This window comes from Diadema antillarum, unplaced genomic scaffold (genome assembly GCF_040938485.1).
Source record: "Diadema antillarum isolate AM-2024a unplaced genomic scaffold, OU_Dant_1.0 seq00000329_RagTag, whole genome shotgun sequence".
NCBI classification, from domain to species: Eukaryota; Metazoa; Echinodermata; class Echinoidea; order Diadematoida; family Diadematidae; genus Diadema; species Diadema antillarum.
In genome coordinates this window covers 1,346,746-1,479,847 of record NW_027271346.1, presented here as the reverse complement: position 1 = coordinate 1,479,847, position 133,102 = coordinate 1,346,746, and the positions used below count along the sequence as shown (strand labels likewise).

Sequence of the window (133,102 nt, the reverse complement as noted above, 5' to 3'; positions counted from 1 at the left end):
GTTTGTTTGTTTTTGTGGGGGGGGGGGGGGGAAGGGGAAGGAGTTTGGTCCCCAACACATGTTCACACTGCACATTACAACATTAGACATTTTGCCTCATTTTTCATGGAGCTTCTCAGGAGAAATTACAATTTGACTTCTGCAATGTCTGCTGAAACATGTACACAAATATTTCTCCATCCCATTAATTCCTTTCCGCAGGCATTACCTCATAATCCCACCCAGAGATGCTTCTAGAAAATTTGTGGTAGTTTCCCTGAAAGTGCTCCACTAGAAAGAGAAGGCATGAATGGGGATAAAAGTAAACTTGGTATTCTCGATGTAGATTGCAAACTGTAAATAGTAGACGCGATAAATTACAGGTGGGACTATTGATGCACATTGGTCATGAGATGTAAATGTAGCTGTAGAGATTATTTTTCAGAAAAAAAAAAATGTTACTTGAGCCAGCTATATAGCAACTCTGTGAGTCTGTTTATTTGTATGTATTGCTAAGAAATTTCACCTGCTTGTGTTGTGTGCACCCGTTTGTGTGTATGGTATCAAAGTTTCATTGTGGCAGAGGCATTTGGTTGCGTTGGTGCTATATATTTTTTTTTCCTTTCTGTGGTTGTCATCTCATTCATTACATTTTTTAATCTTTCCATATTCTGTAACCTGCCTTTTGAAAAAAAAAAATGTAATTATGAAGGAACAATATGCTCATTCTATGCTTAGGATTTGAGAATTGTTTTTATTTTAAATTGTGAAATACAATGTATTCTCAAATTCTGAAACATTGGAAACTATACCTTGCAATATCAATACAAGATAGAATATCTGGCTTGCCTTGCATATCAGGAAGGTTCAATTTTGTTTTTTTTATCATCAAATATTACTGTACTGGCTTTAACGTATTTTGTACTCATTGCATGTTTTGATATTCCTCTTCCCCTTTATCTTATAAATATTGACAGGAAATTGTCCCATATTTTGAACTGGATTGTTTATTTGATATCTTTCATCCAAATCTTTCTTTTTCATCATTGCTGTCTACTTGGGAGACATTAGTTTCACCCAAATGATTTTTGTTTTTCCTATAACTGGTAATTTGACAAATGGCAATTTTTGTTGTTTAGATATAGAGGACCCATGTATAAGAGTTTATGTCATTGACTTGTGTACTGTGCACTTTGGATACTCTTTTACAGTTTTCAAGCATTGCATTTGATTAGGGTAGTGTCTACAGAAAGTAGAGATGAAAGCCTGTGTATGATTTTGGGAAACTTCGATTGTGGAGAGTCTCATATTTTGTAATTGCCAGAGGAGGCATTATGTTACATGTACATGTGTACAATTCCCCCCCCCCCCCCATTTTTAACAGCTGGGAATTAGCATTTTTTGCAATGGAAAGACTGAAATAGTTTGGGGGCTTTTTCCAATGTTTTGGTGGTCAACACACAAAAGAATGATCAGTGAGACGAATGTTATGCTGTCCCTTAATTATGGTTGTCCTTTGCAGGTTACATAGTAAGTAGATTTTGTTTTGCATACTTCCCAGCTGATCCATCAAAATGGACGCAGGGATATATCATCGATGGGGCGACAAGACTTTGTATCTACAAAATTTCAAATGTTCAGGAGAGCCCAAAAACATGGCGGCTAAAGCACTATACCGAATGGGATAACCTTTCCTTTGACATGCTGTGGTGGCTTCATTTTTGAAGTAAGACAGTTGGGATTTGGACAGGACATCACTTACCCAATTATTTGACCATTAATCCAAAAAAGTCATTTTCACCAAAATTGCAGATACAAGGTCTTGTCACCCCAACGACGATATGTATGATCTGTCATTCAGAACGGGAGGATGACAGCTGCCACTGTTGTGTACAGTGTACATGTGCTGTTTGTTTGCTTGTCTGCACTTAGTAGGACACGAGAGTTCATGATAATCTGCAAAATTGCGGGGAGCAACAAATGATTTACTGTCAGTTTCTGACTACCCGAATCTGGTGCAAAGTTTGCCCGGCTGGATCCCGAGCATTGTATGTACATCTCGATCATGTATAATTGCGTGTGGCTCATAATCCCTGTAATCAGTTGTGTGTGCAGATGAAGACTCTAGCCAGACTTGAGTTGACCGCTTTGTTGCACATATTCGCTGAGCAATTCTATTCTAACTGGTCTGCGCTAGTTGTGGTTGTCGAGTGCACTACAGTGGGAAGCAAATGAAGGTCAATTCAATGGAAGAACCATTATATCTGATGACCGACTCCCTTTTAGATGATTTTCAAATTGCATAGTACCAAAATTTAATATCCAGGGGCTTTATGAGTTTCTATTTTCTTAAGAATTTAGCATAAACTGATATTTTCTGTCCTGTAGTGACATGATACTAGTCATATCGTGTGGTTTGCTTTGAGTGAAAAACCTTTGCTGTTAATGATGTCGTACTCAAATAAATCCAAAGATTGTTTGCATGTACAAAGTACTACGAGCCGTAATGAATAGATTTGTGTCTTTTTATAAATCAAGTACTGTGAGCCTATTTATTTGTAATTTGTACCTATTTAGATAAAAAAAGGAGGAACTTCTCCCTCTGTTGAGGTAGTATTTATCGCTATGTATGTATAGTTTGCTGAATGTCCATTTCTGACTGTTTAGTCCCAACGACTTTAATCTGTGGAAGTTGTTTTGTATGGTAATGAGTAAAACAGTACTTAAGATATGTACTTGATATCAAATTCTGTTGACTGCAACTAATGATGCATTTGCTTTTGAATTTAAAAATTCAGTTGAATCCTTTCTATGCATAGTTTGTGTTCATTTGGTGTCCAAGCATACACAAGTACTTTTGATGAAGAAGGACCGTAGCAATTTTTAGTACAGTTTCATGTTTAAATCAACACACACCTTTGAACATGGTAGATCCAGAGCATTTTAGATGAAGCTGTCATACACTGTAAAGACATCTTGCTGAAACAAATTTGTCCGTCTACAGAAGCAGATGTAGTATGCAACATTCAACATTCAAGTGAAGTGTTTTTGGTTTTTTTTTTGTTTTTTTATGGAGGAAGGCTGGAATGTGACAGACAGGCATTGGTGCTATCAAAGTATGGTGGCCTCAAGTATGCAAGCTTCACTTTACTCCAGAGTTGTAGGGAGTGCTTCCTACCCACTTTACGTCCATATGTAGTAATTTCATATCCAAGAGTATTAGATATGAATCTGCCATGCATCTCTCCCAAAAGACTGCTCACAGCAGCTGGAAAATTTTCTATTAGTCAGGTGAAAGGGAAATTTGTGCATAAACTTTATCGCATTCCCTCAACTCTATTTCAAGCATGCGTACACAAAATGTGTGCAGGCCTGTGTAAAGATATCAGAACTCTTCTTGAGGCAGTTGGGTGTTACAGATTTTACGTTGAGCTCTCTAGCAGTGATGGAAAGGATAGGCAAACATCCGTGTCGATACATGATAGCTGAGTGCATGCTTCCACATCGCCAGAGACAATACAGCAGTCCGAAGATGGACAACCCCCTCAAACGCAGATCTTTGTACAAGCAGGATAGTGCCAACATTTATTTGTTTGCTTTTATAGGGAAGTCCTGGTAGATCAGATGTGCTTCCTCCAGTGATGGTCAAAAATTAAAGTAACTGCAATAAGCTTTCCCAAAGATTTGATCAGACATACTTAGTCTTCATAGTTGTTATTTCCTTGTTGGTGTTTTTAGGATGAATTGTGTGAAAACAGTGAACAACAGGTAATATATCACCTTTCTACAAGTATCTGTGGATATTTTCTTCCAGTTCGATTATACTCATAATACTGGTATGGAATATGTTGCACTCCTTATGTATTGCTATATGTAGACGTCTTCGGCCAATAGACACAAAGTACATCCATTTCATTTATCTCTCTGCATTATACAGTGTACTAAAACCAAATGAATGCTTAATGTTTTGGTAGCAAGCCATGTATTTCATGGCTACAAGTATTTTTTACAATGTTCAAGTGTGCTTGGCTTAAACAAGGTGTTCTTCAGATGTCCTTTCAGAAGAGAGAAAAAAGAAGAAGAAATAATTGTGATCTTCCAAAAATTATGTACATGATGTAACTTTTCTCAATGCATGCTTGATCACTTTTGAATTGTAAATGTTTCATGGTATGTGTTACATAGGTATACCAGTAACACAGGTTTGAGGGGACATTACAATCTTATCTCCTGCCTCAAGAGCTTGTTCCTCTTTCTGCTTTAATTTTTATGTGTGAATGTACATGTAATCATAATTTGTACTTTGCAATATATAGTACTGTACTTGTTGGTAAATATTAAAAGGAAAAACTGTTGTGAAATCCGAGTGCCCCAGTGTTTGTTGTTTGTGCTTGGTGTAATTTGCCAGGATGTTGATAAGAATAGTATTAATAGCAGTTGTTGCAGTAAGGAATATTCTGATACTGAAAGTTAGGATGATGATGAAAATAGAAATGATTACAATAGTTATCACCATCATTATCAGTACTACTGATCCACAGATCACATACTAAGAACCTCCAGTATTTTATATAATTCAAAGAAAATAACTCTTTTCTCTTGTTTGTAAGCAGCAATGACTGATGGACAGACAGGCAGAATCCCAGAGAACCTTTTGACTTCTTCTTGTTTGTGATGTCATAGGGTGAAGGGGGGGGGGGGGCATGGGATGGTGTAGATGTACCAGTGACTCCTAGGTTTCAATGCTCATCTCTTTCGCAGTTGCAGGGCTGTCAACTCTCATGCTGATAGTGGGAGACTTGTGCAGTTCACCCAAAATGAGCTGTCTCACTCTGATTAAAAAATTCTCACACTGAACCCCAAAAATAGAAAGTGTTGAAATTATGCACCAGATTGCATTGTTTCAAGCACAAAATTGTCAAGAGCTCCCAATTGTCCAAAGTGGGACACCCCCCCCCCCCATCTCTTCACTCCCTCGCTTTTTCTGACTCTAAACTCTCACTCAAGGTTGCCAGATTTGTAATAATGATGTCAATGTACAAGAAAAAGAAATACAATAAACGACAGTGCTCTTCTAGGACTTGACTTGTAAGTCATTTATTACTGATATAATAATCTTTCTAAATTTCGTGTGTAAAAACATATACATGTATCAAAAATTATTCAAAGAGTAAGGAGACAAATGAAATACTTCAACACAGAATTCTAGTTTTGCTGTCAAATCATATGATTTAGGCATAAATGCACCTTTTTTTTCCCTTGAAAGTCAACATGTGATAATGATTTTCATCCTGCAATTCTTCCTTGTCAATGATGTAAAAATTAAGTAAAATCAAATATAAACCTAGGAACTACAGTACCTGCAAAAGTTCATTTCATTTTTTCCGTTGCTCTCTAAAATAGAGCTGTATAACATGGCTTGACATTAGCAGAGGCCTGGTGCCCCAGGGTCATCAGAAATAGATGTATGGCCATCACTTTTTAAGAAATAATGTTTTGGTGGCCCAATTGGCCAACAAGCATTTGTGAGTGTGTTTATTGTTTTTATATGCACTTCACATAAAAAAATTGAAGAAAAAAAAGAAAAAAGCCTTAAGCTCAGTGCTTGATAACTACATGCATTTCAGGAAGCTGCCGTGATTGCCACTAGTCCTTGCGTCTAAACTCAAGTCTACTTTTCAGAAAATTTTGGCAAAATAAATTTTCATATTTTTGATGTTTTAAGATATGATTTATGGATTTTTCCTAATTTTTCGGGCCACCAAAAAAGAAAGTTAATGTCAAGCCTTGTATACAATATAACAAAAAAATTGTATTTGTAAACAAACGCAAACAGCACACAACACACACAAACACACATGCAAAAGCTTAGAGCTCCGTGTATGAATTATAAAAGCAGACAGATTGAGAAGTAACCAATACCTTACACTCTGCTTGTAGTTCATGGAGTATACCAGTACGTTGTATACCATCAATCAAAAGATCTTGTTTTGATCACCAACAGCACCCACTGTTTTGTGGACACAGTTTTGTTTTGTTTTTCCCCTGAATTTATCATTCAGAATGGAAGTTAGCCTGTGAGAATGAGAGCAAAGTATGGGTGAACATTTCAAAAGTTTCAAATATTACCAACATTACCACATACTGTCTTTCGTAACCATTTGCTTACTTAGCCATACCATGAGCCCGAACTGAGCAAATTTTCAAATCCAAAAACTAGCATGTGATACGGTAATTTTTTTTTACATCTCTTTCTTTTCTTATTTGTCATTCTTTCTATGTCTGCAACCTTTGTACTATCTCAGTCTTAATATATTTTGCCTTTGTAATAAGCCTGTGCAAGTTATTCTATTTTTGAGAACCTTGGTGATGTTGATATAATGTAATGCAAAAACTCATTTCTAAACAGCTTTTTAACTACAGATCAGGGGCGGATCCAGGAATTCTGTAAAGGGGGGGCGTGACTAATATTTCTTGTGCCACTTCCGGGTTTCATTTCATTGTTTTTCTTTTTATTTCTTTTGTTTTTTACGAAAATTAAAGGGGGGGCGTGCGCCGGTTGCGCCCCCCTCTGGATCCGCCACTGCAGATGGAAGACATGAACAAAAGCTAACAAGTGTCATTTTAACAAAAAAAAAAGAAACTGAACCAGAAAAACAAAAAGTTAGATGTGACCCACCACCAAATAAAGTCTAATTAAAGGGCAATTTGTCCCAAAGACATATTATGAGAATTCTGTTGTTAATTCAGACATACTAGAGGATTTCATCAGTTAAAATGAGAAAAATTGGACAATCCATTCAGAAGATACAAATGTTAAAGTTTAGTCATCACTGGATAGACATTGGTTCACTGTAGCTTTGTTAATATCAAGTTTAAACTATTAGTTAATAAGGTATGTGAGAAGGAGCATTATACTTGACAAGCCATGTGGGCACAGCACTCTCCTGACTCTTGGCATGTACAATGTCTTACATTATTAAAGTGATGGGAGATATGTTACCTAATACAAAATGATTGGAATAATTTTTGGAGACAACTGAAGAACCTCTTTCACTTGCTGAAGTATGTTGATCACTGATTTGTTTCTTCAATGATACCAAACTAGTCTACAGATGATTTCATGAATCTTAAAGGTAGATTACTATTCATATCATTCCAGATGTGTGGTTTCACTTTAAGCAGTACAGATATAGGGACAAGTTTTTTCATTATATTGTTTGTTTTGTTTTGTTTTTTAAAACTAGAAAGAAATTCATTAGTCATCTCATCATCATGATTATAAACATTATCTCTGAAATTTACAAATAAAATATGGTAACAAAATCTAGCACCAGACTGAAAATTGTTGAAAAATAATTTCCATCAAGACACATGTTGCCTAGCAGTCTATTCTAATCTAATCTTTGCAAACTTGTGCTTACATCTTATCGATTGTTAAGTCTTTTCTAAACTGTGGAATGATAGAATGTGCATAGACCTTTTGTCAACCATCAAGCACTGTCTTATGGTAATACATCTGGGCCCCATTTCATAAAAGATGTTAGGATAGCAACTCTTGTTGGAATGGCAACTTCCCATAGTAACAGCCAATCAGAAAGCTGGACTCTTATGTTGTCATGTCAATCGCCATTCCAGCAAGAGTTGCTATCATATCAACTTTTTTATGAAACAGGGCCCTGGAGTACAGGATGATCCATTAAATGTACCATATAGGTAATGTCCACAAATACTTCGCAGAATAAATAAGCATTCAAATTTGTCTGTCAAAATACCTTATGATTAATATAGACTGAAAATCACGACTAGCTCACCTGTATTTACATATACATGTAATTGCCAACCATAGTACACTCAAATGGCCAAAATTGATAACATGATTAAACATAATATACATATCTTGGTATATCCATGAAGCTATGTAGCTCCATGGAATATCCCTGTACTGACAATCAACTTGTTTAATATTTGTACAATTTGCAAAAATTGAGTCAGGATAAGAAATGAACATACAAAATAGATATTTTCACTTCCAGTCATTGGTTCTTTTGTCACAGCAAACTGCTAGATGTTAGAATTACTGAGGCCAATAGGCAATTTGTGATACCATCTTACCCAACATTCTCTTGCCCATTTCCACTGAAATGAGAAAGGAGAATTAGTGTCAGTTGGGCAAGTCAGATTGGATGAGTCAGATTGGTCTGGCACAAAGCTAGCAAAACCTTTACAATGAGCATTTCTGTCATACAGAGGCCTTTGCACATCCAAATCCTCATTGTTTGTGGAGAATTAGCGAGTGGATGCTCAGTCTGCAATAAACATTACCTCATGAATTTCAAATCTAACATGGGGAATACTATGTCATATTCACGAAATGTCCTTTCTCATTTGTATTAAGACGGAACATTGCGGATTTGATACTGTATATACCATATATTTAGCGAGTCTTAATTTTTTAAGAATCAGCTTGGGCTTCCCCAAAATTTTGTGAGTGGTCAAATTTGTGATTGTGGAGTACAGTAATGACAAATATTCAGTGTAGACTTTCATTCCATGGTCAAACCTGCTGTTCTACAGCACAAAGTACTCTATATACTGTAGTAAAATTTCACAACAAGCATTGTTACTCTACATGGACATTAATCATGATTATACAGTGTATATACATAGGTAAATTTGGTAGCATAGGTATAATTCATCGATCTTGGTACATGAGCCATGTCACCACGTGTATACATACATATCAATTTCCAAAGCTACATATGTGTTAGATGTTAACACTTGAAGACATGTACACATATTTGTGAAGCAAATATGACTCTACAGCCAAACACGACAAGCTACAATAGAAACCTGATACATTTGCAGCTATCAGAGCCACTGCAAAGTATACAAAGCTTTCCACCTGTCAAATATTCACCACATCAGCTATAGTACAGTCATTGCAACAGGGCCCATACAATTTTCAATACATGGACCACAAAAGTCAACTAAAAGATAAGATTTTGGCACCATTTTCATAGTTTTATTCATATCATACTATACTACCACATTGCAATATCATGTTCAAACTTTTACATTATAAAAGGTATAACCAATTCCCTGTGCAGTTTTGTGCTACACCTTCCCACTAAAAAATCAGAATTGAAGAAAGATATTAACAACTATAACCTATGAAAAACTTGTCAAAAGATAATTTGTAAAGTCAGCCCTCAGTGAGGTCACAGCGGGTGAAGACACACACAGGAAGACGTCCTCTGTTTGTCTGTCATTTTCATGACATCAAAATCATCCACCAGCAGTTTTCTAACTTTCAAGATCACTATGATAACAGTATCTATAATAATTGCACAAATCAAACTTTGATCATCCAGACACCGAATCCATTTGCACCGTATATATATATGTAGTAAGAAGAATTTCCCCATAAGTCCAAGTTAAATGGAAGCAAGATACAAGTAAGATTAGAATCAACCAAGTCAAGACAAAGAAATAATGACATAAAAAAAGCTAAAATATGTTATACCTCTTTCCCATTTGTCACATCTTTAAATAGATTTCTGAGTCCAAATATAATCTTGCAATGTCACAATGTCTTTTATCTAATCACTACAATTTTTTTCTCCCAATGCTTGGTTAATACCATCTTTCTTCTTGTCTTCAAGATGTTGCTTCAAACATTGATTTTTCCAAAAAAAAATCCTCTTGTTTAAATCTTTTGGTGCTACAGAACATGTTCACTAAATGTTAGTCAACGGGAAGCTTTCCTTTTCGCAAGGCAAGATTGTCCATCACATCTTAAACCTCATTACGATTCCTTTGCATACACAGTGTATACTTGCCAAATTAAATCCAGACTACAACTGGCAAGCACAAATAACTTACATTTCCAATGATGTACAGAACATGGGAGAAAGTGCTCACAAACAAGTGAATAATGTCTAATACATACATACATACATACATACATACATACATACATACATACATCATGACAAAGCTAGGTTGTTGCCTTTTCTCACCAAAATATCAAAGGTATTGACAGCAAAACCCCTACAAAATACAGCTGTCTTCTACCGGCAAGGTTAAGTTTGAAATATTATACAACCCTCCTAAAGCAATGTCTAGCAGGAATAAAACAACAATGTCTTTGTAAAAGATTGTAAAGCTTTTTTATGTCTATTTTTTCTATGTAGATTATTTATGAAAACTCCAGATGTACACATTGTTTTGAAAAACATCATGAATGTAGTAAACAACTCGTACAAACACACAATGATGTGTTTCACATCTACACTGTATAAATATCTTCCACGCAATTACATTTCTCATCCGTAAGCATTTGTCACAACTTTTCACATACGTAATGGCCTATTTTTAGTTTGGTTCAATTTGAAATATTATAAGTTTGAAATATTATACAACCCTCCTAAAGCAATGTCTAGCAGGAATAAAACAACAATGTCTTTGTAAAAGATTGTAAAGCTTTTTTATGTCTATTTTTCTATGTAGATTATTTATGAAAACTCCAGATGTACACATTGTTTTGAAAAACATCATGAATGTAGTAAACAACTCGTACAAACACACAATGATGTGTTTCACATCTACACTGTATAAATATCTTCCACGCAATTACATTTCTCATCCGTAAGCATTTGTCACATCTTTTCACATACGTAATGGCCTATTTCTAGTTTGGTTCAATTTTTTTTCACTAGTTTCTTTCACCTCAGCCGATAGCATTTCATTTTCAGAGTTAGTAGGGGTTTAAGGACACCATCTATCACATTGGGACACAAAATGCACACAGGCACACATAATTCATATTCTCAATAGCATTTTTTTAATTTCCCACTTTCTTTTTTTTTTTTCAACTCTTTATATCTTTTCCAGGAATGGAAGAAATGCTTGCTCACTACCATTTGATAGCACGTTCCATATTTCAAAACAGTAATACACACAACAATGTAAAAAAAAAAAAATGCACTAGATGGAAAGCTAAAAGGCAAACAAATATAAAGTCGTGCCAGGTATGATACAAGTTAAAAAAAGAGGTTAAACATTGAATTTTATACATTAAGTCATCCAGGACAGCCTATAATTTCTCCCTAAACAACAACAGCAATCACAAACTCAGGAGCTGATCTATCAACCTCACTGATACTGCGTGCATACATCCATTCAGAGGGATCGAAAATACAAAAATTGTAGCTGTCATAAATTTGCCGATGGTGTTACTATGTCACTTTGGCATACCTCGGTTGTATCAGTACAGGCGTGTTAAAAGCTTTCCTGTTCGCATCAGCTGGAATCATGTGTCCTATTCAGAATGGATCTAAAACAGTACCGTAAATGATTAAAAAATGATTTAAATCACGGTTTATGCAAAAGTGTTGTGATTTTCTTCATGGGGTCTGCTGCGAAGCAGTGATTTTCTTGTCGCAGGGAAATATCAAAGAGGAGAAATCTAACAAAGTATCCACAGATGTGTGGTGTTATGAGGGTGAAATCTGACACATCCTTTCTGAGCAGTGGCATGGAATAAACTGCCATGTTATAAAGACATGTGTGAACTGACAGAACATTCCAGGCTTTGTTCAAGACATTTTGACAATGAACAAACTTGCTCTGATGGATATCACATGCCTCTTTCCTACCACATTATTATTATTATTATTATTATTATTATTATTATTATTATTATTATTATTATTATTATTATTATTATTATTATTATTATTATTATCATTATTATTATTTCAATGACTGCAGTACACAAGGAGCTAGATCCTTCTGCCATACGGAAACCTGTAAATTCATGGGAGTGACTGGCTGAAGGAACACAGATGTTCAGGGGCTCCTGCTACAAGCCATTGCTACATTGTGCAGTTTCTCTGTTGAAGTTATCAGTTGTTAGAGAAGGTACTTGGCCATCTAGACAAGACTTGTGGCATTGAATCTAAGTTTACATCTGCATTCGATCATTATAAGAAAAAGAAAACTGGGAAAACTTGATGAATTCTTCATTTAGCTGTAAAATATTGGTAATTGTGCATAGATATACACTGCAGGTGGTGTAAAAGATGGGAAGTACGCAACTCAACCAGAAGCATATGTGTCAACCAATCAAAAGTAAGCATCCAATTAATAGCTATATCTATCACTGATCTCCCAAAATATTTAAACTTTGTTTTGGTCAAAGGCACTGAGACTTACAACATAAATCAGATGTACCGGTAATAACAAACAAGTTGAACTGAAGCACTTTACAGATACTATGCATTTGGTAGTAGCTTCTCTTTTGCAGACATTTTTTTTCTTTTGCTTATAAGCACTAACTTGGAATGCCAGACATGAGCAAAACACAGTGTCGTCATATTTCTAAGTGCTGGAAAAACATCTACCATGGTATTTACAGCCGTGGAATCTGGAATCTTTGGTCCTTCAGTACAATAAACATTCCCTCACTACCCTAGGTAGATCCTATTCACGCCTGTTGCATTGTCAGTTGTTCATCATGAAGAAGACTCTGCAGGCCACTCCAGACGAATGTTTTTTTTCTCATCACACGAGACCCACCTTCTCCCACCTACACAAGATCTCATACAGCTTGATTTCTGGAGAACCCATCACTTTAAATGTGGTTCTAAAACAGATGTCAGAACACTTCTCTACCTATACAGGCAATAATGAGATATCATATCAGCGTTTGGTGTTTTTTTTTTTAATCAACTCCGAAATATAGGCCCTTGTTATCACTGTGATTGTACATGTTTTATGTCAATGTGGCCAAAGTGCAGGTGATTTGATTTAAAAACAGCTACAATTTAATACAGCAAGTATCAATAGACTCTTAAAATTCCTTATGAGTCTATTAACCACCTAAGGTCCCTAATTAGAATGTTATACATTATATCAGTGTATTGTAGCATATATATTAGTATGCATAGTATTAATTATGCACAAATAATGCACACTGTCATATCCAGCAGCAAACTAGCAAGTCTTTGACACCTGGCTATGACACTAGAGCCTTTCTGCTTCTCATTAGACAGTATCACATGTCACAGAGAAATTTCTCTTTGACATCTCAATTCAACTCTTAAGAGCAAAATCATCATTGACATCAGAGAGTCCTGTACATACTCTATCTACAGCTGTAATCTTGTAATTGTGGAATATTGTCATTTCAAACTTCCTTCAAATTAACAGGACAAGTGACACCAAGGCTCTACATGATTCCGAGGATGTCATATTCATTAAAGACATAGTTTACCATGAATCACGATAACAGGTATCTCTTACTACTCTAATTGCATAAGCCTTACCATCACATAGATAGTAAATGATTGGAATGGTGATATTTCTAGCTGTGACATGCAACTCATTTGACAATCTTACATCAAAAGTCTTACATTTCATATCCTCAACATAAACTCATGTAGCAAGTACTTGCTTGCATTTTCAGCACAGTGATGTTGCATTTCTTGCGAAGCAAAACAGCCACCAGATAGGTGCAAAGACACTAGATCCCCAAGGGACACCACACAGCACGGTATTCACCTATTCAAATCGAGAGAGACTCAGGATGTGACTCGTTCAAGTCCAACAGATTGTTCAAGAAACAACAGAGTTTCACTTGTGGAGTACAGAATGTCATCAAAGAACTCTGCTGACCTTTGACCTGCAAGGTGCTGTGAGTCCCTTGGTTCGGCTACATAGGGTGTGTGGGTAGAGTGAAGAGAAAAACATGTACAGTCTCTTTGATCTCCGTCAGACAGAGACGAGACTTAATGTATTATGTGAAGATGAGTTGATTCATCGACTAAGATGGAGTGAAAGTGTCTTGCAGAGAGGAGCGCAGGAAGAGATGGAAGCGGAGGATATCGACGAGTGTTGCTATGGTGATGCTGCCAGTCCCTTCATCATGGGGAGGTCGGTACCGTCCAGGTTGTCTGAGGGCATGGCGGAGGGCTTGATTGGCATGGGTCCGGCTTGCGTTGCACCCTGCTCGGCCTCCTTCTCCCAGTCCTCGCGATTCTTTCTCTTGAAGAAGCCGCACTGAAATGCAATGACCACAGGAAAGTTCCACTTTAACAATGATGCTATACCATGAGAAAATCACCTTCCTAACCACCATATACACCAAACAATTATAAGATTATAATCCTCATGTACGCCTAATTAACTCTATTAATTAACAACCAGAACATGAAAATTGGAAGTGGTATTAGGTGGTGGCCATAACAGTTGATAATGATGGTGATACAGTATTTGTAGATCACCAAACTGACATTATACTGCCTCGGGCTTCTCATGTCATAACTAAGTAGTTATGATATGTATAGATTTACAGGGAAAAAAATCATGATCTAATCATGAAAATTTCTTGCAATACTAAAGACAGCTTAGGCTGCAGCTTCTGATTAAAATGTCCTACAGCACATGGTTAAGTAAATTCAGATGTAGATCTAATGGATTACCCGTTAATAAGGGCAGGTTTGATGCAAGCTTGACAGATAAATTGCATTGTACTATCTGTTCATCCGACGATATAGGTGATGAATTTCATTATATTTTTGTTTGTCCCTCTTTCAACAAAGAGAGATTATTGTATTTACCAAGTAGCTTGATGGCCAGTAGACCAAGTGCATTACATATGGCCAGATTATTCAGTTCAACTAATGCTTGCCATTTGAAAAAACTAGCCAAATTTGTCAGAATTATTATGTTTCAGTTCTCTTCAATACCAAAGAAGAAAGACAGTATTTTTGTAGAAAGTAAAGTAGATGTGAATGTTTGTACACGTAGTGGTAGAGTAGTTAAACGTCCTTTACGCCTTGTTTTGTAAACATATTTATTCATATCTGTTATTTTCACATGTACATGTACATTATCACTTATATTTTTGTATTCATATATTGTAAATATGTTTGTACTCTCATACCCCAAGAGGGGGTCGATAGAGTCAATAAAATCTTACAAAATCTTACATGGTATATATGTTGTTGTGTTATATGTAGGAATGAAAGTTTTATCATTTAGTCTCCTGGTTCTTAGAGATTGAGGCAGAAATACGAACTATAGTGGTAGTTATCACTGACCTTCCAGAGCATCAAGATGATTAAGATGAGGAGGAGAATTCCTCCAATGATGCTGATGATGATGACCCAGATAGGAACTGTCCCCTTCCCTGCAACATCTGTGAATATAGTTACAGGAACCTGTCCAAGAACAGAAGCACAGTCAATTGTAAGGATGGGAAGGAGCAATGAAAATGTGATAAGAAAATCAGTTGAGGAACTACTTGTACTCAATAGAAACTCAAAAGGACAATGAAGTTTGGTACCGGTACTAAGCAGCAAAGACCAGTATACCCTGGTCAAAATGTTGATTGCAGTACATCCTTTCCAAGGCCACACCCAACAAAGAAAGAAATTACACTGTGCAACAGAAACCAATGGAGCTGGAGCCCTCACCACAAAAAAAAAAACAACAACCCAAAACAAAACAAAACAAACAAATTTAAAAAAAAACAACAACTTATGAACTACTGCAGTTAGAACTTTGAATGAAGTCAGGAACTCTGATTCCAGTGCAGTTAAGTGGACAACTTTTAAAACACACCTTCAGTAGCACATGCAGCTGCATACCACTATTTTGTTATGTCCAATTATACAATATATTTCCAGCACCTTCTGATTTTATGTGTCAAATTGATGTATGTAATGTATTGTGATTATCATTACTGAGTATGAGACTGTGTGGAATGATGTTTACTACATTATTGTCATCTAAAGCATAATACAATAATCATCTCAGAAAAAAGTACAGATCATTATTAGATATAGCTACAGGATATAACTCATTAATAGGTTTTGTAATTTACAAGTGGTAACATTTGCCACTAGTAATGAGATGACATCAAATGCAACATATTCATGATACAGTATTTTGTAATAGAATATATTGCCACAAAACCCAATTAACTCATGAAACATCAATGTTTTCTTATTTTAAGACACTATAAAGCTTTTTGATGAGTAATGTACAGTTTGTCCTCCATCATTTTATAATACTCATAATGGCCACTGACAGGGGAAACTTGCCTTCATGGTTTTGAGAAAAGCTGTCCAAGGTTTACATGCCATTATTGTGTGCAGGAAATTATGACTTTTGACTGAATAGATCAATTTAAATAATACCATCATATATGCTTCATGAAAAACAAAAAGTCATGTAATATGAAACATTCATAGATTTTGTACATTTGGTAGTTATGATATCAAACTGTTGCTTTTTGAAAATGAATCACACTTATTATTCATAGAGCAACACCATACATTTTCTACCTTGCCATTTTTTTCTGTAAATGTCTCTGACTCTTATAATTTCATTGTGTTGATGTGTCATATATTTAGCAAGCCTAAACTTTTGTGAATCAGAATTTCTCAATGATTCCAAGAGTGGCTAGATTCGCGATTGGGATGGACAGTGATGAACAGAATTCAATGTATGTACAATATGTGTGCATTCAAGTCATGATCAGAGTTAATATTTTCGTGTGTTGCTAATTTCGCAAATGGCACGCGACTCACAAAATTTGCAAAAACAAAAACCACGCAAAATATACTGTATATAATAATTTGTGTATATCTCTGTTTTACGTGACTTACTTGTACGCGATCTGGATTCTCATTCTCTCCCTGCCCATGTTCATTTCCAAGTGATACCACCTGTGCTTCTGTCAAGAGCTCCACATAGCCAAGCTTTCTCTGTTGGGGTGTGAGGATTACAGGTAGCTAGGTACTTAGTGCCTGGTATCACAGACCTAAATCTCTACAATACCTCAATTGAAGTTCATTCATGACATTAGAAGAGTACATGGCAAAGTTCATACCGGTACTGTGATAAATCTGGTAAATGAGGGCTTCAAGAACAGAAAATGTATGTCAATCTATTTGTACTTTACAGTGCTGCATGGTAAATACTCATACATTGTGGCATATTACCAGGTGGAATTCTGTACAACCCCCACTCCACCCCCCCCCCCCCTGAGTTGGCATTTGATTACATATACATGTGCTGAAATATATCAGTCCATTGAGGATAAGTCCCGAGTATACTCGGACAAGTGTCTATGGGAAATGAGTGCTGTTGGAAATCAGCCTGTCTTCAATGCAAACTTGTCAGGTTATGATGCAGCTATTATCAATATCACATAGAATAACTGGAATCATAGGTATACAATCAAACTAAAAAATCAAAATCATATTAAATCAAAGTTAGGTTTACATTACAAATAACACATAAAATTAAACTCAAAATCAAAATCATATTAAATCAATATCAACATGAAACTCAAAATCAACATCAAAATCAGTTGAAAAATAAAAATTGCAAATGACAAAATTAATGATGGTATTCAGAATAAAAATTGCTTCTAATAAAAGTCATTTCAAAATTATTTCAAAATAAAATCAGACGTAAGTAATTGAAACAATTAATTGACTGCAAATTTCCACACTTACCGTGATGAATGTGTGCTCCCATTGAAGTGCATTGATGTGAATTTCCAAGCTGTAGCCGATCTGTAGAGGGTCAATATGGCAGGTTAGTGCCACACATTTGGCTCTATGGCAACCCTGGAGAAAAAACAAAAAACAAAAACACATATGACACGATAGACACACGAAGTACAATGTAGACATTCAGTTTGTCAGCAGAGTGTGTAATATATGCTGCTTCCCATATTTTGACTGGTGTGCTATGGACATCAAAATTATTCACATGTCATGTTAGGATATCGAGTTGGGTTATTTGCATGTCACAGGGGATCTCTACAAACATTGCTATAATTTCAAGACATTTGTCATAAATCTTTCAGTATCAGGGTCAAAACTAGCATACATACATTGACACTGAAGCAATCTGAGAAGTATCTGTGCATGTAAAAGCGAATGTCCATATACAATTTAAAAAGATGTAATGTGCAACCTTTAATATCACAAACATCTTTCTCTCCCACGATGTCAGGCACAAGTTTGCATAAAAAGTTCTTCACAAGCCAATTGCTAGTGTGAGTGTAACATTTCAATGCTAACAGGTGACATGTGAGTAGACCATCCCATTTAAGGAACAGCTTCAGTTTGAGGTCAACTTATTAGAAGAGATTCAGGGCGGTGAGTTGGCTCAGTCAGTAGCGCGTCTGCCTCACGATCACGCAGCCCGGGTTCGAACCCGAGTCTGGACTGAGCAATGTTGTGTGTAAACATACCGTCCCCTCTAGCAAGAGGCAAAACACTCTGTCCCTCGGATAGGACATAAAATGGAGGTCCCGTGTATGAGAGAGTCACAGCTCATGCACGTAAAAGATCCCGCTTCATTCATTCATCGAAAAGAGCAGGGTGTCTAACCCGGTGAAGTGGTCCCACCGCACATCCAACTGGACCCCATGGAAGACCAGCTTAGTGTAGCTGAATATGGGCTATCCAGCCATCTTCACAGATGGAAAATGAACAACAACAACAACATAGCAACATGTAAACATTGAAATTATCATGGCAGAAATTGTACCAAATGTCGCCAAAAAATATCAGTTTTGGCATAAGCTCTAACCATATGGCTTCATGTAACTTGTGAAAGGGTATAAGTATTATGTCATTGAAACTTGAGGGTGTGCTTAAGCAGCTCTGTACATCCACACAATGTTGCCTTCGATTCAATGGGACTTCGTAGCTTCATAAATTGCAATATACTGCTATAATCCACCCATCTTCTCCAACAGAACTCTTGCAAGTACCTTGTCAAATGGAGACATGGAGTTCTGGCTGGCATAAAATGTGAAGCATGTTTATGCAATGTCTTGATAGTGGTGCCAAATGACATATTCCGGAAAGTGATGAAAAAACAAACAAACAAACAAACAAACAAACAAGCAGACAAATGATGTCTGTTCAGACACCTTTTCTCTTGATATGTTTCATATGATGGTCTAAGTCACGATACATTGTATTTCATTGTTTGTTTTTCAAAGCATTTATTTGAAATATTATGATGTATTATAATGTATTCAGATGTATATACTTATGTTTGATGTAGAATAACAAATATCCCAGTGGGGAAAAAACAATAACTTTATTTTGGTATGGGGAGACTTAAGAACTGGTTTTGTGAAATATCTTGGCACAATATTTTATTTTGTTTTGTTCTGTTTGTTGTTGTTGTTGTTTTTTTTAATGCTGTTTTCTTCCATGCTCACCATTGATTGTTCTGAAAGCTGCTTTTTAAACAGCGGGGTGACATCTTCTTCAGGGGCATAGGAAAAGGAGTTTGAGTCCTGCAAGATTTCCAAGAGCATGTTGCTCTGCAGTCGAAGGATATCATCGGTGTTACATGAACCAGACCCCATCCTCTGCTCCATAAAGATAGGATTTCAGGTTTTCAGTTATAGGTTATCCAACTTTCTATGCACATATGATATGAACAATTTGATTATGATTAGCAATGATTTCCATAACATCACATTACAATACAGATACGAGTGGAAAATAATATTTGCAAAGGCCTATATTTCAAATTTCAGCTTGTGAACTTCATTTCACAAGGTATCAAGTTTTACATACATTCACAATCATATATCACACAGAAAAATAAACACATTAAAGAGGTAAAACAAATAATAGCTTGTAAGATCAAGTAAATCATGGGGCCTTTCAGAAGATATCTTTGTAGTTTCTGCACTTAGAGGAATTTGGGTATTCAGACATAATATAATAGGCCTAGTGCATGAATTATCATTGCATGATACACAACGCATAAACAGATCTTCATGGAGCTCCACTGCTTTTTTGATTGGATGAAATAGGATGCAAGCATGTAGGCCTACAAACAGTATAATTACATTCCTGAAATACAAACACTCAAACTACTGATGGGTGTTATATTGACAGATGAAGGTCACTGACCTCTGTCACAGAGATGCTCTTGATGTAAATCAGCCAGCCGCCATCCACCATCCGCCATGGAATGTTGATGGTCAGCAACGAACTATGTGGGAGGATTCCAGGCCCTTCATTGGACAACTATAGGGACACACATACCACCATATATCAATCATTGATTGTTATCACTGCTGTGTTATGCGTAGGCCTACACTATATCATTCACAATTGACCCCCCAGCTAAAAATCCATAAAAAGTTGCAGATTAGGATTCTCTATACTGTACCAAGGTATGTCAATTGGGTTGACCAACTCAAATTTTATAAGTTTGTCTTTACCTGGGAAAGTATTTTTTTGTCTATACCTACTGTAAAAAAAAAATGGCAGCTTAAAACAAAACCCAAACTGAGATATCAACAGTTTTTTTTTTCATTATTCCAAACTGCCTCATATTCATAGTCTTGAACAGCTTCTGGTATCAAGATTTAGAAAGGTCAGACATGGTGCTTCCAGGTCATGTGACATGTGATAACATGGTGTCTCAAAACAGGGATTTGTGTTTTTATGACTGAGTGCCAAATAAGCATGCATCTTACTATGAAAAAAAAATCGCATGCATTATTCTAATATGTATTACTTCCCCTGCATTCTGACTCTCAGGCAACACAAACCTTTGCATTACAGTTTATGTGGAGCGAGAGACCTTGGCCAATACATGCACAGCATGGCAGCAAAGATGAAGGAACTCCTACATATATCTATTTTAGGTACACCCAAGAACTTACTGTGTATGAAATTGTGAATGGAGCCCCTATATATGTGTCGTTGAATTCCCGTGCAGTGGGGTCAGGCAGTAGAGCCATGCTCAGTGCCTCAGTCAGAGCTGTTGCTGCTGAGTCCGTATCGGCATATCGGGAGCTGTTGCTACTGTAAAACACACTCTCTGGTGTAGTCATACTGAGAGTTGGTGAAGTGTCACACAAAAGAGACAGAGATCAAGAAGTGTTGGAGAGAGAATGAAAGAAAGAAAGAAAGACAGGCAGACAGAGAGAGAGAGAGAGAGAGAGAGAGAGAGAGAGAGAGAGAGAGGGGGGGGGAGAGGTATAGGGAACAGAAGATCTTAAATTAAGTTATTTACAAGTTATATGTTATGACTTACTCCACATTAAACTGTCAGGAATTAATCTTTCCCTTCCTCATGGGCTACCATTTTTGGAGGTTATTCACAATAATTATAATTACGACCTTGATTCATCAAGATGAAAGTTGAATTAGAGCTTTGTTATCAAATCATCTCTAATCTCATATTGTAATCATCATGCATAAAGGAAGGGACTGTTTCAAGTTACTAAGTTACCAAAAAAAAAACAATGTAAAAATGTATGATATTCATACAACATAATTTCTTTTTTGCATGTAAGGAATCCTTTGCTGGACTCACTGCCTGTCTTTGACTTACCCATAGAGTCCAATGTCGGCTTCTATCACAAGGCTGTATGCAAAACTGATACTGTTGTCCAACATCATTTCATCTGTTTGTTTACTGCTGGTGCTGGCAGTCATCTGGATGGAGATCGTCCGACCGCTCAGCCAGATGAGACCGCCAATGTCAAAACGAAGACGCAGTGTATTCTGAACACGAACAAACACATATCAGTAAGAGAGTGACAAGGTTACATGTCACAACACAAGAAGAAGACTAGTTCCAAGTACTCTCAGGCTGGGGTGAATGGGAAATGTTATAGGAAAATCAGTCCATCCTCAACAGGTTAAGACAGACTCTTAACCCGTTGAGGATGAACTGATTTTGCTATAATATGTGACCCGCTACAACAAAATGATCCTAAAGTCGGGGGAGGTCGATTATTTGAAAATTGCATGATATAATCCCCTAATCTTTCTGCTTTAAATTGATATATAACACATTTCATAAAAATAATCGGCTGCGGAGATATCGATGCTTAAAAGAGAGCATGTTGAGACGTCTGGAAAATCACTGTTTCGAGAAAAGCGCCCTAAAAGTCTTCCTTTCGACGCAATCGAGGGACACGCGAGTCAGTTTTCACCTCTGGACAATAGAAGGTAAGTCCTAGCAACCCCCGAAGAGTTCATTCAAGCACATCAGCGTCAGCGGTCTCCTCACCAACCAATCAGTGACCAGGATGTGAGAAGCGGCTGAGCATAGCGCACCCCGCCCGCACGCACCAGTCGACTGGGCAGTGTGCGAGCTTCACGCTTCGGTTAGCAGCAAGCAGCAAACTGACCAATGAGATTACTCTGGTCGTTGTTAGGGGCGGAACCTATCTGTGGCGCTCAATCCAAATTTTCGAACCAGTTTCTGCTTCATTGAAACACCAAAAAACATGGCTCAGAAAAACGCTATTTTTTGGCCTTTCCTTTGATCATTTTGCTTCAAAATTGTTTTCACCAATTTTAATGCTCTGACTTCAAACTCGATTTTCACGGCTTCGACCGTGCGCGACTTTAGGACCTTTTTGTTGTAGCGGGTCACATATCGTTGGTGGGGTGACAAAACCTCGTATCTCAATATTTGGTGAAAATGAGTTTTCTTCATTATATTGAAGCTAGGAACCATAACTATGTAATTCCCAATCCTTATACGCCCATCTGCAAAAATAAGGTCACAAATGATAAATAAAAGTTGGCTGTTTCCATTGACTTACATGTTATGGCAGCCATGTTTTTAGCTCTCCAGAACATTTGACATTTTTGAGATACGAGGTTTTGTCACCCCACCAACGACATGCATTTCCCATAGACACTTGCCCAAGTATACTCGGGACTCGTCCTCAACGGGTCAAGATAAAACTAACAAAAGCGTAAGAAAAAAAAAGGGAAACAGGTAGAAGTAGAAAAAAATTATTGTAAGATAGCTACAGGGTTAGGGACACAGACTGTAAACATGAGGCCTGCACGCTTCAAGTCCTGAGGAGCACACTGCTTTATTATCAGGCTGACCTGCCCTCAGCAAAACTCAACATCATGAACATGATCTGCATAAACTGTATTTACATATTTACATATTTAAATGAACTAAGAGGACCAATAGGAGTAGCAGAAATGGAAGAGACCAACTAAAATGAAGGAACCCTATTCATGAAGACAACCAATGAAAACACACTGGATGACTGTGGCTAGAAGCTGGGGTGAGAACTGCAGACATGGAATGATAAACAAAAGGATCAGATGTGACAACAAGCTGAGGTGATCTTCTCCTTCTTCCGATAAAGTGCTGCCCTCAAATGGTCGAGGATGAACGCACTGCGAGAACATGCGCATACGCCGCACCGGGGCAACAGAAATTTGAAATTAGGTGAAAAATATTTACAGGTGCGAGTAAAAATCTCTGGATGAAGAGTTACATCCTACAGAGTTCCCTCAGCGCAGTTTTGAAGGCGATGAGGGATGGGTATGTGGCAGGATCAACAGGCAGGCTGTTCCAGTCCCGGATGGTGCGTGGGAAGAATGAGTTGGCATACGCTGTAGTATTGGTGTGGGGGATAGTGAATCGGGAACAGTGTCCTCTGGTAGATGTTGAGAGCTGGGTCAGGTAAGTCTGCCAATGGATGTCAACCAAGTGATGTCTGATCTTATACATCATCAGCAGACGATTTTGGGAGCGTCGTTCCTGCAGTGGAGGCCACTTGAGATGATCGAGCATGGCTGTGACGCTGCTAGATCTTTCGAAGTCGCCCGTGACAAATCGAGCTGCACTTCTCTGAACCTGCTCAAGCTTGTGTATGTTCCGTTGTGTGTGCGGATCCCATGAAGTCGCTGCGTATTCGACAGTTGGTCGGATGAATGTTGTGTAGACAGCTTCTTTGACTTTTTGGCTGCTATGACGTAGGTTGCGTGAGAAGAAGGCTCGAGTACCATTAGCTTTCTTGGTGACGGTATCCACATGATTGTTGAAATTCAATCTTGAATCGATATGGACACCCAGGTATTTGGTTGAGCGGACAACTTGTAGTACATGGTCATGAATGGTGTAGGAGGCAGAAACGGGATTCCTCTTGTTGGTGACCTGCAAGACCTGACACTTGGTAGCATTAAATCGCATCAGCCATTTCGCTTCCCATTCTTGAACTGCATCTAAGTCCCTCTGCAAGCGGGTTGAGTCAGCAGGTGAAGAAATGTGCCTGTAAACCACACTATCATCAGCGTATAGTCTGACAGATGAACTTGAGATGCAGTCCGGCAGGTCGTTGATGAAGATGAGGAAGAGCAGGGGGCCCAAGACACTTCCTTGTGGGACTCCCGATGTAACAGGGGATTCCCTGCTCTCCTGGCCATCAACAAGAACAGATTGTGTGCGTGAGTGGAGGAAATCAGATATCCAATCTGCTGTTTTACCACAGATTCCATAGTGCTGGACCTTCTCCATGAGATGTCGATGGGAGACTTTATCGAAGGCCTTCTCATAATCGAGAAGGACCACATCAATTTGTGACTTCATGTCTAAACCCTTGGCAAGGTCATCCAGCATGCAGATGAGTTGTGTTTCGCACGATCTCAGTTTGCGGAAACCATGCTGGGCATCCGAGATGATGTTGTTGTCAGTCAGACAATGATAACTGTAAACATGAATGGGGAAGGAATAACATGGATGGGGAAGGAATGAGAATGGTGGGACAGAAATAGAATACAAGTTAATGAGATGTGGGACTGTCTAAGAACCTAACCCAACTGAGGTACATGTACATAACAAACTTATACTGGAAAGAAGGAGATAGACTTTGCTGTCTCACATAAACATTCTCCTTTCAAAAAATTGTCCTCAATTTTAAAGGCAAATATCAATCAAATGTAACTGTGATCAGGCAAAAAAATGCTCAACTATGGGCAAACTACATTTTATACCATTTCTTGTGAACTGGAAACTAAAAAAAAAATGCCTTCTGCTGTACTCTCTTAAAACTAAAACAAAAAATACAAATGTTTGTACAAACTACTATGGAATAGACTAAGAAATTGTAATACTGACATGTACACTGGACCCTCTGTACCTCTGTATTTGCCTATCTGTAACAAATTTCTCTCTTTTTTTTTCACTTTTGAACAACATATCATATTGATGATAAATTTTCTTCGAAACAAATGAACACATATCCGAGCATACAACTACTTAAAATATTTAACTTAAATGAATTACCTTATCCCCAATTATACACTCTGATTCCAGTGTATCTAAATATCACATGTGCACACTGTATCCACATACACTATATACTCGATATGACCAATCTATCATTTTAACAACATTTGCCCTTTGCTATTCTCTCAAACCCATAAACAATCTTCAAACTTGTTCAAACAGGATTCACCTTTTTCGAAATTATATACCTCCTATCTATCTTATTCTTCTTCTTTTTTTTTTAACAATTACTCATCAATACAGTTTACAACTTCATTACACTGAAAATGTCTTTACTCGATGGAAGTTGCCAAAACCTTATAACATAACTATACACAAAATAATCATTATCAAAAGTTATGACACACTCAGCTCAAAACACAAAAACTTATAACTTAGAAATAATGAATACAAAAACTGTTGACATAATAACAATGATAATAATAAACCCTCTTTGTAGAGCGCAAATTACATTCAAATCTCTAAGCGCTTTTTTTGAAATGAGAAAAGGCAAATACGTGTGTAAGAACACCCAAAAACAAAACACAAAATTACATGATATCAACCTAAAACACATCATTAACCAATTTACAAAACAATAACAATTACTTAACAAACAAATAAAGCTTCCATAAAAACATAAACTGATCTGATGATGAACATTCTCTGATATCATTAGGGAGCTAATTCCAAAATTGAGGGAAAAAAATTTGTTGACAATATAACATAGTGGTTACACTAAACTGTTTTAACAATTGTTTGATGCTTGAACAAAATTGTCTAAGAAATTGATATTCCTGAAAAAGTGAACATTGCAAATAATAAGAAGCTAACTAATGTTAACATTTATATGCAATTAAAAATAACTTATGAACTGACCTGTCTGCTGAAATTTACTCTTTCAAATTTTTTTTTTTGAACACTTATGAACTTATAAAATTCCCTTTTTTTTCCCCAAAAAACCTAATAATGCTGTGTTTCAAATACTGCATCCCACATTCAACTACATTGTAAGTGTCGTCTACAAAATAATATATATAATTTGTTCACATTTCTCTCAAAAAATGTTCTTCATACTACTACAAAATACTACCCAGATGCATTTATACCAGGTGTGATGAATTTAACCTTTTTGCCAAAGCAACATATATAACACTTTGCTATACTTTTATGCTTATGATCACAATCACAAACTCAAAACATTTTCTCTCTTCTCTTTTTTTTTTTCTTTTTATGTACATGGGTGTCTTTCCCAAAGGCCTAAAATACTTGTTGGTATCTTCTCAGTCTCTATAATTTGTAGTCCTTCAATTTCGATGGTAATTTGATTTGTCGGCCATATCTAGAGTGAATTTCTTGCCTGCTTTGATTGTTCTCTGGCAATTGTTCACTGTCATTTACTTGTTCACTCTGTTGCTGTTGTTGTCGATGACTGCCAGGTTGCGAGCTACTAATTTGGGAGTCCGATGGGGTAATTTGTCGTGATGACCCAGGTTGGTATTGCTCAGCAGATGACGACGAACGGAGTTGATAATGTGGTCTGAGTTGGAGTTGGTCAATCGATGATGGCCTGTGACTGGGTTGATGTCGGGGATGGGGTTGGTCAGCTGATGATATTGGCTGCTGGTCAGTCGGCGATGACCCATGGGAACAGCTGGTCTGGTTCAGCTGCCGCTGGCATGGGGCTGCTGCATCTGACCGTGGCTGGTGGTCAGAATTCGATGACTGCTGCCGGGGTGGGGCTGCTGCATTTGACCGTGGCTGGTGGTCAGACTTCGTGGAGTGCTGCCGGGGTGGGGCTGCTGCATCTGACCATGGCTGGTGGTCAGAATTCGTCGACTGCCGCCGGGGTGGGGCTGCTGCATCTGACCGTGGCTGTTGGTCAGATTTCGTTGACGACTGCTGCTGGGCACCATAGGGTTGGTTGGAGGTCTGGTACCAAACAGACAAACCTGACCGTGGCTGTTGGTCTTGGTTTGACTGTCGTTGATGGACGTGGTTTGGTGGTCGGGGTGACCACATGACGTACGAGGGGCCATAAGAGGCTGGCTGGGGCGGAGACATCTGCCTCTTAGTCCCATCTGCTACTGGTGGGTGTGGCGTTGAACCTTTTCCAGTCCCATCTGATGGTAATGACGATGATGGTGCTGTATGGCGGGGGGCAGACAGGGATGGTGAAGTCTCATGTGAGGCTCGAACTCGATACATTTTCAGGCGATTATGATGTACAGTTCGCTTGGTCTTTTCATCCTGGTTGTTGACGATGGTGTAATTCAATCCATCTTCAGATGAGGAAATTACCGTGAAAGGACCTTTCCAGTTTGGTTCCAACTTTTTTCTGCTGTTGGTCGGGTCGTCTAACCAGACAAGGTCACCGATGTTGTACCTAGATGTGCGAATTCTTTTGTCATAATGCTGTTTTTGTTGTTGTTGCTGCTGTTTGGTTTTTTCTCTTGTGAACTCCCATGCTTTCCTCAATCGATCGGTCAGGTTGGCAGTGTATTCCAGCATGGAGCTTCCCATTGATGGAGGGGGAGCTGAGCAGGTGATGCTAGCTGGAATGCGGGCTTCCCTTCCGTGCATTATGAAGTAGGGGGTGAGACCTGTTGTAGAATGGGTGCTTGTATTGTATGCTAACTGGAGCTGGTTGATGTGGGTGTCCCATTCTCCTCCCTGGTCAGAAATGTACTTCGCCAATTGATCTTTAATGGTGCGATTACATCGTTCAACTATACCTGCACCTTGTGGATGGTATGACGTTGATCGAGATTTCTTGATGCCCAATTTGTTGCATAATTCTTGAACCAATCTCGACTCGAATTGTCTCCCTTGATCGGTATGGAGAATCTCTGGTACACCATGTTCTTTCACATAGTCATCAAACAGGTGCTTGCCAATGGTTGAGGCTGTCTGATCTTTCATCGGGTAGACATTGACGTATTTGCTGAAATGATCTGTTACAACCAATATGTAGCGAAAGCCTCGTCTTGTGATAGGTAGCTCGGCGATATCCGCGAAGACCATCTCTAGAGGGCGTGTAGTAGAAATTGGCTGTAGTGGTGCTTGGTATTTCGGGTTTGGTAACCGGAACGACTCACAAGCAGTGCATGTGTTGCAGAAATCAGTTATTTCCTTGTTCATAAATGGCCAGTAGCACATAGATTCTGCTCTCTGAAGTGTTCTGTGTGCACCAAAATGTCCGGATGATGGATCACCGTGCAATTCTTGGAGTCCTCTGGGGACAAGTGAGCTTGGCACCACGAGTTGGAGCCTGTAGTTGCCTAACTTGTCTTTCTTCTTTCGGTAGAGGATGTCATTGTGAAGAACTAGCTTGGGGTACTGCCACAGCAAACGTCTGATTCGAGGGTTGTGACGACGAATCTGTCGCTCACTTGGTCGCTTGCCTTGGTTGACAAACTTGATGACTGTTCTGATGTCATTGTCTAGTTGCTGCTCATGTTGTACATCGACATCACTGTTGAGGATTACACCACTGTAAGGCTGGGGTGATTGCACTTTTGAGAGATCTGATGGATGGTTGTGCAACGGGTGACTTGGCGTTGGTGCTGATTTTTGTGAACGGGTTTCAACTGCACTGCACTTGGGCTGGGCGAGGATAGACTTAATTGGCTGTTGACTCGTTGGAGTGGAGGTGGCTTGGATGTCTCCTGGTCGTCGAGATAGTGCATCAGTGTTCCCATGTGATTGACCCTTCTTGTGTATTAAGCTGAATGTATACACATGGAGTTCCACTATCCACCTAGTTCTCCTCCCTGATGTATCGTCTTGGATGGGAAATTTCGTCAGAGCCAGGAGAGGCTTGTGATCAGTCTGGATTGTGAAGTGCTGATATCGGAGGAAATGACGAAAATGGCGAACTGATGAAACGATGGCCCACAGTTCGCGATCATATGTTGACCATTTCTTCTGGGAGGTGGAGAGCGTCTGGCTGAAATAGGAGATAACTCGTTCCTTGCCATGCTGAATTTGTGAGAGGACTGCCCCAACTGCATCAATGGAAGCATCAGTTGATAAAATGAACTCCTTGTCAAAATCTGGATAAGCGAGTAGTGGTGGATTGGTTAGTGCCTCTTTCAGGTGAAGAAAGGCTGTTTCACACTCTGCTGTCCAGACAAACCGTTGACCTTTGTGTGTGAGGGTCGTCAGGGGGGACGCAACCTTGGAGAAACCTGGAATGAATCGTCGGTAGAATGACGCTAGACCAAGGAAAGAGCGTACTTGTGTTGGAGTTCTTGGCTGGGGCCAGGACTTGACTTTGTCAATGTTGTTTGGGTCTGGTCTAACTCCATTGGAGGTGATTACATAGCCAAGGTATGTTACCTCTTTCCTGAACAGGCTGCACTTTGATGGTTTGAGTTTAAGTCCAGCATCTCTGAAGCGTTGAAATACTTCTTGGAGGTTTTTGAGGTGATCGTCAAAGTTCTTGCCCATGACTATACAGTCGTCAAGATATACCAGACATCTGGACCAGTGCAGGCCGTGGAGGACAACTTCCATAAGACGCTGGAACGTCATCGGTGCATTGACCAATCCGAATGGCATTACCGTGAATTGGTAGAGTCCTGTGCCTGTGGTGAAAGCAGTCTTTTCCTTGTCTTCTGGGTGGAGCTTAACCTGCCAATATCCACTTGACAGGTCCATGACACTGAAGTATGTTGATGATGAAAGAGAGTCAATCGTGTCATCTTGCCGTGGGATAGGATGTGAATCCCTGACCGTCACTGCATTAAGCTTCCGATAATCAATGCAAAATCGGTAGGTATTGTCTTTCTTTCTCACCATTACTATCGGGCTAGCCCACGGGCTGTAGCTTTCTTCAATGATGCCTCTTTGAAGGAGATCGTCGACTTGCTTCTGAATTTCTACTCTCATGGCTGGGGAAGTTCTGTAGGCTCTCTGTCGTATTGGAGTTTCGGTGGATGTGTTGATTTGGTGATGAAGGAGATCAGTCTGGCCTATGTCATGGGGAGTTGCACTAAAAATGTCACCATAGGCTTGGAGTAGGTGCTCGGCTTTCTTGTACTCTGACTTAGAGAGTTCAGAAGAAGGGAGAACACTGGGTGCTAGTGATTTGTCACTCAGTTGTGTTTCTCCATCAGCAGCTACATTCATGATCTCATACTCCTCTTCCTTGTTTCCCGTCACGGAGAAAAACTGTCCAAGGCATGTATCCGCAGACAAATCCACTGCTTCATTAGAGGGGTTAATAAGACGTACCAGAATAAGACCATCCTGAGGCTTAAACAAAGATCTGGCACCAATGACAGGAATGTGATCTTGTGTAGCCGGTTCAAAGTAGCCCTCATAGTCTCTAGGTACGATGTCAAACTGCGGAGAAGCCAATTTTCCCTGGACATGGATTTCACACATAGGTGGAATATGTGAGTGTCCCACAAGAGAAACTTTACACTTCAGTGGGGCTTGGTACTGCTGCCGATCGATGAAAGGGATGGTGGAACCAGGCATGTTGAATGATGCAGAGGATATTGATGCATTCTGGTTGGTGATGAAATCCCATCCGAGGATGACTGGATGCGTGATGTTCCTCGCAACAAAGAATTGGTGTTGAGTTGCCTTGTTCCCTAAATGTACTGATGCTACCACTGTTCCAATGTTGTCTACTGGCTCACCAGTGACGGAGGATGCTATGATCGTGGACTTTTCGAGTGGGCTCCTTTGTGATGCAGGAATAGATGATAGAAAATCGGCACTCAAGAGAGAGATGTGAGCTCCGGTATCTATGAAGGCAAGTGCATAGACGTTGTCGATGATGACTGGGATGTAGGGTGAGTTCAATGAAGAAACTGAGTCTACAGGAATTTGGTTTTGGGCCTTGGCAGGTGGAGTTGATGAGTGGCCCTCCTCGTCAACTACCAGAAGTTTTCCGACGGTGTATCGTCAAAGCGAACTTGACGATAGGGAGCATGTCTAGGAGAGTCGGCTTCACGGGAGGGATGGAGATGTTGATATTGTCGAGCATACCGAGGACTTGGAGATCTGTTATTACGTCTCCATTCTTGGCTGTGTGGATGTGGAGACTGGTACCAGTTTTGTTCCCTCGAGCGGTACACATGCCGGGTTGGTGAAGGAGAGTCGTGGCGACGGTGATATCTGTCATCGAATCTCGCTTCTGGGCTGTTGAGATGCTGTGAGGCACGCTGAGGACTTGGCGATCTATGACGACGTTGCCATTCTCGTCTGTGTGGGCTTGAAGACTGGTAGCGATTTGGTTCCCTTGAACGGTACATAGAACGGGTTGGTGATCGGGAATCATGGCGTCTCTGATATCTGTCATCGAACCTCTCTTCCCGGCTGTTATGACGTTGTGGAGATCCGGGCTTCGATCTAGGATGGATATTTGACTTGGAAGCAGTTTCTAATTTCAAGTTCATCCTTTCAAATTTCTGCTCCATTTCATTCAGCCTTTGTAGGATGAGCTGCATTTCTGGTGACTGTGCCAGCATTGTGTCATTGGTTGGTTGGCTTGTCACTGCTACTTGTACGCTGACGTCTTGTTGTGACTGACTTGCTCTTTCTACTCGAAGAGCAATTTTCAGGGCCTCCTCAAAGTTGCTGCCTCCTAGTTCACACACCTTGACCTGGAGAGTCTTTTCGATCCCTGCAATGAAGCGCCTAAATTTTTCTCCAGCTTTGGCTGCATCGTCGTAGGCAGGAAAGGCTTCCTCGACCATCGACGCTATAGCTGCTGCAAAAACTTCAAGCGGTTCACCTGGTCGGCGAGTGCGGGCAGTGATACAGGACTTGAAAGTACCGTATCTAAGAATTGTGTTCGACCAAAAACTTGCGAGAGTTTATCCTTCACCTTCTTGAAATCCTTCTTCTCGGAGTCAGGTATGCTCTCCCAAACAGTAAATGCTGATCCAGCAAGTCTTGCTGGAAGAAGGGAGTGTAGCTTAGTTGAGCTATCCGGAAATGCTTGTGCTGCTACTTCAAATCGACGTACCCACTGGTGGAAGTCTTTTCCATCTTCTCCGGTAAACACTTCGGGTAGCTCAAGGCGAAAGGATGTCATGTTGTGAAGATGATAATCCAGTTAATAATCCAGAGTTTTAAATGAATCCACATATATCAATCAGATATCACCACATGAATCCACTCATTGACCAGATATTAACACAGCTAACTTCAAACAACAGATGTGAAGGAGGGTGAACAATTCTCATGCAGGTCACACAAACTTGTTAAAGCTTGATCCAATTAGTACTGCTTGATCCCACCTGTATTACTTAGCTATCCCACCGCTGCCACCAGTTGTAAGATAGCTACAGGGTTAGGGACACAGACTGTAAACATGAGGCCTGCACGCTTCAAGTCCTGAGGAGCACACTGCTTTATTATCAGGCTGACCTGCCCTCAGCAAAACTCAACATCATGAACATGATCTGCATAAACTGTATTTACATATTTACATATTTAAATGAACTAAGAGGACCAATAGGAGTAGCAGAAATGGAAGAGACCAACTAAAATGAAGGAACCCTATTCATGAAGACAACCAATGAAAACACACTGGATGACTGTGGCTAGAAGCTGGGGTGAGAACTGCAGACATGGAATGATAAACAAAAGGATCAGATGTGACAACAAGCTGAGGTGATAACTGTAAACATGAATGGGGAAGGAATAACATGGATGGGGAAGGAATGAGAATGGTGGGACAGAAATAGAATACAAGTTAATGAGATGTGGGACTGTCTAAGAACCTAACCCAACTGAGGTACATGTACATAACAAACTTATACTGGAAAGAAGGAGATAGACTTTGCTGTCTCACATTATAAACACCTGAAAAGAGTGTAAGGGGGAGTTTGAGTGTTATGTAAACATTATCCTGTCACATATTCAATGTTAACACATATACTGCTTTTTTACACAGACTTGTTTCATATATATGCATATACACCATTGTTTCTTGTATTCATATGTTTGAATGGGCCATTCTCCGAAAAAGTGTGCAATTACCATTGTACAAATGACAAAATTCAACATCAGAGATTTCATTCATTTTTTATCAATTCAGAAACTTCAATCCCTTAGAAATACAAAACAAGGCAAGTGCCATGTGTCTCGCCCATTGGCATACAAGAAATCATAACATTATCATAACATATAAAAAAAAGAGATATAACAGATAAAAAGAGATGTAAAAGGGTAAAAATTTATGGCAAAAAAGAAATGTGCCATAAAAACTTAAAATTGGGCCCTTAAAGTTTGTTGATCCCTGCCTGTGACCTTTGACCTTGGGGTGACCATCCACTCCCCAAGGGACATCTACCATCCAAGTTTGGTCACAAACGGACATGGATCAAAAGTTATGACCCATGATAGAAACGCGCAATAAAAACTTAACATTGGGCTCTAAAAGTTTGTTGACCCCTGCTCGCGACCTTTGACCTAGTGGTGATCATTCACTCCCCAAGGGACATCTACCATTCAAGTTTAGTCACAAGTGGACCGATGGATCAAAAGTTATGACCCATAATAGAAACGCGCCATAAAAACTTAACATTGGGCTCTAAAAGTTCATTGACCCATGCTTGTGACCTTTGACCTTGTGGTGACCATCCACTCCCCAAGGACGGACGGACGGACGACGGATGGACAGACGCCGCAGGCGATCCCTTAGTCTCCCACCACCTCCAGTGGGCTCGACAAAAATCAATGGGTGATTTTTGAGAGCCCATATTTTTTCTAGAAACATTTCTAAACGTAGAGTCCTTTTTTGCATGTTAAAACCAAATATCAGATACGTTACCAGAGGTAGCATCTTAAAAAACTGTTGATTGTCTGCTTATTTCTTGCTTTAAAATGGCAATGCTAATGTAAAACTACAAGCTTAAACATCTACAAACATCATGAAAACATTTTGGAGTCAGCCTTGATCTAATCTGTAATAAAAATGATCGTACGTTATAAATAATATAGTATTTCTGCTTCAAATATGTTACCCTAATCTAATATTTTTACCAGCATTTGAATTATATCAATAATCTCATTGATTATGTATGAAACTTTATGAACAAGTATTATACTTCTCATAAATAACGAATGCCAGGTAACATCTCTGCAAGATCAAGTACATTTCGGATGGAAAGAAGAACGGTGTGTGGTAACGTATCTGACGCATCAGACATTCCGTTAGTATACAATTTTAAACCCAACACCAATCATGCCATTACATTCATTTTAACTTGTAAGAACATCACAATACGATTATTTTCATTGAAACACCGCACTTCTAAACATAAAGAATGTTCTTGTCATAGATAGAAGATTAGATAACTCTTCAATAAAACTATGAGATGTACGTGAAATACGAAAGAAAAGCAAGCACAAATCCACAATACTTCTTTTCTGATATAGTTCCGAAATTTTGTTATTATGATACATGGAAGACGGTAAGAATGAAATTGGAAAAGATTTATGCAAATGATACACATGAATTCAATTTTCCTTTCTTCCTCTCTTCAATAAATTAGGTCTCAAGAACCAATAAACGATGGTAACGTATCTGACAAAGTATTTGTGTTCATTGACACAATAAACTACCGATTTACATGAAACCCCGATCACTCAAACATGTGATCCAAAAACCTGATGCAAAATGTTAGACATCAAATCCTATTGTCATTTTTAGAACATAAACCTGCAAAGAAGGAAGTGCTCTTGACTTTAAACATAATACTAAGCCCATTTTATGTAGATAAGATGTAAAATTATAATGAACGAAGGTAGACCATTCATGTTGTTGCATTTGCTGTGAAGTTGAAAAAAAAAGGTGGGTACCACACTTCAGCCCATAAAGTCCTTCTATTGTGAAACGAAACAAAACACACACACACACACACACACACACACAACAAAGCAGAAATAAAATGAATTTATAACGTATATCTGACATCCCTTTTTGTAAATGCCACAATTTTAAGGGATAGTACAGTTCTGGTTTAGATGAGTATTTAGGTTTTAACTTTTTGAAAGATAATCGAAATCCACTTATACGAAATACTAGAGCATACAACTCTAAGAAGAATTAAGTATTTATTTCATGAAATCGGTTGTGAAATGACTGAGATGTCCAAAATAAAGTACAAGAAAGAAGTCCAAATAAAAGTAGATGAGCCATCACATTTTGTTAGGACCTCTTTCTTTTACTTTATTTTTGATATATCGGCCATTTCAAAACCGATTTTCACCAAATCAACTTTTAATTCATCTTAAAGCTATACGTCCTCTTAGCAAGTGATATAGAACACATTGCCAACCGGTTAAATCCGCGCACAAAAGCGCGTCGCGGTTAGCCTTGCTGCACAATACATTTTATTGGTAACGTATCTGACATGTTTGATAGTATTATTATTAATTATTATTTTTATAAAATGTGTTATATATCAATCTAAAGCAGAAAGATTCGGGGATTATATCATGCAATTTTGAAATAATCGACCTCGCCCGACTTTAGGATCATTTTGTTGTAGCGGGTCACATATTATTATGTAATATTATTTTGCATTCAGGCATTCGAGGGTCAATGGAATAAGGTACAAAAGATTTGATTTGAATGATATGTTAATGAGTAACAACTTGTTTTATGAGCACTTCCTTGTCTGGCGACATGGGGTATTTAGGGTTACATCAAACTTCGGATCGTATTTCTAATATTATCCCGGATGTCCCAATAGCTTTATTGATATGTATTTTACAGGTCTAACCTCTCGGATGAATTTAACGGAAAAAAAATTGATTTCTGCGGAACATTATATAAATTTAAACTGTATGAACATGCTGGTGACACGAAAATCACAGTTTTGCACACTTTTTGGGAGAATGGCCCGTATGTGTTGTGCGAATGAATGTTTGTCAGTGTTTGTGGGTGTTTGTGTGACTTTATGTTTATAGGACGGTGTATTTGTATGTGTGTTTGTAGAAGTGGATGTTTGTGGGTATTTGTGTGTGTGTTTGTAAATGTGTATGTTTGTTGGTATTTGAGTGTTTGTTCATACTGCTGTGAAGAGGAGAAATCTGTTGTAACTGGATCAGTGTTCAATATTCTGAGAAACAATTTCTGATGTAGAAAACTTTATATATCAAGTAGGAAGAGATATCACCACTACTACCACCATTCAATCTATCTAATTATCATTATCACTGTCATCTGAACTGATAACATCATCACCATCTTTGTCACTTTTGTCATTATCAGTAATAAAATGTTAGATATCATTACTGTAGTATTGGATGTTACTATTATCATTATCCTTGTGAACAGCTTTATCGGTTTATACAGATACATGTGTTTTTGTCTATTCTCATGAAATATATTTCGTTGTTTGATTTCCCATAACTGCAGACATTTTGGTCAAAAGTGACACTTTCACAGGAGTATAATTGCGAAAACTAGTTTACGCACTATCGACTGAGCAGCATGAGCTCCCTTCCATGCAACTGTCTCCACACGCACTTGCACAAAAAAAAAAAGAAACTCTACTTACTGCTGTATATGCCTTCATAGGGTTACCAAGGTTACAGGTGACTTTTGAGGATCCTAGGTCGATCTGAGTAGGTTGACAGGTCACTAACTCTTGACCTGCATTACATCCTGTTGTGACGTCTTCACCACTGTCATCAATGCAGGACACCTGAAGATAAACATCATGATAGCATACAGTAGTTCAGTCAGATGAAAAAAAAGACCAAAGTGATGATTGGTCATTGGAGAGGCCTCTATTTCTGTATGAAATGTTCTTGCATGTTCTGAATTATTCCTGACTCAAAATATAACATCATATGATGAACATGAATACCTGTACCTGTCTTCTGCTTAGAATTTGAAAAAAAAAAACAACACTCCACACACACAGAATTCTACAAAGTCAACCATGTATCAAGTTTGGTTTCAATCACGGCTTGACATCAGCGGTGGCCAGGGGCAACTAAGAATTGCTGTTGGGCCACTAAATTTATCTTTCAGTGGTCCAATCAAGCAGCTAAGATTGATTGAAAATGGATAATTACTTTTGCTCTTATTTCAGACCACCAACAATTCAACTTTAAAGATTTCAGTGGCTCAAACAGGCCACTAAACACAAAAGTGAATGTCGAGCCCTGTTTGAATCCATAGAAAATGGCATGGACAGCCATGGTTAGGAATATAAAGTGATCCGTGATACATGATCCAATATTCACTTCAGAAATATCCAATATCAGCTGGAACTACAAGCTTATCTTAGCGCTCCATTATCTATGAAAATCATATGACTCAAGCATGATCTACCTCCTTGACTTCAAGTCCCTCATATCGCATGTCGGTCACATGATCCACAGTGAAGAGAGCTTGATGGGCTTCTTCGCCAACGTTAGCGATGCGTGCATTGACGTAGAGCTTGCCTGGACCACCAACAACTATTTGGTTTGCTGTACCCCTGTGATGGGTTTATAGGTCAACCAAAAAGTGATGACAATTAACCTGCTTGTATAAATATCACTCTAATTGTAATCTTTGCAGGGGTGAATCTTACAACGTATTTTTCTGTGCTTGGGAGTCAAAAAAGATCTCCCTCACACAACCTAATGCACAGCAAATACTTAAATCATATCAAACATTGGCAATAATGGTTATGATACTAATAACTGCAATGATTCACAAGTCACAAGATTTATGGCATTTCTGATTATTTCTGATTGACAACTTTATGAGAAAATAATGACCACATCATTAGAAGACCACATACTTTCTTGTATGATGCACAGGAATACATAGGGTCTAACCTGGGAGTGACACCAGAAATATAAACTGGGCCCCTCCCCACTTTTAAAAATGCAGCACTGGCCCTGCTAACAGCCTTCTTTTTTTACTATTTTTTCTATATTTCACTATAGCTGAAAACAGTTAATTTGGTGTGCCAATGTCCAAATAGGTCTTTGAATCTTGACAGATGCATACCAGTAAATTAACCCATTGAAAATTAGTTTTGAGTATACTCCGGCAGGTGTCTGGCAAATGCTTGTTAAAGTAAAATCAGCTCATCCTGAACAAGTTAAAATGAAGAGATTCCTGAGGCTTTCTCACCCTTCAGTCTCTACATTCCCTGTGAGGCGGATGTCTGTTTCACACACGGCATCACTGCCACAATCACTGACAAACATAACCTGAATTTGAAAAGAAACAAAAGAAACAGATAAATCAATACTGTGTCTGAGGAAGGTTCAGTAATCTTGGTATGAAGGAAATATCACTTATATAACTAAGGATTTCAGCAGACTGTATCTATATATTTTGGGATTTCTCTATCATGACAAAAACATATGTGTGCAATGCAATGCCTGGTCTCTTTTATGAAGATCTGATCATTCAGAAAGGTGACAGAAATAATGGAACAGGCCAAAACAAGAAATAGAATGTATTCTAGCAAGAAGAAAGAGGGTTTAAGAATATTTGGTCGTTATTATATATATATATATATATATATATATATATACATATCATCAATCAATTTGATGTTACTAGACCAATGGAGTACCAAGGTATTGCAGTGAGATAATATAATATATATATATGAATCATTCCACAATCTTGAAACTTTGGGATTGAAGACATTTAATAAATGGTAGAGCAAAAAAAAATAAAAAATTTGATGTGTGGTGACCCATCCCCCCCCCCCCCCCCCCACTTAGGAGGGTGGTGGGCACTAAAATTCCACCTTTCCTTCCAAATCTGTAACCCCTACTCCTCACCTGTCTTTCTTCTGTCTCACGCCCACACTGGTAACTCTTCATTACAGGGGCCAGGCCGGCTGGGAAGCGGTATGGAACGTCTCCACGCGCCGGTGGCTCCACATCATAATCCATGAGAATGTAGGTGACGTCCACTGGAAGGGCAGTCAAGAAGTCAGTAGCTGTGTCCTTTACATAGAGAAAGACATGGAGGGTGACATTTCCTCTCAGCAAAGTTGCTCAGCAAAGTTGCTGTATGGCATGAAGCTAAACAGGGAGGTGATGTTTTGGTCTGATCAAGTTTTTTCTCAATGAATTTTTTTTAAAGGCTCATCAACAGTGGTTCAAATCTAATCATTTTCAGCAATTGTTTAGTTTCGTAGAACCACTGGGAAAAAACGCAACTTTGTTCATCTCTCCTTATCATACTAAGGAAACGAGAGATAATGAACATTTCATTTTCAGTACAAGTTTGAGCTGTTGGGTTTGTGTCATAAACAGCCATGGATTGCAACAAATCACAACATCAGCTTATTTTATTACATTTCATTTGCTCTTTACAGGACTTTATTACACCGATCCTTTTTCACAGTACTCACCTGCAAATAGGCTGTGTAGTTGAAGCAGGTTTCTTGGTCTTTGAAGATTGTTTTCGTTTTATTGACCATGGATACCATCTCATCACCTTGTTCAATCAGAAAACGGGGCCTCAAACCTTCAACCAACTTGATCTTGTCAATTGCAACATCATAGATCACCTCTGATGAATAAAAGTGTGATATAGTCATATTATGGAGGTGCATATATTACAGACTAATGATAAGAAAGTCACATTCATGCATATAGCACCTGATAACATGTACAAGGTAACTACATCCGAATGGGGACATTGTTTCCGACAGACTCGGGGAAAGCTGAAACAACTGATGAACCAGCAAAAAAAAAAAAAAAGAATAAGGCTGCATTTTATTCATTCATTTATTCTCCATTTCAAACAGAAACATGTTAATAGTTTACAGAAGTTTAAACAGTCTCCCTTGACAATTTCAATGATCTCCCACTTTTTTAATGTATCACATCCAGTTGATCTTTAGTTTGGAGATGACTGTCATATGTGTCAAATGTTCCACTCTTGTTTTAAAGCCAGTGTGATGTGTGTCAAAGTGTCATTCAAGTAGGAGAAATGTAAGAGCAGTACGATAGAGTGGGTAAGACAGAGAGTTCAAACACTGATCATCCTTAGACAACATATTTTGCCCATGATGTTCCTCTTAACCCAGGTGTAGAAATGGGTACCTGGCAACCCTAGGGAAATAATAATGGTATAGGGCCCTCTGGACGAGAAGCAGCAATACAGAAGAGGCTAACCTAGATAAAGAACAGGGGCGGATCCAAGAATTCTGTAAAGGAGAGGCGCATTAACAAAATACAAGGCAAGTGCCAAATTGTGTCTCACCCATTCGCGTATAAGAAATTAATATTTTTCTAACTCCCAGAAGTTCACTGACTCGCCTATGACCTATGACCTTGTGGTGGCATTCAACCCCCCAAGGGACATTTACCATGATCCAAGTTTGGTCACAAACGGACAAAGAGATCAAAAGTTCTGAGCCATAATCGAAACACATCATAAAAGCTTAACAATGGGCCCTAGAAATTTGTTGACCCCTTTCTGTGACCTTTGACCTTGTCATGACCTTTTATTCCCGAAGGAACATCTACCGTCCAAGTTTGGTCACAAACAGACATAGGGATCAAAAGTTATGAGCCATAATCAAAACGCGCCCTAAAAACTTAACATTGGGCCCATAAAGTTTGTTGACCCCTGTATGTGACCTTTGACCTTGTGATGACCTTCACCTCCCCAAGCGACATCTCCCATCCAAGTTTGGTCACAAACAGACAAAGGGATCAAAAGTTATGAGCCATAATCAAAATGCGCCAGAAAAACTTAACATTGGGCCCTAAAAGTTTGTCAACCCCTGTCTGACCTTTGACCTTGTGGTAACCTTCAACTTCCCAAGGGACATCTACCATGTAAGTTTGGTCACAAACAGACAGACACATCAAAAGTTACGAGCCATGAATGAAACGCGCCCTAAAAACTTAACATTGGGCCCAAAAGTTCAGTGACCTCTGCCTGTGACCTTTGACCTTGAGGTGCCCTTCATGTTTGGTAAAATGTGTAACTTTGTATAACCACTCTTCCCTCCAAGTTTGATTGAAATTGAAATCCTCAGTAGAGAGTTACTCAAGTTTTTGTAGCATTATGGACAGACGACGGACGGACGGACAGACGCCGCAGGTGATCCCTTAGTCTCCCCACACCTCTGGTGGGCTCGACAAAAAGGAGGGCACACGCTTGCCCCCATATTTTTTCTTTTCATTTCTTCTGTTTTAACAAAAAAAGAGGGGCACATGCCTGGTGCAAATCCTCTGGATCCACCACTGAAAAAGACTACATAAGTATCACTACCACCAACCATCTAGCAAAGAAGATGTGAGGAGTAGTCTCCCTGGGGAAAGACCTATTATAGAGATTATTCTCATGCTCCAAATCTCTGCCAACCTACCAATTGAGTCTGGCAGAGCAGCTGGACTAGGTCCGATGTAGTTGAAACACACATCAATCTCTACACAGGTGCCTTTCACAGGATCCACACAGCTTGGGTTGTCTGGATCCATGAGTTCTGGGTTTAGAGTCACGTCTACCATGAGGTCCAATAGAGGCCTAGTCCTGGAGGGGAGGAGGGGAAGGAGCGAGAAATGCACATCAAAGCTTTTAGCTAATACTTGAAGCATGTCAATGGGATTAGAAGGAAACAAATCCCTTATTAAAAGTTTGTTGAATATGCACATCTCATGTGGTAAACATACAGACATCATTGTAACATCAGATATCATTGATCAACAAGAGACTCTGGGGTCTTGCGCTCACCTGAGTATCGCAAGTTCACCTTTCAAGTAGTTACTAATCTAAATATTCACAGCTCTACCAAAATTTGACCAGGCATTCTCAAGTAGAAGATGAAAATGTACAATAATGGCCCAATTTTTTAAGATTCCTTAATTTGGGGGGACTGCAGGCCCCCTGAGGCCCTGTGGATGGGGCATGGTGCCCATTTGATAAATTGAGATCCTAACCTCTTAGGGATGCTACCTGCCAAGTTTGGTGAAAATCTCTCATCAGATTTTCAAGAAGAAGAAGAAAATGTACAATTTAGCCCCCCCCCCCTTCCCCCTGCCCCAAAGAGGGTCACCCCTGGATCTGCTATTCCGTACACACTTGAAACTACAGTCATCAATGTACTAACTCATAGTATTATCTTAGCTCTATCACTTCTGGTTCTAGAGAAGATTTTCAAAGATTCCTTAATTTTGGGAGGGTGGGACACAGTGATCATTTGAACAAATTGAGATCCTAACCTCTTAGGAATGCTACCTGTCAAGTTTGGTGAAAATTGGTCATGGGGTTCTCAAGAAGAAGATTAAAATGTATAATTTAGGTCCCATTGGGACTCCTCCCCTGGGTCCCAAGGGGGGGGGGGGGGGGGCATCCCTGATTCCGCCATGAAAAAAACTTGAAACTATAGTCACCAATGAACTAGTTCATGGTATCAACTTAATAGTTCTATCACTTCTGGTTCTAGAAAAGAAGTTTTTAAAGATTCTTTATTTTTTTTTGGGGGGGGGGGTGGTGGATTGGGCCCAATGGGGGCCCCCTTGGTGGGGAATGGTGCCCATTTTATAACAAATTGAGATCCTGAGGGATGCTACCTGCCAAATTTGGTAAAAATTGGTCATTGGGTTCTCAAGAAGAAGAAGAATAAAATATACAATTTAGGCCCCATTAGGACCCCTCTCCCCATCCCCCTCCCCTGGGTCCCAAGGGGGACCCCTGATTCTGCCATGAACAAACTTGAAACTACAGTCATCAATGTAATTGTACTAACTCATAGTATTAACTTAGCTCTATCACTTCTAGTTCTAGAGAATAAGATTTTTAAAGAATCCTTAATTGGGGGGGGGGGGGGGGTTTGGGCCCTCCTGGGGGCTCCCTGGGTGGGATATGGTGCCCATTTTTAAAATTGAGATCCTAACCCCCTAGGGATGCTACTTGCCAAGTTTGGTGAATATCGGTCTTGAGGTTTTCAAGAAGAAGATGAAAATGTCAAAAGTTAACGCACGACGGACGCCGGACGAAGAACGATCGCAATAGCTCACTTGAGCCTTTGGCTCAGGTGAGCTAAAAATCATTTCTAATACCCTAGTGCACCTGACTGATGCATTATCATCATGCCAGGACACTCAAAGGCGATTTTTGAAAATTGTAATTCTGAAATACTGAACCATATCTTTTTTCTGCACTTTTTCATATGATTGTTACATCTATATGTTTCTGTTGTTTTGGTTCTGTTCTTGTCTCGAAACTGTAAAACATTCAGTGTGCCTCCGTATTCTAGTACTCATACACACTTGAGAGAACTTATTTCATACAAGGCCTCAAGGCTTTTCTCTAGTTCTCTTTTTCATTTCCATGAACTGTTTGATTTGGCAAAAAAGTGAACTTTAACTTTGTTTGTCTGCATTATGTCATTTATTCAATTTCAATTGATTATTGTTTTTGTGTGTTTTGTAACCATTTTTTTCCCCATTGGAATGAATAAACGAAACAAAAACTGTTCAGTAAAAAAATAAATAATAAAAAGATTTCTCTTCGTGATGGCCATGGTCTCCACTTGTGGGCGCTAGTTCATGCACATTGATTTCAGAATTAATCACCGAAATGATCAAACAGTTTTGATGTGTCTGATATGAGTCTCTCCATCTTATTATACCAGATGGCATGCTATAAAGAACATATCTCACTGCAACACTTACACCCAGCAAGTTACTGATATTGGCTATCTCTGCACACAAAGAAATTGACATTGAATGATCAATACCACTGGTATTATCACTGTTTACATTATTTCTCCGGCACTTCTGGAATAATACATCATACATGCTACATCTGTGGTGCTATACATTTTACTTTTTATGAAAATGAATGCGGTTTGTAATCAATCATCATTATGATTATAATCCTTACATTTATCTATTCAGTTATTTTATATTTGTTTATGTATCTAGTCATTCATTTGTCTATTTATTTATGTATTCATGTATTTGTTTATGTATCTATTTATTTGTCTACTTATTTATTTGTTTATTTATCTATTTATCTATCTATCTATTTATCATTCTATAATAGTAATGACAATCATCATCATCATCATCATCATCATCATCATCATCATCATCATCAAATTTAACAGTTATGACCAATGCACATGACATCATAATGTATGGACAAGTTAATGTGATAAGACTTAGCTGGCAAGGTGTAAAGTTCATTAATTCTACAACTTTGCCCTTCTCAGCCTCCTCCCCAGAGTAATAGTGTACCCAGGTCAACACAAATAGTTAAAAAATAAGTCATGTGACTGAGCCAGCTGTACAATACCAAAACTAGAATACAGGTAGCAGGTGACTGCAGCCAGACTCACTTGTACAGGTAGACGGAGTCATTGGCATAAGCACCAATGCTGATATCTGGGTAGGTATTGGCATCAAAGTCAAAGCCACCGGAGATGGAACTACCAAAGGACTGCACGGTCAGCTCAACATCCGATCCAAGGATTCGCTACAACAACGGAAAGATTGAAGCATCTGTTTATGTCAACTGATTATATTACATTTGTCCTTGCTCGAGCTATACACTCCGCACAAAAAGTTATATAATTGACGCTGGTACATAATAAATATGATATATGATATATTTATTACAGTCATATATATGACCGTAATAAAGAATAACAAATTGAAACAAATGTCATACTCTTTTAATACAGCCTGTTTGGGATAACATACAACTTAATTTCAAACATTAATGTACACATCTGTTTTTCTTTACCAAGATGCAAAAGCAAACATTGCAAAAATGGACAGTCTGCCATTGATGTCTTAATGTCCTTTCACATGACAGTGCAAACATGATGATCAAAGTAACACAATGACTTTATATTTGAATAAAAGCAAGAGTTGACTAGAATTCATCATTGAACTTTCACACTCTCTCTTTCTCTCTTTCCCACACAAAAAAAAAGAAAAATCTAACATGCTGAACCAATTGACAGCTATGGTAAACTCAACAAGATATCAACTCAATGACCCAAACTGCTCCAACAAAAGATCAAGAAGTTTGGCTGCCAATCTGAACGGATGACAAAATATCACAAAGACCTCAAGATCTTAAACTTTACAATTTTTTTTGCCAGTCTGACCTTGGCTAATGAGTATGAAAACTTTATAAATATGATATTGATGAAAATATTTCCACTCTTTGAAATTTCAATGCATAGGGAAAATTCCTGCAAAGCAAGGCTCCCATGCAGGCATATGTACTGAAATACTTCTTCTCTTCTTCTGTGATTAAAATTTCACATTTAGTCCTGAAAAAAAAATCATCTTTAATCAAAACTTAGCTATGAAGTGCCATTAAAAACTAGTAAAATATCATAAAAGGTTGTTATTAACAATAGCCCAACAAGACAGTTATCATCTTGTGAGAGTACTTATGAAATTAGTTGAGAAAAACACCACTCTCACTCTCTCTCTCTCAAAACCGAACAAGATTGAAAAAGTCCCTTGCACATTTAAATGTTTGCTTATCAAGTTTTCCCCATTTCTTATTATGGCAATACTAATTTAGTACAATGGCAATGCACTCTCTGCCACTTGCAAAAGAAATAAAACAGAATTTAAAAAAAAAATGTTTTGCATGCCAGTACACCAAATCAACATTATAACAAGGCAAGTGCCATAATGTGTCTTGCCCATTCGCGTACAAGAAATTGTACGTGAATGGGATTAACAGATAAAAAGAAAGAGATATAACAGATAAAAAGAGATATAAAAGGGTAAAAAAATATGGCAAAAAAGAAATGTGCCATAAAGACTTAACATTGGGAACTTAAAGTTTGTTGACAACAGCCCGTGACCTTTGACCTTGTGGTGACCATCCCATCCCCAATTTATACCATCCAAGTTTGGTCACAAACGGACCTATGGATCAAAAGTTATGACCTATAATAGAAATGTGCCATAAAAACTTAACATTGGGCTTTAAAAGTTTGTTGACTCCTGCTTGTGACCATTGACCTTGTGGTGATCATCCACTCCCCAAGGGACATCTACCGTCCAAGTGAAGTCACAAACGGACTTATGGATCAAAAGTTAGGACCAATAATAGAAACGTGCCATAAAAAACTTAACATTGGGCTCTAGAAATTTGTTGACCCCTGCTTGTGACCATTTACCTTGTGATGACCATCCACTCCCCAAGGGACATCTACCATCCAAATTTAGTCACAAACGGACCTATGGATCAAAAGTTAGGACCCATAATAGAAACGCGGCATAAAAACTTCACATTGGGCTCTAAAAGTTTGTCGACCCATGCTTGTGACCATTGACCTTGAGGTGACCTTCATATATGGTAAAATGTGAAACTTTTTTATGACCCCTCTTTCCCTCGAAGTTTGATTGCAGCCCAGAGTAAAGAGTTATTGAAGTTTTTGTAACGTTATGGCCAGACGACGGATGGACGGACGACGGACGGACGATGGACGGACAACTGACAGAAGACAGACAGACGACGGACAGACAACGGACAGACGACGGACGGATGACGGACAGACAGACGCTGCAGGTGATCTTTAGTCTCCCCTCACCTCCAGTGGGCTCAACAAAAATGGGCAAATTTTCATTTGAATCTTTATAACCCTTACAAGGTTGGGCTATTTAGGTAGATGACAGAGCGGGGGGGCATAACAGATTGCCAACCAGGGCCCCCGTTTCATAAAAGATGTTAGGACGTAAACTCTTGCTGGAATGACAACTTCCCATAGCAACAGCCAATCAGGAAGCTGCATTCTTGTCATTACCATGACAATTGTTATCATATCAACTTTTATGAAACGGGACCCACATCTCAGCCATTGACAGCGTTATCACAATGAATATCAGTATTCACATTGCCTGTGACGTAATCTGCAATACCCTTCATTATACTATTTCATACTAGTTATGCATATTGCATGCGTGAAATCAGACAATTTGCTATTAATCACTAATTAAAGGTCTAAACAGGCACATTTTGTGTGTGTGTGTAAATATTCTTTCTAGTGTTCTTAGTAAATGGAAGTTAAAAAATTTGTGTCATAAAAAAATTAAGTATTTTATTGTTGTCTTTAATTTCTTATGTATTTTGCTGTTTTTCAACTTTTAGTTTGTTTGGGGTTTTTTTTGCTTTCAATGAAATCTATCGGCGACATTGTTCCAAGCATGAAATATGATATTAATTGATTTCAATCATGCTTTATGAAAAGTAGAAAAAAATCATGATTTGTGAAATTTGACTGAAAGCACAATTTGCATTGAAGTTGTACATTTGCAATGGATCTGTACAAGAATTGACATTTTTGAGCAATTATTGGTCTGACATGCATGTACATATTTATGTGTAACTTCAAAACCACGTGCCTGGACATCACAAATTTTGTGTCAAAAGATGTGGGAGGCTTGAAAGAAACAGGCGTGAAACATCACAGTGATGACTATTTGGGATGCAACATATCGTGCAGAATGTCTGCCGAGTTGAGGTTAAGACTGGGGAAAGGTTTTTATTTTTCTAGCTCCATCACAAGGCCATTTGATTTTTAATTTGCCATGTTATGCCATTACCATGGCAACACCATTTTCTGCAGCATGCACCAACAAAAAAACTGTCAAGAATCATTGTCATGGAAGATCACTCTGCAAATATATATTTCTCACATCCACACATCAAAGCTGATCAAGGCGTAAAGTTTCACTTGCATTACTTACGATCTGAAAGTGTTTTGCTCAATGAGCTTTAGCAACAGAACTACTCACTGATCAACCTACCAACTGACCAACCACACAATGAGCAATTCTACACCTCTTAAAACTTTGTTTGGCGGGGGTTTAATCAATACAAGTAACTACAAAATAGAGAGAAATCCAGTACCTGTGAATAGGCCTCGTCAATGCCTTGTTCATTCGATTGGTAGATGTACACAGCACCGCCAGCTTCGTATGGTGCACCGATGGCTATATCTGAAATTCCATTGATTTGAGAAGAATACATATTTTTAATGTGAAATAGTTAGGCTTTGTGGGTAATTCCTGAAGCCACACTGACAGAGGATCTAATGATATCAGCCATCATTTAGGATGAAAAAGGGAATACTGTATAAAAGTGGATATTTTCGCGCAACTAATGTTTCACACTTGGTCGGGTAAGAAGGGCTTCGCGTGTTAATGATTCTGCGGAATCAATATAACACGCACAGAAACATATGGCAAGCAAAAATATTCGCTTGCATTTATTTACACGGTACTTTCTGGTTGAAAGAAATGAAGAGTTTGTTCGCAAAAACCGATAAGTCCATATTTGCCAAATAGAGATATTTGCGATTAAAGGTTAAGAAAAATAAAGAGAATAATAAGAAAATTTTTGCTTGATTTGACCATAACTTCAAAAATTTTGCTTTATATGTACTGACCAATATATCATTTAAAAGGTATTATCTTGTACTTTAAGACAGAGACCTTACTTCAAAATCTTCAAAAATAGACTTATCGGTTTTTGCGAACAAACTCTTCAAATGCACAAAAAAGTCAACATCGCGAAAATTTCCACGTTAACAGTAACATCAATCTCAATCTGAGATGTGACAGAGAGTGAGCTCTACACAGGTATACTTATGTACAATTTCAAAGGATAAATCAAAAGTCAAGTCAAAAGACAAGAAGTACGATAGGGAAACTGGATCATAAAACCAAAAGAGATGAAAAGAAATACGCATGAAAAACCTAATCAGGAAGATGAAAATGGGAACATGTTTATAGGAGCTAGCCAGAAAAATTATTGAACCATAAGGTAGCAAGACAAACATGATGATTAACATTTTATGTATTCTCTTTTAACCCATTGATAACTCATTCCAAAATCCTCCTCAGTGCTCATAAACTGATTGGTATAATTTTGATAGATCACGTTAAAACAAGTATTCATGAAAGGGTTCACTTATACACATATTTTCAATCTGCAGCTGAACTGTGATTTCAAATGTAGGCCTATTCTGCTTAAAGACTGAACAAAACTTATTTCAATACCAGTGCTATACACACTACTCTCCCTCCTCACAAACAGCTCATCAAAATGGTGTTTTGGGAGCTACTGCATATATGCTGTAGTCTGAAGTAGATTTGCAGGCCTGAAAGTGGAAAAGATGTAATAAAAAGTGTCTAAGACTCTTGCTTGCCTGATGCTCATTGATTACCAATGATAAGAGTCTGACAAGTATACGTGGGAGTTTATAGTTTGCATGTGGATAATTAAATTATAATGTAACAGACAAATAAATAACCAAATAGATTTTTTTTTTGACCGCGCCGTTCGCTGACTTTTTACTTTCAAGTCTCGCGCATCTTTTGACACCATTTTTGCGAAATTTGCGCGTATCGTTACGACGCTGCATGACTTTTTATACATGCCTGTCAGGCCAAAAATGGCTCAAAAACGTGATTTTGTGTATAAAGTCTATGCAAATGGAGTTTTCTCTTCTTATTCATAAAAATATGATTATTTTCACTTTCAAAGGCTGAAACTAATTGATTTTAGCATAATTATGCTTGAAATAGGTTCTGTCATAAATTTTGTGGAAAAAAATTACTAAACAAAAGGTCGAAAAAAACAAAGAAATACATAAGAAATTCATAAAACAATAAAATACATAAGAAATTGATTTCGATAACAATTTTTTTTCAAGTACATTGTTAGGAATGCTACAAAGAATGTTTTCAACAAAAAATTAGGATTCTAGGAGCTTTAATTTCTGATTTAGAGCAAAATGTATGATTTTATGCATATATTAGCATAATTAATCATTGTGACTAAAATTTCCATTTCTTTTTGTATAGCGTGGTAGAATACGCCACAGGCAATGCACGTGCCAAATTTCATGACGATTGCGTGATCGATGGCCGAGATCTCGGGGGGGGGGGGGGGGGGGGGGGGGGTTGAATCAACCCCTCCCCGGCCACAGAACACCCAAAAAAGCCCAGCCTGGTTAGGGTTAAATACCATTATTAGCTCTAAAAAAGAACAGCTTTTAAAGCAGTATCCTGATGCCAGGAGAGGCAAGATTATTCTCTCCCTAAATAACAATCTTACCAGTGAAACCATCTTTGTTGAGATCACCAATACTCGTAACGACGTGACCGAACCTTGCACCCGGGTAAGACTCCCCTTGTAGTGTCTGATGCAGCTCCAGGGTCTATCACACAGTAACAAGGTTAAGGTACAGTACTTCAAAACTTGTCAACTAGGTTGTTAATAGCTGTTCTATACTATATGCTTTCTAACTATAATATGCCACACAAAGTGAGTAAGGTTGAATCAAAATTGTTTTTCTGCCACTTTTATGTTAGTAGTAAGATGCTGTTTATTTCAGCTAGTCCCACTGGCTTTCAACTATACCAAAAGTAACTTTCTTTCAGGTGTTACTAGGTCTGGAATGCATTTTTTTAAAATGAAAACTCTGTTGTTGCTATGGCTTTTTACTAAACCCCTTGTAAAGGAAGTATCACATAAACAGAAAAGACAAAAACAAATATTCATTCAAGTCATCTCCATGCAACAGAATATCTGACAACAACTTTTGTGAAAGAAAAGAGCATAGAAATAGTATCAAAATTGTGTTAGGCTTAAACTTTCACAAGGTATACAGAAGGAAGGAAGGAAGAAGAAATGCTTTCCATCCACCACACATAGGTCTAACCCTCCATTGTTGAATTGAATTCATATCTCACATTTCACAGCACCACTATATAAACTACATTATTATCATATCACTGACGGAAATGTATCAAAATCATCACAATTCAATTAAAATCAAATAGAAACTAATACAAAAGTACAAACAATAATATATGAGTAGATAACCAACTGGCGCATTCAGTAAATAAATAACACAATTAAAGCCTATTTCCACATGGAATAAGAGTGCTTTCGAACCACCGTACGTACCCCTGCATTGTTGAGATAAACATACACTCTGCCTTCATCCCCCTTGATGGAATACAGTGGGGCACCCACTAGAAGATCGGACAGACCATCTCCATTTACATCAAATGCTTCCACTGCACCACCAAAATATGTATTCATCTGTGTGAGACAGAGGCACATACAAGGGAGGGCAAAAATGAGGAAGTATCGCACATTGAAAGGCATATAATAATACACGAGTACACAAAACTGTTCTTGATCATATCAAATATAAAACATACGGCTTTCACAAACACCACTATGTCAACACCTTTTGAAGAATTATTAATGTCACTCTCTCGCTACTTTCCCTTGATGGAGTACATAACAATACTACGAAATGAGGAAGGTTGGTGTGCATTTTAATTTTGGCATAATTTAATTTTGCCAAATTTGCAGAAAATTCAACCAAGTGTTTTCAAAAATACTAAAAAGAGAAAACTGGCCTCCAATTTGGTCCTGGTTCTGCCATAAACAAACTGGAAAGCACACTCATAAATGTATATTATCATGCTCAGAGTATTTCTGGTTTTATGGAAGTTTTTTTTTCTAGATTCTCTCAGTTGGGGGGGGGGGGGGGGTTGTCCTGGGTTCCTGTGGGCCCTGAAGTTGGAGGAATAACAATTTGTACAAACATAATACTCCATTCGTCCTAGTTTGGCAACAATTTGACCTTGCATTTTTAAAAGGAAGATAAAAGTGTGAAAAATGGGCCCAAATTTGGCCATTCACCAGACAAGGCGGGGGAAAGGGCACCCTATTAGATCCACTATAAACAAACTTGAAATTACAGTCACCAATGTACATACGAAGAGTTTTATCACAAAACAAGCCAACTCCATTCTTATCAAGTTGATATATTTGTGATTACAGCTACTCAAAAACAAAGAAAATAATGAGAAAATACAGGATTTTTTTAAATAACTTCAAGACTATTCCTTGATATGTTACTAGTGAGGCATTATTGGAAAGGTTTAATTTTGCCCTATCTGATAATGGGCTTACTTTGAAACATTTAAAAATGTCCCTTAGCTCATTTTGCAATAAATCTCTCCATCAGACTCATATAGCACTAACTACAAAGCTCTATCATTACTGGTTCTATCACCCGAATTGGTCAGAACTACACAGGCCAAATGTAGAAAAGAAGGATGTGCAACGATTTATGCATCCCCCCCCCCCCCCCCCAAAAAAAAAAAAAAAATCATTTCACTTATTACCTCTTCTCCATTGAGTACTTGATAGATTGTGAAATCCTGGAGGTCATAGATGTAGACTCTTCCCACCAAGCCTCCAGCACGCGGGGCCCCTGCAGCACCTTCTTGTGAATCTAGAGCCTTGAAATGTCCTACTGTTGTTGAATAGCCTTTCGTTCAATGAAAATACAATGATAAATGCTTGACGAGCTACTATGCATGAAAAGTAACATCAGAAGAGTATACAAGGATATATTATGTAGGCAGTCTATACGGGACTGATCAAATATCAGTAGTTTTACTGGTAAATAATGTCTGTCTGTTGGCTGCATATGCACGACAACCAGGTATTCACCACATACTTGGTTTTCAATTTCTAAACCACTAGGCCATACTTGTAATTTTCCCTCTAAACTTATCAACAGCACTCCCGTAAGAATTGCAGGCATCTTGTTGGAATTTGCAAATCGAAAATTCAGGAGAATCACGAATAAAGGCATTCAGATCAGATTCAGAAAAAAAAATAATCATTTAATTATCTGAAGGGACTGTACAGTAGGCCTACTAGTTAAAGTGGGGATTCATGTTTTGAACATTCCTAAGTGAGATAATGAGAGGTCTCTTATGAAGTAGGAAAGAGCATGTAATTTCAAGAAGGATTCAACATTTATTTGATGTTAATTTGGTTTTCAAATGGCTGAGATATTTAAAAAAATGATAAAAATAAAAGGCGACAGGCCACACCTTTTATTAGGATTTCTTTGTTTCACTGTTTCATACTGTTTTTGGATATCTCAGCCATTTCAAAACCGATTTTCATCAAATAAACTTTTGATGCCCCTTAGAATTGCATGCTCTTTGACATCTCAGAGTGGTTTCTGAATATGTCGCAAAACGTTAAAAGCTAAATCCTCACCTCGACCAGAACTGTACACACCCTTTAAGCACAACAAGCTTTCACTAACTGTGAATATCTCAACTAGCTCCACAAAGTCATTAGCATGGATACTATTCATATAAAGCATTTAATTGACAGAAACATATATTTGACCTTAACCTGCAGTTTTATCAAGTCATATCAAAATCATATACTTCTCATGACATTACCTTCATTTGGAAGAAAACACTTTTCATGTTGGCAGGGCAAACATTATCTGGAAGCCTGTCCACAGTCTCGTTTGGGCTGTCATGACATGATGTACATTCATTTCCTATTCTTGTAACATATTACAGTTCATGTCTTTAAGTGCCAAATTTTACCATTTTAACCATAAAGCTCCTTCATCTGAAAAGCTGGAGAAGCATGAAAAAGGCAGTAACAAAATGCAGCCTTTGAATATCAACATTAATATTCTTCATTGATTATCGATTATATTTTTTTATCTTCTTGCTCCTAGGAATGCCTAGGGCATATGAGACATAATGTGATGTATTGTTCAGCATCTTGTGGCTTCCTTGTAACGTTATAAACATTGCCTCGTACTTCTATGATGTCATACCTACATACTGGTAGAAGTCCTCATACTCATAGTCTCTGTTCCAGGCACTGAGATCGCCAACAATCATGTCAGGTGATTGAGCAGTGTTCTGTACGAACGTAGTTCCTGCCATTCAAAATTAAGGCAAATTTTTACAGTTAAATGCTCTGAATTGGTACTTGCCTACTCTCATTTGGAAAGAGATCTATTGAAGACGAAATCCACCCCAAAATAAATAAACCTCCAAAGAAAAAGAAAAATATTCTCTACAGAACAATACAGATATGACATTTTGAAATTTCACATTTTTTCAGAAAACATTTCTTGACCAGTCCTTATGAATACTCAAAATTGCAAGTAGATGATGTCATACCCTCACAATTTTTAATGTGTGTTATATGTACCATGAACTTTGGAAAAATTGTTACTTTTAGCTAATACAAGTAAAAGCATGTTCTCATACCAAGATATAGCAGAGTTATTTGGTTTTTTAATTTTATTTTGGGTGGTTTTATGGCAAGTTTTATTTCTATACAGCTGAAACAGGAGATGATTGTCATTTTTGTATGTGAAATGAATAAGAAATTGTGAGAGCATGGCATCGTCGATTTGCTCATTTGAACATTCATAAGGACTGGTCATGAAATGTTTTCAAAAAAATTTTAAATTTCAAAGTGTCAAAACTTCCTTATTTTTTATCCGATTTTGTCATTTTTTGTATCGTTCTGTAGGGAATAGTTGTTGTTTTTTTCTCTCCCTCTCTTTGAAATTTACTTATTCTTTGGGTGGATTTCCTCTCAACTTCTAAGTATCCATCACATGGACACTGCATATATGTAATAGAAATCATTTGAATTGAAAAACAAATTGAAATGATGAATGATATACAAAAAAGCATTTATCAGTTTGTGGGTTGGTGTGGGATGGAAGTGAACTTGTTTGAAGGTATTGGGTCTACTACAAGAATTACTTTTATGTTATTTAACCCTTCCTACAACATGCAAATGCAACAGAGTGAAAGAAATATGAAATAATGGCAACAGTATCACGTAAGGAGAGGAAGGTAACTGTAAAAACCCACCAGTCCAGTCGTAAGACCCCACTGCCCCAGCCACAAGGGTTTGATCGATGTCCTCGTCTTCCTCAATGGTGTACGTGGCACTCGCTCCAAATTGACACCACCCCTGCCATCTCGTCTCGTTGGCACGGATACCTGATTTAAAGACATCCTCTGGAATGGACAATGAAAAAAGAGGATTGAAACCAGGCAGTTTAACGCAACGGAATACTTATCCTGCAAGCTCACAACACAGTTCATCAAGATCATAATCTCAAACCCAATCCTAATCCTAATCTCCTGACCTGTTGATCTATCACTAGACGTTTAAAAGCATGATGTCTCTGTGTGAACGAATTTAGATTACTTCATCTACATGTACTGCATGATTACACATATGCAGGTTTCAGTTTCATGTTTTAATCAAAGCATGTAAACACAAACTAACATCTTTTCTCCAAGTCTTCAGTGGATTTGTACTTTTTGTTTTGACTGTCTGTGAATTACTGTATACGCCACATATTTCACGAGTCTAAATTTTCACAAATCGGGAATTCCCTATGAGCGGTTAAATTCGCAGTCATGGAGTCCTGTACTGAATGGAGAAATGTACATGCGTACGTAACATTCACATTGGGATCAGAAGCAATATTTTCGCATGTCTTTAATTTTCGAATAGCACCCGACTCGCAAAATTTGCGAAAATAAAAACATCCCCAAATATTTGGCATATACAGTAGTTTGTTTGCTCATTGCTTTGTGTTGCTTTATTGTTTTATGTTTAACCAGGGAGATGAGACCTCTCTGTTTTCACTAAAAACTTACTATAGAGATTGCATTATATATAAGGCCTATACAAACTAAACCCATGTAGCCATGTTCACTAAAACTTTGCAACCACTTTCGGCAAGTGTTCATGCAGGTGAGCTGCTGAGGTGCAGGTTTGACTTTATAACTTACTTCCAGCACATGGATTGAATCGAGTTTGAGTTTCTTCCAGCTCTGGGTCAAGAGTGTAGCACAGTCCCTGGATGTACCGATCAACCAGCACATCGTTGAAGTCGACAGCTTGTTGAAGGGCAAAATCGTTCCCAAATCGATGACCACAGACCTGAATTGACAGGAACATAATTATCAGTACAACCTGGAGATGGCTCCTACAAACAGTGACCATCATGCACCGATTTTTAAGGCAGCAATGACTGCAGACAGCCTCTCTTAGAGGGAGTGAATTTCTTACCGTTACATTGACAGTCTTTGACAGATTGACAGATTGTCTTGACAGTGATCTATACTAACCTCAAAGAATAAATTCCCATTCACGAATAATCACATAACTGGCACAAAAGATAATGCTTTGGATTTTTCTTCCGCATCTGTGTTGGGAAATGGTAATTTTTGCCTGTGGAAGGATGAAGTTCAAAATGTATTTGTTTTTACCGTCACATCTGCCAGTGGTTTGTTGGACTGCCGAGTTAGTGTGACTCCCATCCATGCATTATCTGCATTCTCTATGATACCTTCACTCAGCAAGGTAGCAGCACCTTTCCATAAAAACAAAAGACAAGAAACAGAATTACAAAACATTTCAGAATTTGCGAAACATGATATTCACATTTTGTCCATAAACCAATGTTAGAGCTGTAAGTTCCTAACATCATAATCTCACATAATTTGCACATGTGGTTATGACAACTAAAATCATTGGTGAAAACATTATACAATAATGTGACATTTCACCAACTTGAGCCTCATTTAATCTTCAATTCTGATGAAACCTCTAGTATTCCATTACTTTGATTCACTCTCTTTAAAGTCAACTTGTGACATGCCTAAAATTACATGATGGTACATTGGCAAAAATTTGAATGCAATAAAAAAAGCAGTGATGCAAGAAATCTAAGATATATAAATGTACAAATCTTTATGATGCATTAAATCATGGACAATACACAAAGCAAGCCCTTCCCCCTGAATCATTGGCATTATGACATCACAATCATATGGTTTAATTCTTCCTTGCTTTTATTTCACTGATAATATAGTTTGAAGTTGCTATCGTGGTAAATCATTTGGATAAATATCATGGTACAGCATTTCCAATGGAATGTATACAAATATAACAAATAGGCATTATAGATAGACAGATAGATAGATAGATAGATAAACAGATAGATAGATAGACAGATAGACAGATAGATAGATAGGTAGACAAAAAGATAGACAGATAGATAGATAGACAGATAGACAGATAGACAGACAAATAGATAGATAGATAGACAGATAGACAGATAGATAGAAAGATAAAGATAAACATATTTTAATGGTTACACCGAAAAAAAAAGACGCGATGTTATTTTACATACTGGTTCCCCTCGGTTCATTAATTTCCACCTCCTCGCACCGGGTGCTACTGGAGGTTTGTCTGCACCTCCAGAGGGCTCCCGCATTCTTCGCGCTGCTTTGGTAGACCGACGAGGTGCCACGCGGTGCTCCAATCAGAACCCTTCAAAAAACACAAACAAGATAGAGACAAACAGACGATGAATGAAAAGATCTTACGCATTCAGGCAACACTCAACAGCACGCAACTCTACTATCGCGGTTCATGGTATTTGTAACCATGAAATGTATCGGTGACAGGAGAATGGTATCTACCTTTTGACTGGTCCCGTTAGGCAAACAGGATGTTTTGCATGTCCGTATACAAAATGGTACAGGGCAGAAGAGAACATCATGCTTTATTAAAAGACACCCGCTTTCACCATATAAACTTAATTGAACGTCTACCCATATGCTGAAGTTCCTATTACACGGAAAAAGATTTGTGATGAGCGCCAGGGATGAGCGTGCCGGGCAGGATATGTAGTTGACATGAAAAAAAAAAAAGGGGGGGGGGAGAAAAAGCAAATACTGCACGAACAACACAAATCAATATTTATCTTATTGTGTGTATGTGTGTGTGTGTGTGTATGTATGTGTGCACGCGCGTGTGTGTGTGTTTAAAGAAACACACACAGGCAGAGATAAAAGGAGTCACGAATAGGGCCTATTTATTGCTTCGTCCATCCCAATAATAGCTACTGTACGTAAAGAGAGCGTCTTTGGTATCCCCCCCCCCCTTTGAAATATTTCTCCTACTTTTAATCAATGACTTCACATTATTTGGAATTTACTACTTTTCAAAACATATTATACGACGGAAACCAAAAGATTGCTCGAATCTGGAAATAGGCAATTAGTTGAATGAACTAAGATTTGTACTTCAAGACAAAGAACGGGGAGGAGCGTGTGCAATGAAAAAAAAAACAACAAATAAACAAAAAACCTCCGGGTTTGAACATGATGAGAAAACCAAACTACCGTATACTCATATGACCATATTGTCGCACAATGGTTGTCACTGTCTTGTTCGCTCATGTTCAACGACATGGTAATTATTATCATTCTCAGCCTATGATTATAGCAGAAATATAAGTGACAATTACTGAATATAAATGGGAATAGAGCTGAATCATCGTTGAAATATTATTGACAATCACAATCATATTAATGTCAATAGGAATATGTATGGCAACGATAACAGTGATACAGCCGACCATGCTAGCAACGGCAGAACAGCACTAAGAACTGCAGAGACGGGTTATGTATACAGATAAAAGTAACTAAATATAGCAGTGCAACACTGAGAAACATTGATGACATAGTAAGCACGTGCCAAAATGTGTCTCGCCCATTCGGGTAGAAGAAATTAAAGTTTTTCTAAATCCCGGAAGTTAATTGACCCCGCCTATGACCTTTGACCTTGTGGTGACCTTCAACTCCCCAAGGGACATTTACCAGCCAAGTTTGGTACCAAACGGACATATGGATCAAAAGTTATGAGCCATAATTGAAACGCGCCATAAAAACTTAACATTGAGCCCTAAAAGTTCATTGACCCCTGTCTGTGACCTTTGACCTTGTGATGACCTTCAACTTCCCAAGGGACATCTACCATCCAAGTTTGGTCACAAATGGACATAGGGATCGAAAGTTATGAGCCATAATCAAAACGCACCATAAAACTTAACATTGGGCCCAAAAAGTTCGTTGACCCCTGTCTGTGAACTTTGACCTTGTGGTGACCTTCAACTCCCCAAGGGACATCTACCATCCAAGTTTGGTAACAAACGGACATATACATCAAAAGTTATGAGCCATAATCGAAACACGCCGTAAAAATTTGTGACGTTTGATCTTAAGGTGACCTTCATGTTTGGTAGAATGTGTAACATTGTATAACCACTCTTCTCTCCAAGTTTGACTGAAATTAAAGGCCTCAGTAGAGAGTTATTCAAGTTTTTGTAGCGTTACGGACGGACGACGGACGGACGGACAGACGCCGCAGACGATCCCTTAGTCTCCACGCACCTCCGGTGGGCTCGACAAAAACGGCAATGACAACAGGCGATCCAAAGAGTCATTACTTTGACAAAGACAGACAACAAAGTGATGAAGGGGGGTACGCCTTAAATTTGGCAACGACTACTCAGTACCTAGATGAATAAAGACCGCCATTTCCGTGACCCACTTTCAGTTTTCATTCCCTCATTGTCCTTTTATGGCCTTTTGACAAGATCATGGCAATCTATCATGATACGTCACTATCGCACACCGTAGGCTCAAATCAGAATGCACATTGATACTCGAAGAGTGACATGATTATATAGTACTTGTGTATAAGATCAGCGCGGGATACATTGTACTTCGTCTTGTCAAATTCACACAGTGAGGAAGATAGTTGTAGTATGCGTCAAATATAACATCGAAAAATAATCTATTATGTAATATATATATATATATATATATATATATATATATATATATATATATATATATATATATATATATATATATATTTATATATATATATACATATACGTATATATATATATATATATATATATATATATATATATGTATGTATATAAACATGCAGAGTTTGCGCAATGAAAACACTTATAATACGTTGTAATATATTGTTTTGCTTTGTTTTTGTCTTTTCCTGGGTAATTGTATCTTGTGATGTACTTTATTATTGTTATTTTAACATCGACACATCAGTGCATCGCACTAACGCAACCTCATACCGGCTTATTTGTTCGGGAAAAAAAAGGTGGTCATTCTATGGCCTAGTAATTGCCTCATTAGGCGTTTTCACATCAGCCCGATAAAAATCCAAGCTCGAGATATTTTTCGCGATTGCGAATTAGCGCGCTATTTCATTTCTTATTCACATCAGCCCGAAGAGAATTAGCCCGATTTTGTTTTTCGAGCTAATTCGACAGCTGAGTACAAGTGCAAACAGCAAATGTAATCTGTGTGTCCTCTCAAAAATTCATCATGATTTGTGTGCAGTTTGCCTCGATCGATCGGGTCACACACGCTAGGCGTGATGGGATGCATCGCGCTAATTTCTCGAGTCGTTTTCACATTATCAAATAGCGCGCTACTATCCCGCTATTTCAGAAATTTCCCGAGTTGGACTCGAGAAATTTTCTCGATCAGAGCGATACAATAAGCGCGCTAATTTGTGTTCACATTATCAAATAGCGCGCTATTTCGCTATCGGGATAATTTTCCACGTCAGAAAATAGCGCGCTATTTCGAAACATCGGGCTGATGTGAAAACGCCTATTGAGAATACGGGGCAATGCAAATGTATAAGGATTGTATATATACGCATAGCAAGCATTGCTTGATTGTCTGGCATTGACATTCATAAATAGGCCTACATAAATATCAGTTTCGTGGATAGATCATACGAATCATGTCACAAATAAACGCGATGAGATCCAAGGTTCTCAAACACGAATGAATGGCTACCAATCGTCTGATTCTGTTTCCAGTGGTTTCCGAATCGATAGGACCGCGACTTACATTTGGTGATTGCACTGGACAACGTTACTACCATCACATTTGGGTATTGAATGCATATAATGATGGTAGTGTATTCATAGACAGGGCTTTGAGTAGAACCACACTTTATCGACGATCGAGTCCGCGTCTTTGCTTGTCTGTAATCATACACAAAATGTCTGTCGACTTACGGAAGACAATATCGTGCACGAGTATACGGGATTTCCCCAGATAGGACCGAAAGTTACATTGATGTATTTGTTGACGTTTACGTGAAGAATTGGAAGTGGTGACAGAGACAATCGGCCTTTTCAATAAGTCAGCTTACATGATGTCGTTTTACGCGAGGTCTGCATTATATAATTCTGTGTCTGTAAACATTGACAAAACTTTGAGGCGATAGCTTTGCACAGGAGATCAAGTACAATGGCACTGCATGGCGAAAATATAAAACGGCATCCGATTACTTCTTACCTTGCCTGAATAAAAATGAAAAAAAAAAAATAATCACTGTCCTCAACGCTCCTTATAGAGAAAAAATATACAGTGGAGAGTCCCTCTTTTACGAATTTACCATATCTCTCTCCCTTTTACGTGTAAGTCATCACGGGGCCCTTATCTATAAGCACTGCTTCTACTGTGGTATTGCCCAAAATCAAGTTCAATTGGTTAACTCTTCTTTCTTAAGTGCTTTAAGTTTACTTTGTATGGTTGATTATGTATTTTTGTATGTCTTTTTATTGTACTCCTGAAATAATGGCGAATAAATTGAACTGAACTAAATTGAACTGACTATTGTACTTCATGGTGTCAAAGATAGAATAACGAAATACATGCATAGTTGTATATGTGAACAATTTGCATCACGATAGGAAGAACTATAGCATAAGCAAGTTGGAAAATAAAATGTGATGCGTTAGGTAGGAGAGAAATAAATCAGCATTTTGATGTGTGCGGCTGGTCACACTTCAACTGGCAGCTACTTTGTTTTCCTTTCACCCGCAGAAGAACTGAGCAGAACTCATCTCACATTCAGACATAGCATGTAAGCTAACTTTCCCTGACCACCTCATCTGTCTCCACACATTGTATGAAACGTGACTCGTAGTTCGCGCACGGGCGGGTTCTCCCTTTGTTTAATAAAATAACCTCAATTCTCAGTACTCGCAATTACCGATCCCTATAATCACTGTACTACGCTCCAGGGGCGGATCAAGGAATTCTGTAAAGGGAGGGGGGGGGGGGGGGCGCAACTAATATTTCTGGTGCCACTTCCGGGTTTCATTTCATTTTTTTTTTCTTTTGTTTTTAACGAAAAATAAAGGGGGAGGGCGTGCGCCGGTTACGCCCCCCTCTGGATCCGCCACTGCGCTCCCTATTAAACATACAATGGGAATCATAATCTAGCTTGGACAGACGCAGTCGTTGTGTCGCTTTTTTCCATACTTACAGAATTGAGGCCAGTAGGATATAATAGAAAAAATGGAGAAAACATTGACCATAACCATAGAAACCATTCTTGGGTTTAATCCTCTTTCACATGTACCGTGTGGCTCCATACTTGGTGTCGGGCCAAAACACAAACAATCAATCAAATTGGATATTACCCGTCAGATCAAATCCCATCTAATGTCATGAGGCACGCAACGAGGCGACAAAATTTTGACAGAAGAATAATATTACCTTCAATTAAAGCTGTGTCTTCTGTACAGTCAGTTACCTTGGGCAACGCTTCATCAGTTTCAGTTCTCATCAAAAATCTGTCACGTGCCGAATGTCTTGAAGGGAAACCTGATATTCCTCACAACACCGACAAATTAAGGATGGGGATCCCGTAATTACGTATCTCATTCCCAACACACATCCACCGAGGCATTGCTTAACGACTTCCCATCGTTTGAAAATTATGAACTCCATGGTCCTTACCATACGTGCTACAGTGTCTCTAGTCATATATTAAATAATTTAAAATAAATAATTTCGGAAATAATTCACTGCATGGTGATTCTAATTTGTTCGGAGATCTCTTGACATTGACATCATAATATTCAAACTTTGGTATTCTTACAGCATTTTATAGTTGATCTATTTTAACATCGTTGTATTATTACATAGCTAGTCAACAAAGGGCCACGGTTTTTAAGTTTAAGCTATTCTAATGTTAAAGCATTTCTTTAACTCTCCGTAACGATTTTGCAATGTTTCTGACGCAGTTTCTTAAAGGACAAGTTCACCTTCATAAACATAAGGATTGAGAGAATGTAGCAATATTAGTAAAATACATCAGTGAAAGTATGAGGAAAATCGGACAATCCGTTCAAAAGTTATGATTTTTTGAAGTTTTTGTGCAGTAACCGCTGGATGAGGAGACTACTGCAGTGTACGATGTCACATGCGTACAACAATATAACGAAAATATAAAGAGAATTTCACAAAATTCCATCTTTTGAAAAAAGTACACATTCCCCTGACTCGTTACCGACAAATGTTATGGGTAATATTATTCCCCCTGCCTTTAGAAAGAGGCAAGTTAAGTGCTCTTTTATTATGCGAAAAAAGTGGAAATATGTTGAATTTTCTTTTACATTTCCTTTATACTGTTGTACGCATATGACTCACAAACTGTAGTAGTCTCCTCATCCAGCGGTTCCAACACAAAAATTCAAAAAATTCATAACTTTTGCATCGATTGTCCAATTTTCCTCAAACTTTCACTGATGTGTTCTACTAATATTGTTGCATTTTCTCAATCCTTATGTTTATGAAGGTGAACTTGTCCTTTAATGAAAGTCACTATGCACATATAAACAACTGCTTGCACACACAGAGCTCATTATCTCGAGCCTTGTTCATCTGCAGAACGAAGAGAACATTATGTTAGCAATATAAACAAATTTATATGTCACGTTAAATCACTCTAAAACAGGCAATAGCGAGTGCGGCGGGAAATATATTACCCTTTCGGCTTATCAATATTAAGTGAAGTTGTGAAGTTGTGAAGTTAATTGAATCAACAATCCTCATGGGGTATGGAAGCATACCAATTGCAAATTATAATGTACAAAAGTAGAACAATTTGAAATATAATTTAACATAACAACACATCAGCTTACAATTTGCGTCAAAGTATATTAAGAATAATCTTACAACGTGCTATTATGAATAATGCAGGCACTGCCTGATGCAGAGGATATATAAGATATACTTAACAATTAATCAAATCATGGTGTACACTAACTAATGAAAAAGGGACATTATTTCTAAACAAAACCTCGAGACATTCGACAATGTCTATTTCTTAGTGGAATTAAACAATTATTGATCGTACTTAAATGTGTCTGGGTATTTCCAATAACACTTCTTGAAAAATGGAACTTTGTGGAACTTTGTCTTCCTGCTGAGTCTTAATAGTCTTATATTTTAATGAGCGTCATCTATCGCTAATATGGCTCGTCTTTCACGAGCACAAATTAATATTGCATTGACTACAAAGTCACCAGCATGTCGTGCACTCCTTCCACAAGTTCAGACTGATTATGAAGCTGTGCAAAATGCTCATCAATAACTAAATCGCAAATTGCAATTGCAAATTATAATGTACAAAAGTAGAACAATTTGAAATAGAATTTAACATAACAACACATCAGCTTACAATTTGCGTCAAAGTATATTAAGAATAATCTTACAACGTGCTATTATGAATAATGCAGGCACTGCCTGATGCAGAGGATATATAAGATATACTTAACAATTAATCAAATCATAGTGTACACTAACTAATGAAAAAGGGACATTATTTCTAAACAAAACCTCGAGACATTCGACAATGTCTATTTCTTAGTGGAATTAAACAATTATTGATCGTACTTAAATGTGTCTGGGTATTTCCAATAACACTTCTTGAAAAATGGAACTTTGTGGAACTTTGTCTTCCTGCTGAGTCTTAATAGTCTTATATTTTAATGAGCGTCATCTATCGCTAATATGGCTCGTCTTTCACGAGCACAAATTAATATTGCATTGACTACAAAGTCACCAGCATGTCGTGCACTCCTTCCACAAGTTCAGACTGATTATGAAGCTGTGCAAAATGCTCATCAATAACTAAATCATGATGACGCTTTCAGGCTTGAGGGACAATAACTTCTTTGTTAACAATACTCTGCGTCACCTACACCAGCCTAACGATTGATGAGCCATGATGTAAAATTTTCCGAGAAATTTAGCCAGGGGCTGGGGCCAAGGGAGATAACCGAACGCATCCTCTCGTAAAACGAGCGAGAACGTTATTAATTCGCCACATTGCATTTCATCATGATTTCAAGGTTTCTTTTGTGTTATATAATTTTGCTTTCCTTCAACCGCGCTGATGCCACGTCCCAATCGTAGCCATAATTTGTTCGTATTCAAGTGGCAATGATGTGATTGTAGTTATATAAGTTATCGTATATCGCCTTCATTGTTGCAAAGTTTCCGATTCATCCACCGGCATAAGAACTGACGATCCACTGTAAAGTACATCTTTCGAGAAATTCAGCCAAGGGAGGAAAATGAACGCACCCTGCCTCTCATAACAATGCATAAAGAGAGCGAAAACACTACGACGTCATTCCCCACACTGTATTTCGTCCTGATTCCAATTCTTCTTTTGTTGAATACATATATTTAGGTGATCCGAGTATCCTCTCGGATCACCTTCTGTATCTGTACGGATTCTTTGTTAGGTGATCCGAGTATCCTCTCGGATCACCTATTGTATCTGTACTGAATCTTTCTTCTTTATTTCTTTCTCCTCAAATGTTGTGCAGCGATTAACTCAAAAAGTCATTCACCTATGACTTTTAAACTTATACCATATATGTATCACGTCATAAGAACGACAGATCTAATGTATCATTGTGATCAGTCAACCATGACGTCACTATGACGTCATTATCTGAAATCACGTTCACATTCGTATCTCATTAATGAAACGGAATTTCTCAATGAAATTTACATATTATATAGTTCAAGTCAAGTTCTATCGATATATTTAATAAAATTTCATCGCGACCCTGGTAAACGAGCGCGTACGCGCGCGTTGAAATTTTAATATGCTCCAATCGAGCTCAAAATTGTTTTGCACACGTTTCAGGTCATTTGGAGTATTTCAGAAAAAATCAACGGACGCGTACGCGCGCGCGCATATACGCACGCAAAGCTCATATGCGATGAAAATATCCCGTTTTTTTACACGGATCGGATGTCTAAAATGTCAAGGAATATTTCTACCAAGTTTCAAGTCAATCCGACTCAATATGACGTCATACGGGCCCGTCAAAGTTGAAATTCCGCGCGCGCGTCAATGGCGATATACAGTACAACTATACCAAAAAAACGCTAATTTCAAATCCGATTTTACTCGTCAGGATGGACGGTGACCCCCCATTTTCTTTACATATTTTGAAAGCTGATGAGTTGTACATGTCGTTTCATGGGTTGGCGATGCTGGCAAAATGATTAAAAGATATCAAATTTCTTAATAAAATAAAAAATGTAAATTTTCAAAATGACGTCATCAAATTTCAAGTTCATTCGAGCGCATCTCACTAATCCTTTGCCAATTTTCACCCAGATTTCAGTATTTTGTAGCTTATTTAATGCTTTTTCAGAAATATTGTAACACAATTTTGATTGGATGACGGTTTCACCTCGTAAAAAGGGATTAAATGTAATCTTGTCAAATTTGACCAGTTTACGTGTTATCTCTATGGGAGTGCAGTTTTTCTGGAAATGAAAATTGACATGACTATCTTTATCGAGCACTAGCTCACTTATGCTTCGGTGAATTTCTCCCAGATTTAAGTATATTGTAGCTGAGACTTTTTGCTATCGTAAGTGTGCCCTTCATTTCTTCATACGATGTCGGAATTACGTCGAAAAACTTGGTTGAAATTAAAGCTTATCTTCGATGTATTGAGATATTTCTTTCTTTCTGCAACTTTCTTTGCAATAACTCAAGAAAAAAAGCCCCTATCACCTTCATATTTTGCACATGTTTAGTTCATGTCACGAACATTATTTCAGAAAATTACAACTACTTGATCAGACGCCATCTTGGGTATGTAAATTAGGGTCAAAGGTCATAAATGTTTCATCCTGTGTCTTGGTGAATACATGTCCTATCTTTCCCATATTTTGCACACGTAAAGACCATGTTACAGGGATCATTTCATAAAATAACCACTTTTTGCTCAGATGCCATCTTGTCTGTGCAAAGTGGGGTCAAAGATCATATGTACTTCTTTCTGTATCTTCGTTATGACGTGTTATCTCTATGGGAGGGAATTTTTTTAAATGTGAAAATTGACATGACTGTCTTCATCGAGCACTAGCTCACTTACCCTTCGGTGAATTTCGCCCAGATTTAATATGTTGTAGCTTAGACTTTGCGCTATCGCTTTAAAGCCCTTCGTTTTTTTTCATATGGTGTCGGGATCACGTCAAAAAACTTGGTTGAAATTTATGCTTATCTTCGATGTATTGAGATATTTCTTTCTTTCTGCAACTTTCTTTGCAATAACTCAAGAAAAACAGCCCCTATCACCCCCATATTTTGCACATCTTTTGGTTCATGTCACGTACATTATTTCATAAAATAACAACTACTTGATCGGACACCATCTTGGGTATGTAAATTAGGGTTAAAGGTCATAAATGTTGCATCCTGTAGCTTGGTGAATACCTGTCCTATCTTTCCCATATTTTGCACACTTGTAGACGATATCGGAACAATCATTTCACAAAATAACCACTTCTTCCTCAGATGCCATCTTGGGAGTGTAAAGGTGGGTCAAAGGTCATATGTATTTGTTGCTGTATCTTCGTTATTCAGTGTATACAGAATTTGGTACCAAAGATGGCAGATATGACTCCCTTTTGTAAATGAGAATCCAAACATCACACGGCCAATGTCTCTAAACACAAATGAAACTTGTATGGTCATGGCTATTGCGATCAGGACTCGAATCATTGATTTAAAAAAAAATCGGATCACCTTAATTTGTCAGTGATGACAAATTACAATCTCTAGTTAGGTGATCCGAGTATCCTTCGGATCACCTATTGTATCTGTACTGATTCTTTATTTCTGGACAAAAGTTGTGCAGAGATTAACTCAGAAAGTCCTCTGCCTATCAATTTCAAAATTATACCATATATGTATCATGTCACAAAGACGACAGATTTTGTAAAATCATTGTGATCAATGGACCGTGACGTCACTATGACGTCATTATATGAAAACACATTTTCATTAATATCTCATTAATGGAAAGGAATTTTTCGATGAAATGTACGTCACATATAGTTCAAATCAAGCGTATTCTACACATTCTCTCACATTTCAGTTTACACTCAAACCGTGCGCGTACGCGCACGTTAAAATGTTGACATGCTCCAATCGAGCTCAAATTTTTTTTGCACACGTTTCAGATCATTTCGAGCATTTTTTGAAAAATTGAAAAAATTGGACGGACGCGTACGCGCGCGCACATATACGCACGCACAGCTCATATGCAATAAAAATTTCCCGTTTTTTCACACTTATCGGCTGCCTGAAATGTCAAGGAATATTTCTACGAATTTTCAAGTCAATCCGACTCAATATGACGTCATACGGGCCCGTCAAAGTTGAAATTCCGCGCGCGCGTCAATGGCGATATGCAGTGCAACTATGCCAAAAAACCGCCAATTTTAAATCCGATTTTACTCGTCAGGATGGACGGTGACCCCCCATTTTCTGTACATATTTTGAAAGCTTATGAGTTGTACATGTCATTTCATGGGGTGGCAATGCTGACAAAATGATTAAAAGATATCAAATTTCATAATAAAGTAAAAAAAGTAAATTTTCAAAATGACGTCATCAAATTTCAAGTTCATTCGAGCGTAACTCACTAGTTCTTTGTCAATTTTCACCCAGATTTCAGTATGATGTAGCTTATTTAATGTTCTTTCAAACATATGATAATTAAATTTTGATTGGATAACGGTATCACCTCGTAAAAATGGATTGAAAGTAATATTGTCAAATTTGACCAGTTTACGTGTTATCTCTATGGGAGTGCAGTTTTTCTGGAAATGAAAATTGACATGACTATCTTTATCGAGCACTAGCTCACTTAAGCTTCGGTAAATTTCTCCCAGATTTTCATATGTTGTAGCTGAGACTTTACGCTACCGTGAGTGTGCCCTTTGTTTTTTCATACAATGTCGGAATCACGTCAAAAAATTGGGTTGAAATTCAGGCTTATCTTCGATGTATTGAGATATTTCTTTCTTTCTGCAACTTTCTTTGCAATAACTCAAGAAAAACGGACTCTATCACTTCCATATTTTGCACATGTTTAGTTCATGTCACGTGAATTATTTCATAAAATAACAACTACTTGATCGGACACCATCTTGGGTATGTAAATTAGGGTCAAAGGTCATAAGTGTTTCACCCTGTATCTTAGTGAATACATGTCCTATCTTTCCCATATTTTGCACACGCAAAGACTATGTTACAAGGATCATTTCACAAAAAACTACTTTTTACTCAGATGCCATCTTGGGTGTGCAAATTGAGGTCAAAGGTCATATGTACTTCTTTTTGTATCTTCGTTATGACGTGTTATCTCTATGGGAGGGATTTTTTTTTATGTGAAAATTGACATGATTGTCTTTATCGAGCACTAGCTCACTTACCCTTCGGTGAATTTCTCCCAGATTTTAATATGTTGTAGCTGAGACTTTGCGCTATCGTTTTGTTACCTTCGTTTTTTCATACAATGTCGGGATTACGAAAAAAAACTTGGTTGAAATTAAAGCTTATCTTCTATGTATTGAGATATTTCTTTCTTTCTGCAACTTTCTTTGCAATAACTCAAGAAAAACACGCCCTATCACCCCCATATTTTGCACATGTTTAGTTCATGTCTCGTACATTATTTCATAAAATAACAACTACTAGATCGGACAACATCTTGGGTATGTAAATTAGGGTCAAAGGTCATAAATGTTTCATCTTGTATCTTTCATAGTGAATACCTGTCCTATCTTTCCCATATTTTTCACACGTATAGACGATATCGCGAGAATTATTTCACAAAATAACCACTATTTCATCAGATGCAATCTTGGGAGTGCAAAGGTGGGTCAAAGGTCATATGTACTTGTTGCTGTTTTTTCGTTATAGTGTATACAGAATTTTGTACCTATCATGGCAGATATGACACCCTTGGCTAAATGAGAATGCAAACATCACACGGCCAATGTCTCTAAACACAGATGAAACTTGTATGGTCATGCCTGTTGCGATCAGGACTCGAATCATAGATTAAAAAAAATCGGATCACCTTAATTTGTCAGTGATGACAAATTACAATCTCTAGTTAGGTGATCCGAGTATCCTCTCGGATCACCTTCTGTATCTGTACTGATTCTTTGTTCTTCTTTTTAGGTGATCCGAGAATCCTCTCGGATCACCTTCTGTATCTGTACTGATTCTTTGTTAGGTGATCCGAGTATCCTCTCGGATCACCTTCTGTATCTGTACGGATTCTTTGTTGGTTCTTCTTATTTCTGGACAAAAGTTGTGTATCTACTTACTCAAAAAGTTCTCAGAGTATCAATTTTAAACTCATACCATATATGTATCATGTCCCAAAGACGACAAATCTAATGTATAATTGTGATCAGTCGACCGTGACGTCACTATGACGTCATTATATGAAAACACATTTTCATTCATATCTCATTAATAGAATGGAATTTTTCAATGAAATTTACGTCACATACACTTCAATTTATGCACATTCTATTCATATTCTCAAAATTCATATTTTCTCTTAAAACGTGCGCGTACGCGCGCGTTGAAATATTTGTATGCTCAAATCGAGCTCAAATTTTTTTTGCACACGTTTCAGACCATTTGGAGCATTTTTTGAAAAATTGAAAAAATTGGACGGACGCGTACGCGCGCGCGCATATACGCACGTACAGCTCATATGCAATAGAAATTTCCACTTTTTTTACACAGATCGGATGCCTGAAATGTCAAGGAATATTTCTACAAAGTTTCAAGTCAATCCCACTCAAAATGACGTCATACGGGTCCGTCAAAGTTGAAATTCCGCGCGCGCGTCAATGGCGATATACAGTGCAACAATGCCAAAAAACTGCCAATTTTAAATCCGATTTTACTCGTCAGGATGGACGGTGACCCCCCATTTTCTTTACATATTTTGAAAGCTGATGAGTTGTACATGTCATTTCATGGGTTGGCAATGCTGGAAAAATGATTAAAATATATCAAATTTCTTAATAAAGTTAAAAAAGTAAATTTTCAAAATGACGTCATCAAATTTCAAGTTCATTCAAGCATATCTCACTTATTCTTTAGTTGATTTTCGTCCAAATTTCAATATGTTGTAGCTTATTAAATGGTCTTTCAGATATATAATAACAACAATTTGATTGGATAACGGCATCACCTCGTAAAAAGGGATTAAAAGTAACATTGTTAAATTTGACCAGTTTACGTGTTATCTCTATGGGAGTGCAGTTTTTCTGGAAATGAAAACTGACATGACTATCTTTATCGAGCACTAGCTCACTTATGCTTCGGTGAATTTCTCCCATGTTTTAGTATGTTGTAGCTGAGACTTTGGGCTATCGTGTGTGTGCCCTTCGTTTTTTCATACGGAGTCGGCATCATGCCCAAAAACTTGGTTGAAATTAAAGCTTATCTTCCATGTATTTTCATATTCCTTTCTTTCTGCAACTTTCTTTGCAATAACTCAAGAAAAACAAGCTCTATCAGCCCAATATTTTGCACATGTTTAGTTTATGTCACGTACATTATTTCATAAAATAACAACTACTTGATCGGGCACCTTCTTGGGTATGTAAATTAGGGTCAAAGGTCAAAAATGTTTCATCCTGTATCTTGGTGAATACATGTCTTATCTTTCCCATATTTTGCTTACGTAAAGACCATGTTACAAGAATCATTTCACAAAATAACCACTTTTTGCTCAGACGCCATCTTGTCTGTGCAAAGTAGGGTCAAAGGTCATATGTACTTCTTTCTTTATCTTCATTATGACGTGTTATCTCTATGGGAGGGAATTTTTCTAGATGTGAAAATTGACATGATTGTCTTTATCGACGACTAGCTCAATTACCCTTCAGTGAATTTCTTCCAGATTTGAGTATGTTGTAGCCAATGTAATACTCTTTAAGTTTGGTTAATCAAAGTTTTAATCGGATGATGTCTTCACCACGTGAAAATGGATATAATGTAACCTTGTCAAATTTAACCAGTTTACGTGTTATCTCTATGGGAGGGAATTTTTCTGGAAATAAAAATTGACATGACGGTCTTTATCGAGCACTACCTCACTTACTCTTCTGTAAATTTCTCCCAGATTTTAATATGTTGTAGCTCAGACTTTGGGCTATCATCACTGATTCTCCATTTTTTCATACGACGCCGAAATCACGTCAAAAAACTTGGTTGACATCAAACTTATCTTCGATGTATTGAGATATTTCTTTCTCTCTGCAACTTTCTTTGCAATAACTCAAGAAAAACAGCCCCTATCATCCCCATATTTTGCACATGTTTAGTTTATGTCACGTACATTATTTCATAAAATAACAACTACTTGATCAGACACCATCTTGGGTATGTAAATTAGGGTCAACGGTCATAAATGTTTTAACCTGTATCTTGGTGAATACATGTCCTATCTTTCCCATATTTTGCACACGCAAAGGACATGTTACAAGAATCATTTCACAAAATAACCAATTTTTGCTCAGATGCCATCTTGGCTGTGCAAAGTTGGGTCAATGGTCAAATATACTTCATTCTGTATCTTCGTTATAGTGTATACCGAATTTGGTAACAAAGATAGCAGACCTGACTCTCTTTTCTAAATGAGAATCCAAATATCACACGTCCAATGTCTCTAAACACAGATGAAACCTATATGGTCATGCCTATTGCGATCAGGACTCAAATCATTGATTAAAAAAAATCGGATCACCTAATTTGTCAGTCTTGACAAATTCCAAGTCTAGTTAGGTGATCCGAGTATCCTCTCGGATCACCTTCTGTATCTGTACGGATTCTTTGTTCTTCTTCTTCTTCTTCTTCTTTCTTTATTTCTGGACAAAAGTTGTGTATCTACGTACTCAGAAAGTACCCAGAGTATCAACTTCAAACTCATACCATATATGTATCATGTCCCAAAGACGACAAATCTATTGTATCATTGTGATTGGTCGATCGTGACGTCACTATGACGTCATTATATGAAAACACATTTTCATTCATATCTCATTAATGGAATAGACTTTTGCAATGAAATTTACGTCACATACATTTCAAATTATGCGCATTCTACTCATATTCTCAAAATTGATATTTTCTCTTAAAACGTGCGCGTACGCGCGCGTTGAAATATTTGTATGCTCAAATCGAGCTCAAATTTTTTTTGCACACGTTTCAGACCATTTGGAGCATTTTTTGAAAAATTGAAAAAATTGGACGGACGCGTACGCGCGCGCACATATTCGCACACACAGCTCATATGCAATGGAAATTTCCCGTTTTGTTAAATTTATCAGATGCCTAAAATGTCAAGGAATATTTCTACCAAGTTTCAAGTCAATCCAACTCAATATGACGTCATACGGGCCCGTGAAAGTTGAAATTCCGCGCGCGCGTCAATGGCGATATACAGTGCAACGATGCCAAAAAAACGCCAATTTTAAATCCGATTTTACTCGTCAGGATGGACGGTAACCTTCCATTTTCTTTACATATTCTGAAAGTTGATGAGTTGGATATGTTATTTCATGGGTTGGCGATGCTGGCAAAATGATTAAAAGATATCAAATTTCTTAATAAAGTAAAAAAAGTAAATTTTCAAAATGACGTCATCAAATTTCAAGTTCACTCGAGCGTATCTCACTTATCCTTTGCCAATTTACACCCAGATTTCAGTATGTTGTAGCTTATTAAATGATCTTTCATTAATATAATTACAACATTTTGATTGGAGGACGGCATCACCTCGTAAAAATGGATTGAAAGTAATATTGTCAAATTTGACCAGTTTACGTGTTATCTCTATGGGAGAGCAGTTTTTCTGGCAGTGAAAATTGACATGACTCTTTTTTTCGAGCACTAGCTCACTTATGCTTCGGTAAATTTCTCCCAGATTTTAGTATGTTGTAGCTGAGACTTTGGGCTATCGTAAGTGTGCCCTCCATTTTTTCATACGATGTCGGCATCAATTCGAAAAACTTGGTTGAAAATGGCACGAGGCTTCGATGCAGCGTCATTTTGCTTAATACACAGGGCCTATGGAGAATGAAATAGGTCATTGCGTAGCGCATCCGACTCGTAACCCTAAGGTCCCTGGTTCGAGGCTCACTCCTGCCAATATTTTTTTTTTTATTTTTTTAAACACTTTTTTTCTTCTTTTTCTTTAGTTAATCTTAATCTCCCTTTCCTTACTTTATCTTTTTCTGATTTTTTTATGCTTCTCCTTCAAATTTCTATAAAATAACATAATTTTTTCTTTATTTTTCTTCTTTCTACTACTTTCTGTGCAATAGATGAACAACAACAATGGCTATCAATCCCATATTTTGCACATGCCTAGTACATGTCACGTACATTATTTCATAAAATAACAACTACTTGATCGGACAACATCTTGGGTATGTAAATTAGGGTCAAAGGTCATAAATGTTTCATCTTGTATCTTGGCGAATTCCTGTCCTATCTTTCCCATATTTTGCACACGTATAGACGATGTCGCAAGAATCATTTCACAAAATAACCACTTTTTCCTCAGATGCCATCTTGGGAGTGTAAAGGTGGGTCAAAGGTCATTTGTTTTTGTTGTTGTATCTTCGTTATCTAGTGTATACGGAATTTGGTACCAAAGATGGCAGATATGACTCCCTTTTCTAAACGAGAATTCAAACATCACACGGCCAACGTTTTTAGCAACAGACGAAACCTGTATGGTCATGCCTATTGCGATCAGGACTCGAATCATTGATGAAAAAAAAAATCGGATCACCTTAATTTGTCAGTAATGACAAATTACAATCTCTAGTTAGGTGATCCGAGTATCCTCTCGGATCACCTTCTGTATCTGTACGGATTCTTTGTTTTTCTTCTTCTTCTTCTTTATTTCTCCTCAAAAGTTGTGCAGAGGTTAGCTCAGAAAGTGCATTGCCTCTCAATGTCAGACTTATACCATATATGTATCATGTCGCAAAGACGACAGCGCAAGTAAAATCATAGTGATCAGTCGACCGTGACGTCACTATGACGTCATTATATGAAAACACATTTTCATGCATATCTCATTAATGGAATGGAATATTTCAATGAAATTTACGTCACATATATTTCAAGTCAAGCGCATTCTACTCATATTCTCAAAATTCATTTTTATCTCAAAACGCGCGCGTACGCGCGCGTTGAAAAATTTGTATGCTCAAATCCAGCTCAAAATTTTTTTACACACGTTTCAGACCATTTGGAGCATTTTTTGAAAAATTGAAAAAATTGGACGGACGCGTACGCGCGCGCACATATACGCACGCACAGCTAATATGAAATAGAAATTTTCAATTTTTTCACACGGATCGGATGTCCGAAATTTCAAGGAATATTTCTACCAAGTTTCAAGTCGATCCGACTCAATATGACGTCATACGGGCCCGTCAAATTCAAAATTCCGCGCGTGCGTCAATGGGGATACACAGTGCAACTATGCCAAAAAACCGCCAATTTTAAATCGGATTTTACTCGTCAGGATGGACGGTGACCCCCCATTTTCTTTACATATTCTGAAAGGTGATGAGTTGTACATGTCATTTCATGGGCTGGCTATGCTGATAAAATGATTAAAAGATTTCAAATTTCTTAATAAAGTAAAAAAAGTAAATTTTCAAAATGACGTCATCAAATTTCAAGTTTACTCGAGCGTATCTCACTAATCCTTTGCCAATTTTCACCCAAATTTCAATATGTTGTAGCTTATGAAATGTTCTTTCATAAATATAATTACACAATTTTGATTTGATGACGACATCACCTCGAAAAAATGGATTGAAGGTAACCTTGTCAAATTTGACCAGTTTACGTGTAATCTCTATGGGAGTGCAATTTTTATGGAAATGAAAATTGACATGACTATCTTTATCGAGCACTAGCTCACTTATGCTTCGGTGAATTTCTCTAAGATTTTAATATGTTGTAGCTGAGATGTAGGGCTATCGTAAGTGTGCCCTTCGTTTTTTCATACGTTGTCGGAATCACGTGAAAAAACTTGGTTGAAATTAAAGTTTATCTTCGATGTATTGAAATATTTCTTTCTTTTTGCAACTTTCTTTGCAATTACTCAAGAAAAACAGCCCCTATCACCGCAATATTTTGCACATGTTTAGTTCATGTCACGAAAATTATTTCATAAAATTACAACTACTTGATCAGACGCCATCTTGGGTATGTAAATTAGGGTCAACGGTCATAGATGTTTCATCCTGTATCTTGGTGAATACATGTCCTATCTTTCCCATATTTTGCACACGTAAAGACCATGTTACAGGGATCATTTCATAAAATAACCACTTTTTGCTCAGATGCCATCTTGTCTGTGCAAAGTGGGGTCAAAGGTCATATGTACTTCTTTTTCTATCTTCGCTATGACGTATCATCTCTATGGGAGGGAATTTTTTAGATGTGAAAATTGACATGACTCTCTTTATCGAGCACTATCTTACTTATGCTTCGGTGAATTTCTCTCAGATTTTAATATGTTGTTGCTGAGACTTTTTAGTATCAGGACTCAAATCATTGATTAAAAAAAAGATCGGATCACCTTAATTTGTCAGTGATGACAAATTACAATCTCTAGTTCTTTGTTCTTCTTCTTTTTCTTCTTCTTTCTCCGCAAAAGTTGTGTAGAGGTAATCTCGGAAAGTCCTCTTCCTATCAATGTCAAAATCATACCATACATGTATCATGTCCCAAAGACGATCCTCCTAATAAAATCATAGTGATTAGTCGACCGTGACGTCACTATGACGTCATTATATGAAAACACATTTTCATTCATATCTCATTAATGGAATAGAATTTTGCAATGAAATCTACGTCAAATACATTTCAAATTATGCGCATTTTACTCATATTCTCAAAATTCATATTTTCTCTTAAAACGTGCGCGTACGCGCGCGTTGAAATATTTGTATGCTCCAATCGAGCTCAAATTTTTTTTGCACACGTTTCAGACCATTTGGAGCATTTTTTGAAAAATTGAAAAAATTGGACGGACGCGTACGCGCGCGCACATATTCGCACACACAGCTCATATGCAATAGAAATTTCCCGTTTTTTTACACTTATCGGATGCCTAAAATGTCAAGGAATATTTCTACCAAGTTTCAAGTCAATCCGACTCAATATGACGTCATACGGGCCCGTCAAAGTTGAAATTCCGCGCGCGCGTCAATGGGGATACACAGTGCAACTATGCCAAAAAACCGCCAATTTTAAATCGGATTTTACTCGTCAGGATGGACGGTGACCCCCCATTTTCTTTACATATTCTGAAAGGTGATGAGTTGTACATGTCATTTCATGGGCTGGCTATGCTGATAAAATGATGAAAAAATGTCAAATTTCTTAATAAAGTAAAAAAAGTAAATTTTCAAAATGACGTCATCAAATTTCAAGTTTACTCGAGCGTATCTCACTAATCCTTTGCCAATTTTCACCCACATTTCAATATGTTGTAGCTTATGAAATGCTCTTTCATAAATGTAATTACGCAATTTTGATTTGATGACGACATCACCTCAAAAAAATGGATTGAAGGTAACCTTGTCAAATTTGACCAGTTTACGTGTAATCTCTATGGGAGTGCAATTTTTATGGAAATGAAAATTGACATGACTATCTTTATCGAGCACTAGCTCACTTATGCTTCGATGAATTTCTCTAAGATTTTAATATGTTGTAGCTGAGATGTAGGGCTATCGTAAGTGTGCCCTTCGTTTTTTCATACGTTGTCGGGATGACGTGAAAAAACTTGGTTGAAATTAAAGTTTATCTTCGATGTATTGAAATATTTCTTTCTTTTTGCAACTTTCTTTGCAATAACTCAAGAAAAACAGCCCCTATCACCTTCATATTTTGCACATGTTTAGTTCATGTCACGAACATTATTTCATAAAATTACAACTACTTGATCAGACGCCATCTTGGGTATGTAAATTAGGGTCAAAGGTCATAGATGTTTCATCCTGTATCTTGGTGAATACATGTCTTATCTTTCCCATATTTTGCACACGTAAAGACCATGTTACAGGGATCATTAGGTGATCCGAGTATCCTCTCGGATCACCTTCTGTATCTGTACGGATTCTTTGTTAGGTGATCCGAGTATCCTCTCGGATCACCTTCTGTATCTGTACGGATTCTTTGTGTGTTCTTCTTATTTCTGGACAAAAGTTGTGTATCTACTTACTCAAAAAGTTCTCAGAGTATCAATTTCAAACTCATACCATGTATGTATCATGTCTCAAAGACGACAAATCTAATGTATCATTGTGATCAGTCGACCGTGACGTCACTATGACGTCATTATATGAAAACACATTTTCATTCATATCCCATTAATGGAATGGAATTTTTCAATGAAATTTACGTCACATATATTTCAAGTTAAGCTGGTTCTACTCATGTTCTCAAAATTTATCTATACCCTTAAAACGTGCGCGTACACGCGCGTTGAAATATTTGTATGCTCCAATTGAGCTCAAATTTTTTTTGCACACGTTTCAGACCATTTGGAGCATTTTTTGAAAAATTGAAAAAATTGGACGGACGCGTACGCGCGCGCATATATACGCACGCACAGCTCTTATGCAATAGAAATTTCCCGTTTTTTTACATTTATCGGATGCCTGAAATGTCAAGGAATTTTTCTACCAAGTTTCAAGTCAATCCGACTCAATATGACGTCATATGGGCCCGTCAAAGTTGAAATTCCGCGCGCGCGTCAATGGCGATATACAGTGCAACAATGCCAAAAAACCGCCAATTTTCAATCCGAATTTACTCGCCAGGATGGACGATGACCCCCCATTTTCTTGACATATTTTGAAAGCTGATGAGTTGTTCATGTCATTCCATGGGTTGGCGATGCTGGCATAATGATTAAAAGATATCAAATTTCTTCACAAAGCAAAAAAAGTAAATTTTCAAAATGACGTCATCAAATTTCAAGTTTACTCGAGCGTATCTCACTTATCCTTGGCCAATTTTCACCCAGATTTCAGTATGTTGTAGCTAATTTAATACTCTATCAGTTATATATTAACACAATTTTGATGAAATGACAGCATGACCTCGTAAAAATGGATTGAATGTAACCTTGTCGAATTTGACCAGTTTACGTGTTATCTCTATGGGAGTGCAGTTTTTCTGGAAATGAAAACTGACATGACTATCTTTATCGAGCACTAGCTCACTTATGCTTCGGTGAATTTCTCCCATATTTTAGTATGTTGTAGCTGAGACTTTGGGCTATCGTTAATGTGCCCTTCGTTTTTTCATACGGAGTCGGCATCATGCCCAAAAACTTGGTTGAAATTAAAGCTTATCTTCCATGTATTTTCATATTCCTTTCTTTCTGCAACTTTCTTTGCAATAACTCAAGAAAAACAAGCTCTATCAGCCCAATATTTTGCACATGTTTAGTTTATGTCACGTACATTATTTCATAAAATAACAACTACTTGATCGGGCACCTTCTTAGGTATGTAAATTAGGGTCAAAGGTCAAAAATGTTTCATCCTGTATCTTGGTGAATACATGTCTTTTCTTTCCCATATTTTGCATACGTAAAGACCATGTTACAAGAATCATTTCACAAAATAACCACTTTTTGCTCAGACGCCATCTTGTCTGTGCGAAGTAGGGTCAAAGGTCATATGTACTTCTTTCTTTATCTTCATTATGACGTGTTATCTCTATGGGAGGGAATTTTTCTAGATGTGAAAATTGACATGATTGTCTTTATCGACGACTAGCTCAATTACCCTTCGGTGAATTTCTTCCAGATTTTAGTATGTTGTAGCCAATGTAATACTCTTTAAGTTTTGTTATATCAAAGTTTTAATCGGATGATGTCTTCACCACTTGAAAATGGATATAATGTAACCTTGTCAAATTTAACCAGTTTACGTGTTATCTCTATGGGAGGGAATTTTTCTGGAAATGAAAATTGACATGACGGTCTTTATCGAGCACTACCTCACTTACTCTTCTGTAAATTTCTCCCAGATTTTAATATGTTGTAGCTGAGACTTTGGGCTATCATCAGTGATTCTCCATTTTTTCATACGACGCCGAGATCACGTCAAAAAACTTGGTTGACATCAAACTTATCTTCGATGTATTGAGATATTTCTTTCTCTCTGCAACTTTCTTTGCAATAACTCAAGAAAAACAGCCCCTATCATCCCCATATTTTGCACATGTTTAGTTTATGTCACGTACATTATTTCATAAAATAACAACTACTTGATCAGACACCATCTTGGGTATGTAAATTAGGGTCAAAGGTCATAAATGTTTTAACCTGTATCTTGGTGAATACATGTCCTATCTTTCCCATATTTTGCACACGCAAAGGCCATGTTACAAGAATCATTTCACAAAATAACCACTTTTTGCTCAGATGCCATCTTGGCTGTGCAAAGTTGGGTCAATGGTCAAATATACTTCATTCTGTATCTTCGTTATAGTGTATACCGAATTTGGTAACAAAGATAGCAGACCTGACTCTCTTTTCTAAATAGCCGGGTTCACACGTACACCAATTAGCGGGATACAAATCTCGAGATTTGCATCGCGATCGTCATCCCGAGTTTTTTGCACGTGTGGACAGAAAAAACCCGAAAATTAGCGGGATAAGCATCGCGATGCTAATCCCAAGAAATCTTGCGCTGGTTCGTCAATTAGCGGGATAATTGGCCCCGCGCTGGTACGTGTGAACGGTCGGGATTACAATCTCGAGTTTTTACATCCCATCATGCAATGCGCACATCACAACAGCGAGGCCTCTGCGAAGAGGTCCTTCACCTCTTTGGAGAACAATAACAACAGCGCGCGAACCACACCACTGACGCGTAAAAGACAATAGACAAAGGTAAGTGCGCGCAAGCAGTGATAGAGAAGGGCGCTGTGTGACCCAGTTTGCAGGCTTTGTTGTTGTCTCTATCGGCAATTAGCGGGATAATTTGGTACGTGTGGACGCTCGCCAAATTAGCGGGATACCGATCGCGATCGCTATCCCGCTAATTTGGTACGTGTGGACGCTTGCAAAAAAACTCGGGATGAGCATCGCGATCGTCATCCCGCTAATTTGTACGTGTGAACCCGGCTATTGAGAATCCAAATATCACACGTAGAATGTCTCTAAACACAGATGAAACCTATATGGTCATGCCTATTGCGATCAGGACTCGAATCATTGATTAAAAAAAAAATCGGATCACCTAATTTGTCAGTCTTGACAAATTCCAAGTCTAGTTCTTCTTCTTCTTCTTTCTTTATTTCTGGACAAAAGTTGTGTATCTACGTACTCAGAAAGTACTCAGAGTATCAACTTCAAACTCATACCATATATGTATCATGTCCCAAAGACGACAAATCTAATGTATCATTGTGATTGGTTGATCGTGACGTCACTATGACGTCATTATATGAAAACACATTCTCAATCATATCTCATTAATGGAATGGAGTTTTTCAATGAAATTTACGTCACGTAAATTTCAATTCAAGGGAATTCTACTCATGTTTTCAAAATTCATCGCATTGTTAAAACGTGCGCGTACGCGCGCGTTGAAATATTTGTATGCTCCAATCGAACTCCAAATTATTTTGCATACGTTTCAGACCATTTGGAGCATTTTTTGAAAAATTAAAAAAATTGGACGGACGCGTACGCGCGCGCACATATACGCACGCACAGCTCATATGCAATAGAAATTTCCCGTTTTTTTACACTTATCGGATGCCTGAAATGTCAACGAATATTTCTACCAAGTTTCAAGTCAATCCGACTCAATATGACGTCATACGGGCCCGTCAAAGTTGAAATTCCGCGCGCGCGTCAATGGCGAAATACAGTGCAACAATGCCAAAAAACCGCCAATTTTAAATCCGATATTACTCGTCAGGATGGACGGTGACCCTCCATTTTCTTTTTATATTCTGAAAGCTGATGAGTTGTACATATCATTTCATGGGTTGGCGATGCTGAAAAAATGATGAAAAAATATCAAATTTCTTAATAAAGTAAAAAAAGTAAATTTTCAAAATGACGTCATCAAATTTCAAGTTCATTCGAGCGTATGTCACTAGTCCTTTGTCAATTTTCACCCAGATTTCATTAGGTGATCCGAGTATCCTCTCGGATCACCTTCTGTATCTGTACGGATTCTTTGTTCTTCTTCTTCTTCTTTCTTTATTTCTGGACAAAAGTTGTGTATCTACCTACTCAGAAAGTTCTCGCAGTATCAATTTCAAACTCATACCATATATGTATCATGTCCCAAAGACGAAAATTTTATAAATCATAGTGATCAGTCGACCGTGACGTCACTATGACGTCATTATATGAAAACACATTTTCATCCATATCTCATTAACAGAATAGAATTCTTCAATGAAATTTACGTCACATATATTTCAAGTCAAGCGAATTCTACTCATATTCTCAAAATTCATTTTTATCTCAAAACGCGCGCGTACGCGCGCGTTGAAATATTTGTATGCTCCAATCGAGCTCAAAATTTTTTTGCACACGTTTCAGACCATTTAGAGCATTTTTTGAAAAATTGAAAAAATTGGACGGACGCGTACGCGCGCGCACATATACGCACGCACAGCTCATATGCAATAGAAATTTCCCGTTTTTTTACACTTATCGGATGCCTGAAATGTCAACGAATATTTCTACCAAGTTTCAAGTCGATCCGACTCAATATGACGTCATACGGGCCCGTCAAAGTTGAAATTCCGCGCGCGCGTCAATGGCGAAATACAGTGCAACAATGCCAAAAAACCGCCAATTTTAAATCCGATATTACTCGTCAGGATGGACGGTGACCCTCCATTTTCTTTTTATATTCTGAAAGCTGATGAGTTGTACATATCATTTCATGGGTTGGCGATGCTGAAAAAATGATGAAAAGATATCAAATTTCTTAATAAAGTAAAAAAAGTAAATTTTCAAAATGACGTCATCAAATTTCAAGTTCATTCGAGCGTATCTCACTAGTCCTTTGTCAATTTTCACCCAGATTTCAGTATGATGTAGCTTATTTAATGTTCTTTCAAACATAAAATTACAATATTTGATTGGATGACGGTATCACCTCGTAAAAATGGATTAAAAGTAATCTTGTCAAATTTGACCAGTTTACGTGTTATCTCTATGGGAGTGCAGTTTTTCTGGAAATGAAAATTGACATGACTATCTTTATCGAGCACTAGCTCACTTATGCTTCGGTGAATTTGTCTAAGATTTTAATATGTTGTAGCTGAGACGTAGGGCTATCGTGAATGTGCCCTTTGTTTTTTCATACGTTGTCGGGATCACGTAAAAAAACTTGGTTGAAATTACAGCTTATCTTCGATATATTGTAATATTTCTTTCTTTTTACAACTTTATTTGCAATAACTCAAGAAAAACATACCCTATCACCACCATATTTTGCACATGTTTAGTTCATGTCACGACCATTATTTCATAAAATAACAACTACTTAATCAGACGCCATCTTGGGTATGTAAATTAGGGTCAAAGGTCGTAGATGTTTCATCCTGTATCTTGGTGAATACATTTCCTATCTTTCCCATATTTTGCACACGTAAAGACCATGTTACAGGAATCATTTCATAAAATAACTACTTTTTACTCAGATGCCATCTTGTCGTTGCAAATTGAGGTCAAAGGTCATATGTACTTCTTTTTGTATCTTCGCTATGACGTATTATCTCTATGGGAGGGAATTTTTTAGATGTGAAAATTGACATGACTCTCTTTATCGAGCACTATCTTACTTATGCTTCGGTGAATTTCTCTCAGATTTTAATATGTTGTAGCTGAGACTTTGCACTATCAGGACTCGAATCATTGATTAAAAAAAATCGGATCACCTTAATTTGTCAGTGATGACAAATTACAATCTCTAGTTAGGTGATCCGAGTATCCTCTCGGATCACCTATTGTATCTGTACGGATTCTTTCTTCTTCTTCTTCTTCTTCTTTATTTCTTTCTCCTCAAATCTTGTGCAGCGGTTAACTCAAAAAGTCCCCTACCTATCACTTTCAAACTTATACCATATATGTATCATGTCCTAAGGACGACAGATCTAGTGTATCAATGTGATCAGTTAACCGTGACGTCATTATGACGTCATTATCTGAAATCACGTTTACATCAATATCTCATTAATGGAACGGAATTTTTGAATGAAATTAAGACATCATATAGTTCAAGTCAAGGTCTATTTATATAATTCATAAAATTTAGTCACGTTCATAGTAAACGAGCGCGTACGCGCGCGTTGAAATTTTAACATGCTCTAATCAATCTCAAAATTGTTTTGCACACGTTTCAGGTCATTTACAGCATTTCAAAAAAAATCGACGGACGCGTACGCGCGCGCGCATATACGCACGCACAGCTCATATGCAATATAAATTTCCCATTTTATCGCACGGATCGAATGTCTGAAATGTCAAGGAATATTTCTACCAAGTTTCAAGTCGATCCGACTCAATATGACGTCATACGGGCCCGTCAAAGTTGAAATTCCGCGCGCGCGTCAATGGCGATATACAGTGCAACTATGCCAAAAAACTGCCAATTTTAAATCCGATTTTACTCGTCAGGATGGACGGTGACCCCGCATTTTCTTTACATATTTTGAAAGCTGATGTGTTGTACATGTCATTTCATTGGATGGCAATGCTGACAAAATGATTAAAAGATATCAAATTTCTTAATAAAGTAAAAAAAGTGAATTTTCAAAATGACGTCATCAAATTTGAAGTTCACTCGACCATATCTCACTAGTCCTTTGTCAATTTTCACCCAGATTTCGGTAAGATGTAGCTTATTTAATGTTCTTACAAACATATATTTACAAAATTTTGATTGGATGACGGTATCACCTCGTAAAAATGGATTGAAAGTAATCTTGTCAAATTTGACCAGTTTACGTGTTATCTCTATGGGAGTGCAGTTTTTCTGGAAATGAAAATTGACATGACTATCTTTATCGAGCACTAGCTCACTTACCCTTCGGTAAATTTCTCCCAGATTTAAATATGTTGTAGCTGAGACTTTACGCTACCGTAAGTGTGCCCTTCGTTTTTTCATACGATGTCGGAATCACGTCACAAATTTTGGTTGAAATTCAGGCTTATCTTCGATGTATTGAGATATTTCTTTCTTTCTGCAACTTTCTTTGCAATAACTCAAGAAAAACACGCCCTATCACCCCCATATTCTGCACATGTTTAGTTCATGTCACGTACATTATTTCATAAAATAACAACTACTTGATCAGACACCATCTTGGGTATGTAAATTAGGGTCAAAGGTCATAAGTATTTCATCCTGTATCTTAGTGAATACCTGTCCTATCTTTCCCATATTTTGCAAACGCAAAGACCATGTTACAAGGATCATTTCACAAAATAACCACTTTTTACTCAGATACCATCTTGTCTGTGCAAATTGAGGTCAAAGGTCATATGTACCTCTTTTTGTATCTTCGTTATGACGTGTTATCTCTATGGGAGGGAATTTTTTTAAATGTGAAAATTGACATGATTGTCTTTATCGAGCACTAGCTCACTTATCCTTCGGTAAATTTCTCTTAGATTTTGATATGTTGTAGCTGAGACTTTGCGCTATCGATAACTTTGATTTTGTTTTTTCATACGATGTCGGGATCACGATAAAAAACTTGGTTGAAATTAAAGCTTATCTTCTATGTATTGAGATATTTCTTTCTTTCTGCAACTTTCTTTGCAATAACTCAAGAAAAACACGCCCTATCACCCCCATATTCTGCACATGTTTAGTTCATGTCACGTACATTATTTCATAAAATAACAAGTACTTAATCGGACAACATCTTGGGTATGTAAATTAGGGTCAAAGGTCATTAATGTTTCATCTTGTATCTTGGTAAATACCTGTCCTATCTTTCCCATATTTTTCACACGTATAGACGATGTCGCAAGAATCATTTTACAAAATAACCACTATTTCATCAGATGCCATCTTGGGAGTGCAAAGGTGGGTCAAAGGTCATATGTACTTGTTGCTGTTTCTTCGTTATAGTGTATACAGAATTTGGTACCTAACATGGCAGATATGACTCCCTTTGCTAAATGAGAATCCAACCATCACACGGCCAATGTCTCTAAACACAGATGAAACCTGTATGGTCATGCCTATTCCGATCAGGACTCGAATCATTGATTAAAAAAAATCGGATCACCTTAATTTGTCAGTGATGACAAATTACAATCTCTAGTTAGGTGATCCGAGTATCCTCTCGGATCACCTTCTGTATCTGTACGGATTCTTTGTTTTTCTTCTTCTTCTTCTTTATTTCTCCTCAAAAGTTGTGCAGAGGTTAGCTCAGAAAGTGCATTGCCTCTCAATGTCAGACTTATACCATATATGTATCATGTCGCAAAGACGACAGCGCAAGTAAAATCATAGTGATCAGTCGACCGTGACGTCACTATGACGTCATTATATGAAAACACATTTTCATGCATATCTCATTAATGGAATGGAATATTTCAATGAAATTTACGTCACATATATTTCAAGTCAAGCGCATTCTACTCATATTCTCAAAATTCATTTTTATCTCAAAACGCGCGCGTACGCGCGCGTTGAAATATTTGTATGCTCAAATCCAGCTCAAATTTTTTTTGCACACGTTTCAGACCATTTGGAGCATTTTTTGAAAAATTGAAAAAATTGGACGGACGCGTACGCGCGCGCACATATACGCACGCACAGCTAATATGAAATAGAAATTTTCAATTTTTTCACACGGATCGGATGTCCGAAATTTCAAGGAATATTTCTACCAAGTTTCAAGTCGATCCGACTCAATATGACGTCATACGGGCCCGTCAAATTTAAAATTCCGCGCGTGCGTCAATGGGGATACACAGTGCAACTATGCCAAAAAACCGCCAATTTTAAATCGGATTTTACTCATCAGGATGGACGGTGACCCCCCATTTTCTTTACATATTCTGAAAGGTGATGAGTTGTACATGTCATTTCATGGGCTGGCTATGCTGATAAAATGATTAAAAGATATCAAATTTCTTAATAAAGTAAAAAAAGTAAATTTTCAAAATGACGTCATCAAATTTCAAGTTTACTCGAGGGTATCTCACTAATCCTTTGCCAATTTTCACCCAAATTTCAATATGTTGTAGCTTATGAAATGCTCTTTCATAAATGTAATTAAACAATTTTGATTTGATGACGACATCACCTCGAAAAAATGGATTGAAGGTAACCTTGTCAAATTTGACTAGTTTACGTGTAATCTCTATGGGAGTGCAATTTTTATGGAAATGAAAATTGACATGACTATCTTTATCGAGCACTAGCTCACTTATGCTTCGGTGAATTTCTCTAAGATTTTAATATGTTGTAGCTGAGATGTAGGGCTATCGTAAGTGTGCCCTTCGTTTTTTCATACGTTGTCGGGATCACGTTAAAAAACTTGGTTGAAATTAAAGTTTATCTTCGATGTATTGAAATATTTCTGTCTTTCTGCAACTTTCTTTGCAATAACTCAAGAAAAACAGCCCCTATCACCTTCATATTTTGCACATGTTTAGTTCATGTCACGAAAATTATTTCATAAAATTACAACTACTTGATCAGACGCCATCTTGGGTATGTAAATTAGGGTCAAAGGTCATAGATGTTTCATCCTGTATCTTGGTGAATACATGTCTTATCTTTCCCATATTTTGCACACGTAAAGACCATGTTACAGGGATCATTTCATAAAATAACCACTTTTTGCTCAGATGCCATCTTGTCTGTGCAAAGTGGGGTCAAAGGTCATATGTACTTCTTTTTCTATCTTTGCTATGACGTGTTATCTCTATGGGAGGGAATTTTTTAGATGTGAAAATTGACATGACTCTCTTTATCGAGCACTATCTTACTTATGCTCCGGTGAATTTCTCTCAGATTTTAATATGTTGTAGCTGAGACTTTGCAGTATCAGGACTCGAATCATTGATTAAAAAAAAGATCGGATCACCTTAATTTGTCAGTGATGACAAATTACAATCTCTAGTTATTAGGTGATCCGAGTATCCTCTCGGATCACCTTCTGTATCTGTACGGAATCTTTCTTTCTTTGTTTCTGGACAAAATTTGTGCAGAGGTTAGCTCAGAAAGTGCATTGCCTTTCAATGTCAAACTTATACCATATATGTATCGTCTCCCAAAGACGGCAATCGAACTAAAATCATGGTGATCAGTCGACCGTGACGTCACTATGACGTCATTATATGAAAACACATTCTCAATCATATCTCATTAATGGAATGGATTTTTTCAATGAAATTTACGTCACATATATTTCAGGTCAGGTGCATTCTACTCATATTCTCAAAATTCATCTATACCTTAAAACGTGCGCGTACGCGCGCGTTGAAATATTTGTATGCTCAAATCGAGCTCAAATTTTTTTTGCACACGTTTCAGACCATTTGGAGCATTTTTTGAAAAATTGAAAAATTTGGACGGACGCGTACGCGCGCGCTCATATACGCACGCACAGCTCATATGCAATAGAAATTTCCCGTTTTTTCACACTTATCGGCTGCCTGAAATGTCAAGGAATATGTCTACCAAGTTTCAAGTCAATCCGACTCAATATGACGTCATACGGGGCCGTCAAAGTTGAAATTCCGCGCGCGCGTCAATGGCGATATACAGTGCAACTATGCCAAAAAAATGACAATCTTAAATCCGATTTTACTCGTCAGGATGGACGGTGACCCCCCATTTTCTGTACATATTTTGAAAGCTGATGAGTTGTACATGTCATTTCATGGGGTGGCAATGCTGACAAAATGATTAAAAGATATCAAATTTCTTAATAAAGTAAAAAAAGTAAATTTTCAAAATGACGTCATCAAATTTCAAGTTCATTCGAGCGTATCTCACTAGTCCTTTGTCAATTTTCACCCAGATTTCAGTATGAGGTAGCTTATTTAATGTTCTTTGAAACATGAAATTACAATAATTTGATTGGATAACGGTATCACCTCGTAAAAATGGATTGAAAGTAATCTTGTCAAATTTGACCAGTTTACGTGTTATCTCTATGGGAGTGCAGTTTTTCTGGAAATGAAAATTGACATGACTATCTTTATCGAGCACTAGCTCACTTAAGCTTCGGTAAATTTCTCCCAGATTTTAATATGTTGTAGCTGAGACTTTACGCTACCGTAAGTGTGCCCTTTGTTTTTTCATACGATGTCAGAATCACGTCAAAAAATTGGGTTGAAATTCAGGCTTATCTTCGATGTATTGAGATATTTCTTTCTTTCTGCAACTTTCTTTGCAATAACTCAAGAAAAACAGCCTCTATCACTTCTATATTTTGCACATGTTTAGTTCATGTCACGTGAATTATTTCATAAAATAACAACTACTTGATCAGACACCATCTTGGGTATGTAAATTAGGGTCAAAGGTCATAAGTGTTTCATCCTGTATCTTAGTAAATACATGTCCTATCTGTCCCATATTTTGCACATGCAAAGACCATGTTACAAGGATCATTTCACAAAATAACTACTTTTTACTCAGATGCCATCTTGTCTGTGCAAATTGAGGTCAAAGGTTATATGTACTTCTTTTTGTATCTTCGTGATGACGTGTTATCTCTATGGGAGGGAATTTTCTTTAATATGAAAATTGACATGATTGTCTTTATCGAGCACTAGCTCACTTACCCTTCCGTGAATTTCTCCCAGATTTTAATATGTTGTAGCTGAGACTTTGCGCTATCGTTTTGTTGCCTTCGTTTTTTCATACGATGTCGGGATTACGATAAAAAATTGGTTGAATTTAAAGCTTATCTTCTATGTATTGAGATATTTCTTTCTTTCTGCAACTTTCTTTGCAATAACTCAAGAAAAACACGCCCTATCACCCCCATATTTTGCACATGTTTAGTTCATGTCTCGTACATTATTTCATAAAATAACAACTACTAGATCGGACAACATCTTGGGTATGTAAATTAGGGTCAAAGGTCATAAATGTTTCATCTTGTATCTGAGTGAATACCTGTCCTATCTTTCCCTTATTTTTCACACGTATAGACGATGTCGCGAGAATCATTTCACAAAATAACCACTATTTCATCAGATGCAATCTGGGAGTGCAAAGGTGGGTCAAAGGTCATATGTATTTGTTGCTGTATCTTCGTTATCTAGTGTATACAGAATTTGGTACCAAAGATGGCAGATATGACTCCCTTTTCTAAATGAGACTCCAAACATCACACGGCCAACGTCTGTAAACAGAGTTGAAACCTGTATGGTCATGCTTATTGCGATCAGGACTCGAATCATTGATTAAAAAAAATCGGATCACCTTAATTTGTCAGTAATGACAAATTACAATCTCTAGTTAGGTGATCCGAGTATCCTCTCGGATCACCTTCTGTATCTGTACGGATTCTTTGTTTTTCTTCTTTATTTCTCCTCAAAAGTTGTGCAGAGGTTAGCTCAGAAAGTGCAATGCCTATCAATGTCATACTTATATCATATATGTATTGTGTCCCAAAGACGACGAATTTAGTAAAATCATTGTGATCAGTTGCCCGTGACGTCACTATGACGTCATTATATGAAAACACATTCTCAATCATATCTCATTAATGAAATGGAATTTTTCAATGAAATTTACGTCACATATATTTCAAGTTATGCAAATGCTACTCACATTCTCAAAGTTCATATTTACTCTTAAACGTGCGCGTACGCGCGCGTTGAAATATTTGTATACTCCAATCGAGCTGAAAATTTTTTTGCACACGTTTCAGACCATTTCAAGCATTTTTTGAAAAATTGAAAAAATTGGACGGACGCGTACGCGCGCGCACATATGCGCACGCACAGCTCATATGCAATAGAAATTTCCGGTTTTTTTACACGGATCGGATGTCTGAAAAGTCAAGGAATATTTCTACCAAGTTTCAAGTCGATCCGACTCAATATGACGTCATGCAGTCCCGTCAAAGTTGAAAATCCGCGCGCGCGTCAATGGCGATATACAGTGTAACTATGCCAAAAAAATGCCAATTTTAAATCCGATTTTACTCGTCAGGATGGACGGTGACCCCCCATTTTCTTTACATATATTGAAAGCTGATGAGTTGTACATGTCATTTCATGGGTAGGCAATGCTGACAAAATGATTAAAAGATATCAAATTTCTTAATAAAGTAAAAAAAGTAAATTTTCAAAATGACGTCATCAAATTACAAGTTTACTCGAGCGTATCTCACTTATCCTCTGCCAATTTTCTCCCATATTTCAGTATGTTGTAGCTTATGAAATGTTCTTTCATTAATGTAAAAACAACATTTTAATTGGATGACGTCATCGCCTCGTAAAAATGGATTGAATGTATCCTTGTAGAATTTGACCAGTTTACGTGTTATCTCTATGGGAGAGCAGTTTTTCTGGCAGTGAAAATTGACATGACTCTCTTTTTCGAGCACTAGCTCACTTATGCTTCGGTGAATTTTTCCCAGATTTTAGTATGTTGTAGCTGAGACTTTGGGCTATCGTAAGTGTGACCTCCATTTTTTCATACGACGTCGGCATCACGTCGAAAAACTTGGTTGAAAATGGCACGTGGCTTCGATGCATCGTCATTTTGCTTAATACACAGGGCCTATGGAGCATGAAATAGGTCATTGCATAGCGCATCCGACTCGTAATCCTAAGGTCCCTGGTTCGAAGCTCACCCCTGCCAATATTTTTTTTTCATTTTTTTAAACACTTTTTTTCTTCTTTTTCTTTAGTTAGTCTTAATCTCCCTCCCTAACTTTATCTTTTTCTGATTTTTTTATGCTTCTCCTTCAAATTTCTATAAAATAACATATTTTTTTCTTTATTTTTCTTTCTTTCTACTACTTTCTGTGCAATAGATGAACAACAACAATGGCTATCAATCCCATATTTTGCACATGTTTAGTTCATGTCACGTACATTATTTCATAAAATAACAACTACTTGATCAGACACCATCTTGGGTATGTAAATTAGGGTCAAAGGTCATAAATGTTTCATCCTGTATCTTGGTGAATACATGTCCTATCTTTCCCATATTTTGCACACACAAAGACCATGTAACAAGGATCATTTCACAAAATAACCACTTTTTGCTCAGACGCCATCTTGGGTGTGCAAAGTGAGGTCAAAGGTCATATGTACTTCTTTCTGTATTTTCGTTATGACGTGTTTTCTCTATGGGAGGGATTTTTTTTAAATGTGAAAATCGACATGCTTTTCTTTATCGAGCACTACCTCTCACTTACCCTTCGGTGAATTTCTCCCAGATTTTATGTTGTACCTAAGACTTTGCATTTTGCATCTTGGTGAATACCTGTCCTATCTTTGCCATATTTTGCACACGAATATAGACGATGTCGCAAGAATCATTTCACAAAATAACCACTTTTTCCTCAGATGCCATCTTGGGAGTGTAAAGGTGGGTCAAAGGTCATATGTATTCGTTGCTGTATCTTCGTTATTCAGTGTATACAGAATTGGTACCAAAGATGGCAGATATGACTCCCTTTTCTAAATGAGAATCCAAACCTCACACGGCCAATGTCTCTAAACACAGATGAAACTTGTATTGTCATGCCTATTACGATCAGGACTCGAATCATTGATTAAAAAAAAATCGGATCACCTTAATTTGTCAGTGATGACAAATTACAATCTCTAGTTCTTCTTCTTCTTCTTCTTCTTCTTCTTTCTTTATTTCTGGACAAAAGTTGTGTATCTACGTACTCAAAAAGTACTCAGAGTATCAACTTCAAACTCATACCATATATGTATCATGTCCCAAAGACGACAAATCTAATGTATCATTGTGATTGGTCGATCGTGACGTCACTATGACGTCATTATATGAAAACACATTCTCACTCCTATCTCATTAATGGAATAGAATTTTTCAATGAAATTTACGTCACATATAGTTCAAGTCAAGCGCATTCTACTCATATAATCAAAATTCATATTTTCTCTTAAAACGTGCGCGTACGCGCGCGTTGAAATATTTGTATGCTCAAATCGAGCTCAAATTTTTTTTGCACACGTTTCAGACCATTTGGAGCATTTTTTGAAAAATTGAAAAAATTGGACGGACGCGTACGCGCGCGCGCATATACGCACGTACAGCTCATATGCAATAGAAATTTCCACTTTTTTTACACAGATCGGATGCCTGAAATGTCAAGGAATATTTCTACCAAGTTTCAAGTCAATCCCACTCAAAATGACGTCATACGGGTCCGTCAAAGTTGAAATTCCGCGCGCGCGTCAATGGCGATATACAGTGCAACAATGCCAAAAAACTGCCAATTTTAAATCCGATTTTACTCGTCAGGATGGACGGTGACCCCCCATTTTCTTTACATATTCTGAAAGCTGATGAGTTGTACATGTCATTTCATGGGTTGGCAATGCTGGAAAAATGATTAAAATATATCAAATTTCTTAATAAAGTTAAAAAAGTAAATTTTCAAAATGACGTCATCAAATTTCAAGTTCATTCAAGCATATCTCACTTATTCTTTAGTTGATTTTCGTCCAAATTTCAATATGTTGTAGCTTATTAAATGGTCTTTCAGATATATAATAACAACAATTTGATTAGATGACGGCATCACCTCGTAAAAAGGGATTTAAAGTAACATTGTTAAATTTGACCAGTTTACGTGTTATCTCTATGGGAGTGCAGTTTTTCTGGAAATGAAAACTGACATGACTATCTTTATCGAGCACTAGCTCACTTATGCTTCGGTGAATTTCTCCCATATTTTAGTATGTTGTAGCTGAGACTTTGGGCTATCGTAAGTGTGCCCTTCGTTTTTTCATACGGAGTCGGCATCATGCCCAAAAACTTGGTTGAAATTAAAGCTTATCTTCCATGTATTTTCATATTCCTTTCTTTCTGCAACTTTCTTTGCAATAACTCAAGAAAAACAAGCTCTATCAGCCCAATATTTTGCACATGTTTAGTTTATGTCACGTACATTATTTCATAAAATAACAACTACTTGATCGGGCACCTTCTTGGGTATGTAAATTAGGGTCAAAGGTCAAAAATGTTTCATCCTGTATCTTGGTGAATACATGTCTTATCTTTCCCATATTTTGCATACGTAAAGACCATGTTACAAGAATCATTTCACAAAATAACCACTTTTTGCTCAGACGCCATCTTGTCTGTGCAAAGTAGGGTCAAAGGTCATATGTACTTCTTTCTTTATCTTCATTATGACGTGTTATCTCTATGGGAGGGAATTTTTCTAGATGTGAAAATTGACATGATTGTCTTTATCGACGACTAGCTCAATTACCCTTCGGTGAATTTCTTCCAGATTTTAGTATGTTGTAGCCAATGTAATACTCTTTAAGTTTTGTGAATCAAAGTTTTAATCGGATGATGTCTTCACCACTTGAAAATGGATATAATGTAACCTTGTCAAATTTAACCAGTTTACGTGTTATCTCTATGGGAGGGTATTTTTCTGGAAATGAAAATTGACATGACGGTCTTTATCGAGCACTACCTCACTTACTCTTCTGTAAATTTCTCCCAGATTTTAATATGTTGTAGCTGAGACTTTGGGCTATCATCAGTGATTCTCCATTTTTTCATACGACGCCGAGATCACGTCAAAAAAACTTGGTTGACATCAAACTTATCTTCGATGTATTGAGATATTTCTTTCTCTCTGCAACTTTCTTTGCAATAACTCAAGAAAAACAGCCCCTATCATCATCATATTTTGCACATGTTTAGTTCATGTCACGTACATTATTTCATAAAATAACAACTACTTGATCAGACACCATCTTGGGTATGTAAATTAGGGTCAAAGGTCATAAATGTTTTAACCTGTATCTTGGTGAATACATGTCCTATCTTTCCCATATTTTGCACACGCAAAGGCCATGTTACAAGAATCATTTCACAAAATAACCACTTTTTGCTCAGATGCCATCTTGGCTGTGCAAAGTTGGGTCAATGGTCAAATATACTTCATTCTGTATCTTCGTTATAGTGTATACCGAATTTGGTAACAAAGATAGCAGACCTGACTCTCTTTTCTAAATGAGAATCCAAATATCACACGTCCAATGTCTCTAAACACAGATGAAACCTATATGGTCATGCCTATTGCGATCAGGACTCGAATAATTGATTAAAAAAAAATCGGATCACCTAATTTGTCAGTCTTGACAAATTCCAAGTCTAGTTAGGTGATCCGAGTATCCTCTCGGATCACCTTCTGTATCTGTACGGATTCTTTGTTTTTCTTCTTTATTTCTCCTCAAAAGTTGTGCAGAGGTTAGCTCAGAAAGTCCGCTGCCTGTCAATTTCAAAATTATATCATGTATGCATCATGTCCCAAAGACGGCAAATCTAATGTATCATTGTGATCAGTCGACCGTGACGTCACTATGACGTCATTATATGAAAACACATTCTCAATCATATCTCATTAATGAAATAGAATTTTTCAATGAAATTTACGTCACATATATTTAAAGTTATGCGCATTCTACTCATGTTCTCAAAATTCATATTTTCTCTTAAAACGTGCGCGTACGCGCGCGTTGAAATATTTGTATGCTCCAATCGAGCTCAAAATTTTTTTGCACACGTTTCAGACCATTTGGAGCATTTTTTGAAAAATTGAAAAAATCGGACGGACGCGTACGCGCGCGCGCATATACGCACGCACAGCTCATATGCAATTGAAATTTCCAGTTTTTTCACTTTGATCGCATGTCTGAAATGTCAAGGAATATTTATACCACGTTTCAAGTCAATCTGACTCAATATGACGTCATACGGGGCCGTCAAAGTTGAAATTCCGCGCGCGCGTCAATGGCGATATACAGTGCAACTATGCCAAAAAAATGCCAATTTTAAATCCGATTTTACTCGTCAGGATGGACGGTGACCCCCCATTTTCTTTACATATATTGAAAGCTGATGAGTTGTACATGTCATTTCATGGGTAGGCAATGCTGACAAAATGATTAAAAGATATCAAATTTCTTAATAAAGTAAAAAAAGTAAATTTTCAAAATGACGTCATCAAATTACAAGTTTACTCGAGCGTATCTCACTTATCCTCTGCCAATTTTCTCCCATATTTCAGTATGTTGTAGCTTATGAAATGTTCTTTCATTAATGTGAAAACAACATTTTGATTGGATGACGTCATTGCCTCGTAAAAATGGATTGAATGTATCCTTGTAGAATTTGACCAGTTTACGTGTTATCTCTATGGGAGAGCAGTTTTTCTGGCAGTGAAAATTGACATGACTCTCTTTTTCGAGCACTAGCTCACTTTTGCTTCGGTGAATTTTTCCCAGATTTTAGTATGTTGTAGCTGAGACTTTGGGCTATCGTAAGTGTGCCCTTCATTTTTTCATACGATGTCGGCATCACGTCGAAAAACTTGGTTGAAAATGGCACGTGGCTTCGATGCAGCGTCATTTTGCTTAATACACAGGGCCTATGGAGCATGAAATAGGTCATTGCATAGCGCATCCGACTCGTAATCCTAAGGTCCCTGGTTCGAGGCTCACCCCTGCCAATATTTTTTTTTTCATTTTTTTAAACACTTTTTTTCTTCTTTTTCTTTAGTTAGTCTTAATCTCCCTTCCTAACTTTATCTTTTTCTGATTTTTTTATGCTTCTCCTTCAAATTTCTATAAAATAACATATTTTTTTCTTTATTTTTCTTTCTTTCTACTACTTTCTGTGCAATAGATGAACAACAACAATGGCTATCAATCCCATATTTTGCACATGTTTAGTTCATGTCACGTACATTATTTCATTAAATAACAACTACTTGATCAGACACCATCTTGGGTATGTAAATTAGGGTCAAAGGTCATAAATGTTTCATCCTGTATCTTGGTGAATACATGTCCTATCTTTCCCATATTTTGCACACACAAAGACCATGTAACAAGGATCATTTCACAAAATAACCACTTTTTGCTCAGACGCCATCTTGGGTGTGCAAAGTGAGGTCAAAGGTCATATGTACTTCTTTCTGTATTTTCGTTATGACGTGTTATCTCTATGGGAGGGATTTTTTTTAATGTGAAAATCGACATGCTTTTCTTTATCGAGCACTAGCTCTCACTTACCCTTCGGTGAATTTCTCCCAGATTTTATGTTGTACCTAAGACTTTGCATTTTGCATCTTGGTGAATACCTGTCCTATCTTTGCCATATTTTGCACACGAATATAGACGATGTCGCAAGAATCATTTCACAAAATAACCACTTTTTCCTCAGATGCCATCTTGGGAGTGTAAAGGTGGGTCAAAGGTCATATGTATTCGTTGCTGTATCTTCGTTATTCAGTGTATACAGAATTGGTACCAAAGATGGCAGATATGACTCCCTTTTCTAAATGAGAATCCAAACCTCACACGGCCAATGTCTCTAAACACAGATGAAACTTGTATTGTCATGCCTATTACGATCAGGACTCGAATCATTGATTAAAAAAAATCGGATCACCTTAATTTGTCAGTGATGACAAATTACAATCTCTAGTTCTTCTTCTTCTTTATTTCTCCTCAAAAGTTGTGCAGAGGTTAGCTCAGAAAGTGCATTGCCTCTCAATGTCAGAGTTATACCATATATGTATCATGTCGCAAAGACGACAGCGCAAGTGAAATCATAGTGATCAGTCGACCGTGACGTCACTATGACGTCATTATATGAAAACACATTTTCATGCATATCTCATTAATGGAATGGAATATTTCAATGAAAATTACGTCACATATATTTCAAGTCAAGCGCATTCTACTCATATTCTCAAAATTCATTTTTATCTCAAAACGCGCGCGTACGCGCGCGTTGAAATATTTGTATGCTCAAATCCAGCTCAAATTTTTTTTGCACACGTTTCAGACCATTTGGAGCATTTTTTGAAAAATTGAAAAAATTGGACGGACGCGTACGCGCGCGCACATATTCGCACGCACAGCTAATATAAAATAGAAATTTTCAATTTTTTCACACCGATCGGATGTCCAAAATGTCAAGGAATATTTCTACCAAGTTTCAAGTCGATCCGACTCAATATGACGTCATACGGGCCCGTCAAATTCAAAATTCCGCGCGTGCGTCAATGGGGACACACAGTGCAACTATGCCAAAAAACCGCCAATTTTAAATCGGATTTTACTCGTCAGGATGGACGGTGACCCCCCATTTTCTTTACATATTCTGAAAGGTGATGAGTTGTACATGTCATTTCATGGGCTGGCTATGCTGATAAAATGATTAAAAGATATCAAATTTCTTAATAAAGTAAAAAAAGTAAATTTTCAAAATGACGTCATCAAATTTCAAGTTTACTCGAGCGTATCTCACTAATCCTTTGCCAATTTTCACCCAAATTTCAATATGTTGTAGCTTATGAAATGCTCTTTCATAAATGTTTTAAAACAATTTTGATTTGATGACGATATCACCTCGAAAAAATGGATGGAAGGTAACCTTGTCAAATTTGACCAGTTTACGTGTAATCTCTATGGGAGTGCAATTTTTATGGAAATGAAAATTGACATGACTATCTTTATCGAGCACTAGCTCACTTATGCTTCGGTGAATTTGTCTAAGATTTTAATATGTTGTAGCTGAGATGTAGGGCTATCGTAAGTGTGCCCTTTGTTTTTTCATACGTTGTCGGGATCACGTGAAAAAACTTGGTTGAAATTAAAGTTTATCTTCGATGTATTGAAATATTTCTTTCTTTTTGCAACTTTCTTTGCAATAACTCAAGAAAAAGAGCCCCTATCACCTTCATAATTTGCACATGTTTAGTTCATGTCACGAAAATTATTTCACAAAATTACAACTACTTGATCAGACGCCATCTTGGGTATGTAAATTAGGGTCAAAGGTCATAGATGTTTCATCCTGTATCTTGGTGAATACATGTCCTATCTTTCCCATATTTTGCACACGTAAAGACCATGTTACAGGGATCATTTCATAAAATAACCACTTTTTGCTCAGATGCCATCTTGTCTGTGCAAAGTGGGGTCAAAGGTCATATGTACTTCTTTTTCTATCTTTGCTATGACGTGTTATCTCTATGGGAGGGAATTTTTTAGATGTGAAAATTGACATGACTCTCTTTATCGAGCACTATCTTACTTATGCTTCGGTGAATTTCTCTCAGATTTTAATATGTTGTAGCTGAGACTTTGCAGTATCAGGACTCGAATCATTGATTAAAAAAAAGATCGGATCACCTTAATTTGTCAGTGATGACAAATTACAATCTCTAGTTAGGTGATCCGAGTATCCTCTCGGATCACCTATTGTATCTGTACGGATTCTTTCTTCTTCTTTCTTTATTTCTCCCCAAAAGTTGTGCAGAGGTTAGCTCAGAAAGTACTATGCCTATCAAGTTCAAACTTATAATATGTATGTATCGTGTCCCAAAGACGGCAATCGAACTAAAATCAAAGTGATCAGTCGACCGTGACGTCACTATGACGTCATTATATGAAAACACATTCTCAATCATATCTCATTAATGGAATGAAGTTTTTCAATGAAATTCACGTCACATATATTTCAAGTTATGCGCATTCTACTCATATTCTCAAAATTCACATTTTCTCTTGGTACGTGCGCGTACGCGCGCGTTGAAATATTTGTATGCTCAAATCGAGCTCAAATTTTTTTTGCACACGTTTCAGACCATTTGGAGCATTTTTTGAAAAATTGAAAAAATTGGACGGACGCGTACGCGCGCGCGCATATACGCACGCACAGCTCATATGCAATAGAAATTTCCCGTTTTTTCACACTTATCGGCTGCCTGAAATGTCAAAAAATATTTCTATCAAGTTTCAAGTCGATCCGACTCAATATGACGTCATACGGGCCCGTCAAATTCAAAATTCCGCGCGTGCGTCAATGGGGATACACTGTGCAACTATGCCAAAAAACCGCCAATTTTAAATCGGATTTTACTCGTCAGGATGGACGGTGACCCCCCATTTTCTGTGCATATTTTGAAAGCTGATGAGTTGTACATGTCATTTCATGGGGTGGCAATGCTGACAAAATGATTAAAAGATATCAAATTTCTTAATAAAGTAAACAAAGTAAATTTTCCAAATGACGTCATCAAATTTCAAGTTCATTCGAGCGTATCTCACTAGTCCTTTGTCAATTTTCACCCAGATTTCAGTATGATGTAGCTTATCTAATGTTCTTTCAAACATAAAATAACAAAATTTTGATTGGATAACGGTATCACCTCGTAAAAATGGATTGAAAGTAATCTTGTCAAATTTGACCAGTTTACGTGTTATCTCTATGGGAGTGCAGTTTTTCTGGAAATGAAAATTGACATGACTATCTTTATCGAGCACTAGCTCACTTAAGCTTCGGTAAATTTCTTCCAGATTTTAATATGTTGTAGCTGAGACTTTACGCTACCGTAAGTGTGCCCTTTGTTTTTTCATACGATGTCAGAATCACGTCAAAAAATTGGGTTGAAATTCAGGCTTATCTTTGATGTATTGAGATATTTCTTTCTTTCTGCAACTTTCTTTGCAATAACTCAAGAAAAACGGCCTCTATCACTTCCATATTTTGCACATGTTTAGTTCATGTCACGTGAATCATTTCATAAAATAACAACTACTTGATCGGACACCATCTTGGGTATGTAAATTAGGGTCAAAGGTCATAAGTGTTTCACCCTGTATCTTAGTGAATACATGTCTTATCTTTCCCATATTTTGCACACGCAAAGACCATGTTACAAGAATCATTTCACAAAGTAACCACTTTTTACTCAGATGCCATCTTGTCTGTGCAAATTGAGGTCAAAGGTCATATGTACTTCTTTTTGTATCTTCGTTATGACGTGTTATCTCTATGGGAGGGAATTTTTTTAAATGTGAAAATTGACATGATTGTCTTTATCGACCACTAGCTCACTTACCCTTCGGTGAAGTTCTCCCAGATTTTAATATGTTGTAGCTGAGACTTTGCGCTATCGTTATGTGCCCTTCGTTTTTTTCATACGATGTCGGAATTACGATAAAAAACTTGGTTGAAATTAAAGCTTATCTTCTATGTATTGAGATATTTCTTTCTTTCTGCAACTTTCTTTGCAATAACTCAAGAAAAACACGCCCTATCACCCCCATATTTTGCACATGTTTAGTTCATGGCTCGTACATTATTTCATAAAATAACAACTACTAGATCGGACAACATCTTGGGTATGTAAATTAGGGTCAAAGGTCATAAATGTTTCATCTTGTATCTTAGTGAATACCTGTCCTATCTTTCCCATATTTTTCACACGTATAGACGATGTCGCGAGAATCATTTCACAAAATAACCACTATTTCATCAGATGCAATCTTGGGAGTGCAAAGGTGGGTCAAAGGTCATATGTACTTGTTGCTGTTTCTTCGTTATAGTGTATACAGAATTTGGTACCTAACATGGCAGATATGACTCCCTTTGCTAAATGAGAATGCAAACATCACACGGCGAATGTCTCTAAACACAGATGAAACTTGTATGGCCATGCCTATTGCGATCAGGACTCGAATCATTGATAAAAAAAAATCGGATCACCTTAATTTGTCAGTGATGACAAATTACAATCTCTAGTTAGGTGATCCGAGTATCCTTCGGATCACCTATTGTATCTGTACTGATTCTTTATTTCTGGACAAAAGTTGTGCAGAGATTAACTCAGAAAGTCCTCTGCCTATCAATTTCAAAATTATACCATATATGTATCATGTCACAAAGACGACAGATTTTGTAAAATCATTGTGATCAATGGACCGTGACGTCACTATGACGTCATTATATGAAAACACATTTTCATTAATATCTCATTAATGGAAAGGAATTTTTCCATGAAATTTACGTCACATATAGTTCAAATCAAGCGTATTCTACACATTTTCTCACATTTCAGTTTACACTCAAACCGTGCGCGTACGCGCGCGTTAAAATGTTGACATGCTCCAATCGAGCTCAAATTTTTTTTGCACACGTTTCAGGTCATTTGGAGCATTTTTTGAAAAATTGAAAAAATTGGACGGACGCGTACGCGCGCGCACATATGCGCACGCACAGCTCATATGCAATAGAAATTTCCCGTTTTTTCACACTTATCGGCTGTCTGAAATGTCAAGGAATATTTCTACCAAGTTTCAAGTCAATCCGACTCAATATGACGTCATACGGGCCCGTCAAAGTTGAAATTCCGCGCGCGCGTCAATGGCGATATACAGTGCAACTATGCCAAAAAAACGCCAATTTTAAATCCGATTTTACTCGTCAGGATGGACGGTGACCCCCCATTTTCTGTACATATTTTGAAAGCTGATGAGTTGTACATGTCATTTCATGGGGTGGCAATGCTGACAAAATGATTAAAAGATATCAAATTTCTTAATAAAGTAAAAAAAGTAAATTTTCAAAATGACGTCATCAAATTTCAAGTTCATTCGAGCGTATCTCACTAGTCCTTTGTCAATTTTCACCCAGATTTCAGTATGATGTAGGTTATTTAATGTTCTTTCAAACATATAATAACAAAATTTTGATTGGATAACGGTATCACCTCGTAAAAATGGATTAAAAGTAATCTTGTCAAATTTGACCAGTTTACGTGTTATCTCTATGGGAGTGCAGTTTTTCTGGAAATGAAAATTGACATTACTATCTTTATCGAGCATTAGCTCACTTAAGCTTCGGTAAATTTCTCCCAGATTTTAATATGTTGTAGCTGAGACTTTACGCTACCGTAAGTGTGCCCTTTGTTTTTTCATACGATGTCAGAATCACGTCAAAAAATTGGGTTGAAATTCAGGCTTATCTTCGATGTATTGAGATATTTCTTTCTTTCTGCAACTTTCTTTGCAATAACTCAAGAAAAACGGCCTCTATCACTTCCATATTTTCCACATGTTTAGTTCATGTCATGTGAATTATTTCATGAAATAACAACTACTTGATCGGACACCATCTTGGGTATGTAAATTAGGGTCAAAGGTCATAAGTGTTTCACCCTGTATCTTAGTGAATACATGTCCTATCTTTCCCATATTTTGCACACGCAAAGACCATGTTACAAGGATCATTACACAAAATAACCACTTTTTACTCAGATGCCATCTTGTCTGTGCAAATTGAGGTCAAAGGTCATATGTACTTCTTTTTGTATCTTCGTTATGACGTGTTATCTCTATGGGAGGGAATTTTTTTAAATGTGAAAATTGACATGATTGTCTTTATCGAGCACTAGCTCACTTACCCTTCGGTGAAGTTCTCCCAGATTTTAATATGTTGTAGCTGAGACTTTGCGCTATCGTTATGTGCCATTCGTTTTTTCATACGATGTCGGAATTACGATAAAAAAACTTGGTTGAAATTAAAGCTTATCTTCTATGTATTGAGATATTTCTTTCTTTCTGCAACTTTCTTTGCAATAACTCAAGAAAAACACGCCCTATCACCCCCATATTTTGCACATGTTTAGTTCATGGCTCGTACATTATTTCGTAAAATAACAACTACTAGATCGGACAACATCTTGGGTATGTAAATTAGGGTCAAAGGTCATAAATGTTTCATCTTGTATCTTAGTGAATACCTGTCCTATCTTTCCCATATTTTTCACACGTATAGACGATGTCGCGAGAATCATTTCACAAAATAACCACTATTTCATCAGATGCAATCTTAGGAGTGCAAAGGTGGGTCAACGGTCATATGTACTTGTTGCTGTTTCTTCGTTATAGTGTATACAGAATTTGGTACCTAACATGGCAGATATGACTCCCTTTGCTAAATGAGAATGCAAACATCACACGGCCAATGTCTCTTATCACAGATGAAACTGTATGGTCATGCCTATTGCGATCAGGACTCGAATCATTGATAAAAAAAAATCGGATCACCTTAATTTGTCAGTGATGACAAATTACAATCTCTAGTTTTTCTTCTTCTTCTTCTTTATTTCTCCTCAAAAGTTGTGCAGAGGTTAGCTCAGAAAGTGCAATGCCTATCAATGTCATACTTATATCATATATGTATTGTGTCCCAAAGACGACAAATTTAGTAAAATCATTGTGATCAGTTGCCCGTGACGTCACTATGACGTCATTATATGAAAACACATTCTCAATCATATCTCATTAATGAAATGGAATTTTTCAATGAAATTTACGTCACATATATTTCAAGTTATGCAAATGCTACTCACATTCTCAAAGTTCATATTTACTCTTAAACGTGCGCGTACGCGCGCGTTGAAATATTTGTATACTCCAATCGAGCTGAATTTTTTTTTGCACACGTTTCAGACCATTTCAAGCATTTTTTGAAAAATTGAAAAAATTGGACGGACGCGTACGCGCGCGCACATATGCGCACGCACAGCTCATATGCAATAGAAATTTCCGGTTTTTTTACACGGATCGGATGTCTGAAAAGTCAAGGAATATTTCTACCAAGTTTCAAGTCGATCCGACTCAATATGACGTCATGCAGTCCCGTCAAAGTTGAAAATCCGCGCGCGCGTCAATGGCGATATACAGTGCAACTATGCCAAAAAACCGCCAATTTTAAATCCGATTTTACTCGTCAGGATGGACGGTAACCCCCCATTTTCTTTACATATTCTGAAAGCTGATGAGTTGTACATGTCATTTCATGGGCTGGCTATGCTGACAAAATGATTAAAAGATATGGAATTTCTTAATAAAGTAAAAAAAGTAAATTTTCAAAATGACGTCATCAAATTTCAAGTTCACTCGAGTGTATCTCACTTATCCTTTGCCAATTTTCATCCAAATTTCGATATGTTTAAGCTTATGCAATGCTCTTTCATACATGTAATTACACAATTTTGATTAGATAACGACATCACCTCGAAAAAACGGATTGAAGGTAACCTTGTTAAATTTGACCAGTTTACGTGTAATCTCTATGGGAGTGCAATTTTTATGGAAATGAAAATTGACATGACTATCTTTATCGAGCACTAGCTCACTTATGCTTCGGTGAATTTCTCTAAGATTTTAATATGTTGTAGCTGAGACGTAGCACTATCGTCAGTGTGTACTTTGTTTTTTCATACGTTGTCGAAATCACGTGAAAAAACTTAGTTAAAATTAAAGTTTATCTTCGATGTATTGAAATATTTCTTTCTTTTTGCAACTTTATGTGCAATAACTCAAGAAAAACATACCCTATCTCCACCATATTTTGCACATGTTTAGTTCATGTCACGAACATTATTTCATAAAATAACAAGTACTTGATCAGACGCCATCTTGGGTATGTAAATTAGGGTCAAAGGTCATAGATGTTTCATCCTGTATCTTGGTGAATACATGTCTTATCTTCCCCATATTTTGCACACGTAAAGACCATGTTACAAGGATCATTTCATAAAATAATCACTTTTTGCCCTGATGCCATCTTGTCTGTGCAATGTGGGGTCAAAGGTCATATGTACTTCTTTTTCTATCTTCGCTATGACGTTATCTCTATGGGAGGGAATTTTTTAGATGTGAAAATTGACATGACTCTCTTTATCAAGCACTATCTTACTTATGCTTCGGTGAATTTCTCTCAGATTTTAATATGTTGTAGCTGAGACTTTGCAGTATCAGGACTCGAATCATTGATTAAAAAAAAATCGGATCACCTTAATTTGTCAGTGATGACAAATTACAATCTCTAGTTTGCTTTTGTAAATACCACGTCCAAACTGTAGTCATAGTTTGTTCGTGTCCATGTGTTTGAAGATGTGATTAGTAACACCACTTATCGTATTCTGCAGCCGTGATATCCCCCCGGAAGCTGAGTTTTGTCTCATGGCCGGAAGTGGACTATTGGATGGGGAAAGCGAATGCCGACAAAACTGTGGAAAGCAAGACCAAACTGTGTTTACTCGAACTCTTGCCCACGTAGTGATGCCATGAAAATGTAAGGACTTTTAAAAACGAAGCTATGAAATGACATCCCTGTCCCCCATCGAAATAAAATGTAAGAAGAACAAGCTACCGTGGACATTCTTGATCTTTTGTGAAACCCCGGAGGCAAGAAATTAAACAACTAATGTTCAACATATTATTCATACGCAAACTGCATGCAGAATGCGTTGCTGCAGTGACTACTAAGAAATTGAAAGGCACTGGCAAAACATTGATCCTGGTACTACGAGGTATAAAAAATTTGGCTGAATCTTTCACTTTTAGTTACTATTGTTTCTGCAATCATTCTACTCCAATGAAAACCATATGTACAACAAGCACGTTAGAGGTGAGAGAGCAGGTGTTGACGAGGTATAGGTTATAAAGGTGAAAGACGCAAAACAGATATGACACATTATGGAAGGCGCGTGTTGCTTTGCTGTGCATTAATGACGTATGTGACGACAAAAGACCATCTGTATGAAAAATTGTAAGTAAATATCTATCACAAAGACTGTTCCTGACAACCCAAAACTTTATCCGAGGATGAGAAAACATTAGATAGGGACAGGAACAGTAAATAGCCTATCCACTCTGTTATACTTGCTGTAGTGAGAAATGTTCTATCCATAATCTTGAACATATTAGTGTATCAGCAAAGTTTAGTGAGATAAGGAACGAGTCACTCCCTTGAATTGACAAAATGACAATTATAGGCTGTTGCAGGCAGAATGCCAGGACACAGAATGCTGTTGTGATAGTTGTGATACAGGAAGCGAGCAAGATTTGCCAATATACCAAGCACAATCATCATATAATTATGTTTCGAGCTTCAAATCCAGTCCGCAGTATGGTATCAAATAACATCTGGTCTCTTCATGAGCTATTTATTCACCACATGCAATTTTACGCCCGTGTTATAATACGTGGGCTTGGTTCCGCGTTATTGTTGTCACCGTTGTTAGGTCAGGCAAGCCTCTGGCACACTTCAGGGAACTTTTGGGGTTGACGTGGGACAACCTTTGTAAACGAGAACTCATAAGATCTGAACACATTGGCCCGAATTCACGAAGGTGATACAAATGAAACAATGGCGCGCCAAGTATCGCATGGAATATTTCGTTACAAAATCAGTCATATTTTCGTCGATGAAATGATTATTTTGTAACGAAATGACAACATTTTGAAAACATTTTGTAACTAAATGAGCATTCCGTCCACGAAGTGATAATTTCGTTAACGAAACGGTCATTGTCGACGAAATGACCAATTTCGTAACGAAATATTCCGTGCGACACTTGGCCCTCCATAGTTTTTGTCCATGGTTTAAACCATGGTTTCATTTGTACCCTTCGTGAATTCGGGCCATTAACTAGTATATTGTAACTGATGCTATCATTCATGTCATGCCCTATCTCCTCGTGAAAAGAGGAGGAGCGTGCATGTTTAGTCCAAGGACAATGGATATGTGATATTTGCTTCCGTTATTTTCACTGAAATTCACTATCATTCTCTTTGTCTACTGCACAGATTCTAAACAGTCATCGATACCACTTTAGATTTAACATCTTCAAAACCAAGGCGTACCATCACTTTCACTTTATTTGGCTAATGGTTAAGACTGAAGGTTTGACTACATATATAGTTCATAAATGCAGAGTGTTGTTTATTTTGCTTTTGTTTTGGTTTGTTCTGTTTTTCTTTCACGAAACTGGATAAATCACTATGAAGAGGGCAGAGTGGCGATCACCTCTTGTTGTGACCACATGGACAAGATGAATTTGCAATGGTTACTGCACTACAATTGGTTCCCACAACTATTGGTCTTAGTAAGTTAAAGCAAAAACAAACAAACAAATAAACAAATAATCAAACAAACAAAACAAAACAAAACTGCATATATAAGAGGACTATAATATTGCATCATTGAAGTGTTATGAGGTAGAACATCTTCAGGTCGTTCACAATCATGACACGCTCAGGCTCTGTGCACACAATTTTATTACATCACTTCCACTTACTGCGTTCCACTTACTGCTTTCATCAAAACATGTATATTTCTTCAATTTTCCCCTTAAGAAAGATCTCTTCACATGGTGGGGATATATTAATGCGTTCAATGTATGGCTATATGAATTCACCTATTCCTTTATAATCCACTGTTCCTGTTTGCTCGCATGGCTTGTTGTAGCGTCGAGCAATCACTAGCCATCAGCTTTGTTACAAAGGCATGTATGAAATTTTAATACTTTGAAAGTGTTAACACATTTCCTCATACAACAGCTCCATACTCGGAATGAGCACGTGTGCATGTATTAGTTGTTGCTTTGTCTGGCATCTTTCAGTTGACAAGAACTCATGCTAGAAAGGTAGAATTTTAATACAATTATTTAAACTAGACCGATCTATATTCTTCGCTAACTTTCCTCGGCATTTTTTTCCCGTAAAGACGACCTGCACAAGAAGAATACACGTAGTTTAATGAGGATTACCACCATTTCCTCAACAGAAGAGAGATCTGAAACTTTACAAGGATTTATCTCGTCCTGTCAAGCTTGCTGGTGAGCATGTTTAGGAGTATCGACTGCACTTCATTTCAATCAACCACAACTCCTTCCTCTTCCTTTCTGTATGGCTACATTCGACAACAGGACGATGAAACGATGTTCTTTGATGCTTGTCAACATCCAAAATGTTTATTTATTTAGATAAGAGTATAGAGCTTTTTAATAGGAGGATAATGGGTATAGGTAATACGACTGAAAGAAAGAGAGAGAGATAAAGAGAGAGAGAGAGAGAGATAAAGAGAGAGAGAGAGATAAAGAGAGAGAAAGAATCGAATGTTGGGTTAAGCCAGGCTGACACTTGCACGACTTTTGGCCACGATTTTGTCGTGGCAAGTCGTGACCAATATTTTGAACATTTCAAAATTCTCGTCCCGACATGGCACGCAGGTCACGACGGGTCTACGCACACTTCACGTCAGTTTACGACTAGTTTGCGCACTGACACGATTCGAATCGTGCCAATGCGTGCCGCAGAATCGTGCAAGTGTCAGCCTGGCTTTATAATGTCACTATGTGTCGTAAAAGGAATGTACACATTCACAAAGTCTATCTTGTTTCCCACCCTATAAAGCAATTAGCAAAACTTTCCCCTGAATGTGTGTGAATGGCGCAATAACCCATCATGAATATGCTGCGAGAGTCATTTAGATCTCTGTCAGGAAAGAAAATTAATGAGAGTATAATCATGATTTATGGCAGGAATACCTCACATTCTCATGTTTCCTAATTTTGAAAAGTTTTAAGTGGTCATTAATGTCTTTCGAACGACAATCCTACGGGAGTTATCATGAAATTGATCTCACTATGTATAAGAGTCAATTCGATTTGCAATGAAGATTTAAAAAGGCGGTGTTATTCCTTAAGCTCATATAACTGAATGTGATTTATTGTCGCAAGTCAAGCTGAGTATTGGTTTCCTCTGTCACACACACGTCTACAAAGTCCAAATATTTTCACACGTAGGCGTGGTATCGTTCATCATAAAACATATTGAGTCACTTTAATAGACCTGAACTACAGAATACCCCGCGTGTCTCTATAAAACCATCATTTGAATCATCTATCGCGATGTCGTAAAAAACAAACATTTCATCTGCACATTGAGGATAGACACCTCGCAGTGACGACAGCAATTTAGACTGAAATGTATATGCCTTGGTGTTGGTATATTTTCTCTGCACGAATCGTCATGTGATGCACAGACATGAAGCCATTTCTTTTCACGTGGGTCTATATCACAACTCATCTACTTAAAGATAACTTTCATTCCCTAACAAACTGAGGTGTAAGAGTCTTATATTACGGCGAGTGGCATAGTCGTTACAGCGTATCTTCCTTGCCATCGATGGGCTCGAGATCGGACGCGGGTTCGAATCTGTGAGTCAATGTAGTGTCTTATCATACCATCCTCCTTCTATACAGCTGTAGAGGAAAAGCACTTTGATGTTATAAAGAGAGTCATAACCCAATTATCGCACGTATAGACATCCCGCTTCATTCATTCATCACAAAGAAGAGGGTGCAAAACCCCGTGAAAGTGGTCCGCCCAAAGTACTGATTTTATCAAGGAGGTGGGAAGAGAAAGCGAAAGCCATTTCCAACCTCCCTGACTGTATATACATTGTACATGTATATCATATACAACTGGACCCTATGGAAGACCAACTAGTGCAGATGGAAAGTGAAAACTAACAAACAAACCAAACGTGTGTGGTGGGGGTGGAGGAGAGCACGGCCTAAAATAATTCATGTAGCTGTACAAAACTAGAAATGTCGCTACGGCGACTGGTGTATGCCTCCGCCATAATGCATGGTTCTCCTAATAGGTCTATAGTACAATGTCTTGACAATGTGTGATGAAAGTTTCACACAATTGGCAAAATATTAAAATGACAGGTTTGCCACAAACGTGCTGAATGTTCACTTTCCTAGAACTAGGTTCAATTGGATGAATGATTAAAACGTCAGAGTGCAGGTTTTTGGGGGAACTGATGATTTTTACTTGACTTTTGACCCGTTTATAAGTTTATACATTGAGTAATTTTCAAGGTATTGAGAAAAAGTATAATTTCAGTATCAAATGGTAAAATAGTATTATCTAAACCTAGCCTTTGACCTTTGACCTCACAGTTCCAAAGAGAATCACTGTTAGGTAGAACATGCATAAATATGTAAGTTTCATGATAATACCTTGAGTTACTTTTGAGATATGGAGGAAGAAGTGCAATTTAGCACTTTCACTTGACCTTTGACCTTTTGACCTTTGACCTTTTGGCAAGAAACTTCCCACAGAATATATATTGGGTTATACATGCATACATCAAGTTAAAAAAATCCTTCAGGCATTGCATAAATATAAGGAAAGCAGTGATATTTTGAGGAGTTGACCTTGACCTTTGACCCCTGACCTTTGAACCATGACCCCCAATTTCCCTAGATAATCACTGCCCATCGGTACATGCATATATATTAAGTTCCATGAAGATACCTTGAACCATTTGCGAGATATGGAGAAAAACATGAAATTTCAACCTTTTTTTCACAAAATATCCTGTGACCTTTGACCTTTGACCCCGTGACCCTAAAATCCAAACAAAGTATTATCCCCCCAGGATATACCCTCATACCAAGTTTGATGCAAAACCACCTCACGGTTCTTGAGATATCGACAAAAACAAAACGGGACGGACGTACGGACGTACGGACGGACGGACGGACGACCCGAAAACATAATGCCTCCGGCCACTTCGTTGGCGGAGGCATAAAAACAAACAAAACTTCAAAAATACAGTGTAAACGTATATAAATGGAATTCAAAATACATGTACTTTGACACCATAAGATGCCTCCCACATGAGTGAAAGAAAACAAAAAAACAAAAAACAAGGTATGTATAGTCAAACAGCGTCTGAATACATTTTGGAAAGTCCTCAATCGACAGCAATCTTTGTAACCGTTGCGTATGTAAGCTTTCTATTTATCTATAGTTATCTATTTCTTCTTCTTTTTTAAAGCAGCTTCAAAGATCTATTGACCAGTCATTCGGTACAAACTAATGAGACACATCATTCCAAATATTGTCTCACACTGCTCCACTCTGAGGCTTCAGCTCATCTCTCTTTGTCTTATAGATACATCGGAACACTTAACTCGACTGCGTTTTCATTTTCCATTGATGATCAACATGCGGCATGACTAACTTCAATTGCCATTCATTTTGTGTAATTGCTCGTTCCCTCAAGATCACCTGAAGGCGAACCATTCACAGGCAAACTTTTAGTCATTCGACCTGAAAGCTTGGAAACTTTTGAACGGAACTATAAGTCAGTATCTGAACTGGATGGTCAGCAAAAGAATGGGCCATTTTGCACAACGTAACAATGTTAATGACGAACGTGTTGAATGTGTTGAATGAGATTCGCGGTAAGTTAATAATCTCTCCCACTATTCTGCTTTTCTTCCAAACTATATAACGACAAATTCAAAGTGGCAAGGGGGCTGTCTGACTCACTCGATAGGGCCGCGGAGGCCAAGTTGAAGTACATTATTCTACAGGTGCCTTTCTACCCTCATCACCCATTCCCTCCCCTCCCATCCTCTCAAGCTCTCCCTCTCTCCCATCTCTCTCCATTCACAAGGCAGGCTATTCTTCTGCCTATCGCCAAACCATTCGCAGTGATGACCTCTCGATGGACGAGGTCAACTGCAAAAATGCTTTTCCCATTACAACATGGGGCTAGCCGAAACTCGATTAACATAAAAAAGAGTAATGGGCGTCTAATCGCATGATAGAGCCACGTTTCCACACGCCCAAATCATTAGGTTTGATAGCACAGCCGTGCACACTCACAGCCTTCCAATTTTAGCAGTGTTAGTCAGAATGTGGACATAACTACATTACATCTATTCGTATCTGAAATAACCACCATTATCCGACAGATTTCACAAATTTCATGTGCAGATAGAGTCTTTGATGTAAACTCTTGACCACTGAACATTTTCTGCAGCGCTTGATTTCAAGAATTATCGTGCAAATAGATTATGAGATAAAGAATAATTAACCCTCAAACCTTACAATACTAGTCACCATTTTCTTGTTACTGTTTGTAAAATTTGGCAATGCCAAACGCAAACTTAACCACCAATGATTTTGAAAAAGCTTGTCAACATATTGACGACACAATACAGTGGCTTATCCAGGTGGGGGTGCACTCGGGCGCCCCCCTTAATTTTTTTAAAACGAAGGAAATAAAGAGAAAAATGAAGGGGGCGTGCGTCCCCCCCCCCCTCCTTTAATTTTGTAAAGGCGCCTCCCAATTACGAAATTCCTGGATCCGCCCCTGCGATATAGGCAAAAGAATAGAAATATCTAACACAACTGTAGCAATCACTTTCGTCGGCATTGTATAAGCACCAGTTGTTACCATAGCAACTGCTGTGAACAACCTCATCACTGTTATTCCTCTTGTCCGGAAATTATTAGCTTAATATATAAGTTTGCCAAATGCAATATTGTCAAATGAAAACGTGTAAAGAAAAGAAAATGACGCATTTTCCAAATACTAATACCTCCTCTAAAGGGCTTTTTACACTTGTGTTTCTTAACCCCGGACTTTCTCTGACCCAGGACTATCGTTAGTCCCGTACCAATTTTTTCAGCTTTTTACACTCGCCAATTAGTCCCGTACTATCTCTTGTCCGGGGCTAAGGAGAAAACTGACCTTTTTACACTCGTATTTCTTAGCCCCGGACTTTCCAAACCACATGAATATTCATAATTACGCTGTGTACTGTACACGTACACGCACGCACCGGCAGCACTTGATTACTTCGTTTCTGATTGGTCAGTGAGGGTCGGACTTCGTCTCCGTCGCTTAGCCCAGGATTATTTTTTCGTTCTGTTTACACTCACTTGCTTGGCACCGCAATTGCGGTGCTAGCACCGCAATTGCGGTGCTAACCCCTGCTATTTTGCAGGGCCAGATAGTACCGTACTATCGGTGGGGCTAGCCCACTTTGGCAAAAACGAGTGTAAACAGAAAGTGGGCTAAGGATAGTCCCGTACCAACGGTGGGGCTAAGGCCCCCCCCCCCCCCCCTTAGCCCCACCGTTGGTCCGGGGCTAAGCAAAATTTTACAAGTGTAAAAAGCCCTTTAGTGGAGATGAACCACATGTAAGCACCCATCTTTCTTACTCAAGCAACCTTCACTGGTTCCCTACGGAAAATATCCAACAAAGCGTGAAACACCAACACATAACTCACAAGTACAAAGACCTGTCAATAACATCACTGCGGAAGGCCGTCCTTGTTTGTCGAACTCTTGTGTGACGAACAGTACATGACAAATTACAGGTTGCTTTAATTTGTACCAGAGGCCACTCATGGGGCAAAAAAACTTTACTCTTGAAGAAACGGGGAAAAAACACGAAAAATGGCATTGGACCAAAGAATGCAGCCTCCTTCCCCGCCGGTCAAATATGTACAAAGTCAAGTTTGAGAAAGAAAGTGCAGGCCATAAAGCGATGTATTGATAGGATTTCAGGAAAGGTGGTTGAAATCACTTCCAAGGAGAGTGGAAGGGGAAAAAACATGAGCAATTATAATGAAAGGCTGAAACCTCATTTTCTGGACGAAAGGTACCTCTTTATGATCCGAATAAATAACATGTGACGTTTTCTGACGCTATTCACGCGTTCCGTTCCCTCGGGACTTTACACAATTTCTCAATTTACATCCACTGTGTAAAATCGCTTCCCGCTCAATACAAAGACTTGCGGTTTCTTCCATTGTCTGCCCACCAAATCGTTGGATGTGATTTCTCCTTTTTCGGGCTAATGTACAGAAGATTAGTATTGGATGACAATCTCTTTTTAAAAGTCTTGATAAAAAATCCGAGAATGAGGAAAAACAGATAAAACTAACTTGCGTATAACTAACAAAAAACAAGAACAGGAAGTATGGTACAACTTTTACAACACACATAATGAATTTTGAACACTAAACAGAGGCCTACTTCGACGTGAAAGGATATGAGATAACAGAACACGATAACAGGTCACGCAATTATTTCCCTCCTTCATGTCAGTCTTCATATCAGTTGTCAAAACAGGATCTCAGGGCTTTTCTCAACTTCAGAATATCTACTAAAGTCGGTCAAACCATTCCACTGCATGGCCATCACAGCCTTTAATCATTCTACCCTCTAGTAACAACTTGAGTGTATAAAACTTTTAGGAACCGAAAATCTGCTTCTCATGATCACTGACATGACTGAGTACTGACTTCTGCATTCCATTTTCTTTTTCTTTTCTTTCTTTTTTGCGGGTGGCAATTTCGTGGGTCTACAAAGAAATAACTTGCATTACAATAACCATGAAGTATTATACACGTATACCAAACAACGTTAAAGTTGGCTTTAAAGAGAAAAGATATAGATGAACAGAATGCTGGTAGCGGTTTTATCAATATCGCAGGTCTATACCGTAAGAGAACTGGTAATGATTCCGCTTTTTTTTTTCGGAACAGTCTAGTATCAATAATTATGTTTAAACTGATCAATATCCCAAAAGTCTCCCATTCACCTGTAAAAAAAAAGTCGCATTCTATAAACTCACATACTGAAATATTACGGCAATCGATTGGGCCAGTTTGTCCTCGCGATTGCACACTGACGAAATTGTTCGGTGATCTTTTAACGGATAGGTGTCTCTGTGTATTCTCAAATCAAAACAAACTTGCCGTTCATCTCTATGAAACTAGGATATGATACATAATTAAATGAAGAAACAACGTAAAGTGGAAACCTGCTTTTGTTTTCTCCTGAACAGTTTTGATGGCGGTACTATACATAAGACACAAAGAGTAAGGATAATCAATTTTGTGTCATGACAGAGCCAGTACTTCCTGCACAGATTATCCTACTATACTAGTACTCGGGTCCAGCTGAAACAGCAGATAATCAGGAAGAGGTATCGATTTCAACGAACCGGATTCCAAGGTGGGCTCTAATTCTCAATTGACTCTTATTTTCAAACGTAATATATACAGCACAGTTAGGATGTACTCATGCGAACAGATAAGTGCGATGCCACAAGAGTTATGCACCATTATATTGCAAGTAGATAGGATCGTGTCTGGTAACGCGCGATATTCATATCAGCATTGGATCAGGGAGGTGGAATCTGATTGGATCGTTGAAAAAAAAAAAAAAAGAGTTCATTTCCATTGGTTTCATCGCCCAACTCACACATTACCGACACATCTTGGATCTTTATGTTGTTCAATATAATTGACCGGATGGTTAGAGAATAAGATTTGTGTTTGTTCTTAGTTTGTATCTACCGATGTTGCACTGCTGCAACAATGTACTTCTCATGATCAACTATACGAAGAGACCGTTGAATACACTAACTCCCACGGTATACCAGGAAGAATATACTAGTACACTGTTGTCATGGTCTTTCCACCGTACATGCTGCTTCCAACGTCACGTTCATGCACAGAGATCGTCCAATCAATCAAACGGATAAAGGAAGAGAAATATAGGATGACAAGGATATGGTTTAGACGTGTGTGTGTGTGTGTGTGTGTGTGTGTCAACACAATATCTCCATCAAGTATCTTGTCTGGTCTTGCACTCCATGCACCAAAGTCCTCCTCGCTCAAGATTTTCACTTCGCATTACGTATTTTAGTAATGAAATTCTGTGTATAACCACACACGCAAATGCACATACCATTACAACAAGCACAAATAAACACGCGTGTATTTCAGAAATTTATTCAAGTTGAAATCAACCTGAGCGGGAAAGAAAAACAAAAGCAACTAGAAATGTCGCTATGGCGACTGGTATGCCTCCGCCATAATGCATGCATGGTTCTCCAAATAGGTCTATAGCACAATGTCTTGACAATGTGTGATGACAGTTTCACATGACTGGCAAAATATTAAAATGACAGGTTTGTCACAAATGCATTGAGTGTTCACTTTCCTTGAACTAGGTTTATTCGGATGAATGGATATACTGTCTAAGAGTTCAGGCATTTGGGGATTTGAGGATTTGTACCTAACTTTGTACCCTTTTATAAGTTTAAAGAAGAAGTGAAATTTAGCACTTTCACTTGACCTTTGACCTTTTGACAAGAAACTTCCAAGAGAATCTGTATTGGATAATACATGCATACACTAAGTTTCAAGAAAAATATCCTGCAGGCATTGCATGGATAAAAGAGAAATAATGACATTTTGATGAGTTGACCTTGACCTTTGACCCATGACATTTGACCCATGACCCCTAAATTCCCTACATTATCACTACCAGTCAGTACATTCATATATATACAAAGTTCCATGAAGATACCTTGAAATATTTGTGAGATATGGAGAAAAAAGTGGAATGTTAACATTTTCACTTGACCTTTGACCCTTGACCTTTGACTTCATGACTCAAAGCTCTCTCTAGGGAATCTTTATTTGGTAGTTCATGTATACACCAAGTTTCAAGTAAATAGCTCCAGGCATTGCATAGATATAGGGGAAATAAAATTTTGAGCCTTTGACCTTGATCTTTCGACCTTTGACCTTGAGCATGTGCGCCCAATAGTTGATAGGCACAACTTCGCCCACTCATACATATAACTTTCATTAGGATACCTCTAACAATTTTTTAGATACGCTGTCCACAAAATTGATTACGGACGGACGGACGGACAACCCGAAAACATAATGCCTCCGGCGACACTTCGTGGCGGAGGCATAAAAACAAACCTGAATTGCCTTGAACTCTGTAGCATAATCGTATTCTTTGATATGAGCGTGAAAAATAAAATCATGCACACACATGCACACACACACACACACACACAGGTGCGCGCGCGCGCGCGTGTGTGGGTGTGTGTGTGTGTGTTAACTTGGAAATATATGAGAGTATAGTATGAGAGAGTTTGTTTGTTGTTGCTGTTCTTTTAATATGATAGAGATTCCATTTTCTGTTTTTCTTTTTTAGTACTTGGCTAATTTGCCTATAATTACACATGTACTTTTTTTTGGAGTTAAAAAGAAATTGACCGGACAATTAATCCTATTTTTTTCTGCTTGATTTCTGCCTTAAAATGAATGGAATGATTATTTTTGTTTTCATGGAATATGTTTCGCACATGCATGAACATTTATGACAAATGTTATGTATATGATATGTATTTTTTTAACTGTTATATTTTCAAATGAAATGGAACAAAAAATAATCAACCTTTCTGTATCTGAAGGTTTCAAAGTACTATCTGTTTAATAAATGGGACAACACACGCAGTATCCCTTAATTCTATTTTCCCCTCTCTCGTGCCGATGACAAGAGCGTAGTGTTGTGTGTGATCCTCTGCTCGAACTTTCGTTTTATAAAAGCAGAAACATGGAAAGTATTTGAAACATATTCAAGTAACAAACTCTCTCAATGTGACGATACAATTCAGAGAGTCTAAAGCAAGTCTATTATATGAGCGGTCTATCACAGCCGAATTAAACGTTGCAAGAGTATAATAAATGGGGTATTGTGGTGAAAAAAAAAGCAACGAAAGAAAAACATAAACCAGCAAAATTTCACTATCGCTTTCATCGGTTTCACCAGCCGGCATAAAGCTTTCTAAGCTGGATAATGACGCTGTTGAAAGTAGAGTGAAAGTATTTTGAGTGTCTTTCTCACAGTTCGTACAAACAATGTTATAGTTTCCATGGTGACAATCTATACAGTCGACGGTCAGAGTACCAAGCTGGGGAGAAAACAACTCCTGATACCATTGTTTCAACATCCTCCTTTATCTAAAGAAAAGAAGACAGTAAAAATCATTACCAATTTCTTTGAAACTTGGAGTTTAACATAAATTTCCACATTATCGAAGAACGAATCTGTTTTCCTTGTACGTGTACTGTCAATTGCATCAATCATCATGACAATCATTAAAATTTTGTTTCATGACACAATCACTATTTTCTTGCTCCATGTCACAACCGATTGTCACTTTAAATACGATGATGTATCAACCAACTACAACATCATGCATGGAAAATATAGCAGAATGTCATAATAACTGTAACCAGCTCGGTGAAATGCCAAAACCGTACATAGTACTGAGGAAGTATAATTATTGTGTTCTGTGAATGTATCTTGGTAACCCAAAGTGTAGTGGAAGAACGACACAGGTCCAAGTGTATGCGTTTATGAGGAAGATGAAAACATTGTTCTATATATCATGGGACTTCCGGACACAAAATAGTAATCCTACGTATTTTCCTGTTTGCAAAATCAGGGAGGCCCACTTCCTTGGTAAACTCGAACTAACATAATAAATACGCAAACTACGGTTTCAAGGCATGCAAAGCTGGTATGTATTGCCTAATATTATATATGATGCAATGGAGTATGTCATGAGATGTCTGTTTTCATAGAAAGTGTTAAGATGGACGCAAGTCTTATAAGGACGGGCATATCACTGCGGAGGAAGAGATAGGTGAAGTACTGATTATTTGGTTCGCGATCTCATAAAGCGAAATACCACTCCATGTTTATACTGAGTTTGCTTGGCAGAGTAAATCAAAGAAATAGAATGGCAGAAACTCTTAAAATTGGACATCAAAAATTATTTGGTATTTGGTACTTATTTATAAAATTGGTTTTGAAATGGCTGAGATATCCAAAAACGAAGTAAAACAAAGTGGTCCTAATAACAAAAAAATGGGTCCCACTATACCATTCCTTTAATCATAAAGACATGGGTTACAAGAGACTGACATTTTCGACTGTCATGCCCTTTCCTATTCATCTCTCTTTCTATGCATTACGAAACAGAAATTCACCACACCACTTTCCCCTAATACTCTCTGATCTTCAATTACGCTTGTCGAGCTTCATCCCCACAAAAAGGTTTACGCGTTCCACTCAAATAGTGGTTAAGAATGAGGAGGGGTTGATTACTTTCAAAATGAGATGAGGTCAGAGCAGGGAGATGGAAAATTGTGAGGGAAAAGATCAAATAACTTGAAAACTGATGCTCTTACCATGGAGCTACTTCAGTACTTCATGCTCTTATACTAATTTACTGAAGACTATTTGTTCCTCATGCTGTTTATTAACCTAGTACGTGTATACACGTCTGAATAATGTCAGAAATCCCCCCCCCCCCCCCCATAGTCGAAATGCAAAAGGCCGGTTTTACTATATGTATTCATAATCACCTGAAAACCTTGATACGACTTATAGTTAACCTACAGTTCCAAATGAATACAAATTGATATTTCGAATCCACTTATTATGCATTACTTGTTACGTCGGGTAGCCTTCAGGCAAGCCTTCTGATTGTCAAAAACTAGTCTTTGACAATCCTATCATCACCACCCTTTGATGAAAATCAGTGTGACATCTTATCACGATGAATTCAATATAATGAAATTCAATATAAAAATATGTAAAAATTACGAAGTTTTTGTAAAAATTGATAATTTTAGAGTAACATAATAGGAATATGCAATAATTTCATAGCATGTAATCGCATTTCATTTGGGACTTAGAAGGAAAATTTTCAATATTTTGAAGAGGTAATTCCGACATTTATATCGTAATCTGCAAATTGACCACGATAATTTATATCATGAGTCCATTCTGTTTCCAAATTTTAATTCAACATTTAGCAGTTCTACACTATAAGGACTATGCTCTATACATAGTTGGTTTTAATAAATGAGTAAAATCAGACAACTACTGTAAAATTATCCAGGTATCATCAAAATCGGATCTACAATATAGTTAAGTTCAGAAAGTGATGTTTATACAAAAAAAAAAATTATAAAAGAGGTGTGTTATGATACCAAATAGCAACCACAAATGCAACCTACATGTAATGAGGTGGTGACGTCACGACCTCATGAATATCCCATGCATTCAAATCTCAACTCTTTTTTACTTAAAATATGTAAAGAAAATACATTTTCACATCAAAGTTTCTTGCTGGAATAATCTTAAGCGAAGATAATAAAAATAGCCTCAGGGAGAAAAAAGTTGTACTTGATATATATTATTACTGATCAAAAACATGATTTCTACATCGTGGACAAAGCACATGGAGATTAGTGAGATTTATGACACCATCGCCTCTGTCCGTTTGCAACTAAATCACTTTTTGGTGAAAGCATACAAAACTTTAAATTTACTAAATGATTCTCTATTCAATTTCTGATTACATTTATATCATTCTTTAAATTGCCTAAACTTGCTGCCCTTATTTGCGCTAACATGGCGTGAAATTGCTTTTCAAGTCTTAGGTAAGGAATTTTATCTACATTAATGATCTCAATAACCGGCAGCGCCTTGATAAAAAGGCTACTGGATATTATGATACACATGAACATATCTCTGGCCTCAATCATAAACAACAAACGTATCCGCTTATTCAGTACACAATCGGGTAAATCAACATAAACTTACTATACTCGACACTGTATTCACGCTGTACTTATTTATCTATTCATTTATCATTATTATCATTATTATCTTTAGCTGAAAGTGTACTGGAAGGGATTCCAGAAGGCAGGAGATTCAGAGGACGCAAGCGCAGTGTGTGATGTAAGTTAGTAACAACATAAAGGAGTGGACAGGAAAGAGTGTGGCCGCATGTAGTAAGGCTGCCATGAACAGAACAGAATGGAGGTCCATAGTCGCCGACGGCACTTACGAAGAAGAAGGTGAGAGTGAGACGGAGCGGTTCCGTAACTAATGATATTAAATGATGACCATGTAGATTGTAGTGGATACTTCATGGAAGGACAGGCCTATGTAAAAAACTTCCTTCTGTGAGTCTCCAATCAGCGAGACATTCATTTTTAATGTGAACGAGGCTGTCACGCAAGGTTCAGAAAACGACAAGAAACCACATACATGTACATGACTGATAAAATAATAGCAGTGTGAGCTTCACGTCTGTGCGTAACATCGTAATATACGTACACCTGACCTCCACCCAACCATCAAGAGCCTTCACATGATATCCCGGATTGAAAGTTTTGCTGGTATACACATATACAGTTCCCACAGACCTAATAGAGGGTCTACATGGGGAAGTATGTCTATATAGAGCTTGGGGGTATGGGGGTATATTACGTGGATGATATTCTGTGAATTATCTTTACCAATACAACGGAATCGTGAGGTTCTGGATGGAAACTGAACGCTGACGACGTTTCAGCGTTTGAAACTTGCACATCACACCAGATATCCAGGATAGATTTTTTTTTTTTCTGAATGAAAACATGTGGAGCACAGAATACCTTATCTAAATCATGGAAATATATTTATCCCCAGGGAGTGTATTGATGATTACATGCCACAGATAGTAAGAGACATGTCATTTATTTGCTTAGGCATACAGCAAAACTTAAATCATGTTGTTAGACAAGGAGCATCACTTGGAGCTGCGTTAAAACTTAAACGCCTTTACGTCTTTCAGGTATATTTCAGTATTTCAGTATTTCAGGTATATGGTTTGGAACGGAGGGAAAATGCCACAGGTTTGAAGCTGGAAGTGTTGTTATGCCGCGACGAAACTTTCATATTTAAATTTCTTCCAATTAATTAGCAGCAAAACTCTACTTAGCTTTGTACATGGTCAAGCAGTAAAAACTGCAACTTTCCTTAGAAATTCATATTGTACTGCCTTTTCTGGTCTTGCAAACACATTCTGTTCATCGAATGTACATTGTACTATAGAACGGAAGGAAAAAACCGAGAAAAATGTGTCGGACTATACATGGCATATCTGAAAACAATACCCGTAGAAAGAAAGCTTACCCTTCATCGGGTTGTTCTAGGCTTGAAATTATGCAACATTTCACGACTCTGTTTAGAGTCGGAGGAGTTGCAACTTCATTATTCTATCAGATGTTCACTCTTTTAAACTGATGGAAGGTTTGAAAGCAATGACGTGATTGTAGAGCGTCTAATTTGCAAACACGACTACGACTGACATCACATTTTCATCAAGGCACGATACCAGAAGATTGTACAACTTTCTTCACTTATATCTAGCCGCAATGAAACTTAGCTCTTCTGTTTGAATGATGCTGCGCGTATATCAATTGTAAAACTCAGTAACATGGATATTTTCAGTCTCTCATCTCCTCTCTCTCTCTCTCTCTCTCTCTCTCTTTCTCTCTTCGAGAGACTGATATGAGTGCTGTCTAGCCAATCGAGGTATAATAACAGCCAAGTTTATCAGGATTCACTTCAGATTCCCGAAGACATGTCGATTTTTGATTTCCTTTTCAGAACACAGTTACTACGAACACTCCCCTGCATTGAAAATAAAAGCAGAGTTTTGTCAACAAATATGAAAATCTGAGAAACATTTTGTAATAAGGAGGGCATAGGTAAGTGTGTGAAAGTGCATGAAGTATTGATGGTACCTTAATTTCCTGAAACCTTCCATTATCACTACGTATAGAAATGAAACAGTTCAACAGTAACTTTCGAGTAGACAGAGAAATCCTTTATTTAAGCTTTTTCTTGTTCAGGTTTCAAAGGAAATACTGGTCTTTCATAACAAACTGCTATAATTCCCATGCTCCGTTCTTGTCAAGTCACGCTCGTTTATCATGGATGCTGAAAGTGGATTGCAAAGAGCGTGTTTCTACTGAGCGACGACAATTCGAGGTGATGTCAGCCGATGTGTGGTGATACCGGCCGATGCCGGCCGATACCGGCCGATGCGTGGTGACACCTCGAATTTTTCCTCAGTAGAAACAGATCGGGTAGTGGCCGATGCCGGCTGATGCGAGGTGCTCCGTCGTCCATCTATTGAGGTGGTCGATGCGTGGTGACGCGAAGGACGATTCTCAGTAGAAACACACCGGGTAGCGAAATTCGTGGTGTTCGGACGTCTAGAATTTCTCCCCGCGCTTTTCAATCGGTTCATCGCACACACTCCTTCGACACGTGTGTACACACAGCGACCGTGTTCGCATCATGCTTTGTTTGTACCAACTCGCTTGTGTATGTGTTATAGGCCCTATACGTTACGTTACATGTGAATTGTGGCATTCATCGTCTATTGTTCGCCTAACTTATTGCATTACTAAGCCCTCATCAATTACTTGATTTTACACCGCGTTATTTCATTTTATATTGTCTCGAATCGCGAGAGTACCACACTATAGTATGTCGCAGCCTTGAGAAAATCTCAACTGGACCCTCGATCTCAAAAGATTTCTCATCAGTCAGTGGCAGGATACCAGTATGTTAGTTCGGGGTATATTGGATGGGAAGACGAAGAGAAATGGCAAATCAAAAAATAGCCGACGCAGTTGTAGCAAAGCAGGCAGGGTTCGGATCGCGCGCGCGTGACCCAAATCTGTGACTTAAAAGTACCTGACTTCCGGAATCGCCGCATTTGCACGTCACCTTTGCATCACCTCGTATTTTATCGCTCAGAAGAAACAGCTCGAGTGGTCGTAAAATACGAGGTGCTGCGTTGGACAAAATTCGTGGCGATGCCAGGGATGTGAGGTGCTCTCAGTAGAAACACGCTCATTGACAAACAATATGTCGTTGTTTTTGGCTTCAACGCCTATAAATGGTCACATCATAACACTCTCGACGACCACTGCATCAGCTTTAAATAGCTAACATAGCAACTCGTAGGCAAACTGCCGAATTGTGGCGATATCTTATTACACACACACACACACACACACACACAAGGGAAAGAAAAACAATATCATATAAATATATCACAGAGAGTGAGAGAGTCAACAGATCGAGCGCGAACCTTCACGTCATACAAACACGAGCTGGTATTGTGAGCAAATTACGGAAATCGATCAACAGCATTCTTCCGTATCCGATAATGCCATTACAACGCAGGAACGATTTTCATACTGTCATACTGTACACTGGAATCTGTACTGCTCTAATGAACAGTGAAGTGAACACACGAGTTCATTTGGTAGGCACCTAAAAGCTATGACACAATCAATCATGCACGCTATACATTATCAATTCTCTCTGATTCTCTCTTACTTTCTCCTCTATTTTTATCTGTATCTGTCTAAAGGGGTATAAAGCTTCTGACGCTTGGCGGAATGTAACGCCCTTTTACGATGACAGAATTTAAAATGTTGCAACAGAGAGCGGTGTAAGTATCAAGGTCAGTGTATCCTGGAACATGTTCCAGACAAAAATAAGTGAAAATGGTGACCTTCGTCGCAGGGGATTACACAGCTACGTGAGGGGAATGATATTCACCTACATTTAGCTTTTCGCATTCAATCCAAAACCTTGGGCCAAGATTAAGTCTTCTCTTTTGTGGTAAAATCCAACACAAAAGGCACCGCGAGGTTAATTCACTTCATGTCGACCGATCTTCTTGTCGCGTGTATAAAGAGAGAGAGAGAAAATGCTGCACGATAATATTGTAAATAATACTTGGTGTCAGACTTCTTGCTCTGCTGGGCACGTTCCACCGACTGAAGGCAGCTTGTTTACACCGTTCGTTACACGGAGTAATGAACGATAATGGCATTTGATACGAGCAGTAATGCCACTAATGTACTTCTAAACGCCTTTTCGAAAAAAGAAAAGAAAACCATTTGTTATGACATGTTTTGTTCTGTTTATTTTCTTGTTTTCTCCACACAAAAAAGTACAAAAAAAAAACATCACGTATCCACGATGTAACAGACAGAATCAATGCAGTAACTGCATTTACTCGTCTTGGCTGTCAAAAGGTCGAACGCAACATCGAAATCGTCAAAATTGCCCCCAAGGATGAATCTCTATTGAAGTGGTATCCAAATGTCATGTATCTCTGACGGTGATTTATTAGATATCTTTTGTACGTCTATCGTGTCTATGTTTCTGTTATGCCTGCGTTCTGTATTATACCGATATGCATTTTTGTATTTTGTATCGATTTATTCACCAATCATGGGCTGGATAGCCCTTTCTGCAAAATGTCATTTTTTTTCTGTATGCACAAATAATAATGTTCCGATGGGTTCTAACTGTGGATGCAAACAAAACAAATTTACCAGAATGGACAATAAAATCGAATTGAATTGAATTAAACTGAACTGAATAAAAAGAATGCCACAAGGAATACCTGTGAGATAACAACATTGTGCAGTCCTCATTTATTCACTACAATTATGTGTAACGTGTTAGCTCAGGATTTGGTTGTAGGAATTAACGAATCAAAAGCCCTGAAGAGAAACTCCATTTTCATTTCAATTCAACTTTCACTTGATAAAACGAAATGTGCGAGAAAGTGATATTGCAGGTTTCTTTATGATCGAACGAAACTATATACGTCATGTAATTTAAATAAGTTTCTCTTTTACATGTACTTATTGTATTTAAAAAAAAAGATCTTGGTCCTTATCAAGATTGGCAAAATCATATGAGCCTCACAATACCCTATACAAGGGTTTGTTCTTTCTAGGAAGGCTACCTCTCTGCTCTTTGCAACGGATAATATGATACATGTAAAACAAGTTTTCGTCAATATTCTATATAGCTATCAAGTAACTATAATCCCCTTTGAAATCATCGTTGCTAATTCCTCACAACTCTAGAATCATCTGCAAACGGCATTAACATTTCTTCACTTCAAATGAATTGTGAAACAAGACATAAGCTGAGGATTTGTAAATAGGTTAAAGACAAATTTGTGAGGACCAAGGGGGTATTGTGTGATATCTCCTCGCGGGGACTGAACAATCGAAACATGCACTGCGCATATCATAGTGATCCTCGCCATATATCACACTTTTACGAAACTACGTGTAATTCATTTTTGAGAAGTCATAACTATATTATTTAGGTCAGATTTTCATGAAACTCTCACTACGCTGTTTGTTTGATCCATCACGTCCTCGGGAAAAAAAATGTTGCAGAAATGATAATCTCGAAATCATCACATTTTCTTCATTTCGCTGGTCTATAATCGGTAATTATTCTCATACCAAATGTAAATAGTTTATTATCATTCAGCGATTTACTTTTGAACGGATTGACTGATTTTCCTACAACTTCACACACGTGTTCTACTAGGTGTTTTCGCATTCACTGAATCCACATAATTATGTAGGCCTTATTTAGGACACGTAAATTAAAAGCAGTATTCACTCATTGCATTGATGACTTCAACTGGAAATAATCATGCATGGGCATATCATACACGTACGCAAGAGCTGCAATCAACGTTGTCCTGAATTTTCATTTGTGTGTTTCTCACAACAAGTACGTATATATCACATTCGTCAATGCATGGAAATAGCGTTCGTCCCTCGTTGCAAATAAACAGCAATTCTTATTGATTAGCAGCGCACGACGGACTGAGCAATGGGTATATTAATCATGCAAAGTAGTGTAAGAAGCGAAGACTACACAGTGCAAATTACTGTATATACATGCATGCGATGCTCGAATACAGCACCGCGTATAGCAAAGTAACCTAGAAAGTGATTACTTTTTTTTTCTTTTTCGCAATAGAATATACAATGGTGGAGCAAGTGATCAATATGATCATCGATCGAATGCCTTATATGGTTATGTTCTTTACAATGAGGTAGCTACAAAACCAATTGTCTGGAGCGATGCAACCACCTGTTTGATATACAATCAATTTACACTTGTATGTGACAAGCATAATACCCTCCTGGTGGGAGACACGTTTTGACCTGTCGACTTTGAACTGCTAACATTTGGTTACGAGTGTCAAAGAAAACATTGTTGATTTTTAGCGTATCTATAATGAAGAATGCATTGCGTAGGTGGGACTAACGTGATAGCATACTGCTTCAGACCCACTATAGAGTGTAGACCTACATAATCTACAGTGCTGGATAAGAAGACAACAATTCGTGATGTCACAATATTTAATGAAACTATACATTCCTTCAACTCGTTTATGTTGAAGGTAATCATTCCTCTGCCTTCTGAAAGAGAGATGCACATTGCTCTTTCATCCATGCTGGAAAATGAAAATATGTTCAGTTCTCTTTAAATTTCCTTCATATCCATCATGTCCATTTCAACTGACGTCACATACTGTTTACATAATGTAATGTAGTCTTCTTATCCAGTGATGGCGGCACCGAAAAATCGGAACTTTTGAAAGGATAGTCCAATTTTCTTCAAACTTCATCCATGTGTTCTATATACCTATATTTCTGCATCCACACAAACCACGCGTAATTTGAGGTTTATCTCCATCTTGGGAGATGTGCACATGAACTACCTACTTACGATCGAACTGGCTTACTTGTCTGGTGCTTAGAGAAGTTCAAGGAAAGGTTACCTCAATTTTCTGAAAGAAAACAATAAATCTATACGACATCAGCTGTGGTCACCGCTCAGGTGGCTGCGTAATATGGCACGTCATTTTTTAGGTAAGGTCCAAAGTTTTTAAGATATGCGCAGTTAGAAATACCATTCTATCGTTTGTTCCGTTTCACTTCTTTAACAGCATGATAATGATAATAATCATAATTATTATTATCATCATCATTATTAGTATTATTATTATTATTATTATCAACAGTACTTGTCAACATACCTCCTGGGTAATGACTTGGTTTTACATGTTTTATATGGACAAAATAAGTGAGACATACAAACGGCCAGAGTTTCCCTGTGGTGGTATTTGTCATAATATCGCTGCTTTCATAATATCAAGTTTCATTCACAACAGTCCAGTTTATAGTCACCATGCCACGTGTTCTCACGTATTGAACTATTGTTATTAAATATCACTAGAAACATCGGAGACTTTATAGCCAGTTACCAGTGCAAATTCTTCCAGTCAACTCCATGTGAATACATTAATTTGATTCTGCACATATGGTGGACAGATTAACTCTGGTCTGCAGTGATGAACTGTACTTGTTCTTTTTCACACTGTTTCTTCCAGGCTGTACCAATGACTTGAATTTATTCTCATAAATACTGAAAGTCCCGTCTGTAAACGGGATAAGGACGACTTTATCAAGAGACGTTTGATATGATAAACACATTTTACACCGGTGCACAGATGATTAAAATAAAAAACAAAAACAAAGAGACGACGGGAAAGTGACCACTATAACAGGAATGACACTAACAATGGGATAACATGATAAAATACATTCTGCAGGTATCACGTCTTCGTTGATTTCTCACGATGATCGATATAATTATAAGGCGTGTTTTATTTCCTTCAAGCATGGCACGCTATGCAACGGGGAATGCGAACGTGTAGCACTCTCCTCGATACCCATGTATAGGCCTACTGATCGTGCGTCCAGTATGTCACGATGTACATGATTTTCACGTACTATTCACTACTAGTATATCGCTCTTGATACTCCAGTTACGATGGATCGTATAACTAAACAAACACAGCAAAATTATCGTTCAATGTTGTTTTGAGACCTCTTTAGAAAAGGGTATCGAGTCAGTATTTTCTCATGTTCCACGCATGTCATTGGTGTAGCTTGTCCAGACAATAGACCTTATTAAAGTGGAGATGGGTTCCGGAGACAATGCGAGATAAACGAGACAGATATAATAAAAACTAATCGAGAATCAAATTACAATATCACTTCTACCAGGAAACATTAGAAAAAAAGAAACAATTATTGTTTTTGCGAGTGGTATGTTTTCTTCGTGTGTGTGTGTGTGGGGGGGGGGGGGGGTGGGTTTAAGTTTTTCTTTTTTCCATTTTCTTTCGATTAAAAAATTCATGTCAGAAAATGTCTTCTTATATCATATACGCTGTATACTTTTTCGGTATTTTAATATCGACATTCACCATATATTTAAGCCTGAATTTTTATCATTATTTCACTTTCCGCTGAAAAAAAAAACTAACAAAAAAATCCAATCCACACACCCACATGAAATTATATCCAATCAACAGAACGTAATAGTTGCCAATACATAGCAGACACCAGCAAGTAATAACACGGAAATGTACTTGAATAACCGATTTCTAACTGTACGATGAAACATGAAAAGATGAATCATGAATAGTTCATTCGACACCTCAACAAAAGCTATCCAACGTGAATGTAATAATGCCAAGCTATTTAAGCGTGGGGCCACTTTATTCGGGATTTACACTAATTTAATACTATGTTCATTATGCATTCTGCGATCCTTCTAATGAGATCAAGTTGTTTAGTTTGCATGGTGCATTTTGGCGGGTTCTATTGGTGCGATGATATTGTACACCACGACAGACAGTTTGCTTTGGTGTCTCGAGTACACAATCGCAGTGTGTGAGGAATGCAAGGTGATGACTTGCCCTGGTATTTGTAATAGCAGGGGTTCACACACTTGTAGTCTTGTTATGTGCAACAACCTAGTCATTCTGTGACGAAAACGAAACACATACAAAGCGGACAAAAACATAGTGACTAATATATCGCCATATCAGTACGGAATTTCTGGCCGATGGCAGGTTTTAGCACAAAGTGAATTGTGAGGCATCGTAAAATACCTCCTCGGCTATCTACATAGTTTCTCAGTGAATCGATGAATAGCTTGTATGCACCATTGTTTCTCTCAAACCCGATGAGCGGAAAAAAAAAAACAGTCAAGCACTGGGGTTTACATGTTTGTCGATAAGTGGAATGAATGTGGGTAACCTCAATCTGGCGAAGGAGTGGGAGGGGCCCGCATAATGTACTGGTACGCACTATTTCGCACTGAATACCCTGCCTGTTTGTGTTTGTGGTAAGTTCTTCTCGTGCTCTTGAGTGTTATGGCTCAGACAATATCTTTCAAGTTTGATGGTACGTTCAAAACTGAGTGCCAGCTTCTTCTTTCTTTTTTTTTCTTTTTTTTTTTTTTTGGGGGGGGGGGGCAGAGAGACGACAAAGCCTACTACCAGGTTGGGCATAGTCCCATAGACTGAATACAATTGCTGGTAAGCTCCCCAATGTTCATTACATAAATTACAAAGCAACATAAAACTCGTTTGGCTGAAAACACATGCAAACAATCGATGGCGAAGAGTTTGTTCATTTCATGCAAGACTACCGAGTATACTTCGAGATATGAGTAAATGCAGCCACGATTCCCTTTATTGCATGTATCTCCACACTGTGCATGCAATTTGTAAGTGTTTAGATAGTTCAAGACAACACATTGAGCCTTTTTAATATGAATTTAAATAGTACTCTAGCAAGACACCAGACAGTACGATTACTAGCAATAGGTTTATGGAATGAATTTGTTGTTTTACATGCAATATTACTTCTAGAGAGAACGGCAATGAAGTCATTGCATGAGAAATGAAGGTAGAGATACTGTGTGCTAAATGATCATGGACATTAAACAACCTCACTCAGAACTACAAGGCAGCCACAAGTTGTTGTTTTTTTTTATAAAAACCGTTAAATGACAATTCCCGACATCAAGCATACGATGGGGGCTTCAGATTTTAACTTTTTGCGAGATACAATCACCTTTGAAATAGCATATAAGAGGTACTCAAAGTTTATTTGATGAAAATCAGTTTTGAAATGGCTGAGATATCAAAGAAAAAAGTAAGACAAAGTGGTCCTAATAAAAGGTGGGACCCACCATTTATTAGAACCTTATTGTTTCTGGATATCTCTGCCATTTCAAAACCAATTTTCATCAATAATAAACTACGAACTCCTCTTAATATAGAATGTATACCCTTACATATTTCACAAGAGGTTTCTCATCTCACAAAAAGTTGGAAATCTGAACTTTTATTAAATAAACACTTTATACATCTTACCACCAGCCGAAATTGTTGTAATGTTGGAGCACTGAATATCCAAAGTAACTTCCAGGCTGATTATGTTGTTCAGAGTTGAAAGTAGCGTAAGGCATCCTAGTATCGATATTGCACCCAAACGTTTCGCCAGAGTATATAGAAAGTAACGCCACCAACACCACCACTACCACTGACATGGAAGGAGTCCGCAACGATCCCCGTAATGTTCCGGGGTACGAGCCATTGAGGCAAACCCTCCGCCTGCTACACTCTTCATCAGAAAGTTTGGCCATAGTGTTCGTCATATTCCGTATGATTAACATGTCCCGACGACTGTTCGCCCGTGATCGACGGACACAACTTCAGTCTGGAAAATACACGACAACAGATTCAAGTCCAGATGAGTATTGCTTACGTGCTGACTTCCCGACTCAGTGTAGTAAGATTGTAACGCTTGATGAGCTAATGATACTATAGTGTGTCAACACGATAGGTCCAAACTCCACCAACTCCCCACTGAGCTATACGGCTGAGAGCGAGACAAGGTTTGACGACGCGACTGGCCCATCAGTAGACTGCGGAGCGGAACAGACGGAGCGGACCTCGCGTGTACGCAATACCTCCGCAAAGAAACCAAACACGAAGTCTTCTGTTATGTACCTATACCATTACAATCGTGCTCGCTGAAGTGTGTAACTCAGTCAACAAGACAACAATAAATATAGGTCTGTCAGTTGGAACCCACTAGGGAAAAAGCAAGTAGTGAAGCAGAAATAGAAAAAAATTAATGTGGGACTACAAAAGATATTTGTGTCATCTCTCTTTTCGGGTGGATGTGTCGTATTTTTCACGGAATTCTCACACGGATACGTTGTGGTCAGTTCCTCGTCCAGATAATACAGTGGCGCGCACAATAATTGGCCAAAAAGATGATCTAATTGAATTTAAGAAGATAATTGCTGGAACAAGTGTGCTACCTCGACTTGACATTGAAAGACTTAATAAAATACATGCTTGAAATCCACATTGTCTTTATTTCTGAGCGGCTTATATTTACTATTTTTGAAGAGCAAGGCAAAACTTCTACTCGTTTAGGCCTACATGTAGTAAACGTGCATGTTCTGATACTCGTTTCACGTACTTGAAGTAATCATCAGCATGTCCGGTCTGAACGGTGGTACTTCCACGTCCGGCTTCACTCCCCCCCCCCCCCCCCCCTTCTCCTGTTTGGTCCTATAGAGTAAGACAGCGCATTGAATATATTACAATTAAAGGGACTGGTGAACACTTAAGAATTAAAGAGAATATTTATTAGAAGACGAAGTTACAAAAGCTGTCTCCAAATCCCACTCAGATAAAAAGGCATTAAACAATGCCAATTAAGAAACCCTATTAGTGCCCCACTTCTGATGTGCAGCAGAAGAAATTATCCGCGATGAATAGGTCTCAAAACATGGCTCGTTGTATAGGCTATGATGGAGATACGATTTCATGTATATGTACTACGTACATTCTTTCAACAATCTAACTTGTTCTTCCTTTCCTCCTTCTCTTCTTCGAGAAATTTATACGTATATAGTATATAGTTTTTTGGTAGTTTATATGTGT

The 133,102-nt window shown here is 37.7% G+C and overlaps 1 protein-coding gene across 1 annotated transcript; it reads right to left on the bottom strand.

Moving 5' to 3' along the window:
• Window positions 1–12,548: 12,548 nt before the first annotated feature.
• LOC139730718 (integrin alpha-9-like) lies at window positions 12,549–131,733 on the bottom strand. Its single transcript, XM_071641584.1, has 25 exons — window positions 131,516–131,733; window positions 57,111–57,250; window positions 56,185–56,288; window positions 55,705–55,855; window positions 54,769–54,918; window positions 53,709–53,813; window positions 52,234–52,379; window positions 50,996–51,133; window positions 50,141–50,243; window positions 47,930–48,018; window positions 44,385–44,521; window positions 41,409–41,572; window positions 39,435–39,595; window positions 38,857–39,024; window positions 38,192–38,271; window positions 37,397–37,544; window positions 36,615–36,761; window positions 21,385–21,557; window positions 20,711–20,882; window positions 19,950–20,066; window positions 19,244–19,396; window positions 17,514–17,627; window positions 16,659–16,757; window positions 15,087–15,206; window positions 12,549–14,043 (listed from the first exon to the last, which is right to left on the bottom strand). The coding sequence occupies exons 1-25, from the start codon at window positions 131,689–131,691 to the stop codon at window positions 13,882–13,884; spliced, it is 3,417 nt and encodes a 1,138-aa protein (XP_071497685.1). The 5' UTR covers window positions 131,692–131,733; the 3' UTR covers window positions 12,549–13,881.
• Between the last annotated feature and the right edge of the window lie 1,369 nt (window positions 131,734–133,102).

Coding starts and splice junctions, on each gene's coding strand:
- LOC139730718 (XM_071641584.1), bottom strand. CDS start 131,691: ATGTCAGTGGTAGTGGTGGTGTTGGTGGCGTTACTTTCTATATACTCT. Junction 16,758..17,513: donor GGGAGCACACATTCATCACG/GTAAGTGTGGAA, acceptor ACACCCCAACAG/AGAAAGCTTGGCTATGTGGA. Junction 15,207..16,658: donor AGAATCCAGATCGCGTACAA/GTAAGTCACGTA, acceptor GTTCTTGGACAG/GTTCCTGTAACTATATTCAC.